The 110,156-nt window shown below is 43.0% G+C and overlaps 3 protein-coding genes across 4 annotated transcripts; 2 read left to right on the top strand and 1 right to left on the bottom strand.

Annotated features, from left to right (window-relative positions):
* Positions 1-5,167: 5,167 nt before the first annotated feature.
* On the bottom strand, positions 5,168-40,881 carry KCTD20 (potassium channel tetramerization domain containing 20). 2 transcript variants are annotated; one of them, XM_042938576.1, is made up of 8 exons: positions 40,826-40,881; positions 18,183-18,388; positions 15,284-15,557; positions 12,385-12,487; positions 11,906-12,026; positions 10,194-10,391; positions 8,298-8,408; positions 5,168-6,998 (listed from the first exon to the last, which is right to left on the bottom strand). In XM_042938576.1, exons 2-8 carry the CDS (start codon positions 18,340-18,342, stop codon positions 6,706-6,708), a joined length of 1,260 nt encoding a protein of 419 aa, XP_042794510.1. In that variant the 5' UTR covers positions 18,343-18,388; positions 40,826-40,881; the 3' UTR covers positions 5,168-6,705. The 2 variants fall into 2 exon arrangements, with proteins under 2 accessions (XP_042794510.1, XP_042794512.1); XM_042938578.1 differs by lacking the exon at positions 40,826-40,881 and having other exon boundaries at positions 15,284-15,531; positions 18,183-18,270.
* A 19,998-nt stretch (positions 40,882-60,879) lies between these two features.
* Positions 60,880-83,201, top strand: PXT1 (peroxisomal testis enriched protein 1). The gene is given in 5 exon segments (XM_042940377.1): positions 60,880-60,908; positions 61,120-61,202; positions 61,205-61,282; positions 75,921-76,051; positions 82,545-83,201. Coding segments are annotated over 5 exon segments (429 nt in total). The 3' UTR covers positions 82,653-83,201.
* A 1,810-nt stretch (positions 83,202-85,011) lies between these two features.
* On the top strand, positions 85,012-109,563 carry ETV7 (ETS variant transcription factor 7). Its single transcript, XM_042938575.1, is given in 9 exon segments — positions 85,012-85,213; positions 86,768-86,897; positions 100,605-100,682; positions 100,685-100,768; positions 101,137-101,262; positions 103,355-103,570; positions 105,950-106,092; positions 108,129-108,229; positions 108,343-109,563. Coding segments are annotated over 9 exon segments (990 nt in total). The 5' UTR covers positions 85,012-85,207; the 3' UTR covers positions 108,449-109,563.
* Positions 109,564-110,156: the final 593 nt, after the last annotated feature.

The raw sequence follows: 110,156 nt of genomic DNA, 5'->3' as shown, positions 1-110,156 counted from the left end.
CACAGCCTCCTGGGATGGGGCTTCTCGGCCCTCCAGGTCCACCGGGGCAGGAGTCCTGTTGGGTCCCCCTCTGGCTTAGGGAAAGGAACCCCAGAAAGAGGTGGGAAAGCAAAGGCCATCCGGCGTCAGAACTGCAGCCACAATGTGTATTGTCTTTGCAGAGCGTACGGGTTTCAAGAGACATGTTGGGAACCATTGGTTCAATGTTGGTCCTGTTCACAAATAGTTCCGTTTCCTGCTCCCGTAGGGGGAGTTAGAAGACAGGACTTGAACTGTATGGCATACTGAAGTGAAACTGAATACCGTCAGCATTCAGTCTCCTCTTGATTCAGGAGTGCATCAGGATTCTCTTCAGTACCGGTTTTTCTTTTTTCATTTTTTAAAAGTAGGCTCCACACCCAGTGTGGGGCTTGGACTCACAAACCTGAGATCGGGAGTCGGATGCTCTTAACGACTGACCAGCCAGGAGCTGTTTCTTTTAGAATTACTTTGAAAAGTTAGCTATGGAGGAGTTCCTCCGGGGTTAACATTCAGGCTCCGAATAGCCGATTGCGGTTTCAAGACTTCCCTATCTGGCATAGTAGGAATCCTCTGCCATCAACTGCCAATGCCCCTTCTCTGAATTGTTTGCTTGGAAAGCCTATTTAGGTTTCACTTTCTCCTGTTTGTGTCACTCCTGGCCCTCTGTGTCTAACCCAAATGGTGTTTTTTCTGGAACTCTGAAAGGATTCAGTGAATGGTATTTTCCTGGAATGAGCTGTAAGAGCCACCACTGACTTAACCACCTCCATGATGCTTTTTCGGGCATATTTGCAAAGAAAAACATCTTGCCCAGGTAACAGTGAGGCATCCATAATATACAGAGCACAGTACTGGGCCCTGTGGGAATGCACCAGGGAGCCTGCCATGGTTCTGAACCGCAGAGTGGTTTGAGAATTCCCACCAAGTGGCTTGAGAGCAAGCGGCGTCAGCTGTGAAGCCGCTACGTTAGTGGTGGTGTAACAGTCCAGTTAAGCCGACCTGGCGGTGCTGGGGAGCTGAGCGAAGCTCCCCGATGAGGTTAGCCAGCAGTGACTTGGCGGATGTGAGTGAGTGGTCTGGGATTTTAGAGGCCGGCAGGTGTGGGCTTGTAGTGTGGCAGAGGTGTGGAGCCGGTGTTCCTTCGCAAACACTGCAGTGGCCTTTGTCGCTTCCCCATTTCCCTCTCCCGCTTCAACTCACTCCCCTCACTTCTGCCCCTCGTGGGAAACATGTATTAATTATCCTGTGCGTGAAACCTGCTAGTCTTCATTTTTATAGTCATTTCTCCTGTCACTGGTGTCCTGACAGCCACATCCATTGACTTCCCTTCAGTCCTCGTCTTGACCAACCTGCCGCACACATACTCTTGAAACAAAAACCAACCTCTGCTCCGACCTGACTTCCTTCTTGGTATTTCTTCTGCTACCACTTAAATGCTGGTGCTCCTCCGAGCAATGCCTTTGCCTTCTTACTTGTGTGATCTCGGTGATCTCCCCGACCCTGTGACTTCGGCTGCCATTTCTGCGGTGAGGTCTTCAAAGCGGGCAAGACTTCCTGGACTCCTCCCCGGAGCCCTAGACCATGGAGTCAGGTGACACTAGACACCACCGTCTGGAAGGCCTCACGCAGGCTCAAACGAAAGCCATCCAAAGGAGCGCCTCTTACCTGCGTTGTGTTGTTTAATTTATTTTTGAGAGTGAGTGTGCGCACACGCCCAGAGGAGGGAGAGGGAATCCCAAGCAGGCTCTGCACTGTCAGCTCAGAGCCTGATGTGGGGGCTTTGAGCTCATAAACTGTGAAATCAGGATCTGGGCCAAAATCAGGAGCCAGACCCTTAACCATCCATCCGAGGCACCCAGGCGCCCCTCCGCAGGAAACGTCTTACACCGCGCCCATCAGTAAACATGCACAACTCTGGATGCAGCCATCCATCCTAGCAGTGTCTTCACGATTTCTTACTGAATGTGCTGCAGTGGCCTCTTAGCTGACCTTTGTCCCTGGTCCTTCCCCTTTCAAGCCCACTGCCCTCTCTGCTGCCAAAGAAATTCTTTCAAATTTCAAGTCTGATCATGTCATTCTCCTACATAAAACCCTTTAGGGCTCCTAATAGTTCTTATAAATGAGACCAGACATCTTTGTCTGAGGCAGAAAGAGTCCTGCCTTACTCTGGCTTCATCTCTGCATCACCCCATCTTCCCTATTATCAATTCACCTTTGCTCATATGGTTGAGTTGGCCTGGACTGCCTCCCCTCTGCACATTCATGGATCCAAAACGATGATTTTCATTCTTCACGCTTTGGTTCACGTGTCACTTCTAGAATCCTCTCGTGAAGTCTCCTCATGGTAAATACTGGCTACTCCATCCTTCTGGGTTTCCTGAGCGACCTGGACTGCTCACAGAGGTTTTCCCCACACAATTATAAAACCCCCTTGAAGAGTGTCTCCAGATCATCGTGTCCCTGTTGTCCTGCAGTGTTTGACACAGAATATACCCAACAGGCCACGTCTTCAGAGCATGTTCTTAACCTCTGTGCCAATGAAGGCAGCCCTGCTAGGGAGGGGCTGGCTTTAGCCCCACTTTTAGTTTTACCACCAGTAAGCTCCCAGGCTAAGTGAGCTGAGGAAATTCCGAGTAGACACCGGACTAGAGTCAGGCCAAACCACAGAGACCAAAGGAGAAACCAGCAGCTCTACAGCAGTGCTTCCAGGGGACCTTTCATTCCTGCCATGGTTCCTCACTTGCTTTAAACCAAAACCAGAACATAAAAGTCCGGGAGTTCTCTCGCCTTTCAAACTTACATTTGGCTTTGTGGGGGGGTCCTACTTGGTTGGATTTGAGGATTCAGGAGGTCTTGAATTCCAGTTAACCAGGGACTCAAGAAGGCAGACTATTAGGGTTCTGGAAACCTCGGAGTTACAAAGAAATAGGGTGGGAAAGGCACACACAGACAGCCCCACAGGAAAGGAAGAGGCTCTGTTCTGGGCAGTCAAGGTGCTACTTCTTTCAGTCCCTTTAATATCTTGACTTCCAACTTTATTTTCTGCTAAAAAACAACATGAACACAAATGATAATATTTTATTATAGAAAAAGCATCCCAAATACAGGATTTCGTAAACACTGGTAGGTGAACAAGTGCAACTTTCAAAGTAAATACAAAGTAAAGAGGTAAAACCTATAAGCATCTTGCCTTTAAGAGAAAACGTACTGTTCTTCCGCAGAGGTGATCCCACCCACAGCACGAATGTGGCTCCGTCTCTACCAGTGAAGGCATCAGGTTCCCTTTCTGAACTCGTATGCCCATTTTAACAATCTCAAAATAATGGCAAGAAGTGGCATTGAATAAATTACTAAAATCCCTTGATTCTTAACTTTCTATTGACTTGACAGAAAAAAAAAAAGACTCCATATCACACTTTGACAATTTGAGTTAAAAAGCCTGTGCTCTGATTGTTTTCTGCAAATACATCCATCCTTCCTGGGCTTATGCCACAGTATTTTCATAGACTTGTATACATTAGATATCACATTGGTTTCTTGGAATTTAGCTTAAAATAATACTGGCTGTTACAAATTGTGCAGTCAGTCTAGCTACTTTCTAGCTTCCTTACCATTTTTGCTGTCATTTTTTCTGATACTTTCCCTCCACTTTGGAGAAACCGTTAAGTAATCTCACCAGACACACGTTAACATTCTTTGCCCACTCTCCAGCTCAATGCCAAGTGTTTCCTAGTTAACGATACATGATAATGATGCATTAACAAACTCAGATTCTAAACCTCAAATTCAGGTTTATCTTGGCTTGAGATACCTCTGAGTAAGACAGTCTGAGCAAAACCATCTTACTTTGAAGATGGTTCTGTATAAACAGCCTGGCTTACTTATTTAGGCACTTAGAAAAAGAAAAAAACAACAAAACAAAACACCAAACCTGAGTTCCACCTTTATTAGAAATACCTCTTACCCAGCTGGCCATTAACGGACTCTGAAGGGAATGACGGCAACCCAGCCACCGTCCCCGTGGGGACTGCATGGTCCTGCCATTATGGAATGTCCTGGCCCCAGGAACAAGCAGCTATGGCTAAGGGGAGCCACCAAACTACAGTGATGCTGAGCTCCAGACTGGGAGGGTGGGGGTGCAGAAGAAACCTCCCTCTCCACAAGAAGGGACCTGTGAGCCCCACTTTTCCTTTTGTCACCATCATCTAGGGACACTGGCAGATTTGCCTATACAGGTTTCTGGCTCACTCACCCTATGGGTTGGGGCCAAATGCACATGAACCCAGTCTGGGGAGGAAAAAAGAACTACTCCTTGAAAGCCTGAGGAAACTAATCATTTACACAGAACAAAGTGTTATTAAGTACATGCCATACTTTCATACCTGGCTTTTTACCTAAGCAAGAACTAATGAGTTTTTAGAGTATTAGCTGCGGCATGTTTGTACTTAAATGTTAATACATAAGATGTACAACAGAAGTTATACTTACCAGACCACACAGTTAATTCTAACTTCCTCTGTGATGGCACGGAAGTCAACTGATAAGCATAAAGCACCATTAAACAATTATCTGGGCTGGTCAATTAGTGGGTATGAGTGTAGGGCTGATAAGGTTAAAGCCAAACCTGACAAATGAGTCCATGAGTTTCACAGACCTAAAAGTAACCTCTGGCTACAAAAAACACTAATCCTAAACTTTAACCCTTGCCATCAGCCTTACAAACTGGATGCCAGTGGTAGTCAGAAGAACTCTGTAGGTGGGAGATGGCTCAGTTTAACCCCTTACTTCTACTTCTTTACGAGTAATGAACAGAGCATGGATTTCCACTGTGCTGCCGGTCACATGCACAAGACAACACACTTCTTAAGAACATTCTTGTTCTTCAAGCCTGGAAAGAGCAGCTTTTGACATCCATCTGACTTTACTTTTGGAGGACTAGGACTAGGGCAGTCATAAAATGGAATCCACTGGGGCACCTGGGTGGCTCAGTAGGTTGAGCATCCGACTTCGGCTCAGGTCATGATCTCACAGCTTGTGAGTTCGAGCCCCATGTCAGGTTCTGTGCTGACAGCTCAGAGCCTGGAGCCTGCTTCAGATTCTGTGTCTCCCTCTCTCTCTGCCCCAACAACGTGCATTGTCTGTCTCTCTCAAAAAAATAAACAGTAAAAAAAAAAAAAAAAAAAAAAAAAAAAAAGGAATCCACTAACTTGTCCTATGGTATCTTATGGGAATGGAATTTAAGAAAACTAGTCACATTATCTTAAAGATGTTAAGGAAACTATGTACCTCTTTGAAATTTGTGATGAGTAAAGGTTCTGGGTAGGTGATAAGAAGACCACCTTTACCACAAAATGACAAATTATCCCCAGACACTTAACATCTGGCTCTAGACTTGAAATTTAGCTCTGCTAATAGCCATGGGGACATAAGGGAAAATGGTTTAGTACTTGGGGGGAGTGATCTCGGTTGTCCTACACCAATGCATTATTAACACAAGAGTCGACAGATCAAACAAAATTACTAGGTGTAATATCCCTTCAACTCATCCTTCCTTTGGGGATGACAGTAGTATGGTTTCTTTATGCAGTGTGAGCTGTGTAACTGGCTACTTCAAATATCCTGATATCCAAAAGAATTCCACAGTATGAAAAGAACATACAAAGAAAAATCCTGCGTTGGGACAAAGCCTGTGAGGTGATGTTTCCGCACTCAGCTTCACCCCAAATGTCCCCTTCCCTGGAGCTTTTAGAAGTCTCTGTTGAGAAACTAAGCACTTGTGAGAAATTTCTGCTCATCTCTTGAAAACCTTTAAACCGTATCAACTGAGGTTTCCCAGCCACACCCATAGCAATGTGCTGCCCTAGGGTGAAGACCTAAAGGCTTCACACCAGATTCCGAGACAGGATGATCAAAGTGGCCTGATTTGGAGAGGTTCTTGTACTTGAGTTGTGAATTTCATTCCAAATAATTGATTTGTGTTGGCTCAAAAACCTTGAGCCTAAAAAGGTTTCATAAACACTGTTCCACTATTACTAGAGTTCCTGTCAAAGAATCTGTATGGTTTTGAATTATTCGTCGCATTAATGAAAAACAAAGCTGAACTTAAACTCTTTAAGAAATTTCCTTTTGGACATTTTGATGACAGCCTAGGTCTTCCGGATGCAATCTGGGCACAGAGACCACCAGGAATGGCATCTTCATTAAATCCTGAATAAGAATCCCGTTAGTACCTGGTTGTGGAAGCCAGAGATTGTCTCTTCTTAAAGTCTGGTCCCTTTGCTGCTCAGTAATTCACTTCGCCTGGTATAAAACAAACAAAACAAAAGCCAAGAACAAAGTGTAAAGGATGAGGACTGCTTTGATGAATAGGAGGCAACAGGAGTCTTGACTTCCTTTCCTGCTTTTTGCAGTTATGCAAAGACTGAGTAAACAGCACCAGACCCCAAATTTTCAAGTTACCAGGGCCACTGCCAAGCTGGTGGCTTATTTACCAGTGAGTGCCTTTCATCCCCTGCCGGAGGCACAGATTTCTCAGTAATGAAAAGGACACAGGTTATTTGTGGGAGAAAGGGAGAGGATGGAGAAGCATGTCTCCTACTCAGGGTGAGACAAACCATGGGAGGACTGGCGGTGGACATTCTGGACAGAGAAGTGCTCCGAAGAGGGGTAGGTCCATAGCTGGCCCTAATCTTGAAAGTCATTAGAAGCCATCTGAGAAAGTGGGGCATTCAGCCGGTCAAGTTCATCCACTTGGGGTGGGTGGTGCATTAATATCTCCTGGTCCTCTAAGACATCTTCTCCAGCAGCCACCAGATTAGTGAGGGATTTGCTTCGGACACACTGGAAATCCACGTGGCGACTCTTCCCTTCTTCCTTTTCCCATGACATCTGGATAAAGGGGCGCTGCACATAATTATAGATTACTTCAGATCGGCCACCAGGTCTTCTCTTAATTTTTTCTTTACAGGTAGGATAACCTGAAATAAAGCAAAAGGCCATTCCCATGACTCCAGCAAATTGCTCACTCCAGCTTCCATACTTTCCCTTCCCTAACCACATCAATTGTCTCCCAAATTCAAAGACTGTGCATGAAAACTACTGGGGAAATGACCCCTGACCATGCTCTGCCACTCCCAGCCACCTACACGCGCACTTCCCATCTATCCGGGTGAATAGGTCTTATCCCTTAGAAAGGAAGTAAAAATTCTATCCCTTCTAATGGCAGGGTGCATAATTTCAGAAGCTGTTAGTTCCTGGCAGCAATACCAGAGAAGTCTTTCTAGGCCATGGCTAACTCCAGTCCTCTAATTCTACTGCGTAGAGAACACGCTGTAAGAGAAGCAGTTAAGAAGGTGTGTAATGTGTAGCCTCAAGGAAAAAACAGGAATGTTGCCTAAAAAATCCGAAAGGCTATCACATGGAAATGGGAGAAATCTTACTCAAAGTAGCTTCAGAGGCTAGAACTAGAAAGAAGACAGAAGACAGAGGAAGTGATCTACTAGATCTACTAGAAAAATATTCTAATGGTAGAACAGTGGATGGGCTTCTCTGGGAAATGGAGTAATCCTTATCACCTTGTTCCGGGAGTTTCCAGTTACCAAAGAATGACACAGTGGAAAGAGATTTAACAGATCTCAAAAATCTCTTCCAACTTGAAATTCCAACCTAAGTCAGACACAGTGAAGATCTGATGGGCTCTGTGGGCAAGACTGAGACAGCGAGATTAAAAAAACACTAGTGGAGGTGTGACCAGAATAGCTTCAGCATTCTCTAAGAATCAGTGTCTAAGACCCCTCCATGAGACCACCGGTTGGGAGTCATTGCTCAAGATCATTTAAAGCAGTTCTATCTACACATACAGACCTTCCTCCAAGGTATGTGGTGGAAAAAATTAAAATTTTGAGTCTCCAAGCTATAGTTTTCAGAAGGACCCTTCCAGATCCCAAAAAGATCCTCACCAAGACCTGGAGGAATGGCCCTCGCACTTGGTGAGCCCACCAGTGTCCTTAGTCCTCACTGCTCTTTGTCCCAAACAGTTAAGGTGGAACTTCTTCCTGCAGCTGTTTTAAAGCATTTACAACTAGATACAACATGAAAAGGAAACGTTAGGGCAAACAAAAAAACAGGAATCCTTCAAAGGGGTAGGAATGTGGTTTTCATATGTGCCTATTCTCTAGGTCCTCTGGAAGCTGAGTTTTAAGGACCTAAGCTGTGCCCATAGATACAACCTGCTCCATAAGCCAAGCAAGCTGTATACTAACTGGGATGTTTATTACCTTCAATTCCAATGCGAATGTTTTTCAGGCCCCGCTCCTTTAACACTGTTTTAGCGACATCACGATTCTCAATATATTTGAAGAATCTATAGAGCTTGGAGCTATAAAGAACTGGAAAAAAGAAAAACTGGGTTAGTCACGGAGTAAAGACTTCCAAAAGAGGAGGGAGATGAGCTAAGAGAATCAGACTAATGAAAGATATATCTGACACTGACGCCAAAAAAAAAAAAAAAAGAAAAAAAGAAAAAAAATCCAGTTGGATCACAGATTAAATGTTAATAGATCAAACATAAGAAAGAAACCACGTGAGAAATTTTTATAGTCTCAGGGTGTGGAAGACCTTTCTGGGTACGGCATAAAAGCCAGAAGCCACAAAATAAAAACTGATATATTCAACTACATAAAAAAACCCAAAACACTGCTGCGTAGCCAAATCACCATTAACACAACTAAAAAGACAACCAACTGGGAAAACTATCTGCAACTCTTATTACAAAGGGCTGATTTCCTTAATATATAAAGAGTGGTCACAGAGCTTTCACAAATCACTAAGTAAAAGACTAACAATCCATTCTGTAATGGGCAAAAGGCACAAATAAAGTTACAGAAGAGGAAATTAAAATGGCTCTTAAAAACGAAAAGATGGTGAGTCTTGATCATGAAATGAGAAATGCAGATTGAAACATTCAAATGAGAGGCTATTTTTTACCTATCAGAGTGGCAAAGATGAAAGTTTAATAAAACGCTGTTTTGTTGAGGGTGTGGGAAACCTGTCACATGTTGTTTTGAGATGGTTTAACCTTTGTGGAGGAAACTTTGGCAGCATCTACCAAAATTATAAAGGAACAAAGCTTTGGCACAGAAATTCCATTTCTAGGAAACTTTTTTTAATAAAGATTTTATTTTTTTAAGTAATCCCTATACCCCAACATGGGGCTTGAACTCAACTCTGAGATGAGGGGGTTGCAGGCTCTACTAACTGAGCCAGCCGGGTGCCCCTTTAGGACTATCATTCCACAGAGATACATGTGTGTGAAAAGACTATGTTTAAAAGGATATTTATTGCAGCATCATTTATAATTTATAGCTTAAATCAACAACACAGCTAGTTAAATCAATTATGGCACAGCCATGCAGTAGAATACCATACAGCCATAAAAAAAGATCACGGAAGGTTTTTATGTTAAGACATGGTACTGGACAGTCTGTAGAATAGGGTATTATTTGGAAAAAAAAAAAGGAAAAATCATGTATGTAATTGGTCGTGCACTGAATACACCTGGGAAGATATAAAAGAAACAGAGAAGGAAAACTGGGTAGATGAGGCAGGGATGGGATCAAGACTTTTCAATGTATAACCTTTTGTACTTTCTGAACTGTTACCAATTCAAAAGGATTTGGGGCGCCTGGGTGGCTCAGTCAGTTAAGCATCAGACTTTGGCTCAAGTCATGATCTCGTGGTTTGTGAGTTTCAGCCCCCGTGTCGGGCTCTGTGCTGATAGCTCAGAGCCTGGAGCCTGCTTCAGATTCTGTGTCTCCTTATCTCTCTCTGTCCCTCCCCTGCTCATGCTTTGTCTCTCTCAAAAACAAACGTTAAAAAAAATTTTTTTAAAGGGTTTAAAAATGACACAAATGGAGAGAAGAATGACACCACCAATTAATGGCCTCGGTATCGCCACCACACTGCCACAGTATCAGACATCGGGGGCAGGAGTGGGAGGAATAACAATGTCATATAAGCCGCATAAAAGTTAGATGTGCATCACTAGACTGCACCAGGTGAGTGTGCTCACTGCCAGCTTAACAGTGACAGTCATGCTGGTTACAGGATGCAGCTGTTACTCTAGGCAGCATGTTTCCCGCTGAAAACATCTACACCGTGCAGGGGGCTCCTACTTTGGGAATATTCCTCCCCCATGGGAGGGGGGTGGTCTTCATCCCAGTCCACAGAATCCTCATCCGTCAGCACGACGATGTGGCACTCTCGCTCCCCTTTCTTGGCACAGCCCACCATGATGGGCAAGATCAACTCTTCGAGGTAGTGGTCAAACTGCTTGTGAGCACCATCATTAGACAGTTCATGCAGTAAAGCGCCTGGGGAGAGAAAATGCAGGTGAACGTCCTATCTGCCCTAGCGCAGAGATTACCGGAGTGAAAAAGACTATGAGGTAATAATGGCTGTTGTCACTGATAAGTTCCGGAGAGGTGGCCCATTTTAAAGGCAGAAATTGTTTCTTGCTCTGAAGTGCTAATTAAACTGATTTTGTTAAATGTTTCACATTCCATTACTCTTTAACTTTCTCATGCTCAATAATCCCTGAGCATTCTGAACAAGTGCGGTTTTGTTAGCTGTACAAGTCAAACCATAAACATTAATTCTACAAGAGATACAACTGCTGTCTGGGGATGACTGTAGTACCTCTTCTCAAGATGCTCTGGACCCCAATTTCATGGAGTTACAGTACCACAGAAGAGGAATAATCTAAGTTTAATGACACCAAGGGACTTGCTCTAACTGTGTGCTAAACTCAGTAGGGAAACCACAAGTCTAGAGAACTTCATGGAGTATGCAGGGAAATGTATCATGAACCTCAAAGAATAGTTTTTAAAATAACTTCAGGAAGGCTAGGAGATGATAAGAAAATGGCATTTGCAGTCAATCAGTTCTAATCCCAGCTTTAATGCTTAGAGCTTTGAACATGCTAATTTCTCAGTCTTCTCATTTGTTACATGGGGTTATCACCTGGCTTTCAGGGCTAACTGTTGTAAGAATTAAGCAAGTTCACAGCTATAAAGCTATTAGTAAACAATAACAATAATAAAAATAGGGCACCTGGGTGGCTCAGTTGGTTAAGCATCTGACTCTTGATTTCAGCTCAGGTCATGATCTCATGCTCCATGAGATCAAGCCCTGAATCCAGCCCTGCTTGGGATTCTTTCTCTCTCCCCCTCTCTCTGCCGCTCCCTCACTTGCTCTCTGTCTCAAAATAAACAAACATTAAGGGGCACCTGGATGGCTCAGCGGGTTAAAGCATATGACTTCGGCTCAGGTCATGATCTCACAGTCTGTGAGTTTGAACCCCTCATCGGGCTCTGCGCTGACAGGTCAGAGCCTGGAACCCGCTTTGGATTCTGTGTCTCCCCCCTCTTTCTCTTCCTCCCCCTGCTTATGTTCTCTCTCTCAAAAGTAAGTAAAAAACATTAAAAGAAATTTTAAAAATTAAAAAAAAATAATGATAAAAATAATTCTAAGAAGAACCCAGCCAATTTATGCTGTTTGACTTTATGAGGGAAGGCTCACTCATGTCCAAGAATCAGTATCCTTATTTATTAAAGAACTGAGACACCAGGTCCTAGGAGGGGAAGCAATTAGCTTGGTGACTCACTTGACAAGCTAGATTTAGAACCCAACACATGTTCTCTTTTGTATACTTCCTCACAGTGCTTTGAAGCATGAGAGAGGGAATGGGTTAGTATCACAATACCTGCCTCGGGCAGATGATTTTTAATTTACGCTTGAAACTCTACTAACAAAAAGTTACCAGTCAATTTCAAGCAAACTCAAAGTTCAGCGGCTCAAATGCAGCTGGGAGTGCTCCTGTACTCACTCAGATCTTGACATCGGATAGTGTTGAAGTCAAAGTTTATGCAGAGATAATCACATGTATCTCTAAGGTCTGGAATAGAGATGCCATCTGGACAATTAATGATACCAGTTTTGTAATAATCCTGTAAACAGATTAAAAATAAGAAATGAAGGCGAAGAACAAGACGAAAACTTACTTCCTCAACCCCCTATTCATTCCTAGTTCTGTTAAACTGATAGGATACTAGAACTACCACCAAGCTGGATGACTTATCAGATGGCCAAGTGGCTCCTGGCTCTCCTGGCATGCTTAATCCCAACTTGATACCTGACAGGCAAGAAGTACTTAAAAGTTACCACAATAGAAAATAAAGAGGGAAGGGCAATAACGGAACTACAGACCGAAAGTCAGTTAACAATCTGATGGAGACCTCAAGTCTTCTGACTTGAGTCTGTGCCTGCCCCTGGGGAAGAGGAGGTAACAAAAAGGCTCCTACACACCAGCACGGTTCGAAATACAGTTGCACTGATTCCTTCAGCAATCTCATACTCTCCCTTCTCATTGGGCCGAGTGAAGTTGTACTCTCTTCCTGGTCCAAACATTCTGAAAGATACCAGGCAACAATGTTACCTTCTGCAGTCCAGCTGGATTCTTCACAGAGGAGGCTGACCCCTTGACACCTCATTCAGTAAGACTCCATTCCACGTTCCCATAGTTTAAGAACTCATAAATTAAAAACACAGTGGTGGGATCCAACCCCTATTAAGAAGCTCCCTCCAGACAGAAAAGGTGGCAGCAATTGCTTTCAGCATTTGAGCAAAGGAGAAATGAAGCAGCAAGTCCTCCAGGTTCACCTGTGGTGCTTCTGGGACAGCAAATCAAGTTGGAAAATCTCTGGAGTGTGTGAGGGTTGCCTCTCAAGCCCTCCCCACCACCGAGGAACCCACCTATAAACTGGCAGCTCAAGAAGACAGGGGGTCTCACGCTCCTGACCCTTCCTGTTCTTTTCCTCCCTCAATTAGCATTACCTAGGATGCCAGTCCTCAGTATTTCTGAGTTTTGCTGTTCAAACATCTAACGTGATAGATGAATCCAGAGCGCTAGGTGTAGATGTTAATGTTCTCTGTTTCCTGATACATTTTTTTAATGCTGGAGTTCTGGGGGAAACGCCCCTCTTCCATCCGAGGAGTAGCTCTAATGATGGGAACTTCAGGTCAACTAGGCAGGGATGGTAGATACTAGGCTCATCAGTGGTTTGACATAGTTCAGAGGGGTCTGCTCTGCGCATGAACTCAGAAGTCATGAGGGCACAGGGAGATCTTCCTTTTTCTTACTCTTTTCCCATCCTTCCTCCCTCCAGTAAAACTGGCCTCACGACTTCCACCACTCCCACTGTACATCTGAGTTATGGAATGGGAAACCAGAGTGAGGGACAAGGCAGACAGTCGGGATCTTCAGCCAGCCCGACTTAAGTTTCCAACTGGGCCTCACTGCCACTTCCTTCCTGAATCTGCTGGGAACCCCTATGTTCAACGTTCAAAACTGTTATCCGCCACCCTAAATTGGCTGCTTTTCAGAGGTCTGAAAAAGACTCCAAATAACATGCTTTTCAAACCACTATACCATACAGAAGAAATCCATCTTGATAAGTGTCTTCAAAGAATGCTGACATGTTTCTGGAACATTCTGGCTGAAGTTTAGCCAAGACAGCTATGAATCAAAATAGTCAACGTGCCATGTAATCCACCCCCCCTCCCCGCCCCCCAAGTATCATCAGCGGAACCTAAGCTCAGAGTTCTCTATCTGGTAGTGACATGGATTAATGTTAATCCATTCGCAATCTCTCAGCTTGTCCCCTTGTGACTACTGGCCCACACCTGTAAGCTCACTGCCTAGGCTTATGCACACGGTATATAACCTCAGGACAGAGCAAACCCAAGCAACTCTCAGAACAGATGACTTCAGCTGACTCAGCTGATGAACCACCCAGATAAAGAATCAGACTCTCTTGTCATGGGACAACTCATTCCTAGATTCAAAGGGCGTCACCCAAGAGTCTATTAATCTATTACCCAGAAAATGCTTGCTTGCTTCTCTTGGTCACTGTTTTCAGAGCCAATCTACCTCAAAGAGCAGCCTGTGTTGAGGCTAATGCTGACTTTGAAGCGGGGGAGGGGGGTGCAATAGTGTAGTGATACCAAGACCGAGGACAGGAAGTCAAGTCTGATAAACTATAGGGCCAATTTGGAAAATGTTTTAATGTCCTAGTTTAGTCTTAATTCAGATGTCTGAGAAATATACAAGTTTGATTCTGGTTAAAAATGGTTCATCATGAATCTCTATGTATATGTTCAAATATAAATATATTTGAATAGCTGGATTCCATTTAGCCTAAAACTCAACAAATGAGTATGGTCCATTTTGATTTCTAAATCAAAGTCCTGAGTGAGGTTAGATCTTTAAATAAGATCTACTTCGAAGTAGATAAAAACCCTCAAAAGCCAAGTGTTTGTGTGTACACATACAAGTTATTGTTTTTACTCCTACCCCAATCTGCTCTTCCTCATGTTAAGGTCTGTGGTTGGCCAGAAAGAGAATCTCCTCACTCCCAGCCCAGGCTCCAAGAATACTTTCTGGACAGTGCTCCTCCTTGGCAGGCTCTTTCCATTTCCTAAACTCTAACCCTAAAATGCTGGAGGCAGGAGATGGTAAGACTACAGTCTAAAAGCAGCACAGAGGGTCGAACATGAAGAAAAGAGAGCTCAATCACGAAACAATGAAAGAGCCAGATATAAAGATTTGGCTTTGGAAAACTTGAATAGTGATGGAGACATTAGAAAACGACAGCATAATCCTCCTGCCAAGCATAACGGGCAATGGATGGCAGGTGAAATGCTCTTTAGTAAAATGCCTTTGTTCTTATGTCATGTGGAACCCATGTCTAATTCTATCTTTTATTAAAAGACAAAAGAAAAAAAACAACAACATAGATCTCACCTTAACTCTAGATCTTTGACGTGGAACTCAGAAGATTATTACTTTTGTGAGGTATACAAACTATGGGGTAATAGAAATCAGGTCTCTGACTTCTGCTTTAGAGTGAGTTTATCGAGGACTAAGGAATGCTACTCAGCAGATTATTTTCCACAGTTCTGACTGCTCAGGTAGTTGTGGGGGCTCATTTTACTATACTGGCTTTGTAAAGAAATTAAGTACATCCCCCAAATTATCAACAGATATAAGGTGTTTTACAAGCTTGCCCTCCCTGTCTCATAAAAGTATGAAGGTAGAAAAATAAGCAATCAGTGCTTCTTTTCCTCATTCTAGTGCAAGATAAACAGCAGGTATTTCTATTCATAGGGAACAGAGTGGATCTGGAAGGAAATTATCATCAATTACCTTCCCAACATGGTATCCGGATGAGCAGTGAAAATTTGTGGATTCACAACAAAACGTGTGCCATCTACAAGAAGTGTCACTTTCTCTGGCGCCTGGGAGTGAACGTTACTGCCAAAGCCCACAGTGCTGTTTCCAAATCGTTCTGGAGCCATAAAGGGTTCATGGTTCCGCTTATTCCCATTTTGGAAGCAGGAGCCTTTGATGTCTTCGGGAAGTGGCATTATGTGAGGGAACTGGAGATTTGCTGGCTGAGAGGCATAGTCAAGTGAAAGGTCTAAAAGATCATACAAACAAATCAAAATAACATGACAGCAAAAAGGCTTGGGGGGAAAATAAAACTGCTCTTCTTTAAAAAACCAACTTACCCCCCACCCCCCATTTTTAGGTGTTCACAAGCAAAAAATTCTTGCCTCGAACAAATCAAAGAAAAATAAACTAGAAACTCATATTGGATCACCCTGAGCTTTTCTCCAGGTTTGTATGTTGGGGAGGAGAGAATGAAGGCAATAATGCCCATTTTATAATAAAATGGTTAAAATTTTTTAAAGTAAACTATGTGCATGGCTTAAAAAAATTTAAACACTCAAGAATTTCTGTGGACAACCAGCAAGTCCCTACCACACTCCGTGCCCTCCCCTGTTTGTTTCACAGAGGCAATCACTTTTTACTTCCGTTTCCACTTCTAGTTCTAAATAATACTCTTATATTTCCTGTTTTTTCTTTTCTTTTTTTTTTTTTTTAAGGAAACTGCTGCCTCTGTGTGCAGGAACTATTTCATTTTCCACATTCAAAAATTTCTAAATGTTTCTAAATTTTACTTCCCAGAAGGGATGATAGTCTCTAATTGTCTAATGCATTACTTTTGCTAGAAATTCACATAAAAATGCATTTTCACTATGCACAGAAGAATCCTAACATTGCCAACACCCCATTTTTTGTAAAGGCAAGTCTTGCCCTCAGCAGAAAGGTTCCACTGCAAGTGGCCTTGGGTTAGGATTCATTCCCAGAACCTCAGTTTTCTATCCTAGTATCACCAAAGAGTCATTTTAAGTAATTTATTTAATTTTCCAAACCTTGTTCATTTCTGTAAAATGAAAATAATGTTCACGCCACCTCCCTCACAGGATTATTTTATCAACTGAAATAAAGTATGTGAGAGCACTTCAAAGTGTGTTAATACTGTATCATGCAAAAAAGGCTTAAAACTAAATGCTGTAGCTGAAATCTGGATGTACACAGAAGACAATCAGGGGAAAGTATTTATAAAGGATTGCCATAGGATTCTTTTAAATTGGCAGTTCTCCTAATATATTTTAAGTTAAAAAAAAGTTTTTTAAGGAAAAAATTCAAACATACCAAAGCACAGAGTTAACAATATGCATATCCTGACACCTAGATTTGACAAATTAACACTTTTCTACATTTTCTTCAAATCTTTTTTTCCCCCCAAATCTCCCATTCCTCATGTACTTTAAGTTTGTACACAATAATTCACGAACATGATTACTGCCCATGACCTCTGGGAAATGAGTCTGACTTTGGGCACTTAGATAACCAAATAAATTGTGACCTAGAGAACACTCACTCCCCCCACCCCCACTCCATTTGCTTCTAGAGAAAAGGAAACCAAAATCTAGACCAAAAACCTATTGAGGATTCACGTCCTACAGCTTTTGACAAATTTTCAATGTGGCCCTGTGTCTGCATACCAAGAGCCAAGCTTCCACAAAATCCATAGGCAAGCTTACAACAAGAGAACACTTTAATCACCAAGACAGGCTTTCACATTCAAAGCGCTGTTCTAAAAACTGAAAGTAGGTACCTACACCACAAATTCAGATTTTAGAATGCTCGATTCCCTCCCTGCCCGCTGCCCTCTCCCCTGCACCCCCTCCCAGCAACGAAGCAATTTAACTCGGGCTGATTCCTGAAGGACACCTCAAGTTGCACCCAGCATAAATGGGTGAGTAGGAAAAGAAACTCACTGCACAAATTCTCCCTGACGGTACACTCTAGGATGGCAGGCACACTCTGCTCCTCTGGCAGCTAAAACATGTAGAAGAGCACGGCGCTGGTCAGAAAGACACAAGTTCAAATCCCAGTCCCCTAACTCCCAGCAGTGTGAACCGGAACAAGTTTTCTAAGCTTCTGAAGCCTCACTTTTCTCATCTGTACAAGGATTAATCTAAGCAGAGATCAGCAAACTTTCTGTAAAGGCCAGAAGGTAAATATTTTGGGTTTTGTGGGTCATGGTCTCTGTCACTGTAGCAGGAAAGGAGCCAAAGACCATATGTAAACAAATAGGCATCATGTAAACATGATGGCTGTTATTTAAAATTTTTATTTGCAAAAATAGGCAGTGGTCTAGATTTGCCACCCTGTATTGAAAAAAAAAAAAATGTATGTAAAGTTCCTAGCACAGTGAATGCTCAATAAACTGTAACTGATATTATTAGTGTTGCCACTGTCTTTATTAAAAATTAAGAAGAACCTAACAGTTTATCAAGAGCCTGCACGTCCAATAACTAAAAAGTCTTTTGGTCTCATGAAGTAAGAAGATTATTAATATCCCTGTCTTCCAGATTAAGAAAGCAGGGCTCAGAAAGATTAAGCAGCTCATCCAAGGTTACAGATGATAGTAGCAGAGCTAGAATTTGAATGTGTCTTCTGACTCGGAATCCAAGACAATCTTTCTTATACTATCATTGCCACATTAGATATGCTGGACTGATTAAGTGGAGATTTTTTGTGATGGTCAGCTGTATAGAGCTGTGATATGTAAGCTAAGCCAATTGGCTGGATATTTTATTTGGGTAAAGAATATGCATGCCTTCTGGGTAGAGTGGATGCTCAGATGTTGGAAAGCCCACCAAATGAAGTCAAGATCTAAGCGTCATACCATCGCTCCTGGGGCCTAGAGGATAAGTAAGGTTCTGAAGACCAGAAGAAGCCAGGCTATTTGTTTCTTTCTCTTGTGCCGCAGCTGGGCTTTCATCCGTCAGGCAGCCAGCCTCCTGCCGCAATAACCTGTCGCTCTCACTGCCACGGTGAACATTCATCCTTGGATTCTGTATCCTGAACTGTCTGCTTGACCAGAAAAAAATCCTAGAAGACAGGAATATGCAGGATTTAGAACGCTCTCAAAACAGATTTCCAAGGACTTCCAAGGAAAGAAAGCCAAACTAGAGAACTCACCAAAAGCTCTCAGTCTTGTTCTGAGAAGAAATGACATCTTAAACATTTCTGTAATTTTATACTTACAGGAATTGAGCTTATTTAAATGGTCTTTACCACATCACTAAGAATATAAGCATGTTGATAAACTTGTTACTTGGGAGTAATTTTAAGCTGTATCCAAAAACAGATATCAAATCCACAGTTTTGGCCACAATCTTGATCAATACTACAAAGTAAATGGTAGTGCAATAATTTGATGATGTTTATATCACAGACACAAAAGAGGGGAAGAATCCAACTGGTCAATTAAAGAAAACCTGCCTCTATTCAAAAACAATTGAGACACATATGTTCCTGCAACAATTAAGCAATAGGAAACAAAAACAAACAGCCATAATACTCATGGGAGTATTATGGGAGTACTCAAGCAAAATCTGACTTATCGTGCTCAAGTTCTTCTTTATAAGTTCTCTCTTTCTGCACCTATCCTCAACCCTAGCCCCCACCTCAAAATTACATGAAGACGTCACTGGCGATAAGGCTAACTCTCTCCCAAGCAGTGCACAGTCATGACCGAGAACACATAATGAGCTACGGCCACGTGCAAGGCATTTGCTGATCAGGCAGATGTGGGGGGCGGGGGAGGGCAGTTCAGGAGGCTTCATACCTTTCTTCCAGACAATCAAGCCCTGCAGCCCTTCCATCCTTGAGGGATGCCCAGCTACTCGAAACATTTCTGAAGTTCACCCTACTTATTAGCATTTTCAGTTTATACTGTACTGATTTCCACTTGGTGTTCTGGTAGAAGAATCCTCTTTCATCACTACCAATTTTTATGCAAATGGACTGCATGCTAACACCAGTTCAGGAAGAAGTTAGGTCACTAAAGGCAGTAACATGTAGAGGTTAAAAAAGATCCCCAGGGACTGGTAAACTCAAAACCACCACTGCTCTCAAGTTTGATTCAGAAAGGCCAAAATCAGGTCTACTGAACAGGATAAGAAAAGGATATAGAACTGGGAAGAGCATTACTGCCAACAATGGAAAGACCAAAAGGGGGGTTGCTTCTTTAAGCTTAACAGGTTTTGAATGGCAATGTTTCCACTGAGCAGTACAGATACTGCTTCTCAGCTCTTCCACTAGCGGCTCAAGAACCAAGTTCAAACTTCTCTTTGTTGCTCTCCTAAAGACCTCCTGGACCAAAGATGGTAAGCCTGAATAAATCCATCTCTTGAGAATCTGCACAGACTACACTGTATAAATTACTTCATTTATTCCTTAAAATGTGTGAAGAACAGTCACATTACAATGGAATAGTTTGAAAACAGTTTCTTCCTAGTGGAATCAGGGCTCAAAATGAAGTTTAACTTGTATATAATGAATTGAATTAATACACAGCAGGATGGAATTGAAACTTAGCAAGTTAGGCATCTCCAATGAGGTAAAAGAAAGTAGCCCTCTGAGCACTTAACAGGCATTTTACTTGCATTTAATTTTTATTGCAAATAATACATGAATATTTCCCTTCTTAAAAAGGATGCTTTGGGGCGCCTGGGTGGCTCAGTCAGTTAAGCGTCCGACTTCAGCTCAGGTCACGATCTCGCCGTCCGTGAGTTCGAGCCCCGTGTCGGGCTCTGGGCTGATGGCTCAGGGCCTGGAGCCTGCTTCCGATTCTGTGTGTGTCTCTCTCTCTGCCCCTCCCCCATTCATGCTCTGTCTCTCTCTGTCTCAAAAATAAATAAACGTTAAAAAAAAATATTAAAAAAAAAAAAGGATGCTTTGATCATCATCCCCAATCCCAATCACTTCTCCATATCACAGCTTGCTGGTTTGAATCCTTTTGACTTTACAAAAATGAATTTATACTCTACAGATATGCTGGTAAAAGCATATGGTTTCAAAAGAACACACAAACTATATACTATACATCCATCATTCTCATTCTGTAATGTTTTTCTAAATTACTGTTCTTGAGATGCATCCATGTTGAAAGATCAAGATCTGGTTCATTCCTTCTTCTTCTTCTTTTTTTTTTAAAGAGAGAGGGAGAGAGCCAGTGAGGGAGAGGGGCAGAGGGACAGGCAGGGAGGAAGGGGGAGGGGGGAGAAAGGGGGAGATGGAGAAGGGGAAAGAGGGAAAGGAGAGGGGGAGGGGGAAAGAGAGGGGGAGGGGCAGAGGCAGAGAGAGAGAGAGAGAGAGAGAGAGAGAGAGAGAGAGAGAATATCGACCATGGAGCCTGATGCAGGGCTCGATCCCACAACCCTGGGATCATGACCTGAGCGGAAATCAAGAGTCAGATGCTCAGCCGACTAAGCCACCCAGGTGCCCCAGTTCCTTCTTAACTGCTGTAGAATAGTCTGATTCCACTCTTCTATCCATGAATATTTAAGCTGTTTCTTAACTATTACAAACAATGCTTCAACGAACAAGATTAGAGTATACTATGAAGCTCCAAGAAAGGACCCAGATTACAGACTTCTCCCAAATGTATCTGGCGTCAGAACTCCTTTTTTCAAGAAATCATCTCAGGATTAAAGCTTAGTGGCACACACTAAGAAATTACCTAATGCAACATTTACCCAAAGTCTCCTATGAAGTAATTCCTCTGTAATTCTAGAATGACAGAACAAAACTTTGAAACCTGAAGAGTTAACTAACACCAAGTTTTCAACATACACCAGAGCAACCACTTTAAACATACTACTACTCCCCTTCCAGGATTGGTGTTTCATTCAACTTTGAATTTATGTTTTCAATGCCTATCATGGTTCAATTCTGTAACCATCCCCCAAATGCATCTTGGTCCTTAGAACAGATCTAGGAAAAAGGAAAAAATAAATAAGCAAAGCACTTCAATAATATAGTCTCTATTGCTACAAAACTATCTTTGGTCAAAACACAGTCCTAAAAGTCACAGCAACATACAATTACGAAAACTAAAGGATCATGACACCCCCTGGCACACTTAACAGTAAATGAAGAGACTGCTTCAGAAAAGAACTAGGAGTCAGAAATATATTAATAACAGAACTCAGACTATATAGCCATTAAGCGGAGAAAACTTAACATCCAACAAGCTGGCTGAAGCTTCACTTCCACACAGTATGGGAGAGCATTTTTATACACTGTAAAGAACTACGCAAATATATTTATTATTTATATCATAGACCTCGCATGAAGGCCCATTCTTTGTTAAGTCTTCATTTTGCTGACCTGGAACAGCATCATAATCTCCCATCTTGGAAAATTTACATACAATCTTTGATGGTGGAAGTATCTCCACATATTCCTTACACCTTAAAATGGACACACCACAGTTTCTCCTTAGAACATAATCATCTCGAGTATTAATCCAAAATAACCTCTAGATAATGTCTATGTATTTTTTTCTTACTTGCAATTTCCTCTAACCAATTATTTCTGAAGAATGTAAGATAATTACATGGATCACTGTGCCATTAAGTTCAATATCTTGCCACTGAACTAGTCAACATTTTTTGAATAGATTTTAAAATCTAGTTGTAAAGTGGTCAGGGGCAAACAACCCTAATATGGATCTATCTCAAAAGCATAATGCTTTCAGACTGTTAATGGTACAAAGGTATGATTTTTTTTTTTTTTTTAATTTGAGAGCATCCAAGCACGCATGTGCAAAGCAGGACAGGGGCAAAGAGAGAAGGAGAGAGAGAGATCCCAAGCAGGCTCTGCACAGGGGTTCAATCTCATAAACCGGGAGATCATGACCTGAGCTGAAATCAAGAGACACTTAACTGAGTGAGCCACTCAGGCATCCCACAAGGGTATGATCTTTTAAAAGGTAGTATCCTTTTTTTTTTTTTTTTTTAATAACTTCAGAGTAATCTGGGTGGTGATAAGGTAGGATGCCACAGAATTTGCTACATAAACCAATCTACCCTTCACCTGTACTCTAGAAATCAGATTTAGAAAGTAGTCACATCTGTGCCAAACCTTCATTTCAAACAAATCCCAGTCTTTTCCATCTGTTCTTTAAAAAAAAATTTTTTTTAATGTTTATTTATCATTGAGAGACAGAGCATGAGCATGGGAGGGGCAGAGAGAGGGGGAGGGAGACACAGAATCCGAAGCATGCTCCAGGCTCTAAGCTGTCAGCACAGAGCCCGACACAGGGCTCAAACTCACAAACCGTGTGATTATGACCTGAGCCGAAGTCGAAGTCGGAGGCTTAACCCAACTGAGGCCCTCTGTCCATTCTTATGTAAAAACCACTATGTTCCTTTAACTATTTTAATCACCTATCATTGACTTTGGCCTAGTTACATTATGTTTTTCTATTTATGCATAGTAATAACCCTGCTAATGTTTTCTATTAAAGGTGAACAGATTTTCCATTTTGCTTCACATACATTCTCGGGTGATAGCCAGAAGGGTAACAGTGAGGGCAGTGGGAGACAAGAGAGGTAGAAGATAATCTAAAATATCTACATGATCACCTTCTAAGATATCATTAACTGGTAGCAAAGAGGTTACCATTTTCGGAATGTACTCTGGGTGTATGTTTTTTTTCCCCCAAAGTTTGTATTTATTTTGAGAGAGAGAGAGAGAGAGAGCACGGAGAAGGGCACAGAGGAGAGGAAGAGAGAGAGAATCCCAAGAAGGCTCTGCACTGTCCGTGCAGAGCTGGATGCGGGCTTGAACTCATAAAATGCGAGATCATGACCTGAGCTGAAATCAAGAGTCGGACGCTTAACCAACTGAGCCACCCAGATGCCCCTCTGGGTATATATATTTTGAAACAACTTCTATTGAAGCTTTTCTGTCATGTTCTATTCACCCCCTTTGCAAGTATGACCCTAATGTTCCAATCTCAGAAGAAATTCAGTCTTCTATTTAAGGAATTCTGGTTTTCCTTTTTCCAGATTATTTCTAAGAATACTGAATAAGACCATTCCAGTCTTAAGCCCATATAAACTCTATTCTTAACATTCTAAATATCAGAGTTTCCTACATTGTTTCTCAACCCATAAGAATTTAGCTGTTTACATGAGCAAAGAAAGAGACCCCTGTTAGTAAATTATTTCCACTGGGTCCTCCCTTCACATGTATGTACCTCCTTGAACTCTGGCAGACTGGTGAGGCATGAATAACTTCTTAGAGATCTCTTGGTACATTTCTCTCCAAGTGTGATCTTCCATTATGGCTCTACTTTTTATAACTGTGGCCCTGTGCAGGTTCCTAAATCTGAGTCTCAATTTCCTCACTTGACAAAAAGGAAGTAACTGTTAGCCACACCGGGTTGATATAAGGAGTAAATCAGCACTTAGTACAATGCCTGGCACGTAACATTCAATAAACGTTGATTATTGTTTTATTCCCAAATCAGGGAGTCTACAAAGAAATTTTACAAACCTAATCTATTTGGTACTGAAACAACCCCAGGAGAGATGCTTTAATTATCCTCACTCAAACTGGGGGTGGGGATGGAAATCAAGTTTTAGAGAGGTTAGCCAATTTGCCCCAAATCCTAACTCTAGCTAAGAGGCAAAGGTAGATTCTAAACTTAGGTTCTTGGATTCCCATATTCTTTCCATCCAATCACACTGCTTCCCCCGAACCATCTTGCCTTTCATCCATTACTGATTATAGAACTATTGTTTGTCACAAATGAAAGAGAAAGTCAGTAATATCCAGGGTCATAGCTGCTGTTCTTAACATGTAGGAGTTATGGTAGTAATGTAAGAATCCTGTAATAGAATGGTTATATTTTTCCATGAAATAGCATTGTTAGTACTTCACTACTTATAAAAGCCATTAAGTACTCACTGAAAAAATTTCAGTCAATATACAAAGACAGCAATACTTTAAAAATCAACAAAGCTGTGAACTCTTTGCACATGTTAACTCTGGGCATCTCCCCACTATATTCTTGGAATAAACTCCTAGAAGTAAAACAGATATGGAAAAAAGTAAATAATTTTTAAGTTTTGATAGGTACTGCCAGACTGTCCTCTATAAATATACCAGTTTAAACTCTTTCCAGCAGCATGGAGCATCCATTCTCTAGAACCCTTGCTAACAGCGTTTCAGTTTTCTTCATCTTTGCTAATCTGATAAAATTACATTAAAATGAGCTATCATAGTTCACTTAAAACTTTCATCGATACTTCTAAAATTTCACCTTTGAAAGCCTTAGAAGTTTTGAGTGGGTGGGGAAAGACAACCCTGCTGGGTAGGTATTAGGTAATAGCCATGATCTATTCACATCCAGTTTTTCAGGCTTGACTAGAATCACTGGATATTTCCCATGACTTGCTCTCATTTCCCTGGATGTCTGTGAGAGAACAAGGTATAATCGTACAAGACCACCCACAAGATAAGCAAAGCAGGTTCTGACTTTGGCTTCATTATTAACTAGCCATGTCACCAAAACATTCTATAAGCTTCATTGTTTTCATCCATAAAAACAGAGGATGGTACCTGCCATTACTAAGCTAGACAAACCTTTCTCAAATAGGATGCACGGAAAAGCTCTCAAAAATCACGAAGCACTATACAAAAGACAAGTGATAAACGCGGAGATTGATGTGAATCTCCCTTGAACAACTGCTTAGTTAGCATTTATTTAGCTCTCTAAGCTCATCATGCTCATCCTCCACTTTTGGATATACTTACTATGTTTTATTGTATGATTCTACTGATTTCAGTTACCTTTGTCATTCTGATTCAGTGAAATCACACCGTGTACTGTTTCTGGAATTCTACAAATTATTTTTTGCTTCAGTTGCCTAACTTCATTTGCACTTGACCTTCTGTGTCTTTCCATTTTTCTCCTCAGGAAGATACCACATCCTCCTCTTCTATCGTCAAACTGTCTTTTCTTTAGCTTTTTTAGTCCTGCAGAATTTTAAAAAACAAAGAATAATCCTGCACACAGGTAGTACAGGTTTATTGTTCCTGGCAGAAATACCGAAAAGACAAAAATCACCCATAATTCTTCTTCCAGAATTTCCTAAGCATAAACACATAAATATTTTTTTATTTTTCACAATTTGAAATTCTGTAAATACTATGCTACATTTCTCAACATAACATGATTTTGGCTGTAGGTCAATAATCACACTCTTACATCATTTTCAATGGTACATATTATTCTGTTACATGGTTATACCAAATTTCACTCAACTGATTTTGTGTTTTATTGTTTCTTTTTTTTTATAATCTTTAACCCATATAGAATCTGTTTTGTATATAGCATGAGATAGGGATCTACCAAAATTCAAATGGTTAACCAATTAACTGCGTTAATGTATTCTGAAGAGTCCATTTTTTCCATACTGATTTGAGGTGTCACCTTCATCAAATACTGACATATGATAAATGCTTGACCTGGTTTTTACACTCTGTTCCACTGATTCATCTATTTCTGTGCCAATGTCATGTATAATTTCAGTTTAACAATCTTGCCATCATTTTTCTATGTCACTTATCTGGAAGTTCTAAAATGATATTTCTAAGTTGTCAACAGGGAAATGTTTTCTTCTGACTTTTAAAATTATGTCTAAACTATTTATGTTTTTTCTTCAATGAGTAATATATTTTATTAATTTAGAATTACTGTGATAAGAGTCCTAGAACATTACATTTAATGGATAGAGGTTGTACACAGATTCTCTGTACTAGTTTGTTACCCAGAATGTAGCTTTGTTCCTTTTTTTAAAAGATTTTATTTTAGTATTTTTTAAACGTTTATTTATTTATTTTTGAGAGAGAAAGAGCAAGCAGGGGAGGGGCAGACAGAGAGGGAGAGAGAATCCCAAGCAGGTTCTGCACTGTCAGGGCAGATTCCGAAATGGGGCTCGAGCCCACGAACTATGAAATCATGACCTGAGCCTAAATCAAGAGTCAGATGCTTAGCCAACTGAACCACCCAGGTGCCCTAAAGATTTCATTTTTTAAGCAATCTCTACACCCAACGTGGGACTCAAACCCACAACCCTGAGATCAAGAGTTGCATGCTCCACCAACTGAGCCAGCCAGGTGCCCCTGTTTGTTCTTTTTTTATAGGAAGTAAAAACTTGCTTTACCTAAAAAGATAACTGCCATAACTCATTCCAATGAAATATTAAAAATGTATGGATAACTGAAACTATTAATACTAATTTTGCTGTTTATTGTTGAGACAATGTTTAATCAAATTTTTAATTCAAAAGTAAAACGTAAGTTTACTTCAGCTATTTTAACACATACAAATACATTATATGGATTAAAGATAGATTATGCAGTCTAGGTTAATATTGCAGCTACACCAGAAGACTGCTTCTGTGCAGAAAAAGAACTTATGATACTGTACTTCTTGAATACTGGTCAGTACATGCCCTTCTTATATACTCTCCCTATGAGCCTATGCAACTGTTTAACCCCTAGTAAACATCAACCCTTCTCCCCTAACTGCTTTATCTTGTTTAGATTTCTTTTTTAATTTTCTTTTAATGTTTATTTTTGACAGAGAGAGAGAGAGCATGAGCAGGGGAGGGGCAAAGAGGGAGGGAGACACAGAATCTGAAGCAGGCTCCAGGCTCTGAGCTGTCAGCACAGAGCCTGACATGGGGCTCGAACTCACAGATTGCGAGATCATGACCTGAGCCGAAGTCGGACGCTCAACTGACTGAGCCACCCAGGCGCCCCTTGTTTAGATTTCTTTTCAAAGAACTGATGCTATAAAATGTTTTCCCATTTACCATACCATTTCTTCACAAAGTCTCAAATTAAGGGAAGCTATATTTAACCATACCCTATCTTGCCTCTCCCATATTTGCCAGCAAGTGCTTTGAAGCTAGACTAAATAGTTTGGTTTGTGATTCCACCACTTATTAGCTACGTGAATCTGGGCACATGACTAACTTCTTGAGATTCCATTTTCTCATCTGTAAATTAATAATACCATCTATTTGGAAGAGCTATTTTAGGGATCACAAATACTTCAGATCAAGTACGATCTGTGGCATATGGTAAACACTGAAAAATTGTTAGCTGTTACTATTATTCATATATTCAAACCTAGCTTCAAGCTTATAAAAATCATACTCATAAAAGTTTTAATCTCTGCTTGTTTCTCCTTTTTTGCATTATTACCTAGCTACCACATTATCCCTCATTTCAATTCCAATACTAACAACCCCTTTATTTATCTGTGTATCTGTATTTTTTTGTTAAGTACTGGATTCTGAATATGTCTGTTTGCAGAGGTAATGAAATTCATTTATGATTCCACTGGTAACTCTTAATTTCAAATATTTACCGATAACAGACATGTTATTTTTGTAAACCAAACCTCTAATTTTATAACTAAAACCTAGACAGCTTTCAAATGAATCTTTTGAATTGACTAAGCACTTTTATCAGCTAGGTTATTTTAATCTCTCAGAATTTAGAGAAGTTTCTGGTAACCTCTTCAGACTGTCAACAAATTAGCAAACATATATAGTCAGCATGTATTTACCAAACATCTACTGTGTGGAACACACATAACACCGTGCCAGCAAAAAGGGGCAAAGGACTGTGGAACACCTTCAGGGCTGATCCTAAGCTCCCATGCTGGTTAGGTGGGAATATGTGAAAAAGATAAATAAATTTAACTAATACATACAGAATAAGCGGTTCTAACCCTTGGTTTGATTGTCAGGCCTATCTTCCCAGAGTATATTAACATAGGCTCATTGTGGGGTCCAGCAGTTCGTAATTTTTTCTAAAAAGTCAACTTAGGCGGCTCTCATATGCATTTAGGTTTGGGGATCATAAAAGAAACATAAAAGTCATAAAAATTCATATGAGAAAATCACCTCTAGCTGGTGTGCTTGGGAAAAGGAAGTCTTTATCAGACAAAATCTACACAGGGCTCTGAAGAGATTTTCTCCCCAGTTTTTGGACACTTCAAATCTTCAGGAAAATAGAAAAATCATTACAATCAGTACACAGGTGTATACCCCTCAGATTTACCAATGATCATCCTGCCTCATTTGGGTGCACTTTGCATTCCTTCCCCCTCCACAGATTTTCCAAATCACCTGAGAATTACAGATATCACACTTCATCCCTAATACTTCAGTATGCACAGTCTAAGAATTACAACATTCCCCTACAAAACACAACAGTACCATTTTCACATCTAAGAAAATGGACAATTCCATAATCTCAACACATAATCCATAATCAAATTTACTAATTTGGTTTCATATTTTCTTTTATAGACTTTTCTGGGGATCCATAATTAAGGCTTGTTTCTTGCATTTTTTTAAATGTTTTATTTATTTTTGAGAGAGAGAGAGAGAGACAGAGTACGAGTGGGGGGAAGAGAGACAGAGACAGAGAGAGAGAGAGAGAGAGAGAGAGAGAATATGAGAATGAGTCCTGGGGCGCCTGGGTGGCGCAGTCGGTTGAGCGGCCGACTTCAGCCAGGTCACGATCTCACGGTCCGTGAGTTCGAGCCCCGCGTCGGGCTCTGGGCTGATGGCTCAGAGCCTGGAGCCTGTTTCCGATTCTGTGTCTCCCTCTTTCTCTGTCCCTCCCCCGTTCATGCTCTGTCTCTCTCTGTCCCAAAAATAAATAAAAAAAAAATTAAAAAAAAAAAAAAAAAAAAAAAGAGAATGAGTCCTAAGCAGGCCCCAGGCTCTGAGCTGTCAGCACAGAGCCCAACACGGGGCTCAAACCCATGGACTGTGAGATCATGACCTAAGCCGCTCAGAAGCTTAACCAACTGAGTCACCCATGTGCCCCTAGTTGTCCCAAATTTTTTAATCTCGTATAGTCCCTCCCTCCATATTTTTTTTAAAATGAAATTTACATTTTAAAAGAGACTAGGTCAGTTCCAACATCCTGGATCTGTTTCCACACAAGTAAAAAATTTTCTCCTATGTGTCTCAACAAGAATACTACACAGATGGCAGCTGTATCCTTCCAAATGCCATCACATTAGAGACATAACGCCACCATACCCTACTATAGGGGAAAAGCTTGGCCACTTGGTTAAATGGTGACTATAGATCTCTCCCCGCTGTAAAGAGAGATGTAATACTCTCCCAATAACCTTTCACCCAGTGGTTTTGGCAATCTACTGATGATTCTTGCCTGAGTCAGTTATTACATTTGGGACTACAAAATGAGGGCTAACTGTGTTGTTCCTCCTACATCTACTGTATAGCAGCCTTCCATGAAGTGCAACTATTTCTACACTTTTCCTTTATTTCTCCCTTTTAAGTATCATTATGAACTCAAAGATTTGTTTTAATCTAGTGTATTATAATCCATTACCATGATTTTTTTTAAAACTGTCCCCAATTTTTGGTTTAAACTGTCCCAGATATGGCTAGTGGGGTTCTCTTCAAGCCACTGTCTGTCATTTTAACACAATTCTATGTGCTTTTGAGGCTACTTCCGGCGTAAGATTTCTCCAAGCGCACCTTTTACCATCTCTGCCCCAGACCTGGAATCAGCCACTTTGCCAGGAGCCTTTGTTCCTTTCAGTGGGCAATGGCATTTATAAATCAGGATCTGAGCACTAACTGTCCTCACAGCTACTGGGTTGTCACTGCTTCTAGGCCATTTCAGTAGATAAAGCTGGGGACTTTTTTGTTTTTTTTAAACAAGCAAGAATTTACACTGATACTTTCAACTCAAATTCAACACTATAGTTTTTCTTTATATTAGCATCTTTTCCCTTACAATGAAAATCTTGGTTCATAAACTAGTTTCAAAATTATAATATCAACATTATTACTCACAATAAACATACTAAGTTTTAAGTCTACGGGGGGGGGGGGGGGCAGTTCTTTTTGTCCTTTTGGCAATCTACTGATGATTCTTGCCTGATGTATTATCAGTATGATATGTTCAAGTTATTTTTTCTCTGTATGTCCTATAGGTTAGGTTTATTTCTCTCTACACTTACTATGTAAAACATTTACATGGTTTAAGTTACAGTGTTACCAGAAAGGAATGTTGAGAGAAGTGTTTTTCCTTTCCCTTTTCCCTCCAATCTTTCCCCATCTATTCCCTACAGATAACCAGTTTTATTAATTTCTGTTTATCCTTCATGTTTCTCTTTGAAGAAATTAGGATAAAATGTGTATATACATATAAATTCTTAATTCCTCTTTTTCTTATACAAAAGATGGAACACCATATCCAATCCTGTCCTTTGCTATTTTTACTTAACAATATATCCTGGAATTCACTCCAAAGGAGTGATTAGAAACCAGCCTCATTCTTTTTATTACTATGTAATACTCCACTCTGCAGATGTTAATATGTAGAACTTTGGTAGAGAAAAGAGGAAAGGGCAGGCCAGATAGTGCAGATGGCATAGAACAGGCAGGAAAGTAAAAGTGAACAAGGCTTTATTACTACATAAAATGGGGTGGGTGGGAGACTAATCAGGCTAGAGTGAAGGGTTAATGTGAAAGGGTGGGGAAATCAGGTTCACCATCATATCATACAACTCCAGGGAACCCCATGTATACCATCATCTAAGAAGCTATACAATGCACAACTTAGACGACTATACATACTGGCCCTGGGGAAGTTGAAAAACACGATGGAGCCAACTTATGGGGGCCTTGAATTATAAAGTAAAATAGAATTTTGTCTTGTAGCCAAAGTTTTTACATATGGAAGGCTCATGTTCAATATGTTTGAAGATAAATGCTTCAAGATAAATACAGCCACAGATGGACTGGAATAGTTAAAAGAAGAGGCTATTGGAATTGTCTAAGTGTGAAATAACAGGATCTCAATAGGTTATTGTCAAGAAGGGTAGTACTTAAGACATAGTCCTCCCTTCATACAAAGAGCTTACAATCTAGTTGAGAAAAATCAAAACACGAGAGTTATACAAAACAGAAAAGTGGCATTTTTGGAATAAGAGACCTAAGTGATTATATTGTCCAGTGGTTCTCAGGTCTAACTGATAATCAGAGTTACATAGAAGAACCTATTAAAAACATATTCTTGGGCCCCATTCCCCAGAGATTCTGATTCAGTAAGTCTAGGGTAGGATCTGAGAATGAATTTTTAATAAGCTCCTCAGGTGATCCTGTAGACTAGCTATGTTTGGGAACAAATGATTTAGTATAATCTTTCATTTCATGGATGAGAGACTGAAGCACAACAATATTCTTTTTGAAGAATATTCTAGGAGACTTACAATCTTGGGGTAGAGAGGCCTTTATAATCAGGACCAAAAACCCAAAAGCTAAAAAAGAAGAGAAAGACACATGTGATTACAAACCCCCTCCCAAAAACAAGAAACTAAAAACTTTTGTATGGCAAGAGATCCTATAAAAAATAGATTTGAAAAATCGTATTTGCAACATACTACACAGAGTTATCACAATATTCAATGAGGGGTTATAAAAATGCATGAAACTAACCCAACAGAAAAATGGGCAAAGGATGGAAAGAGAGACATACCCAAAAGAGAGCTGGTGAAGCTGTATTAATAGCCTACAAAATAGAATTTAAGGCAAAAAACCGCACAAGTTGGAGAAGACATAAAATTCAAAGACGTCTATTGGCAGAACCACTTCTGTTCCTCATTTCTTCTATCTTGGAAGAAAGCCACAATGAGAGAAGAGATGCAGGAGAGAAGAGGACATGCCAATTCCATGGAAAGGCTGGAGCTGATTCCTTCCCTTTTCTTTCCTTCTCCCCTATGAACTGCTGAGGCCAGGCTAACAGGCAGGCAGATAAAAGCACAACGACAGTAGTGACAAGATCATAATTGCTCGGACAGATTTTCCTGTCTTTTCTACTTGACATCCCCAATTTACTGCCCTCAGTACCTTTTTGTCAATATACCTTACATCCAAGAACAGGTTTTATGCACCAAGAGGCTATATTATAGTTACTTGGATTTAAATTAAGACTTAAGACCTTGTGTTCAACTTGTAACTAAGACTGCCCTTACTTTCTGTTACAAATTTATCAAGTTAAAAAAAAAACTACTATACTGGAAACAAAAAGATTTAAACAATATAATAAAAAATCTATACTTACCACCCAGTTTAAAATACAAAATATGACAATACAGTTGAATCCCCTATAACCACTATCCTAAGTTTTGTGTTTCCATCAAAGATTTCAAACTATATCTACAATCTTAACGTATTTTCTTTTTTTGTTCTAGCACTTTGATTGCCTACCAAGCAAATCTTCAAGTAATGAAAAAACTGGTAAATCTAAAAAGTGAAACTGATGAATTCTAGTGTATCTCAAGAAGTTCTTAAATATCTAAACAGCAAAGTTTTCTTACATCCTTAAATTAATAATTGAATCTAAAACCTAATTACTCAAGAACACATTTTACATTAGGATCACAAATTAATCAGCTGAGGCTATTCAATATGTCAAATTACTACAAGCCCTACATCTTAAGTACAGATGGCCATAAACTTTATTCACACATATCTCGTATCACATATGGTTCTAAGTCCTTTATAAATGTTATTTAATAGTCACAGAATTTTATGAAGTAGGTGCCATTATTACCCTCATTTTATAGGTGAGGAAACTGAGGAAGAAAGAGGCTAAGGAAAGTTCTCACAGTCACACAGCTAATAAATAGTGGCGCCAGGCTTCAAACCCAGGCTTCTGGCTTCACAGTCTACTGTTACCATCATGTTATGTTACCTCTCCTTATAGGGCTGATTTACTTCACGATTTCTACGTAAACTGTATAGGTTTAGAAATATAATTCCAAGCCCAAGATCTACGGCTTGGGCATACAACCTTTCTGTGCCAATAATGGGCATATCTAGCACCTTTTCTGTTTAAATAGTTGCTAGGAGAGGACTTCTGTATTACCTAAAAACTGGATAAATGAAATTCTGTCATTTCTACACACGGTGTTTCCATCTTTTGATTGGATTCAACGAGTTATGGTCATGCTAGTGACACCTTTATGCTAAGAACAATCCATGGCACATAACAGATCAGGCAAAGTCTATGACTCCTAAGAAAAAGCCAGTCAACATATTATGGCATCTCTGGGGTGAGTTCCCTAATGTCCAGGACACTCTTCTGCTTGCTAAAAACCTAAAATCCTATAAAGGAAGAGATACACAAGCTGTTAAAGATTACTTATACAAACTTCCAGGAAATATCAAAGCAATATGCTATTAGCAATAAGGTCTTGAAAAGAACAGTACAAGCCAGTGCAATTAAAAAATTTAAAGATGTATTAGTCAACAGAGTAGGCCATTTTACAGGAAAAAGCTAAGTGTGTGTATGGCAAGAAAGTGTGTATATGAAGGTCTTGGGGACAGACCCATGGATCAGTACTATAGCTATAGATCATGTTGAAAACTCTGGAGACAATCCAAAATCATTGTGTGAGATGGTTCAAGGCCCAGTACCAATTAGTGTCAAAGTTTTTCCTGAATACTTAGCAGAAATTATAACAGTGCAGCGCACGCGCACGCACACACACACACACACACACACACACACACACACACACAAATTACTCCGGTTCAAAGACACTTGACACTGACCGAGACATCATCAATCCGCTAATAGCTTTTTAGGAAAAAGAAACACTAGCATATTAGATACATATGTGATTTTAATATACATCAGGATTTCAAAAATATTGAAATGTGAAGGATTACAGTATATATTAGTGTTATGTTTTCTTGAGAAGGACTATCCTTTGTACCTAAGTTACACCTGTAATTCTTTTTTGATATTAAATGCTTTTTCTTTTATGAAAGAATGGTGACAGAAAATCATGGCCAGATTTCTTTTTAAATGGGCTTCCAATCTTTTCCCCCATAATTTTACCAATCATGAATCTCAAAAAATCTGGATCCCAATCACCTAGGACTAAAAAACACTTCTACCAGTTCAGTGTAACCTAACTAAAAATATCCAAAAATAAAAAGTCTCTTGGTTTGCTCACTCAAAAAGCTGGAAAGCAATCCTTGGGGAAACATTTTTCTTCTTCTTGGGTTGAGCCAAAGTCTGCTTTCCTCCCCACACCCACCATGTCTTCCATGCTTAGTTTTAGTCCTATCCCCTGGAATAATACACCCTTCAGAAAAATGGGTAAAGCAGAAAAAACAACTGCTTGAAGGCATCAAACAACTAGTAAGGGAGCCAAGACTAGACCGGAGAGAAGCTGTGATGGTCAGTTTCATATGTAAACTTGCTTAGCCTACAGTCCTAGGTCAATGAGACACTAATCTAGGTATCACTGTGAAAGTATGTGGCAGATGTGATTAAAGTCTATAATCACTTCAATTAAGGAAGATTATCCTAGATAATCTGAGTGGGCCTGATCCAGTCAATTGAAAGGCTATAAGAGCAGAACTAAGGTTCTCTGAGAAAGAAGAAATTCAACTGTGGATTGCAGCCTCAACAGTTCAGAATTCCAACCTGCCCTTCCTGACGGCCACAATCCTATAGGCCAACTCCATGATAACTATCTTAACATATATATGTATTTATATATAGATGACATATATTATTGTCACGTATACACACAGAGAACCATAATCCATAACTAGAACCTTTCCATAAAGAAAACTCTAGGACCAAATGGCCTGACTAGCAAATTCTTCCACATCTTTAAGGAAGAAACTACATTAATCTTCTACAAACTCTTCCTGAGAATAGAAAATGGAAGAATATTTTCCAATTCATTTTCTGAGGTTATTTTCTCTTATAAACATAAGCACAAAAATCCTAAACAAATACATAAAAAGGGATAATACACTATAAGGTTGGCTTAACATTCTAAAATTAATATAAAAATATAATTTACCACATTAAAGACTAATAAGAAATGTTTTAGATTAATAACTAAAACAGCAGTAAACAGTATGATTTATTAGGTTTAAAAAAGGCAGGTTAGAATAAATATATTCATGGAAAAAAGACTGAACATATTAATTATTCTCCCTTAATTATAGGCTCATCATATGTGTTTTTAAATTGTATTTTATTGAATACTCCTGAGTCTCTAAGATAAGTGTTACTACTTCTAAAATGGGAAAAAAGGAAAACATTCTCTGTAAAAACAGGGACCTCTTCAAGAAAATGTTTTTTTTTTAACGTTTATTTATTTTTGAGACAGAGCATGAACGAGGGAGGGGCAGAGAGAGAGGGAGACACAGAATCGGAAGCAGGCTCCAGGCTCTGAGCCAACAGCCCAGAGCCCAACGTAAGGCTCGAACTCATGGACCACGAGATCGTGACCTGAGTTGAAGTCGGATGCTTAACTGACTGAGCCACCCAGGCGCCCCAGAACTTTTTTTTTTTAAAGCTTAAGACAGTTTAAGAGAAAGAAAATATTACTACATAAGAGATTTTGAAATTTTTCAATTTAGATGAAAGAACAAATATGCTTACGAAACAAATAAGGAATTTATTAGGCTAAAATATATGGAATAGTTTCTTAAGCAGATTATTTGACAGGATGACAATAATTTGCTTTAAATCCAAATGCAATGATTTCATGCAGAGGCATGTGTTTCTTAGGGTACTCAACTGCAAGCATGGTTCTAAGTAACGGGTGGAAGGTAGGATAGGTAGGCAGGCACAGGATAAAGGATGTTGCTTCAGCCCCGGGGCACTCAACAATGAGGGCAATGGAGCACTGTGATTACCTGGCATATAATTCTCTAAACAGACTGTTATGAGCTAAAAAATGTGTTCCCCTCAAAATTCTGATGTTGAAGTCCCAACTCCTAAATCCTCAGAATGTGAGTGTTTGGAAAGTAAGATTTTAAAGAGATAATGAAGTCATTAGGGTGAAGTCATTAGTTCAGTATGACTTTTAAGAAGAGGACATGAAGAGACACACACAGAGGGAAGCCCACAGGAGACACACTAAGAAGCAACCATTTATAAGCCAAGGAGGGAGGGAGGCCTCAGAAGAAACCAATCCTGCAGACATCTTGATCTCAGACTTCCAGCCTCCAGAATTGTAGGAAAAAAATTTCTGTTGGTTAAGTTAGTCTGTGGTACTTTTTAGGTAGTCCTAGCAAACTTATATACAGAAACAACTGCAAAAATTCTATTTCATGCTCTACCACCAAAAAAGAGATTTAGAACAAACACATGGAAGGAATCTTAGATGATTTTATGGTACAGATTGTGATCTTCATATAGAGCTATAGATCACTACCTGTTTTAAAGGAAAAATGTGGGGCGCCTGGGTGGCGCAGTCGGTTAAGCGTCCGACTTCAGCCAGGTCACGATCTCGCGGTCCGTGAGTTCGAGCCCCGCGTCAGGCTCTGGGCTGATGGCTCGGAGCCTGGAGCCTGTTTCCGATTCTGTGTCTCCCTCTCTCTCTGCCCCTCCCCCATTCATGCTCTGTCTCTCTCTGTCCCAAAAATAAATAAAAAAAAAAAAAAAAAAAAAAAAAAAAAAAAAGGAAAAATGTTCTTTTAATAATCTCAATAATATACTGCAACTTTGCTCTCTAATTTTAATAAGTATTTCTCATTTGCATAGCATATACAATTTAAATTTTATTTGTATTTGTTACTTCATCTGATCCTTACAACCTTCTCTAGGAAACAAATAGAAACCAAACCCTCTGGTCCCAGTCACAGATCTTTGCACTATTTGTATCCAGTATTTTCCAAAATTTTAGCAAGGTTCCCCCGTTTTAGTAAGAACAGAGATAAAGTTTACATCTATACTTATCATAAAGCCTGAGTAGAAAGCACAATCTGAATCTAAAGAATACCTTGAAATAAAATTTAAAAAACAAACAAACAAAACCAAAGCCAACATTTATTTCCTGAGAATGTACTATGTGTCAGGCACAGTTCTAAGCTCTTTACATAAATTAATTCATCCCTAATAACCCTCTGAGGTAGGTACCTATGACAATCTCTATTTCAGGGACATAAGCCTGAGTAGAAAGCACAATCTGAATCTAAAGAATACCTTGAAATAAAATTTAAAAAACAAACAAACAAAACCAAAGCCAACATTTATTTCCTGAGAATTTACTATGTGTCAGGCACAGTTCTAAGCTCTTTCCATAAATTAATTCATCCCTAATAACCCTCTGAGGTAGGTACCTATGACAATCTCTATTTCAGGGACATAGAAACTGAGGAGTATTTTATCCAAGTTAATAAATAAGGGCGCCAGGATTTGAACTCAGGAAAGCCTGGCTTCAATTACCACATTCTTAACTACTACCCAATGAAGTGAGCATAAATCTTAATGCCTTTGGAGGCAGGCAGATTTAAGTCTGAACAGACTCTGGGCAAACTTAAGCTGTTTGTATCTTAGATTCCTTGACTATAAAATGGAGATAATACAAGAACGGATGTAAAGCATTTAGTACAGTGTCTGGCACATAATAATGTCTAATTATTAAGCACTGACTCTTCTAATTCTTTCATGAATATACAAGGACAATCCAATAATATTTAACTTGGGGACTGCAAGCAAAAATACCAAAAGGTTCTTTTTGCATACATACCCCTTTCCTTCTACCTTCCAGAAATGCATATACTACCCCAATAACCTCATTTCCCTCATGAAAATATATTTAACCAGATTATATCAGTTTTATATTCTGTCTCCCACAGAATACTTAGTAACTTCGATAAGGACAACAGTACAGTTATGTGACAACTTCAAAACATTCTGGACATTGCTCAAACATCTACTATTTAATAAAAATTCACCAGTATCTTAAGCTTAACTGAATTTTTTTTTTAATTTTTATTTTTAAACGTTTATTTATTTTTGAGACAGAGAGAGACAGAGCATGAACAGGGGAGGGTCAGAGAGAGGGAGACACAGAATCCGAAACAGGCTCCGGGCTCTGAGCTGTCAGCACAGAGCCCGACGCGGGGCTCGAACTCACGGACCGCGAGATCATGACCTGAGCCGAAGTCGGCCACTTAACCGACTGAGCCACCCAGGCGCCCCTTAACTGAATTTTTTAAAAAAAATACTAAGTTTGTAATGTCTCTGGGGAGTACAAGGTAACTTTTTGCTTTTATTTGAACTTTTACTACTTATTTCCAGCTTCAGAGTCCTTATTTTAGTACTCCCACTCTTCATGATTTGTATGTTTAGATCACATTCTCGTTCAATCTCCATTTTTCCAGAAAACACTACTTTTGTAGTCATGTGGAAGTCTTTCCATTTTCTTCATCTACTTATAACTGAATTTCTCTCAACCTTTTCCATTTTTGAAGCATTTGTCTTGAGATGATTTAGTGGAAGAACACTCAGCTAGGAGCCAGGAGTCCTTTCCTCTGCCACCTCATCGCTCAGATTCTTTACCTGAAAGATGAGGACTCCACTATGTAAGTTTGTAATAGGTTTCCTTAGATCTCAAAGCCTCGGATTTCCATGATTCTGGGTCTTCCCGCAAGAGGTCATTCAGCATTCCAACAACTTCCCTAAACTTTTTACTCCAGTTAGCCAAGTAGGGACAGGCATGGTCAGATTCAGGGGCAGAGGGAAGGCACGGTAATCAGGAAGCCCAGGGCTACAGAAGGAAAGACACTGACATTCTGTAAGCCAACAGAAAGAGATTAATGAGAGGAGACCAAAAAAGAGACACCAAAACCAGAAAAATGTCAAACCACCTAACTCTAACCTCACCCCTTCGTATCTATCTCAAGAGGATCTAAGAAACAGAAGAAGCTTTCAGCAGCACAGGTTACTCAGTCCTCATTTTCGTCTCAAGGAAGCAATGCAACCGTGTGCCATCTTTGCAATGTTGTTGCTCAAGTGGCCTCCTCCAGGGCTTTGCACAAAACAGGCATTACCCGGGTATCTGATGACTGAATGAGAGGTCATCTGACCTGAAAGCCCTCATAAATGCTACCCGTGCTGCTAGGTACCATGAACTCTGAGGACTCAAGGCCACAGGAATTACACGGCACTGGCTGCCCTGGTTCTAATGGTCAGACTGGGATGAGAAGATGTGGCCTAATGGTGTTGCTTAAATTCTGATGATACTCGAAGCAGCCCCCAGAAGGAAAAAGCACAGATTAATAGGCGCTGGCTATCTCTAACCCACCAAGGCAGTATCAGAACGTGTATGGAAGTCATTTCCTAGCCTGGTGTCAGAGTCCAAGAAAGCCCTACCTTTTCTTAAGTTTCCCACTGGAGAAGCCGGCTTCTTGGCTTAGGACTGAAGGGAGAGTAAATCAACAAAGGGGTAAGGGAGTTGGGCAGTTCTAAAAATTCTCAGGGCAGCCCCAAGGTGGTGTTTCTTAAAGTGTGGTATAACAGACCAAGGAAGGGGGTGCCTGCTTAAAGTGCAGTTTCAGGGACCCATCACAGATCTCTAGAACCCAAATTCTGGAGTGGTACTGGCATTTTTATGAGCAAACTTACACTAGTGAACCACTGCCCCAGAAATGGGGGATGAGGGGGTGGGAGGGATTGAGGTGAGGTTCTTTGGACTCCGGATTCTTTACGTTCGACTACACCACTTTGTTTTGGGGGACCATTAAAAAAAAACCCCTCCGTTTCGCAGGTTAACTAACGCAGCCGCAGCTAGTTGCTCAACAGCTAATGGGGGCACAATGGAAGGACCTGGAAAATGCATTTTCACCAACTGGTTAACCAGTTCCTCCACGGCCTTGTTTATCCCATTGTGTTTCTTCATTGGCTTCGTGTTTAAAAACAAACCGGTTCAACGCAGGAACTTTTCAATTAAGAATCACACAGTCCAAAATCGAAGAGGTTTGTTGGTAGTGCAGAACGAGGCTTGTAAACCTGAAGTCACTGCTATAAAGAGCATGGTTTCACTTGAAAGAAAAGATCACCCAGATGCTCTGCCCGGCGCTTCTGCACTCAGAGCTACTAACGAAAAGCCAGCGGCAGAGAAGACTCGGAAGCAGGGGTGGAGTGCGAGCAAAAACGCACTCTCCGCTTCAGGCAGAGTTTGATGAGAAGTGCGACCAACTACCTAATTTGTAAAGAGTTCGACTCACTGCCAGAAACCAACCCACCAACCAACAAAAACGCGTCTGCAAACGCGTTATCAGGAAACACTCGGGGCTTTATCGTCATTTCTCTGCCGGCGGGACGAAAGCACCACAGGCCTGCAGAAAACAGTCAAGTTACACTTCAGCTGTCCCCACGGCTGCGCTCGCGATTTCCTGAGAAGGTGCCACCCCCTTCTCCGGACTGTAAGACTTTATCCTCGGCACGAAAACCGGCGCCCGAAACCCGCTTGCGGACATTTTTCGTCGCGGGGATTTCAGTCCCCCGCGGCCTTTCAACTGGGGTCCGACTCGGCGGCCCGAGGAGATGCCCCCCTCCCCCCGCCACAGAGGCAGAGTCCGGGCCCTGCCCGCCGCCACACTCGCCCTACCGGGTGCCCGCGCCGCCACTTACCTGACGCTCCCGCCGCGCTCTCGCGCTCGGGGCCCGAACCCGCCCGGGAGGCGCGCGCACACCGCGCCGCGAGGAGCCGCCGCGGGGACCGGCCGTGCCGCAGCGGCGCGCGCCCCCCACCCTGGCCGGCGCGGCCACGCGGCTGAGTCACCCGGCGCTTCACATTAAGAGTCCCCACGGCGCGCGGGGCACGCCGGGAAGGCCGGGCTCCCGGCCCGCCGCCGGGGCGGCCGCGGAGGGGTGTCCTCTTTCTTTCCCGACACGCCCCCCCACCCCCGTCCGTGGGAGGACGCTCTCACTCCAGCGCAGCTGGGGTGGATGCGATTTCTGAGCTGCGGATGCCCCCTCTCAATTATTAAAGGTATACAACGGAAAGTTACTAGTTACCTGGGTTGTTAAATAATCTTCGCAAAGCCCCAGGACAGCAATACTTAAAGAGAATTGCGGAGCCCCGATCTCTCCAACCGTTTGGGGGAAGGGGGTACGTAGCAAGAGTAACCGAGGTCCTTAAACACGTTTTGCTTAAAAACTATTCTGGATATACGTTCTGGCCAAAGGAGGGGGGGGGGGGTGGTGAAGCCTGGAGCCTGCTTCAGATTCTGTGTCTCCCTCTCTCTCTGCCCTCCCCCGCTTACACTCTGTCTCTCTCAAAAATAAATAAACATTAAATCAACCGAAGCGGATTATTGGAAAACTGGTTGTGCTAGTAAAATATTTCAACACCCGAAAAACAATGTATGGTCCGTGTCCTATAAAACGAGTGCTGAAAACATAAAGGAAAGAAATAGCATCAATCCTTATTGTCTTGACTTTAATTTTTTTTTTTTTTTTTTAGAGAGAGAGAGAGAGAGAGGGAGAGAGAGCAGGGGAGAGGGCCAGAGGAGGAGAGAGAATCCCAAGCAGGCTCCATGTTCAGTGTAGAGCCCCACCACCTTGGGATCACGACCCCTCCAGAAACCAAGAGTCCGATGCTCAACCAACTGAGTCACCAAGGTGCCCCTATTGTCCTCATTTCTAGTGGCTTTTGTGTTTTTAAAAGTTATAAAGTTATATTGATTATGCAAACTGCTTTATTTTAAAATTGTTGAAAACCATATACGTTAATAGCATGATTTCTTAAATTCTGAGTCAACTTTTTTTGTTACAAAAGTCTCTGGAAACTAATTTGGGGCTAAAGATTAGGATTAGAATTGAAGTGGAAGGAATATGAGGAAACTGTTTTGATTCTCATTCCAATAGGTTGCAAATGGTTGCTGGATACTTGTATAGCAAAATTGCATTGTCAGGGTCAATAACTTTAATTTTGAAAACTGAAGCTATACATTTTTCATTATAATTGGATCTTAGAGGTCTTAGACAATCTTAGGATCCAAACTTTACAACCAAAGTAACATAGAGGATTGTTCAAACTAATGCCTTTATTTCCATTTCTATAAAGTACAATGTTATGCCTCCTTTCTGGAAAACTTTCTCTGCAGACTTGTAATATACAAAAATCTGGCACAAAAGTCAGACAAGTCATTACAGGCTAATGACTGTATCTTTTAATTAATAGTTAAGACTAAATTGTTCTCTTCTTGCCTATAATTTCATATAATGAATAGAATATCAGATCTAGCACTTTTTTGGGGTAGACACCAAGGAGATGAAAAATGAGAAATGTATATTCACAGAAAGCACTGGTTCATGCTGATTTTTATCATTTATTTATAAGTTAATGTATCTCCAAACATGAATCTCTCAGAAGTATTCATATCTGAAGCTGAAAACCCTTTCTAATGTCACATTGGCAGACCTGGAATTTTCCATTTCCATAATGGCTAGTTCAGAAGGCGATACAGTTTATCTGATCAACTGTGATGAGTCTCCTTAAATATGATATCTACTACCAGTAAATTTTACAAAGCACCTTTTCCACTATTTTACATTGCTTAAAATTCTGAACAACTCTGGGAGATGGATTTTACTACTCAGATTACAAATGAGGAAAACAAGACATAAACAAGAATCTAAGGTCATTAAACTATGAAGTGGTGCTGGTGGGCTGAGAATCTAGATCATTTGCCCCCCAAATTCTTGCTCAGCATCCACTGAGCATATGGCAGTTCTGATAATTGCCTCCAGTTGAACTCCTCAGTGCCTCTAGGAAGCACCTTAAATGCCTTCAGCTGTCAACACCGAACCATTTAAGGTTGATTGTATCTCAGAATGAAAATATTTTCAAAGCAATAACTATTATCAGTTATTGTATAAGAAACTAATTATCCTTTTTACATAGTACATCATATGTAGTAAATGTAAAAACAATGCAAAAATCCCAAGATTTTTGAACTCTCAAAGTAATTATATTTGCATTTTTAAAAACTAAATGATTTAGGTTGTATGATTTCTAGATCACTGCGGACGTACAAAAAAAAAGGAGACTTTTTAAAAGACTAATCACTTTCATTTGTAAGTCCAAAATTGTGCTCAAATGTAGATGTAAATAGCTATTTAATTTCTGACTTTCTGGAGAGGGGCCGGAACCCTGCAGTTAACCCAAAATATATTCACAAGAATCCTTTTTCCTTCACTTCTATCAGTTCACCTTTGTTAACAATCTCTTCATGAAAGTCACAAAGGAAACGAAGAGTGGACCTTGAAAACATAATCAACCAAAGAATCGTGAATTTTAAGTTTTTAGTGGCTGGAATTTGCTACTGGATCTTTATTAGTATATATCTGCTTTACGTACAACTTCGGTAAGCCTTTTAGTCTCACTTACAATGTCTCATCTACAAATTCAACAAAACGTGTAGCCACAACTCAAAGGTAGGATCTCAGGAGAATTATGTAGCCGATGATAGCAGGCTTTCAACTTTAAAAAGTTAAATTTGGTTATTTGGGTAACCAAGTTAGAGATAAGGGAAAGTGAATCTAGGTAAGAGTATTCCACTATTAAGTAAAAGAGAAATGATAGAATATCCCAGTTTCGTAACTCCCTGTGAATTAATATAGGCATTAGGCCTTAACAGCTAGGATCGTAAAAAGAGAATTAGACATTATGTACCTCCTGAGGAAAGACCACACCACCACTTAAAATGCTGCTAAAAAGATCAAACCTGAATCTGATATAGACTTGAGATCCAGCTGCCAGTTTGTAGGAAACTCAGGAATATGTTGAACTGTATCATGATCATGCAATCTGCAAAGTCCTCACTATGGGAAACTACAAGTCAAAGAGCCTCCGTTCTTCAAGATTATAAAGTTAAAAAAAAAATGACTTAAAAGATATATCAAAAAAAATTTTTAACTGTGTTTTGTGTGTTAAGGGAGAGACTATACTGTCTAGGAGTGAACATTTGGGTGGAAAAATCATTAAAGAAAAAAGGAAATGAAAGTGATGCTATAAAAGTTAGGATAATGGTTACTTACAAGGTGCTGGTGGTAGCAAATGATTGAGAAGGGACACTTGGAAGGAGCTTCTAAGGGTAGGTAGCAAAGTTTCTTCACCTGGGGATGGTGTTTGCCTTAGAATAATTTCTTAAGGTAAATATTTCCTTTATAGTATCTTCTGATTCTGTGTTTTGTTTTATTTTATTTTATTTTATTTTATTTTATTTTATTTTATTTTATTTTATTTTATCTTATTTTGTTTTATTCTATTTTATTCTATTTTAATGTATTTATTTTGAGGGGGGAGGGGCATAGAGATTGTGAGAAAATCCCAAGTAGGCTCCACACTCATCGCAGAGACCAGTATGGGGCTTGATCTCACGAAACATGAGATCATGACCTGAGCTGAGATCCAGAATTGGACATTTAATGGACTGAGCCACCCAGGCGCCCCTCTGTGTTTTATTTTATGATAAAAAGATTAAAAGGAAAAAAAGGTTGGAGAGACAGGCCAGTCCTACCCAAGAGCTGAAATGTATTTTCTCCATACCTAGCTATTTTCCAATGTATCCATTTGGTTTCCTGGAACACTATTAAGGCTAAATTATTTAAAGAAGAAAAATGCGTAAAAAAAAAAAACAACCCAAATCCTTGGGAAGACAGTCTATATTGTAATACAGTTTTGAGTTATTGTCTTTTTTTAGAAGGTAAGGGATAAGTAGGTAGTAGAGTATATTTTGAGTGTTAGAGAAAAGGTAAATGGAATGATGAAAGATAAGGAACAGTTTCCTGAAACTTAATGGTTAGATTCCTATAATGGTCAGGAGAGTAATCTATAACATTTCCCATGGAGATTTTGATAGGGGCAAGAGCTCCCTCCCTCGCTCTCTCACATGTGAGGACAATTCATCTCAGAATTCTCGAACTTTTTAAAAGGGCATAGAATGCTTAGCTTGAGACTCAAGAATCAAATAAACCTCTGTAAATAGAAGTCCTATGGGGAGCCAGAATAGGAGAGTCAGAAAATGTAGAAATACGTTAGCCTGGGGCTACAGCAGACGCTGGGTGTAAACTGATAATATGTTTATCTCTCATTACTTGTGTTACAGTTTATAGACTCTGACCTTCCAAATCCCATGCACCAGCTCTGATAGCACACATTGTCTCTGTTTATGAACACAGAAGTCTCACTTGAACCCAATACTGAGAATGCTGGGAATTTTTTTTTTAACTTTGTAAGAGTTTTTTTTTTTAATTTTTTTTTTAACATTTATTTATTTTTGAGACAGAGAGAGACAGAGCATGAATGGGGGAGGGGCAGAGAGAGAGGGAGACACAGAATCCGAAGCAGGCTGCAGGCTCTGAGCCATCAGCCCAGAGCCTGACGCGGGGCTCGAACTCACGGACCGCGAGATCGTGACCTGAGCTGAAGTCAGACGCTCAACCGACTGAGCCACCCAGATGCCCCAACTTTGTAAGAGTTTTAAATGAACTGCATCTGAAAAAGAAAACAAATAGGCCCTTAAATATATATTCTTCAAACTAGGGTTTGAACCAGTAAACTTTAGGCTTGCAAAATAGACTCCAGTTACCCATTGACCCACCACAGAAAACCAAGACATTCTTTTACCTTGCTCAAACCATACCTGCTCTTTCCCTCAAAATTTCAGTAACTGAGATAAGGCAGAGTCTGTTTACTGAAGTATGTGTCCTGGCCCCTTACCTTCACTCTTTAGGAAACGTTATCATGAAAAACAGATAAACAGTAAGATAAATGATGGGAAGTAGGGCAATTCAGGAAGGTTTCTTCTGCTTGTTAACCAGGAGCCCAAACAGAGTGTTCTTGTTTATTCGGAGTAGTAATGCCCACTTGGAAGTACATCACCGTGCTTGTGACAGTACAAACTCCCTGAAAAAGGAAGTACAAACACATGAAGTGGTATCCGATTCCTAAGGCAGTGTGATGTGGTGAAAAAGACATTGGAAAAAGAGCCAGATGACCTCAGGTTAAGGCTCTTCCAACACTTACTGGCTGAGGAAGTCACACACAAGCTTGTGTTTCCTAATTTGTAACATGATAACATGTTTTCCTTGAGGTTGTTATGAGGAAGAAAATATCAAATATTTATGCAAGAGTATATAATCAAAATATATGCAAGAGTATATAATCGAAAGCACTAGAGAAATTTGAGGTACTCTTAGTATTTGTTATTTTTTTTATTTAAAACAATTTTTTTATTGAAGTATGGTTGACTATTAATGTCATATGCACATGTTCCATCCAAACTAATATTATCTTTTTTAAAAATACTTTTTTTTAATGTTTATTTATTTTTGAGAGAGAGAGAGAGAGAGTCAGACAGAGTGTGAACAGGGGAGGGACAGAGAGAGAGGGAGACACAGAATCCACAGCAGGCAGGCTCCAGGCTCTGAGCTGTCAGCACAGAGTCTGATGTGGGGCTCAAGCTCACAGACCCGGGATATCATGACCTAAGCCGAAGTCAGACGCTTAACTGGCTGAGCCACCCAGGCACCCCAAATAAATATTATCTTTAAAAGGAACACCCAGTGAGATAAAGTTGTCCTCCTTAATGTCAACCATAAGTTGTTTATATATCAAAATATACTGCTTTCCTCAACATTGTGCAGTTTGAATGAAAATAAAGCCATGTTTGTGATGAGTACTGGGTATTGTATGTAAGTGATGAATCACTGAATCCTACTCCTGAAACCAATATTGCACTATATGTTACCTAGTGATAAATAAACATTTTTTTAATTAAAAATAAAAATAACAAAAATAAAATAAAACCATGTTATAGTGACAAAATAGTTTCAGTATTTTCTCCTTTTATCCATAATCATTGGTAACAATCGAGTTGCTATTTTATTTTACTTTTTTTTTTTGCAGTTTTTAAAAAGTTTAATTTGAGAGAGAGAGCATGCACATGTGTGCATGCGTGAGGACGAGAGACAGAGAGAGAGGAAGAAATGGGGCCAGCATGCAGCCCCATGCAGGGTTCGATCCCATAAACTGTGAGATCATGACCTGAGCCAAAATCAGGAGTTGGTTGCTTAACTGACTGAACCACCCAAGTGCCTCTTTTCTTCTTTTCTTAAGAGGGCATTTGGTTCTCTACCTGATGTGTCCTTAGTGCAGTTTTTTAATGGTACAGTAAGTAAGTGTCCTCATAAATTCTTATTTAAAAAAAAAAAAAATTTTTTTAACGTTTATTTATTTTTGAGACAGAGAGAGAGACAGAGCATGAACGGGGGAGGAGCAGAGAGAGAGGGAGACACAGAATCGGAAGCAGGCTCCAGGCTCCGAGCCATCAGCCCAGAGCCTGACGCGGGGCTCGAACTCACGGACCGCGAGATTGTGACCTGAGCTGAAGTCGGACACTTAACCGACTGAGCCACCCAGGCGCCCCATAAATTCTTATTTTTAAAGGGTTGCCAAATACACACATACACATACACACCTGGCTGAAGAAATTATGGGAAACTACTAACTCAGTCCTTCCTTAGCCACTCTTTGTTCTTTTGTTTTGTGTTGTGTTGTTTTGTTTTAATGTTAGCTCTATGCCCAAAGTGGGGCTTGAACTCACAACCCTGAGATCAAGGGTTGCTTGCTGTCTGTACAGACTGAGCCAGGCAGGTGCCCCAAGCACTCTGAATTTTTTTTAATTTAATTTTTAATTTTTTTAAATTTACATCCAAATTAGTTAGCATATAGTGAAACAATGATTTCAGGAGTAGATTCCTTAATGCCCCTTACCCATTTAGCCCATCCCCCCTCCCACCACCCCTCCAGCAACCCTCAGTTTGTTCTCCATATTTATGAGTCTCTTCTATTTGTCCCCCTCCCTGTTTTTATATTATTTTTGTTTCCCTTCCCTTATGTTCATCTGTTTTTCTCTTGAAAGCTTCATATGAGTGAAGTCATATGATTTGTGTCTTTCTCTGACTGACTAATTTCACTTAGCATAATACCCTCCAGTTCCATCCACGTAGTTGCAAATGGCAAGATTTCATTCTTTTTGATTGCCGAGTAATACTCCATTTTGTGTGTGTGTGTGTGTGTGTGTGTGTGTGTGTGTGTGTGTGTGTGTATACCACATCTTCTTTATCCATTCATCCATCGATGGACATTTGGGCTCTTTCCATACTTGGGCTATTGCTGATAGTGCTGCTATAAAACATTGGGGTGCATGTGTCCCTTCGAAACAGCACACCCGTATCCCTTGGATAAATGCCTAGTAGTGCAATTGCTGGGTCGTAGGGTAGTTCTGTTTTTAGTTTTTTGAGGAATTGTGATCGTTTCGGCAGCACATATACTAAAATAGTTTTTTGAGGAACCTCCATACTTCCAGAGTGGCTGCACCAGCTTGCATTCCCATCAACCACTCTGAATTTTAATAACATGATAGCAACATAAAAAGAAGGTTGAAAAGAGCAATTTCAGAATGTTTCTCTTCTTGCTCTGAGTCTCTGAAGCACTTTAAATAGCAATTTGGGTTATTCCCTCTTGTTCTTTATTGTAAATGCAGGTAGGCCCTAAGATGCTGAAAATTAGATGTTCAGGCTTGGGGGTCGAGATCAGATACAAGTATCCCTTGGTTTTTGAAAGTCTGAGTGATACTACTCTGCTTTTACAAAAAAACCTGTATTAGTACCTGTTTTCACCAATCGAAAAAACTCCGAAGAGGAATTTTGTTTTTATTTTTAAAAAGGCAAAAAACAGAAATTGCGTTCAGCATTTGTTTTGCAGCAAACTGTTATAGAGGCAGTGTGTACACTCAGCACAAGTTTCTTCCCCCGGAACCACACTCAGCGTCTCAGCATCAAGCTGCCATAGCTTCGAACTGTGTCTAAGAGCATCTGGCTTTATCTCCATTTATGTCATGTATTTATTAGCAAGATGTATCCTTAAGGTGTCAGAGAGGCTTAAGAGAGGTTATTTTCTTGGGCCTGGGAATGCTCAACATTTTTTCCATATAGTTACTGGAGATTTCTTCTTCTTATCTTTATTTCATAAGAACGCTCTACTTTCGGGTAGTGGGGGATACCTGTGCTTAGAAATTGACTTTGAGAGAGGTGCCTGGGTAGCTTAGTTGGTTAAGCGTCAGACTTCAGCTCAGGTCATGATCTTAGAGTTTGTGAGTTTGAGCCCCGCCTTGGGCTCTGTACTGACAGCTCAGAGCCTGGGGCCTGCTTTGGATTCTGTGTCTCCCTCTCTGTCTGCCCCTCCTCTGCTTATGCTCTGTCTCTCACTCTCTGTCAATAATAAATAAACATAAGAAAAAAATAAAGAAATTGACTTTGAGGAGCAGTAAAATGAGAAAAGGCTGAACAGGGATTAACGAGATCAGGCATCTGGTATCAGCCTGGTCTCTTGTAGGTCAATCATCACCTCTATGTCTGATTTTTTTTTTCTTTTTATCCAAAAGTTAGAAGTTTTAGATCAAATGATAGCTGCCATTTATTCACTACCTTCCATATGGTAGTGTTAAGAGATAAACTGATATTAAAAGATATTAAATTGATAAAAGATATTAAAAATTTTAAGAGTTTATAGTCATAAAAAAGAGTGAAATCTTGCCATTTGCAACAGCATGGATGGACCTGGAGAGTATTATGCTAAGTGAAGCAAGTCAGACAGAGAAAGAGAAATACTGTATGATTTCACTCATATGTGGAAACTAAGAAACAGACAAACAAAACAAAACAGAGACATACTCGTAGATACAGAGAACAGACTGAAGGTTTTTGCCACAGGGGAGGAGGGGATGCATGAAATAGGTGAAAGGGATTAAGAGGTACAATCTTCCAGTTACAAAAGAAAGAAGACACCGGGATGTAACGTACAAGGTAGGGAATATAGTCAATAATATTCTAACAACTTTGTATGGTGACAGATGGTAACTAGAGTTACTGTGGTAACCATTTCATAAATCTATAAATATTGAATCACTGTGTTGTACACTGGAAAAGCAATATTGTATGTCAATTATTCTTCAATAAATACAAATAAAACTAAAAACATTAAGAGCTTATTTGAGCAAAAACTGATTTGAACCAGGCATCATCCAATCCAGTAGATAGAGAGGAGCTCTGAAGAGTTGTAAAAAGGAAAGACTTATAGGCAGAAGTGAGTGGGAACAAAGAAGTTATTGCTAGGCAAAAAAGCAGGTTGGTTATTGCAAAGTTACCTTCCTTTAGGGGATTACAGGGGTCTATTAGACAAATTCCCTAATGGGTGCTGATCAGTGATTCCTGATTGACTGGTTTAAGATTCCATTTCTGAGAGAGCCAAACCTGTAATTAAGTTTCCATTTGGTGATGTGGAGCATAGCATAAGCAATTCCATTTTGGGTCTGTTGTCTTGTTTTTTAACAGTAAGCAGATGTTAACTCTAATTCTCCTAGCAGCCTGGCAGGACATAGTCCCATAATAAAGATATAGAAATCAAGGCTCAAAGAGATGAAGTTATTTCAGGTTGCATTAGGTGAACTCCATGGAGCCATTTTAGCTTTGAAGTTCTAGGATTACTGGGGCACTTGGGTGGCTTAGTTGGTTGGGCGTCCGGCTCTTGATTTCTGCTCTGGTCTTAATCTCAGGATCATGAGTTCAAGCCCCTTGTTGAGCTCCACACTGGGCGTGGAGCTACTTAAAAAAAAAAAAAAAAAAAAAAAAAAAGAAAGGAAGAAAAGAAATTCTAGGCTTACTGAGAAAATCTATCCCTTTGGTTTCATGTTTCCCTTTTAGAAATTTCATTGTTCGGGATTCAGTCACAAAATGCCTTTCTTTCTAAGGAAAGGGCCTTAGAAATCATTAATGTCAGGGTTTTCGATTGTTAAGAAGGAATCTAAGGTCCAAAGAGGATGAGTGACCAGCCTATGGTTGTGATTTATTTCCTCTTTCAAGTTTACCTGTAATGCTCATTGTAACCTGATTCTACCTGGGTGGAAATATGTATAGGAAGGTGTGTCAGGAAATGGAGTTTTTATTTTTTAATATGAAATTCAGTAATTTTTAAATGTTTATTTTGAGAGGAAGAGAGAGAGAAAGGGAGAAGCAGAGAGAGAAAAAGAGAATCCCAAGCAGGCTCTGTGCTATCAGGGGAGAGCCCAACACGGGGCTCTGTCTCATGAATCATGAGATCATGACCTGAGCCAAAATTAAGAGTCAGATGCCCGACTGACTGAACCATCCAGGCATCTCAGAAAGTGGAATTTGGCCTGGGCTCCAAAAGCTTCTTAAAAATGACCTTGGTATGTGTGTAAATATTGTCTGTCCAAATAAGCAGAATTTCCAAGACTCGAAGGTCACTGGAGGATGGTCCTTTTCTTTGGAGAGGTATAAATTGATGTAGTGAAACTTTTGCCTAGAATCACCGACCACTGAAAAGTCAAGAAAGAGTCACACATAATTAAAAAGCAATTTAATTTAATGTGTCATTAAAATAATTCTTAAAAAGTAAGCACAAATATAGAGATATTTTTACATTTTAAAATTTTCCAAACACTAGGGGCGCCTGGGTGGCTCAGTTGGTTAAGCCTCCGACTTCAGCTCAGGTCATGATCTCACTGGGACTCTGTGCTGACAGCTCAGAGCCTGGAGCCTGCTTTGGATTCTGTGTCTCCCTCTCTCCCTGCCCCTCCCCCACTCACACTGTGTGTGTGTGTGTGTGTGTGTGTGTGTGTGTGTGTGTGTGTGTGTGAAAAATAAACATGTAAAAAAAATTATCCAAACACTGAAAACAGGATAAATTTCTGTAAATAATAAACTTTCAATAAACATTATAAGTAATTATTATTATGGCTGAGAGGTAGAATTCTGATGGAAGGAGAAGAAAGAAGGGGGGAGGCAATACTACATTAAAAGAAAAAAGGAAGAAGAAAAAAAAGGGAGAGAAACATGGGAAGAAAAAGTTAGAGGTGGAGAGAAGGAAAAGAAAGAAGAATGACAAAGAGTTAGCAAAGGAGGAGGAGCCAGAGAGGGAGAGAGAAACTGGAAGTGGAGGAAAGGAGGAATCTGGTCTTAGAAAGGAGAGAAAGACTAAGAACAAAGAAGATTCTCAGTGGAGGCCAGGAGAGAAGAGTTAGGAGTGTTCCTTTTTTCATCAACAAACGTTTATTGCCTACTGTGTGCACTCTGATAAATTCATGTCCTGGGAGAAACCAATTATGTATCACTCTACTGGAAGAGAGTTAATGATTTCATTTCTTTAAGCACCTTTTCTTTTTCTGAGAATGAAAAGTAATCTATGCTCATTTAGAAAATTTGGAAAATAGAGAGTGGAATAAAGAGTCTCTAATTCTCTTCCTCTGGGAAAAAGAGGGAAAAAGAACCCCTGACTCTAGCCTATTGATATGTTACTGTCTTTGTTTTATGTTCTTTCTGGTGCTCGGTTTGAAGGGCAGCAGCTCCCCAGGGCACACTCTTCTCCTGGAGATGGCAAGTGTGTAAGCAGAGACACTCTAGGCCCCTTCAGGCCCGGGTTGGAACTAGCACACTGTCATTACTGCCCCATCTCATGGAGCCACTGAAGCAACATGGGGCCAATAATCGTATGGGTCTATCTAACTTTATATCATATAAAAAGTATAGCTTCCTAGATATAACATAAATTTATGTTTGTACTTTTACCTCTTCTGGGACAATGCAAGGACCATAGAACACTTTGAAAGTCACTTTTTAAAACAACTATGTTGTCACACCTCCTCTTCTCTCCTGGAATGACATGCATGGTTCATAGGAACTATGTACAAATCCAATTTAAAAAATCTACATAACGCCCTTCTCATAGAGGAGAACGAGTGGAAAGTAATTTACAATAGCAGTTATCATAAAACGGTACATATTTCAGTATGCTAATACTCAGGCTTAATACAAGAGAAGACTCAATTAAGTAGTCATTTGGTTGCACTTATATATAGAATCACTGGGAATGTGACAGCCACAAATACAGTCTGGAAAGGTATGTTAAACTAGGAGCTCAATTACCATGTGCGGCGCTGTAGTCTATGATCTGATTTTCGGATATAGCAAACACATTTTGGTAAAGTTCAGAAAAACAATAACAGTGAAAGTATGTTTCTCTTGATTTCTCTGGATCTATGCTGTAGATGAATTCTTAGAAAATCCGGTGTATGTAAAACCCACACAAATAATTTTGGGGTTTATGTGTGAAACGGATTTAAGTTCTAAACTCAGATAATTATACATGGACTTTTTGCCTACTTTTTGTGAATAGCCAGAGGAACAGCGTAAATATAGTATACAGGTTGCAGTACAATTTTGGGGGGGCGGGCAGAATCTTGACAGGCATTGGAGTAGGTCTAGGGTACCTGATTGGCCCTGTTAAATCTGAATATAAACCTCTACTAATATCACTATACAAATACACAAGAACATTTTCAACAACACCCCGTGGGGACTGGTACTGCCCACAGTGGAGTCCACTTATATATTCTGTACCATAAAGTTTTTGGTCACTGTTGTAACCTAGCATCTAGCACAGAACCTGGCACATAGTAGGAATTCAAGGAATATTCTCTTAAGTGATTGAACACAAGGGTGTTCTTTTTACTTACGTAGCATTTTTCATCTTCGCTAGGATAATGACTCACAAATTTAAATTTCCAGCCCTGATCTCTCTTCTGAGCTCCAAATTTGTTTTGGCAAATGCTCACTTAGTATCTTCACTTGAATGCCTTTCATTCAGGGACAGCATTGAATATATTCAATTTACCATTTCCTGTCACCAACACCCCTCTCCCAAAATAAAATCTACCACTAAACAAGGCCAACTATTAATTCTGTGCTGGAGTTCTCTGGTTTACTAACTGCCACCATAATCGACTTATCTGCTTCAACAAAAACCTGGGCATCTCCCTATCATCCTGTTTTCTAATCAATCAGTTCTACTCCTTCAGAAATGTGAGCGATTATTAGTTCTCTCGTATGCCAGTTTCTCTTGGATATCGCAAATATAGGTTTGGTTTCACTTGGCCTTTATACACCCAAACTGTTCTACCAAAACTAAGGAGGATTTCAGTTATACCATGAACTAATTTTCTAATCTGATTAGAATTTATAATAGCTACCTCACTTGATTAGACTCAGCCAATTTATTTACTGTTTCATTCCATTTTGAACTCTTTTCCAAAGAGGCCACAACTCTTATGAATTAACACAAAGGTCTACTAAATTTTAGATCTGTTCATGACTTTATCTCTAAGTTTTTATTCTGAAAAATTTAAAACATAAAGAAAAATTGAGGGTGTAGTATATTTCACACGCGTATAACTACTATTTACATTAAAAATTGTCAATGTTTCCTCATATTTGCTTTATTCATTTAACTATTTTACTGACTCATTTGAAAGTAAGTGGCAGACAACCTGACATTTTACCCCCCAAATATTTGAAAATGTAACTCCTAAAAATAAGGGCACAAATTAAATAAATAAATAAAATTAAGGGCAAAAATTAAATAAATAAAAATAAGGGCGATCTCTGTATTCCTGTAATAGCTTTATTGTGTCCAGGAAAAGTAACATTAGTTCCTCAATACCATTTTTTTTATAGCAGTCTTTCTTTTTTTTTAAAAAAAAGCCAGAATCCAAAGTTCACACATTGCGCTTGGTTGTTTTATTTCTTTAGCCTTTTTAAATCTAGAGCAATGTTCCCCATCTGCCTACCATTTTATCTCTCTATAATACTAATTTTTTAAAAAGATTAGTCAGTTATTTTTTAGAATGTTCGCATGACTTTTTCTGACTTGTAACAATTTCCAAGGTTATTCTGTTTCAGAGGATTTGTCTTTATCTTTCAATATATGATTTTTACTGAATATTAATTTGTTTTAATATTTGCAATTTTCAGTTGTTCTTTCCTCCCCTTAGACTATTTCCTCTTTTAGTATCCTGGTCTTGTTTCCTGGATACAATATTTTTCTGATGATACTATAATTTCTTGGAAGTGTTTTTATGCTCCCTGTTGTCTCTGTTTTTTGTGATTCCTTTTCCTGATTCTTACATATTGGAGGTTTTTTTACTTTCTCATGGTGAAGGTTTTTCTCTGTTGAGAAAATCTGTTGATTTTTGTCCATTCATATATTAAGAGTGAAGTCCTAAAAGCTGATTGGAGGCCCCAAGTGTGTGTTTGAGTCTTGTCAGTTAAAGGCTGTTTCTTTAGGAACCCCCAAATGTCAGTATCTGTGGCTCTTTTTTTCTGGCATGGTTCATTTTTTGCTGAGATGTATCCTTTATTCTTTGCTAGACAGTAGAACCTGGCTGCAAACGTCCGTGTCTGAGCAGAAGAAACAGACTGGGTGTCTCATTTTCAGTTTCAGACTTCATTCCTCTCGATATCTCCCTCTTACTCCGATCTATGTCTAGTGTTGCCACATCTAGAACTCCTTTGGTTTCCTTTCTCCAGAGGTGACATTTCCTGTTTCCTGTGGAGGTAAAAGTAGTAGCCTGATGATATCAGGTGGAGTGGGGATGTGGGGATCTGTCCACTTATTAAACAAATTTTCAAACAAATCTCCCTTTTCAGCACTACATTCCTCCCATCTCCATTTCGCTAACTTCTTGAGTCTTTCCAGGGTTTCTCAGGGTGACCTGCCTTGCTTCTCCTTGGTTTCTCCTTCTCCAACCACTTTGGCTTGACCTTCTTTGCGTCTGCTAAATCCTCCATTTTCTATTTTCACGCATTGCAGTTTGGGGTGACTACCAGTTCAATCAAAATGAAATCTGTCTTTTCCTTTGCTTCCTTGTTATTTTTGAGAGAAGTGATAGGGGAAGATCTCTGCTATCTTGAATTGAAAAGCCTTCACTGTTTTTTAGTTCTTCAAGTGCCTTGAATTCTTGACTGCCTTTGGGCTTTTGCATGTGGTGTACTGGTTCTCTGACACATTCCTTTTCCCTCCCTCCTCTTCCCTCTTGGCCAATTCCAAGTAATCTTTTATTTATTTATTTTTAATGTTTTATTATTTATTTGTGAGAGGAGAGAGAGAGAGAGACAGAGTGTGAACAGGGGAGGGGCAGAGAGAGAGGGAGACAGAATCCAAAGCAGGCTCTAGGCTCTGAGCTGTCAGCACAGAGCCCAACACGGGGCTCCAATCCACAAGTTGGAAGGTCATGACCCGAGCTGACGTCGGACACCCAACTGACTGAGCCACCCAGGCGCCCCCATGTCATCTTTTAGATCCCGGCTTAAACATCATTCCTACATGAGTCCTGTCTGACCCCCCCAGACTAGGTTAGGTCCACTCCCTATAGTATATTCTCACAATACCTACCTTGATTCTAATTAAGTATATATGTCTGCCTCCCCTGCTAGATTGTTACCTCCACAAGGGAAGGGACCACTTCTGTCTTGCTGACTGCTATATCCCCTGTGTCTAGTGCAATACTTAGCATTTAGTAGGGGATTAATATATATATTTTTCATTGTTAATCAACATACATTACTCATTATAAAAATTTGTGGCTAGGGGCACCTGGCTGGCTCAGTCAGTAGAGCATGCGACTCTTGATCTTGAGGTTGTGAGTTCAAGCCCCAAGTTGGGTGTAGAGATTACTTAAAAAAAAAAAAAAAAAGATTTGTAGCTGGATTCACAGTTACTACCAACCAAGAAGTAGTTATTTAGAGTTTAACGATCTTAGTTTTTATGATTGTTCAATTATTGTTACAGAAATACTATAATATGGACTCTTGTCCATCTCCAAACTTATTTTACAATGAACACTTTTAAAATTATAATGTACTAGGGGTGCCTGAGTGGCTCAGTTGGCTGAGCATCCGACTTCAGCTCATGGTTCGTGAGTTTGAGCCCCGCATTTGGCCCTCTGTTGTCAGCGAAGAGCCCGCTTAGAATCTTCTGTCTCCCTCTCTCTCTCTGCCCATTCCTCTCTCTCTCAAAAATAAATAAACATTACAAACAATAAAAAAAGTAAAATTAAAATGTACTGATAGTAATGTGCACCCAGATCAGCATAGTGTATGAGTTTCTGCTGTTATAAATGACCAGAGACTGAGTGACCAAAACACAAATTTATTATTATCTTATAGTGCTGGAGGTCAGAAATCTAAAATGGGTTGGCAAGGCTGCATTCCTTCTGGAGGCTCTAGGGGAGAATCATTTTTCTTGCCTTTTTTAGTTTCCAGAGGCTTCCTCTATTCCTAGGTTCATAGAATCTTTCTCATATCATTCTGACCTCTGCTTCCATTGTCATACCTCCTTCTCTGACTCTGACCTTTCTGATTCCCTCTTATAAGGACCCATAGGATTAGGTTTTACCCAGATAATCCATGATAATTAGGTATTTCTCAACAGCTTTAATTTAACCACATCAGCAAAATCTATTTTGCTGTATAAGGTGAAATATCTACAGGTTCTGGGGATTATGATGTGAACATCTTTGGGAGACCATTATTCAGCTTACCATACATAGGCAGCAAAATGTAAATCCTGGGGCAGCTGGGTGGAGCATCTGACTCTTGATTTCAGCTCAGTTCATGATCTCAGGCTGGTCATGATCCCATGATCTCATGGGATAGAGTCCCACTTTGGGCTTAAGATTCTCTCTCTCCCCCTCTGCCCCTCTCCCCTGCTCATGCTCTCTCTCTCTCTCTCTCTAAAATAAAATAAAAATGAGTAAATCCATACATAAATTACTTGCTGTAAGAAATGATAAAAACTTCACTCATACATATTTTTTAGGATTTTATTTATTTTCATTTTTTATTAAAATTTTAAAATGTTTATGTATTTATTTTTAATTTTTTTAAATGTTTACTTATTTTTCAGAGAGAGAGAGAGAGAGAACACAAGCAAGGGAAGGGCAGAGAGAGAGGGAGACACAGAATCAGAGGCAGGCTCCGGGCTCTGAGCTGTCAGCACAGAGCCCGGAGCGGGGCTCGAACCCACGAACCGCGAGATTGTGACCTGAGCCAAAGTCAGATAGATGCTCAACCAACTAAGCCACCCAGGCGCCCCCATTTATTTTTAATTTATTAAAAGTTTATTTATTTTTGGGGCGCCTGGGTGGCGCAGTCGGTTAAGCGTCCGACTTCAGCCAGGTCACGATCTCACGGTCCGTGAGTTCGAGCCCCGCGTCAGGCTCTGAGCCCCGCGTCAGGCGCTGGGCTGATGGCTCGGAGCCTGGAGCCTGTTTCCGATTCTGTGTCTCCCTCTCTCTCTCTGCCCCTCCCCCGTTCATGCTCTGTCTCTCTCTGTCCCAAAAATAAATAAAAAACGTTGGAAAAAAAAAATTAAAAAAAAAAAAAAAAAGTTTATTTATTTTTGAAGGAGAGAGAGAGACACAGAGCGTGAGCAGGGGAGAAGCAGAGAGAGAGAGGGAGACACAGAATCCAAGGCAGGCTCCAGGGTCTGAGCTGTCAGCACGGAGCGCGGGGCTCAAACTCATGAACCATGAGATCATGACCTGAGCTGAAGTCAGACACTTAACTGACTGAGCCACCCAGGCACCCCCATTTTTTAATTTAAATTCTAGTCTCATGTGTACCTTAAACTTTAAGTCAGAACAACTTCCAAAGTAGATAAAATAATTTATTGAGTGAAAAATATCATAAATGCATATTGAAATAATAAGACAAGCATAAACCAATGATTATTAAATAGACAACATACATCAGATCAGTAGCTGCTTCTCCTCCATGTGCAAATCCATTATCATGCTTTCATGAGTCATGGGATTTGCTGGTGTTTTCAGGTAGGCACACTATTTCCTAAAGGCAATTATCTAATTATCTAATTATAAAAGAGCATAGTGCTTTTCTTACATATATTTAAAAGTATATTTTGGATGAAAAATATAATTACTATGGATTATTTTTCAATAAATAACCTCTCAACATCCTGCAGAATTGTTTGGGAAAAATGATAATGAAAACCTATTTGGGGAAAATCAATTCCAACATTCTTTTTTTGTTTAAATATTTATTTTTGAGAGAGAGAGAGAGAGAGAGAGAGAGAGACAGAGCCAGAGCGCAAGCAGGGGAGAGGCAGAAAGTAGGGGTCACAGAATCTGAAGTAGGCTCCAGGCTGTCAGCACAGAGCCTGATGCAGGGCTCGAACCCACAGACTGTGGATTGTGAGATCACGACCTGAGCCGAAGTCAGATGCTTAACTGACTGAGCCACCCAGGCGCCCCTCAATTCCAACATTCTTGATTGTTTACTTTATTTTTTTTGGTTGTTTATTTTAAAAGGTCACGATTACATATTTTATTCTGAGTTCTCTAGCAATGTCATACGAATACATAGTACAAAATGACAATCTCGCAATGGACTGATGGATAAGGCTATCTGGCTCTTTTCAGATAAGAACCTCACTCTGTATCTTGACTGTCAACTTCGACTAATTACTAATTTAATAATTTTATTCAGGGCTGATTTGGCCGTGATGCATTAGCTGGAGAGCATGTCCTTTTTCCAATGTAATGTTTACTTGAGAAGTCAAATTAGGATCAGAAGTTTGCCTGATGAATATAGTTAAAATGTCAAGCTGTTAAAATAGGTGAAGGGGATGAAGACGTACAAACTTTCAGTTATAAAATAAATAAGTCATAGAGATTTAAAAAATACTGTCCAACTGCCCAAGATACCAAAAATGCCCAGGCACTTACAACCCTTCAACCCATAGCTCTCTCTTCCGTAACCTGGCCCAAATTACAAAAATCGAAATATTCAAGCAGCATTCTGCACTGGAAAATGTAGTACATTTGAAAACTGAGTCAGAATTCTACTTGATGATTCCCACCCGCTCTTGGTTTGCATAGCTCAGAAAGCCGCCTATTGCTTTACTTTCATTTCTTTTTAGTTCTTAATTTTTTGCCTCAAGCTGCAATGCAGCCACGAATCACATGTAGCTCCTGAGCACTGGAAATGTGGCTAGTCTGAGTTGAGATGTATTGTAAGTGTCAAATATATACTGGATTTTGAAGACGTACATTAACAAGAATGTAAGATATTTCTTTAATAATTTTGTGTATTGATCACCTGTTGGAATGATAACATTTGGATTTATTGGGGGATATATTTGATTAAAAAATATATCATTAAAATAAATTTTACGTGTTTCTTTTTACTTTAGTGTAGCTGCTAAAAACCTTAAAATTACATATGTGGTTCACATCTTTTACTGGATAGCACTGATCTAAGGCTCTTGAAGGCCTCTCCTGTTACTTTCTTTGGTTGTTCTTTATTGTCTAGCTTCTCTTAACCATTCCTTCCCTTTCCCGTAACTGCTTAGATTTGGAAGGTAAAATAAAAAAACTAGAAAGTGAAACTCTGTGGCCAACCTTTAAGCCAAGAGAATTAAGTGTACTGGTAAACAATGAAAATCTCAGTTCAATTCTTCAATATATTGGATTGGTGCTACAATACTGGAAAAAAGGGGGTGGGGGGTGGAGAATAGTCTTCATTAGTGTCTGTAGGGATGGGCTACATGTATATGGAGAATTAAAGAGATAATACAAAATCACACACATACAAGGTAGTAGGACAAAATGTATTTCATCTCCAATCCTCCCCATCTCTAGGTTTTTAATCTATTTTCTTTTGGCTACACTAATTCGTCTCCCTTTATCTATGCATACTAATTTAGACTGCTCTCTTGGTAGAATGTGGCTGTTGAAAAGATGAAGAAAAACTGTTTGGAGATGAGAATGTGGGGTGGTGTTAGATCTAAAGACGAACATAGAAAGATGTTTATCTAAGTTGAAAAAGACCTTAATTACCCTGTTCCATTTTCCACTCAAAACCATAACCCTTTTATGCATAGAATAAAGGCTGCTTGTAATGTTGGAACATTAATATTCATCAAACATACTGAATATATACCGATGGGGGAAATTCTCTGAAGATATATTTTTCAACAGAGAAAAACATGATGCCATTGTTTGTGAACCTAAAGAACTTCTGAATCCCTCTCCCAAAGTAACAAATTGTTGCAAATCCCTGTGGTGAAATACAGTTTTCAGAAGGAGTACATGACCCGACTTGTTAGCTCCCAGCCAGTTTCAGCCATGTCAGGAAGCCCAGGTAAGATACTACTTGCCTTAAGCTAAGATAGATATTTTTCTTGGTGTTGAGGACATAAAATTGGACATTAAATAGATTACTTAAACATTAATTGTGAGAAGATAGTGGTAAATCTATTCATCAATATTCTTAGGTGGTAAAAATCTAAAACTGACTTTGCTTCATGGTATTAAATCTCTTAGTTTCTATTAGTTCTGAATTGTTGATGTGACAACTCATGAAGATGATTGCAAATTAACTAAAACAGATCCAATTTGTCTTTTAACGAGAACATGTCTTTAACTTGACCCTGCAATGTTAAGCAGGGAAAATTCAGTTTCGATTCCTCTTTGATTTTGCCTATATAGGAAAGAACATGAAGGAAAGATAAACTTGCATTTTTGTTTTGCAAAAATTTGCATGATTCCTAGATGCCTTTGAATGTTGGAAGATTAAAGTTTTATATTTTGAGGAGCATTAGAGAGTGTTGGGGTTAAGTTTATGGGGTTTTAGACGTTTAGATTAAAAATATGCTAGCCATGGGCCCCTGGGTGGCTCCATGGGTTAAGCGTGCTGCTTCAGCTTAGGTCATGTCTCATCGTTTGTGAGTTCCAGCCCCGCATCCAGCTCTGTGCTGACAGCTCAGAGCCTGGAACCTGCTTCGGATTCTGTGTCTCCCACTCTCTGCCCCTCCCCCGCTTGCACTCTGTCTCTCTCTCTCAAAAATAAATAAACATTAAAAAAAAAAAAAAAAAAAGAATATGCTAGACACCCGAAAGGAAGAATTAAAGCAAATCTCAAACTATTATCCGGTTTCAAAAGAATTATATGCCACTGAGAAGGTGGAAATTTCAGGCTGATAGTGTCCAGCCACCATATCAGACATGGTATCTGTTTTCCAGGAAGAACTAAATTGACTAAAATATTGAATTTTGATTTGTGCAGATGTCAACAATAATTTTTCAGAGCCTGAGATTCTGTCACCTAGGAATACCTTCTGGCACGTATCTTTTGTTTTTTTTTTTTAATTGAGATGTAATCCATACACCATAAAATTCAACCTTTTAAAGGGCACAATCCAGTGGTTTTTAGCATATTCCTAAAGTTGTGCAATCGTTATCACTGTTCTGGAACGTATATTTTACTGTAAACTTTTCTCGGTATGTTCTCACACTTCGCTATGCCAATTGATCCTCCTCAAGCACCTTCAGAGGTGCCGTGTAGGCGGTTGCCACATTTACCCAAGATGTTTTCCTCATTAGTTTCACCTCAAAAGCATAAGGAAGCTGAATTAATAAAGCTACTAAGTTTGATTTCTAGAGTAACAGCCAACAACCTAATCTACGTGTTTGTTTCCGTGCCTAGAACTCTCATTTTATTATGACTGTGAAATCTTATTTGTGACAAGTATTGTAGCCGGGTGGGCCATCGGTGGGCGTCCAAGGACTGCCAAACAATAGGAGACAAGGGGTCGCTCAGTGTGAGGTGGCAGCAGGCCCAAGCCTCCCAGGTCCTTTCCACTCGTTCCCTGGCCCAGGAGCCAGCAGCGCGTTTCTCCCCCAAACGCTGAAGCGTTTAGAGAAGGGGGGTGTGCAGGCTGAAGGGGGCGGTGTAAGAGGGACACGGAGGTGTCAGTACGGCGTCAAGAACGCCAAGCCGCAGGGTAATCGGAGGTGCCCGGCAGGGTGTTCGGGGCGCCCAGTCTCTTGGTCACACGCTCTGGTCGGTCGCCGTGAGCGAACAAGGCGCGCCGGTGCCCGCGCGGGAGACCGCTTCTGGCCGCCGCGCGCGCGCCATGTGCGTCCCTCATTGGCCACAGCGGGACCACGTGACCCCTGCCGCCAAAACCGCCGGCCGGGCGCGCGCCTTCCCGCCAGAGAAGGGGCGGGTGCAGCGCCGCGGGTGGTCGGTCTCGCCGAGGTGGAGGGAAGGTCGCTCGGAGGGTTTGGGGAAGTTGTCTTAAAAAAAAAAAAAAAAAAAAAAAAAGGTGGGGGGCGCCTGGGTGGCTCAGTCGGTTAAGCGTCCGACTTCAGCTCAGGTCATGATCTCACACTCCGTGAGTTCGAGCCCCGCGTCGGGCTCTGTGCTGACAGCTCAGAGCCTGGAGGCGGCTTCAGATTCTGTGTCTCCCTCTCTCTCTGCCCCTCCCCTGCTCATGCTCTGTCTCTCTGTGTCTCAAAAATAAATAAAAACGTTAAAAAATTTTTAAAAAAGTCTTAAGTACTGCCCAGCGTAAAACTCCTTCTGAGGAAGCTGATTATTGAAAAGTCCCGTTATCCCCTCAGTGGCTTTTGTGCCAGGCTGCGACACAGACTGGAAATGGAAATCACCAGTCATTATTCAGTGACTCGTTGAAGCCAAAATTTGTCTCTGTTACTTTAGGGAAATAAACACGGATGAGCACGTAGCTTTTTGGAGAAAGAAAACGTAATTTTTGTAGGGGAAACTTAAAGCTGTTTTTTCTTAGAAAAGTTGAGGGGATGGGTAGGCTCTTGGGAAGTCCGGAACAACCACCCTGATAGGGTCATTTCAGGGAAATGAGAAACTGTTGGGAGAACAAAAGTTAGTAAAAGCAAAAAGAGGCCTTTCCCACTTCTAAAAATGTGATAATTATTGGTGGGAAAGGGCAGAATTATGTTCACATGTGTGCATGTATGTATGTATGTATGTAAGTAGTATAAATGGGATATACTGATTGTAGAAGTCAGTAGAATCCAGATATTCAGCCTCTTTTTTCCATTTGAGAGTGCTTGGATGCTCATTTTTGCCCCTCTCTTTTTCTTCCAAGGCTCATCAACTCTCCCCCTCTTCCTCCTGATGAACGCATTTTAGTTTTTTATTCATTAAAAAAAAAAATACTAGGGCCTATTATATTTGACACTGTGCTAGATATTGGGGTGACACTGGTGAACAAAAGCATTAACAACCCCTTCCTTCCTGGAACATACAGTCTGGTAATGGAGGCAGATAGTAGTCAATTAAACATACTAATGGAGGCGCTTGGGTGGCTCAGTGGGTTGAGCGTCCGATTTCAGCTCAGGTCATGATCTCACACTCCGTGAGTTCGAGCCCCGCGTGGGGCTCTGTGCTGGCAGCCCGGAGCCTGGGGCCTGCTTCAGATTCTGTGTCTCCCTCTCTCTCTGCCCCTCCCCTGTTCTCTCCTCTCTCTCAAAAATAAATAAACAATAAAAAATTAAAAAAAAAAACACCCCATACTAATGTTAAATACAATGTGCTAAGGGCTGAGAAGAGGTCCAGATGCTATAATGGGGCTTCAACCCGGCAGGGAGATTAGAGAAGGCTTTCCTCAAGATGTACGCCTGGACTGAGACCTGAAAGAGTTAAGGGCGGTGGGAGTTGCAGGCAGAGGGAGAAGCTTGGGCAAGGGAGAGCTGATACCCTCTCCCCTTCCAATGACTGCCCATCTCATTCATTTCCACTACACATAAATTAATCTTGCCTCTTAGTTATCAGAGACACTTCTTTTTTCTTTCAATTGTTAAATTCTTGGGGATTAACTCATAATCTATAATTATTGTTATAGACAATGTGTGTAAACTAGCTAAGTATATTAACATACTCATCTATTAGGCATTATCATCTCTTGCTTCATATAACAATAAAATTAAAAAAACTGTAGGTATGCAAAGTGGTGAGAGATCATATTATTTTGGAAAATTCAAAAAAAGACATCTTGAGAAAGTAAATTTTGAGATGTGATTCAAAGGTAAGATTTGGTCAAGCAGTGTAAGAAGTCTGGACAGATAAGTTGAGATATATTCTAAGAGCCTTGAAAACAAGTCTAAAGAGTTTATGGAAACTAAATAGAAATGTTCTATCTAACTTTTAAGGACTTTTCTGAGATATTTTTTTCCCTTCCAATGTTTACCTTGGAAAATTTAAAATCTACAAAAAAAAGTTGCGCAAATAAGCCTATTGTTACTCATATACCATTCGCATGAATTTATCATTAGAAAAAAAATTTTAATGCTTCTTTATTTTTGAGAGAGAGATGGGGCGGGGGGAGGGACAGAGAGAGAGGGAGACACAGAATCTGAGACACAGGCTCCAGGCTCAAAGCTGTCAACGCAGAGCCCAATGTGGGGCTCAAACCCACAAACAGTGAGATCATGACCTGAGCCAAAGTTGGACGCTTAACCAACGGAGCCACCCAGGCGCCCCTGGATTTATCATTTTTTGAGGGGACACGTTTGCTTTATCTTTTTATCTCTCTCCATACTCATATACACACATATGGATGCATGTGCACGTGTTTTTCTCTGCTACGAAGAAAGTTATGAGATAAAGTTATGAGATACTAATTTCATCTCTAAATAATTCCATCTCTAAATAATTTGTCTCCTAAGAACAAAGATTATTTTTTGCATAACCACAATACAATTATGACACTTCTAAGATGCGTTTTAAATTAACTTTTGAGTATTTGTGTTAATACATTAAAAATAAATGAGTTACTAATTTTAAATGGCTTTCAACAGTGGCTGACACGCCAAGTGCTATATAAGTGCTTAAAAAAATATTTTCATGGTTGGAAAACTAAAGAATATGAAAAGGCATATGGTGAAAAGTCTTTTTTGTATTCTTGTTCCCCGTCTGTTCAAAATCCCACTCTTAACACTCCTTATTCTAGTCAACCATTGTTCTTGTTTCTTGGGCATTCTTTTAGAGGTTCTTTATGCAAATATGAACAATTGCGAATATAGGTTTTTATACCCTCTCTCTTTTTAGAGGCAAGGTAGCATGCAAAGCACACTATATTTACTTGCTTTCTCACTTAACAATATGATTTGGAGATCTTTGTGCATTAATACTTGCAGAATGTCATTCTTATTTACAATGGCATAATATTCCATTGTGTGAATATAACATATAGTTTATTTAAATATTTTATTCTTAATATACATATGGGTTGTTTCCAATCATATGTATATATATATATATATATATATATATATATATATATATATATATAGGCTCTATCCCACAACCCTGGGATCATGACCTGCGCTGAAGTCAAGAGTTGGATGCTTGACCCATGGAGCCACCCAGGCGCCCCCAGCAGGTCCTTTTTTAAAAGAGCAGTTTGACCTTGGTAAGATACTTTGAGCCTTCTTGAGGCTGATTAGTATTCTCGCTAAATTGAAGCAAACTTCAATTGCAAACTTTGAAATTATTAGGTATTGCTAGCAATAGAACATTCAACTACAATGTGTTTAATTGGTTATGAAAGGGTTGTCCTTTGAGAGGAGGCAGTTGCTGTTGATTTTGCACTTGACAGATTTAGATGTTGAAAGTTGGCTGAACCTAAAGCACTAGCTAATGGCTTAAAGCTCTCCTAAAAGAAGCCACTTTCCTCAATTAAGGGAAAAGGTCACACCGAGTTTGAGGTGAGGCCTTGTGTTCTGGTAAACTGGTCTGTCTCTGCAAAGGGGAGGTGTTTTCCAATCTGGAAGCAGAGAGGCCAAGACTTCAAAACCTTCGTACTCGTTTTTGTCCACCTGTTGTGTCAGCATCCAAAGGTAAAAGGTTGTGCAAGACTCTGGGAGTTAGGGATGGTAGCTACCAGGAATAAAATCTGTAAGTACTGGAATGATTTTTTCCTGAGAATAGTCACTTCCCAGTAATGAAACAAGGAACTGAAACGGCGATTGCTTAAAATTTGGCCCAGTCGTACAGGTAGAGTACCGTGAAGTTTAACACACAGGACTATCCTGCTGGGAAGGAACTATGAAGCGGTTCCTTCATTTTCAACTTAGGCCACATTTTAATTTGCTTCACATTCAGACCATAAACTTCCTGCATGACCTTTTATTGTTTTCTGGACTTGCTCGTTGCCTTTCCTTCTCTTCTGCCACATGATGTGTAGTGACGATTGCTTTGAGTTTCCCCCAGTTTTTAGCAAGTCTCTCTTGCCCCCGGAACTTCCCTCCTGGGGCTGTTCTTTTGCTCCATTCTCGGTGCTCTGTAGGCCTATTGTACCTCTGTCATCCTGGGACTTCCCTTCACACGGGTTGAATTCACCTTCTGCTAAATCTCCTTTCTCTTTCTTGGTTTCGTCATACTCTGGGTTTTTGGAATACTCCCTCGGGAGACTTCCTAAGAAATTCCGTATGGGAGGAAAATCTTCCTGAGCCCTTGCGTATCTGCAAATGTCTTTATTCACCTCTCACATATAAGTGAGAGTTCAGCTAGACATAGAATTCTAGGTTGAGAATAATTTTTTAGGGGTACTGGGTGGCTCATTCAGTTAAGCGTCTGACTCTTGATCTCAGCTCAGGTCTTGATCTCAGGGTTGTAAGCTCAAGCCCCATGTTGGTCTCCATGCTGGGCATGAAGTCTATTTAAGGAAAGAAAATATTTATTTTATTTTATTTTATTTTTAAAAATTTTTAATGTTTATTTACTTTTGAGAGAGAGAGAGAGACAGAGAGACAGATTATGAGTGGGGGAAGGGCAGAGATAGAGGGAGACACAGAATCTGAAGCAGAATCTGAGCTGTCAGCACAGAGCCTGACACGGGGTCGAACTCACGAACCATGAGATCATGACCTGAGCCGAAGTTGAATGCTTAACCAACTGAGCCACCCAGGTGCCCTAAAAGAAAATAATTTTTTATAAAATTCTGGGGCAAAAATTGTGCCTTTATATTCTAGTATTTGTTGTTGTTGGGAAGTCAGTTGCCAAATTAATCCATGTTTCTCTTTGGAGATTTTTAGCATCTCCTATGCTTGGTGTTTTGAAATTTTAATATGTTCTAGAAGTGAGGTTTTTACTTCCCCATTTGTGGTCCTGAGAACTTGGTGGGGCTTGTGTGTGTGTGTGTGCTTGCGTCCATGCACATGGGACTTTCTAGTCTGAAGTTTGGTGACCTTCAGCTTTGGGAAGCTGTCTTACACTGTTTGGTTTGAAATTTACCCCCTCTATTGATCTCTTTCTGGTACTCCCATAAATCAAATGCTTGTCTTTCCATATCGGCCCTCTACATCACCTATCTTTTCTCTCATGTTTTTTAATCTTTTTTTTTTTTTCCTGAGTGATTTCCTTGACTTTATTTTTTCAGACCATCCATTTTATTTTTGATTTTGAAAATCATATTTTTAAAATTGGTAAGATCTTGTTTTGGGATTATTCTTTTTTCCATAGCATTCTCTTTTGTTTCTCGAATGTAATACTTTCTTAAAACTCTCAAAATATATACTCTATAATTTGCAAACTTACTTTTCTATTCCCTGAGTTCTATGTTTCTCTTGGGGTTAATTTTATTTGTTTTCTGGTATTTCTCTTGCATCCTGTGGTCCTTATCAATTGCTGGTGATCCTTTGTTATTTTAAAGAAATATGGACTGTGTAGCTGGTGTGGGTTTTTTCTGCTGTTGTGTGAGTAGGACTGTTTTCTTAGCAGCAGTAGCTAACAATTATGTAGTGTTTATCCAAGTTCTAGGCACTGCCCTGTGGGGGATAAATGTATTAACTCATTTTATCATTTCGACAACCTCTCTATGAGGTAGTTACCACGATACTTCATTAAGTTTGATATTCATCAACTGTAAAATATACCATCATTTTGTTTACTCCTAAGAAGGTAAATGTTGTTGAAATACGACATGACTAGGATGTAAAACGCATTCTGATTCTGGAGGCAGTAAAAAGCTTAGGGTTGATGAAATAATACATTACTATTCCTATCTTACAGTTGGAGAAACTGAGGCATAGAGAGATTAAATAACTTGTCCCAGGTTACATAGTGTTATCTGTAGTGGATTTAACAATCAAACCCAAGTGATCTGGCTTCAGGATTTTACCACTATGCTTAACTGGCTCCCCAATGAGTAGGGACTCATATGGGGGCATAGGAGGGCTCTGACTTGGCAGTGGGCATTAGGGACATGAATTAGGGAGCTCATTTTATGGCCCCAGGTCCCCTAAATGCTAGAACAAGGAGACCTTTTTTTCCCCTTCCGCCAAGGAGACCTTTAATTTGAGGCACCAACATTCATAAAAAGGCTTTAGCTTCCTTCACAAGATTCGTTCTCTTCTGTTAGAGAAGAGTGTTTTTTGCTTGAAGTTTGTGGTGGGTATAGCGGCCTGGGGGTGTTGAGGGACCAACTGGTACAGCTGATCCTCATCAGAGTTCCAATCTCTCATCTCCCTCTCCCAGCTTTGGGGTTTTAGTGAGTAAATGGGCTTCCAAGCCTCAGGAGCTCGTGTGGTGGGGTCTTGGTGCTTTCTCTGTCTGGCCCATTTGTCCTCTTGTCTCATTTGCTTTCTGCCTTCCAGAAACACGTACACATCTCTCATCTGCTGTTGACCCAGTCTCCCATTCTTTTCACTGTTGTGGTTTTATTCTTTTTTTATACATTCATTTTGGTTGTGCCTTGGGAGGGATTAGGGGAAATGGGAGACCAATGCTTGTGCTCACTCTTGAGCCAGAAGTCCCTATGCCTCTATTTTTAGTGAACAAAATCAAGATTCTGAAAGTGATCACCATATGGGAAAATAAAGTATTCACATTATAGTTAGCAGCAGAGAAACACTTATAAAATCTTAGAAGCATGTTTGCTTAAAAGTTTTCCAAAATGCAACTGAAGGGACAGTTGGTCAAAGTTGCTTATGTAGGACTCACAACACATAGCAGTGTTTTTTAAAATTCCACTACATTGAGGCTTATTATTTGCTTTATGAAGGAATTATTCTTGCAAAAGGATTAACCACATGATTGTCCCAAATCTCCCAGTAGGCCATTTAGACTATGATTTTATTTTCAGAATTCTGTGTGGGGATATATATCTCCCTCTGTATTAAAAATTCAATACTTGGGGGGTGCCTGGGGGCTCAGTTGGTTAAGTGTCTGACTTTGGCTCAGGTCATGATCTCATGGTTCATGAGTTTGAGCCCTGCATCGGGTTCTCTGCTGTCAGCACAGAGCCCGCTTTGGATCCTCTGTCCCCCTCTCTCTGCCCCTCCCCTGCTCATGTATACTCGCTATCTCTCTTAAAAATAAATAAACATTTTTTTAAAAAAAGGAAAAAAGTAAAAATTCAATACTTGGAAAATAATAAAGGTTTACCTTTTTTGTTTAATTCATTTTGATTATCTTGTCACAAGACTTCTCACTTCTCCAACATATGACTATTTTATTTTTATTTATTTATTTTTCAAATTAACTATTTATTAATTAATTTATTATTTATTTAACATTTTTTTAAATGTTTATTACTTATATTTGAAAGAGAGAGCATGAGCAGAGGAGGGGCAGAGAGAGAGGCACAGAATCAGAAGCAGGCTCCAGGCTCTGAGCTGTCAGCACAGAGACGTATGTGGGGCTCAAACCCATGAACTGTGAGATCATGACCTGAACCGAAGTCGGACGATTAACTGACTGAGCCACCCAGGTGCCCCAATTTATTTTTTAATTTACATCCAAGTTAGTTAGCATATAGTGCAATAATGATTTCAGGAGTAGATTCCAGTGATTCATCCCCTACGTATAACACCCAGTGCTCATCCCAAGTGTCTTCCTTAATGCCCTTTACCCATTTAGCCCATCCCCCACCCCCCCTCCAGCAACCCTCAGTTTGTTCTCTGTATCTAAGAGAACATATGACTATTGTAGAGCTTTGATTTAGTAATTTCTTTCCTGTAATCTTATAATATTTCTTATACTGTGGTGGTATAACTGTTTTGCTGTGTAAATGTCTGTAGGAGAGGTATACTGGCTCTCTTTAGTCAACAAATAATTCTGACTAAATAGGTTGAGTACTGAATCCATTTTGCATTCGACTTTTGTGAGGAGTGGGTAAATGACCGGAAGCAAAAACAAAAGCCTCTAGCGTCAGGAACCTAGTTTTTTTTTTTTTTTAAGATTTTTTTTTTTTTTTTTAACGTTTATTTATTTTTGAGACAGAGAGAAACAGAGCATGAACAGGAGAGGGTCAGAGAGAGAGGGAGACACAGAATCTGAAACAGGCCCCAGGCTCTGAGCTGTCAGCACAGAGCCCGACGCGGGGCTCGAACTCACGGACCGCGAGATCATGACCTGAGCCGAAGTCTGACACTTAACCGACTGAGCCACCCAGGCGCCCCAGGAACCTAGTTTTTAAATTTTACTTTCAGAGTCTATCCTGAAGCCAATGTATAGCCAACACTATTTCTTACACAGTTTTATCTATATTCAACAGCTCTGGACAATGATAATTGACATAGATATTTATGATTATTTGTTTGGTTACAGGGAAGAGAAACGTACTCCGGTCACCTCCAGAAAGCTGTGGTTGCTGGTGAGGATGCTTGTGAAAGAGAACTGAACTTGGAGGGTTCAAGTTCTAAGGCAGTTCTGGGGCCAGTCTTTTCTTTTTCTTGCTATCTTTCTAAGTGTTTGCTCTGCTTAGGTCTTCTCTATCAGCCAGCTTCTTCCATCTCTCCTTCAAATGTTTCCTTCCCCTTCATAATTTTCACTTGCAAAGGCTTTGACTTATCCTGGGCCCAACATAATCCCGTGGCATTCCTGGTCCCACTGCCAACTTTTCCTTTAGTCTCCTGAACTTAGTCTCCTAAACAATGAACAGAGAGGAAGGGACCCTGCTCTCTTTTGGCCAGCCAGTGGATGATATGTTCTTGGCTCAGGTGTCCATCTCTGATCTAAACAGCTGTGGTCTGGGGTTGGGGTGGGGACGTGGGAGAAGGAGCTAGACTGCTTAGGCAATATGGCAGATTCTTTTGGAAGGGGGTGTGGGCAAGTCAGACAATGATTGGCATCTTTAATGAAAGGACTTTAAGGTGTGTTTCAGGATTCTGAATCACCTGAATCATTCTGAATCATCACCATTAACAGCAACAACAACAACAACAACAACACACACACTGACACATACACGGTCATTTTCTGTATACCATACTTAACCAAGTAACAATGCCCATTAGTACAGTTTAGAAGGAAATTTTCAACAAGCATTGAAAGATGGTTAGAAAATACTGTTATAGTGTTTCTCCTGTTTCCCCGTGTACCTCTCTGACTATTCCTTCTCAGTCATTTTTGTGGGCTTTTGTTCCTTTGCCTATCTTGTTAGCCATCAGTCTTATCCATCAGCTACATAAACTTTGAAAGATCTTATCCACACCTGCATTTTTATTGAATAAATAAATGATAACTCTTAAATCTTTAAGTTCTGACATCTCTTGAGCTTTAGGTATATTCCTTTTATTATTATTATTATTATGATGATGATTATTATGATTATTATTATTATTATTATTATTATTATTTGCTTCAGATATATTCCAGATGTCTGCTAAGATGTCCTACAGGTACCTTAAATTTATAAATGAACTCGAATTTTCTTCTTCCTCTTTCTGCCTGCCTCCTCTGCCTTCTATACCTGTCCTGCCTCGACCCTCATTCTCTGTACAGGCTGATACTGCCATCACCTTTCCAGTCTCCTGAGCTGGCAAAGTAAGAATTTCCCTTTCCCTCCCCTTTCTCAGCAAATCTTTTGCCAAATTCCAGCCTATTCTGCTTCCTAAACATTTATAGAATCTGTTCTCCCCACTCCACCTCTGTTAGTACTATTTCAGGTTAGTACTAGTTCAGGCTCTGTATGCTGAGGTTTAAGAGCATGGGCTCTGGAGCCAGGCAGACCTGGGTTTAAATCCTGGCTCTCACGCTTTCAGCCACTGGCAAGTTACTCATTCCCTCTAACCCCACCCCTCCGCCCCGCCCCCCCATCCCCAAGCCTGGTTGCACATGGGAACCACTTGAGGAGCTTTAATCAAAATACCAATTCTTGGCTCAACTGATTTCGCTGGAATGGAGTGAGGCCTGAACAGTGGGAGTTTTAAAAGCCTCCCCAGGGGTGCCTGGGTGGCTCAGTTGGTTAAGCGTCGACTTAGTTGGTTAAGCGTCGACTCGGTTAAGAGCCGACTTCGGCTCAGGTCATGATCTCGCGGTCCGTGAGTTCCAGCCCCGCTTCGGGCTCTGTGCTGACAGCTCAGAGCCTGGAGCCTGTTTCAGATTCTGTGTCTCCCTCTCTCTGACCCTCCCCCATTCATGCTCTGTCTCTCTCTGTCACAAAAATAAATAAACGTTTAAAAATAAAATAAAATAAAAGCCTCCCCAAGGGATTCCAAGGTGGAACCAAGTCTGAAAAGCACTGCTCTAAACCACAACTCTCTCATCTGTAGCATGGGGTAATGACCTCATGGGGGTCATTGTGAGGGAGTACTCAGTAAGACAATGCGTATATGGCCTGGCATGTGGTAAGTATGCTAGTTATTTTTAGGCAACTCCTTATCATCTCTCTGCAGCACTTTGCCGTAGCCTTAAAAAAAAATTTTTTTTTAATGTTTATTTTTTAGAGAGGCGGGGGAGGGAAGGGGGGGGGGAGAGGGGGAGACACAGAATCTGAAGGAGGCTCCAGGCTCCAAGCTGTCAGCCCAGAGCCCAATGCGGGGCTTGAACCCACGAACTGTGAGATCATGACCTGAGCCAAAGTCGGATACTTAACCGACTGAGCCAGCCAGGCGCCCCTGCAGTAGCCTTTTAATGCATTCCCTGCCTTAAGTCTTGCCCATCTTCACTCTGATCCCAGAGGGTAAGAGCTAGGAGCGAATCTGATCAAGTCATTTCCTGCTTGAAACCTTTCAATGGGTCCCCTGCCCTACTGGATGAAGTCCCAGCCTTTCACTGTGCCTTCATGATTTTGCTCTTGCCTACTCTGTTACCTACCTTTTTCTCCCATCATTCGCTGCCTTTTAACAGTAGCACTACTTAGAGGTTATGTACAAAGGCTCACTGTCTGTTACCCCCATGCCTTTGCTCATGTGACACTTGCTGCTGTTGGCAAGGTCTCCTTCCACTCCTTTCTAGCTGGCCCCGCCCCCATCTCCCCATCTCTCTCTTCTTCTCCTGGCTGATTCTTATTCATCCTTCCTTCTTCAATGCTGAACTCAGTTATCATTTTCTTTGGGACATCTGCCCCGGCTCCTCTGTGCAGACCTTACTTTTACGTACTATAACATGTTGAATTGTGGTTTGTGTCTCTCTCCTGCTAGACTCTTTGAGGACAGGACTTAATCTCTCAGTACTAAGCCCGAAAAATCAAAGTCCTTCAAATTTTCAAAGTCCTGAAACAACACAGGTTCAATGCATAATTTGCTGTATCTATGATACAGCTTATATCTATTTTAGCCCAAAATAATCTTCTTCTCCTCTGTATTCCTGAAGCACTTGCTAATTGTTTAATCCCTAACCAGTGGGTTATCAGCAACGTAAGGACAGAAACCTTGTCTTTATAAGTTCCCCAAAGCACTCAACGCAGTAGTTTACTCATAGTGTTGCTTAAAAACACTTATTGGTTAGGGGAGCCTGGGTGGCTCAGTCAGTTAGGCATCAGACTTTGGCTCAGGTCATGATCTTGCGATCTGTGAGTTCAAGCCCCTCACTGGGCTCTGTGCTGACAGCTCAGAGCCTGGAGCCTGCTTCAGATTCTGTGTCTCCTTTCTCTGCCCCTCCCCCATTCTGTGTGTGTGTGTGTGTGTGTGTGTGTGTGTGTGTGTGTGTGTTAAAAAAACACACTTATTGGTTGTTGGAAGCAAATAAAGTTTGGAGGGACTCATTCAAGGATCATGGATATAAGCATTAAAATGGAAAGCTCTATCTTACAAAACTATAAAGATACAGATCTGTACTGTCCAGGATGATAGCTACTAACTGTTTGTTTCTTGAGTGCTTGAAATGTGGCCAGTTGAGGAACTGAATTTTAAATTTTATTTATTTTCAATTAAAGTTTAAAAACTGATACTTGATTTAATTGTTGGAAAACTATTAAGTACATTTGGAACAACATATATATATATATATATATATATATATAAACATATATATATATATATATATATATATATATACATATATATATATATATATATATATATAAACATATATATATATATATATATATATATATATATATATATATATATATATATATAAACAACTTGGATATATGATTCTACCTTTTAAACTGTAAGTTTCATGAAATACAAATACAAATCAGGGTTTTCCAATGAAAAGATAGCACCTGGATTGAGATGTGCTGTAAGTATGAAATAAACACTGGATTTGAAAGACTTAACTATAAAAAATGCAAAACATATTGTTGGTAATTTGGGGACAACTGCGTGACTCAGTTGGTTAAGCGTCTGACTTGATTTCAGTTCAGGTCATGATATTAGGGTCGTGAGATCAAGCCCATGCTAGGCATGGAACCTGCTTAAGATTCTCTCTCTCCCTCTCCCTCTGCCCCTCCCCTGCTCTCCCTCTCCCTCTCCCTCTCTCTCTCTCTCAAAAAAAAATTGTATTGATTATATGTTTCATGATAATATTTTGGATGTATTGTCTTAAGTAAAATATATTACTAAAATATTTTTGCCTGATGTTACTACTAGAAAATTTAAAATTAATGTGTAGTTTGAATTATGTTCCTATTGAACAGAACTAATCTATCCCAATGCAAGGCTTTGCTTTTCTATAGTCATCGATGATGAGATTTCATCCCTTTCATTGTCTAAGACAGTTTTTAGTGACTAGTGGTGAGTGATTTATAGTTAATACTCTCTTTTGAACTCTTTTCTGTTCAATGTAGATCACAATCTGCCTTCTCAGCCCAAGGAGAGTAGCATTGGCCAGAACCATCACCAGGAGGAAACAATCCACAAGTTGGCCATGCAGTTAAGAAACATTGGGGACAGCATCAATCGTGGGATGGTTCAAGAGGTAAGTCTTCACTTTCCTCAGAAACAGCTAGTCAGGTAGGAAGGAAGAGCAAACAGAACCATGATTGCCAAGTGGCTGGGAGGCCCAGGAATTAGCAGAACATGAGGATTAATAATGTCCAAATGCTGAAACATTAGATCTGAAAATTGTGAACCTGAGTCAAAGCCAATATTTGATCTCACACTTGTTACTCAAACTGTGGTCCGTGGACAGCAACATCAGCATCATGTAGCATCTGGTCAAATATGCAAAAGCTCACGCCCCGGCCACAATGCCAGAGTCAGGATCTACTTTTTTACACACACCCCAGGAGGTTTGCATGCACATTAAAGTGTGAGAGACTTTGCTCCACACCCTCCAACCTGGGTGCATATTAGAATCACCGTTGAAGTTTTAAGAAATACAGATGCCTGGGCCCCACCTTGAGAGATTCTAATTTTATTGTCAAGAGGTGTGGCCTGGGCATCAGGTACTTTAAAAGCTCCACAGGTGAATCTAATGCCCATTCAGGGAGGAGAAAACCCTTAACTGTGGTTTTCCTCCTTGAACCGACCCAGAGGTGATGATCTAAGCCCCACTCCTGCTGATTTCTTTGTTTCTCCTGATTATTATATGAGATAATAAGGGAAAGAATAATGGTTACTGTTTGAGATCTTAGAGGAGTTCAAGTCCACTAGAATAACCTATAGTTGGCAGTGGAGAGAGAATGATATGTGAGGCTCCACGGGGGAGGGGGCTTCCCCTCAGAGCCTGACTTCTTCCCCTCAAAAGTACCTGTCCTGTGAGGATTCATCACTGCTGCTGCCATCATGCTGCTTTCAGGGATGCCATGTCCTCTTTTATGCTCTGGTTCAAACGCGGCTAATACTCAGCCTTTCCCCCAGGTAAAACATTCCCTGAGACAAAACATGAATGAACGGTCCCAACAACAACACTACTGAAAGTAAGAAGGAAACAAAGAGGAAAGAAACACAGAGAGTCGAATAAAATACCTGACGGACCGATTTCATTCAAGCAAATTTTATTTAGTGTGTACTATATGCAAGACTCAGTTCCAGGCATTGGCAGCTAGAGCAGAGAGCCGGACAGAAGGGGAGCCTACTCTCATTGAACTCGTGATGAAGAGTAAATCGGATAACTAGGCAGGGATGTAGGCTCAAAGCAGGATTGGGGATACCGAGTGATGGAGAGTGACTTTGGATGGGTGATCAGGGAAGGCCTCCCTGGGGAGGCAAGATTTGAGCTGAGACTGGAAGCGAGGGAGTGAGCCATGGGAATACCTGGGGGACAAGTGTTCCAGGCAGGGGAACAGGGAGCACGTGCGATAGGAACAGGCCTAAGGAAGAGCGAGGGGGGCCAGAGTAGCTGGAATGGAGTGAGTTGAGGTCCAGGAGTTGGCTTCAGTCATAGAGGCAATGATAAGATGTTTGGGTTTTACCCCACGCATAAGGAAGCTTCTGGAGAGGGAGAGCAGGAGAGCTTTGTGAGCTGATTCACATTTAGAATGGGTACTGGCTGCCGAGCAGAGAGTAGGCTGTTGTGAAAATTAAATGAGATAATCTTTGTAAATCACTTAGAACAGAACCTGACCCACAGAAAATGATCAATAAATGTTAACTCGAACAAAAAATTGTTTTCTGCCTTTGCCCTTTTAATAGTTGTGCCCTGGACCACAAAACAGTTGGAGTTGACCACCTCTGTGCTATGGATCATTTACCAGCATGCTCGAGATATTTACCATTTCCTTTCTATGCTACAGTTTCCTCTGTAGGAAAGTTTTCACTGATGACTGGACTTTATGCATTCTAGGAAAGCCCTTAGTGTATCTTCCCTGCCTCTTTATCTGCTAATTCTGAATACTCATGGTTCCTTCTAATTTTTTCTCTGAAGAGGACAGAGGACAAATCACAACCAACTATTTTCTGTATTTGCCTCAACCCAATCAAGAGGTCACTGCTCTCCATAGCCTCCTATTCCATTTTTCTCCCTTTCTTTCTTTCCCTTACCTTTGAAGTTATAATTTACTTGTGTCTTAAATTGACCCCTACAGCTTAATAAGTTGACACTGAACTCCCTAGCTTTTTTTTAAAAAATGAGGGGCACCTCACAGTTTGTGAGTTCAACCCCTCCTCGGGCTCTCTGAGCAGAGCCCACTTCAGATCCTCTGTCCCCCTCTCTCTCTGCCCCTGCCCCACTTATACTCTCTCTCTCTTAAAAATAAATAATTTAGGGGCGCCTGGGTGGCTCAGTCGGTTAAGCATCCGACTTCAGTTCAGGTCACGATCTCATGGTCCGTGAGTTCGAGCCCCGCATCAGGCTCTGGGTTGATGGCTCAGAGCCTGGAGCCTGCTTCCGATTCTGTGTCTCCCTCTCTCTCTGCCCCTCCCGTCTCTCTCTGTCCCAAAAAGAAATAAACGTTAAAAAAAATAAAAAAAATAAAAAATAAATAATTGAACTTAAAGTTGATTCTGATGATGGTTGTACAGCTCTGTGAATATTCTAAAAACCATTAGCTGTACATTACTCAACAGGAAAATTATACAGTATATAAATTTTATTTTTCCATAAAGTTATCATTAAAATTTTTTTTAATGTTTATTTTTGAGAGAGAGAGAGAGAGAGAGAGCATGAGCAGGGGAGGGGCAGAGAGAGAGGGAGACACAGAATACAAAGCAGACTCCAGGCTCTGAGCTGTCAGCATAGAGCCCGATGTGGGGTTGGAACTCATGGAACCGAGAGATCAGGACCTGAGCAGAAGTTGGACGCCTAACTGACTGAGCCACCCAGACGCCCCTCATATTGTGGTTTTGATCTGCGCTTTCCTGATGGCTAGTGTTGTGTATCTTGTTATGTGCTTACTGCTCATTTGGATGTCTCTTTGGAGAAATGTCTGTTCAGATCCTTTGCCCATTTTAAAATTGGCTTATTTGTCTTTTTATGATTGAGCTATTGGAGTTCTTTATACATTCTAGATGTAAGTTCCTTATTGGATACATTATTTGCAAATATTTTCTCCCATTTTCACTTTTTGGATGGTGTCCTTTGAAGCACTGAACTTTTAAATTTTGATGAGGTTCGATTTACCTATTTTTTCTTTTGTTTCTACTGCTTTAGGGGTCATAGCTAAGAAATCATTGCCTAATCCAAAGTCATGAGGATTTACACCTATGTGTTCTTCTAAGAGATTTATAGTTTTAGCTGTTAAATTTAGGTCTTTGATCCATTTTTGTGTATGCTGTGAGTTAAAAGTTTACCTTCATTCTTTTGCATGTGGGTATCCATCCAGTTGTCCCAGAACCCTTTGTTGAAAAGACCATTCTTTCCCTATTAAATTGCCTTAGCATCCTTGTCGAAAATTAATTGACTGTAAATGTGAGCGTTTATTTCTGGGCTCTCCATTCTATTCCATTGATCTATATGTCTATCCTTATGCCTGCCCTAGCGTTTCCTGCAGCATTTCACAAAGTCGGCTTTGCCCTAGGCTTTGAAAGGTACCTTGGCCTGGACCACAAAATTGCATTTTAGGTCCACCTTTAAGTAGCTCACGGTGCGTCTAAAAAATAATAGTAAAAATTCCTCCAAAGCGTGGCTCTAAAATGCTCAAGGCTTTTTACTCTGCTGCTTCGAGACTTAAATCAAGCAACTGTAGCAGAATTTCAAATCTGGAATGATGTATTTCTTTTGTATATAGTCATCGCGGATTCACCTTGTGTATTCTGTTTAATCAAGCGGTCACACCGATCCTCCAGATGTCTTCCTGCTTTTGGCATAAGGAGACTTTCATTCTTGCGCTTGGAGCTCCCTAGCAAGGAGTTCACCAAGTTCTGCTTTGGTCTGCGAGTAGATCTCTCTTGAGCGGCTACAAAGCTTGGTCTCTTGTTCTTTTCACGTAAGCAAGTGTTCTTTGTTTTCAAGCGGGCCTTGATTCGCAAAATAACGTCTTCTATTTTGCTATTTAGGGTTTTGGAGGGATTTTGGTTCAAGGACCTGGTCTTTTTTTTTTTTAAATCTGGAGCATGTACTTTTCCTAGATATAAACTATGTTTTAAAATAGTCTTCCCATTGCTTTTAGGATCTTAAATGTGTCTTTGGAATTTTATCTCCATAGGACTCTCTCCTTCTGGGTTCTAGTAACTGTGCTACCCTATATCCCCAACACTACAGGCAACAACTCAGACGTTACCAGCCCACGTGGTATTGTGCCACCTGTGTGCTCCCCACCTTTGTAGACTGTCTCTTTATTTAACTGTCCCTGAATTATCCTAATTTGAGTGTGCCATCTGTCTCCTCTGGGACCCTGACTGGTACAGTAATGCATATGGAATTTCTTAGTTTGTTTAAAAGAGGGAAGGGAAACTAACATCTATTATTAAACAATTTCTTCCAGGTACTCTTTGAGAGACTCTTATGTGTTTTAGTCAATTCTCTCAATAACTCTATGGATTAGTGGATTAGTATGAGGTTCAGAGAGATTAGGTAACCTAAGGTCATTTGGCAATTAAGTGCCAAAGCTGGAATTTAAATATATGAGCCTCTGACTTGGTGCTCTGTACCTTTTCTTATCTACCTTGCTGGAAGGAAATCCATTCCATTTTCCTAACTGATACCAACTATAAAAGAGAAAAAAACCCCTTTAATGATTCCTAGTTGCTGACAGGACAAAGTCTAAATTCTTTAGTTTGCCACTGTTGGTTTATCATTCATTCATTCATTCATTCATTCATTTATATAACTAATATTTATAGAATACTGTCTATTATGTGTCAGGATCCGTTTAAGTGCTGGAGATATAGCAGTGATTAAAAGAGAGAAAACTCCTTGATCTCATGGAGCTTATATGCTTGTTTTTTTTAAACATTAAAAAAATTTTTTTAATGTTATTTATTTTTGAGAGAGAGAGAGAGAGAGCAGGGGAGGGGTGGAGAGAGAGGGGGACAGAGGATCTGAAGCAGGTTCTGTGCTGACAGCACAGAGCCCGATGTGGGGCTTGAACAAACTGTGAAGTCATGATCTGAGCTGAAGTCAGACGCTTAACCAACTGAGCCACCCAGGGGCCCCTCTTGGAGTTTATATCCTAAAACGGGAGACAGACTATAAGCAGACAAAGTATGCAGTTTAATCAGTCAATGACAAATATTGTGCAGAAAAATAAAGCAAGGAAAGGAAGGAGGAGTGTTGGGGGGTTTATAATTTTAAGTAGAGGGGGAAGGCCTTACTACTGAGAGGATGACTTCTGAGTGAAACCTTGACAGAGGTGTAGGAGGGAGCCGTGCATCTCTGGAGGGGGAGAGCAGTGGAGGCGGAAGGGGGGTGGGAAGCAGAGACGTGGAGGCAGGAGCATGTCTGGCATGTTTGAAGAAGAGCAAGGAGGCAGCGAAGGAAGCTGAGTAAGGGAGAAAGTAGTAAAAAGTATGGTCAGAGCGGCTGGTTGGGGCAGAGTGGGCAGGATCCCAGGTCCCCCTGAGGACTGAAGCAGAGCCATGGGAGAGCACCGAGCACAGGAGGCACATTTCACTGTTCACCGTTCACCAAGGCTGCTGTGTGGTGAATAGACTGCAGGAGGAGGGGCAGGGCCAGGGAGAGCCATTTGTTCTTCTTTGATGTTCCGGAATAAACAGCGGCCTTTACTTACTCCTCCACAAACCTGCTGTGCTGTCACCTCCCACTTCGCTCATACTCACTCCCCCCTACGCTCATCTAAGTCCTATCAGTTCTTCCAACCCCAAAACAAACACTTGGCTTCTTTGAAAGGACTAAGAAAGTGCCCTGCAAAGCCAGAGGCAGAGGTTACCAGCCCCGGAAAGAGTGCCCCCACGTGCGGATGATTCGGATGGAAAAGATAAATCCAGACGAAGCTTCCCACAAGGCGGGTGGAGGAATAGACCCAGATATCCTCCTGCTCATACAATTCATAAAGCAGCCCAGGAAGCTTGTTTGTGGCATTCGTTGAATTAATATTGAGTTTCTACCTTTGGATTATTTTATCGATTTAAAAAAATTTTTTTTAAGTTTATTTATTTTTGACAGAGACAGTACGAACATGAGCTGGGGAGGGGCAGAGAGAGAGAGAGAGGGAGACAAAGAATCCGAGGCAGGCTCCAGGCTCCAAGCTGTTAGCACAGAGCCCGACCGAACCCACGAACTGTGAGATCATGACCTGGGCCAAAGTCAGACTTACGCTTAACCCATTGAGCCACCCAGGCGCCCCTATTCTATCGATTTTTTAAAAAAGCCTCTCTCTCGGGGCGCCTGGGTGGCTCAGTCGGTTGAGCGTCCGACTTCAACTCAGGTCACGATCTCGCGGTCCGTGAGTTCGAGCCCCGCGTCGGGCTCTGGGCTGATGGCTCAGAGCCTGGAGCCTGCTTCCGGTTCTGTGTCTCCCTCTCTCTCTGCCCCTCCCCCGTTCATGCTCTGTCTCTCTTTGTCTCAAAAATAAATAAAAATTAAAAAAAAAAAAAAAAAAAAGCTTCTCTCTCCCTCTTCTGTTCAACAGGATCTTCTCCAACAGGAAGTCAGGGAGGCACTGGCTCATTGTGTCTTGGTTTTCTTTGGAGGAGTTCACGCACTGCAGCGCTTTCTCTGGAATATCCGTTGGATGTAAAAGATATGTAAATGCCACCTTCTAACCTCTGAGAAAACAAGAATCCCACTGGGGCAGATGGAAGCAGACCCTTCTCTGTCTCCCTCTCTTTTTACTCATCACTGTTGGTTCACGCCCGGTTTCTTGGAGGACTGCAGACTCACTGGCCGTTTGTCTGTTCAGAGCCACCTGCCGTGAGACGTCTGTGACTGCCTCCCCGGCAAAGCCCCAGGAGGCCTTGCCACTTAGAATTCTACCACCAGTGCTGTGGACGGTCCCCGGTGCTCTTTGTAAAGCAACCTGAAGCATCTTCTTTCATGAGTGAAATTGAACCTTGTTCTCAAAGCAGAGGTCACGGAAATGGGTGCTTTCTCCTGGCCCTTCCCTGGGTACTGGGCCCTCCAGCAACCTGCTGACTCCACCCTTGTTGCCTGTGTCCAGACCTGCAGTGCCCTGTTCTTAGACCTCTCCGTCTACCTCACCTTCCTTCTCTTCTCCCCCTTTTGGAAGCATTTAGAAAGTTTCTGGTTATAAATTATAAGTTCTATATATACATTTTGAGTTCTTTGTAGGAAGAGTGCTATTTAAAAATTAATAATTTAAGAAATGAAATAAATATTGTTATATTTTTGAGCATGAAACACCTGTGCATGTTCCTTTTGTGAAGGAGGGGTTCCACTTGTTTCTGTCATATGGGTTCAAAATTTTGTAGATTTTGATCATATGTAGCATTCCCTTCCAAAGGGAAACATCCTCATTTTTTCAGTTTGTCTCAGGCCATGCCTATACAGTTCCAAAATAGATAAACATTAAAAAAAATTTTAAACATCTTTCTTATTTATTTTTACTCTTTTGATAGGTATTTATTCCCATGGTTAAGAATCAAAACATATAAAAAGGCTTCAGTGAAAACTCTTGCTCTTCTTTTCTTTTTTTAAAAAAATGTTAATGTTTATTTTTGAGAGAGAGAGAGAGACAGAGTGCGAGTCGGGGAGAGACAGAGAGAGAGGGAGACACAGGATCCGAAGCAGGCTCCAGGCTCTGAGCTGTGAGCACAGAGCCAGATGTGGGGCTCAAACCCACGAACCACGAGATCACGACCCGAGCCAAAGTCAGACGTTTAACCGACTGAGCCACCCAGGCACCCCATGACAGCTGGAATTCTAAGCCGGGTGGACTGTCCTGAGTCTAGGTTCCTAAAGACTATGGTGTACTGCCTCTTGGAGAACTTGCCATCCCTCACAGAGAGATGAGACAGTGTTCTGTTAAATGGATCTACCATAATTTATTTCATCAGCCCCCTTTTAATGGATGCCTGGATCGTTTCTAATTGTTCCTTATCATAAGCCATGCTGAAATAAACAACATGTACGTTTTAGATAGGTGCGTTGGATTCATTGAATGCATTGCCGGCAGTGGGACTGCTGGCTGAAGGGTATGTGCATTTGTAACTTTGCCAGATCCTGTCTTACTACCTTCCGTGGGCTTGCCCAATGTGCTCTGTTCCCCTCGGCCTCTCCAGTGGATTATGTCATTAGACTTTTGAATTTTTGCCAGATTAACAGGTAAAAAAATGATATCTCAGAAAACTTTATTTTGCACACCTTAATAATGAGTGAGTCTGAGCACCTTCTATATCCGGGGCCATTCAGCATTTTGTTTTAGGAGGACTTTCTATTCATATCCTTTGCTCCTTTTTCTGTTGGGTTTCTGGCCTTGTTCTTATTAGTTTCTAGGAGCTCATGGTGTATCAGTGCTAAGTAAGCATTTGCAACAGCATCTACCCCCTTGGGAATTTCTGCACAAGGTCAGGCTTTCTCCTTTTCCTCCGGTGAGTGTGTTGGTTTGCCTGGAGAAGCCAGCGGCCTGGGAAAAGGTGTAGGGGGATTCCACTGAGTACTGGGGTCTAAGGCAGCAGGGGGTACCACAGCCCCTCTGATGGTGGGGCTTGGGCGGGCCAAACGGCAGGCAGAGGCGGGGTCAGGGCCAAGAAAGTCACCCATCCCTAAGGGGCGAGGCACCTGGTCCAGGCGGACAGCATCAGAGGACCCGTCCCCATCCAAATGCGGAGACACACAGGGGTGACATGAAGGTGGTCTGTTGCTGTCCTGAGCCCAAGACCAGGGGTTCCTTCGGCTCCCCAGATCCCGCAGCATCTCACCTCCATGCCCCTGGAAACCAGGGCCAGGCTGGCCGGAGGAGGGTCGGTCCACTGGCGGGGGCACGCCGGCAGGACCGACGCCTCCGGGCTGGCGAGCAGATAGCGCCCGCGGCTCTGCTCCCGCAAGGGCCGGCCCCTGCCTCCCCGGAGCCCGCCGGGGCGGGAGTGGAAGCCGGATCCCGCTCTTTCGTTTTCGTTTCCCGGAAGGATAGAGATTACCGGAGCGCCCTTGTGAGCCTGCTCGCCCCGGGAACCCGAGGCCACCCGGCGCTTCTCTTCTCGAAAGAGATTTCCTCCTAGGCCACCTTCCAGTTTTGGGAGCCGAGTTAGGGGTTGGGGGAAGGAGGCCCAGCAGCCGCAGCCGGCGGAGCGCTCACGACGGACAGCCGGTGGCTCCCTCACCTCTCCACCTGTGATGCAGGTAAGAGCCCAGCGGCTGGGCTGAAGTCCGCAGTGCGCAGTGCGCGAACTGAGCCTCCTGCCCCCCATCCCTTCTCCATTACCTCAATCAAGTTCCATACTCATTTTATCAGAACTTTTTCCTGGCTGGAATCTCGCTTTCCAACACATAACCAAACTTCACCCTCCATCCCTCTCTCGCCGGCCCTCTCTCCTCCTAACTCACCTCCAGCCCTTCTGTGTTATATACTGCTCCTCCACACCTCCTCCTCACCCCTCCATCAACCAGTTGTGATGTCCCAGGAGGTTCCTGCACAAACCAGACCCTCACAGCTGGCAAACGCGACCGCGGAGGCCTCCCCCCACCCCTCTCACTCCTTAGCAGTCCCTCCGCCTTTACCGTATTTCCCCAGCAGCCTCAGAACCGCCCCAGAGCTGGACTCCCTCTTCCCACCTCCAAGGCCTTTCTCCACCTCCTCTCTCCATGATCAAGTTTCAGATACATATCCATATTTTATCAGACCTTTCCCCTGGCCTTCCTGCTGAGGCCCAGACCCCTCTCAGCAGCTCCCTGGCTGGCATTTCCCAGGCAGTTAAAACCCCGGATTTGGCTGGTATTAGAATGCTTGGAAGAGGGTTGAAGAGTCCACGAGGGGCTTCCTGTGAGTATCAGGCCCTAGACCCTAGACCCTTCTCCAGCCTGGCAAGCCCTCCCTCCCAGTGGCAACCTTGGAGGCTGGATTACCTGGGAAACAGCACCCACGGAGCAGGGGGGCTGGGTCCCAGCCAGAAATGCCCTGAGAGCTACCCCAAAAGTTGCCAAATCCTCCTCTGCAGGCTTCTGGAGTTTGCTGTGTGGCTCCAAATCCCCAGTCTTTCACTGCAGGTTGCCCTCCTCAGACACCAAGAGATGAAGGTAATGCTCTTGAAGATCCTAGATCGGGAAAATGACTTGCTGGGACTGGTTTCACTTTTGCTTTTCACAGGGTGGCACCTGTGACTGGGCATAAGTCCCAAGGATCCTCCTGTTTCTACAAAATCCTGTCACTTTTGTCATGCCCTCATCCTAACGGATGAACCGAATACCTCTGGGGCGAAGCTGGTTGTAAAATTGTAAAGATACAGGCTTCCCTTGGTGGGACCTTGGGATTTAGAAATTTATCCTTCCTTTTTTCTCTTGAAAACAGCATTTACTTGGTTGCTTGTTTATTTCTGACTTCAGATCTTTTTATCCTGGCCCCTCAGGTCCCCTGTGTCCTCTCACCAAGGTCCCAGAGAGCATCCCCAGGCTCTTAGATTTTCAGCGTACTATCAGATCTTGGCAGGGGAGGCTTCTGGTGGGGTTAGGCACATTCGTGAAAAACTTGCATCAGAAAGGTGAAATTGATCAAGCGTCCACTGCGTACAAGATGTCGAAGGTACCAAGCTGAAGACATACATGGTTCCTACCTTTAAGGCAGATGCAGAGATGGTTGCTCTTTCCACTGGAAAAAAAAAAATCTTAATACATGTAAGGATGGCTGAGCCTTCACCAAGAAGGCTCTTCTTTGATTGCCCCGGCTTTTCTACTTTCTAGGAGGGAGAATTGGCCAGTTTTTCTGTGAGCCCCGAGGCAGCCACACCACCCCCAGGCACCCAGGCCAAATTGGAAGCTGGAATGGACTTGCTGGGTGAAGGGGGAATCTGCAAGCTGCCAGGAAGACTCCGTGAGTAGAGGGGAGGAGAAAGGCTGATGTTTTTATGTTTTTTATTGAAAAAAAATTTTAAATGTTTATTCATTTTTGAGAGACAGAGAGACAGGATGCAAGCCAGGGAGGGGCAGAGAGAGAGAGAGAGAGAGGGAGAGAGAATCTAAAGCAGGCTCCAGGCTCTGAGCTTTCGGCACAGAGCCTGACGTGGGGCTTGAACCCATAAGCTGTGAGATCCTGAGCTGAGCCAAAGTCAGATGCTTAACCAGTTGAGCCACCCAGGAGCCCCAGAGGCTGATGTTTTTAAAGGACATAAATGTGACACATGGACTTCTTACCCAAGAGGCTACCTTCCCTCCATTTGCTATTTCTCTGCTGGGTTTTCTGTAACTTTTCCTTGGTGAGGAAGTCAGAGGAGGTCAATGTGAATTTTCACTGCGGGGAGGCAGCTGCCATGGTCAAGGGTGAAGACGAGAAGTCTCCTCATTAGTAAGATGAGGGTTGGGATCAAATGAGCTATGGGATCTCTTCCAGCCTATAGACAAAGGATTGGGGATGTTGCCAATGAGGAAGCCAGATGAGGTGAAACAGTGAACCATAGTTGTATGTATGTAGAACTCTCTTTTAAATAATTATGCTTCATTTTTATTATTCCTAAAGTAGCATATGCTTATTGTCAAAAATTGGGAAATGGCAGGGAAGCAGAAGAATATGTAAAACAATCAAACCCACCCAAGGAGAGCCATGGGAGACATATTGGCCATATCCTTTTATTTCATTTTCCCGAGGAAACTCCTAACCATAGAACAGGCTGTAGATTGTTTCAGTTGCCAGAGCTGAGGGGTGGAAAAGCTAAGTGACATGCTCCAGAGCACATGGGCTCTCCCTGCTAAGGCCAACCCTTGGCCCTGCTGATAATCCTCTAAGAGATTTTTAAATGTACTTCCTAAGCCAAGGGAATCATAAGATAGGCAGCAAGCTGACTGCCAGTGGGAGGTCTTAATCTGGGGTGGGGGGAGGCGGTTCTTGGGGTGGCTGTGGGCGGGTACATCTGACTGGGATTGTGAAGCATCCAGGCCACTTCTTGCTCGGCTCATCCAGGGGCTGGAACACTGCTTAACTGATTTCATACCCTTCTGATTTCCTGGCCACGACCTACTTTTTGAGCTGCTGACAGGACTGAGCAGCGGGCGTGACTTCACAGGCCTTGGGGGGACCTGGCTGCCTTTGCTGGAAACAGTGTGGCATTCTCTTAGCGAGGAATGCAGCCTGTGGGAAGACGGGGACTCATGGATACGAGAGAACCACAGAACATGGGTGCCCTCACGCCTCAGAGCAGCAGTGGAGGGAAGCGGGAGTGTGATGTGGGGACAGGGGCAAGGGGCTCTGTGAGGAACCTCTCTTGTTTCCGTCTTGTCCGAGCGCAAGCCCTGACCGGTAGGTAGCTTGGAGCTCAGGGCTGTTCCAAGGAGATGTTTGGCAACAGTTACATAGAGGGTAGGATTTGGGTTCTGTTCACAACCCAAACCGTGGTGATGAGGAAAAATGGGACTTTGGGGACAGAGCTGAAGACCCTGAGTGTTGCCGTGAAGAAGGACCTTTGATGACATCTCATGGCAGCTGAGGACACCAAGCCTCAGTGGTGGTTGGGGGGGCTTATTTGCAGGTCCCACGAGGTCCTCTATTATCCCCCATTACCTCCCCATATTCAAAGTCCACTCTCCTAACTGGCACACCAAGTCCTAGAAGATCAACACTGTAGAGACCTGAGGTCCCTCAGGTAATTCACTTGCATTCCAAATAAGGAAATTGGGGGCCAGAAAGTTGTGTTCTGCCCAAAGTCAAGTAACCTTCAGTTACCTCTCTCTTTTGGGTGCCTAGCTCAGAGTTACTGGGTAAGAGGTTATAAGAGGAGTGGGGCTTTAGAAAATGTAGTCATCACCTTGGCAAACACAACTACACCAGACTTTTAATTTTTTGAAGCCCCTTTCGGTGGGGCCGCTCTGAGTCAGTCACCAGGTGTTCCTGCATGTTCTAGTGACAAGAATTTCCTCTTCTCTTCAGCCAGCCTGTTCCCTGGTTACTCAACTCAGGGTGCCGATTTAGAACTCCTGGGGTACTAGTCCTACTGCCTTTGGCTACATTTCTCCAGAAACAGGCCCTGAAGTACTTCCCCACAGAGGAGCGAAGGAAATCCAATTTATTTATTTTTTATTTGATGTTTATTTATTTTTGAGAGAGAATAAGAGTGTGTGTGCGTGCGAGTTGGGGAGGGGCAGAGAGAGGGGGACAGAGGATCTGAAGGAGGCTCTGAGCTGTCAGCACAGGGCCTGATGAGGGCCTCGAACTCGTGAACTGTGAGATCATGACCCGAGCCGAAGTCGGACGCTTAACCGGCTGAGCCATCCAGGTGCTCCTGAAATCCAATTTAAATGTAAATTGTAGCACGGTGGACAACTGGGGCTCACTACCAGTGGGGACCTGTGGGGGACAGTGAGAGCACACCCTGAGCTATCCCAGCCCGGGGGTAAGGAAGCTGGGTTTTCATTCACCTGCCTCCCATCCGTGATGGGGTGAGGCTGCTTCCACTGACTCCACTGCAAACTGAAAAGACCCCCTTTTGGGAAGGAGCTAGCAAACCCAGCTGGCTTGGCTCGGCTTCATCCCCACCTTCCCTTTCCAAGTTGCCCTTTGCGCTGGCAAAGTCAGGCGCAGAGTCAGGTGCTCACATTCGACATCTGGCGGCCATCAGAGAGTAGAGGTGAGAGCCAAGGGCCATGGGCAGGGCACCAGCAGCGTCCTCTGTACTTCTTAGATTTCATGACTCATATTTACTTCTGAAAGTATTCAGGCAACAAGTCCTGGCCTTTGGTAAATATCTAGCAGTCTTCCAAGACTGGGAGCGCTAAATGACTCATTTTCCTGTCAACAGCGTCCCACATGAGCGAACTGCTGACCCCCAGTGAGGGGTTGACCTTTCAGACGGCTGTGGTGATGTCATGCCCCTTTCTTACGTTTCTGGAAATTGAGTTTCCCTCGCTGGGCGTCTCTCTGAGTATTTATCCCCCGTCACCCACCCCCCTTCCCTCCTCCACCTCCAGCTCCTCTTATCAGCAGGATGATTTGCCTCAGCAGGAAGGTGAACGAACAAAACAAATCTTGCTTAGCTTTGTGAGTGGGTGCCAAGTGGCACACACAAGTTCCCTGCAGAGCTTACGTTTCCGTGTTTATTTGCCCGACAAAGATGTGCGGTAGAGCAGGGCAGAGTCCACTCTGGGGGTGACTGTCCTGTCTAGTGTCAGGAAGGGGGCTGAGACGGAGGGGCTGGATCCCCCAGGCTCTGCACGCACAAAAGGAGACTCACAATGAGGCTTCCCTCTGCGCAAGTGGAGAGTGAAAGGGGATTCATACCTTCCCTCCCCCAGGCTGCATCCATGAGGGTCTCCCCAAGGTCAGGGGTGAGTCGGGAGCCGTGAAGGCAGTACAGGCCCTGGGACCACTTACGGGAACCCGGGCTGAGGTCCCGGGGAGTGGGTCTTGGGGGCGGTGATGCAGCCTCTAGGGACAGCTCAGGGGATTTTGAGGAGGCAGTTTAGAGATGGTCACCAGCACAGCCGCGTTTGAGGACAGAGAAACTGAGACTCTGTGCAGCTAGCGGCCAGATGGGGCCTCATGCCTCAGACTCTTAGTTCCTGGTCCTGAGCTGCCACATTTTCCTGGAGCTGATTCTCTGGAAAAAAAAAAAAAAAAAAAAAAAAAAAAAAGAAGCTCTGTGAATTTCCCACGGTTGGCTGCAGAAGAATTGAGATCTCTGCGTTTAGAAATTGACTTTCAAAGCTCCTAGTTGTGAACAAGCCACGGGCAGAGACCATAGAGCGCCACGTCTGATTTTCAGACATCGTGGGCAGAGGGAGGACACGTTTCTGCAACGCCCTCGCAGCGTACAACACGGGAGAAGTTCCCTTGGGGTATTCCGACAGGTGTTCATGCTGCTGCTCAAGTTCATATCCTTCACTTATAGAGAGTCCCCAGGCACTTATGTTAATGTGTACAATTCTTTTTTTTTTAAATTAATTTATTTATTTTGAGAGAGACAGAGAGTGCCAGTGGGGGAGGGGCAGAGAGAGGGGGAGAGAATCCCAAGCAGGCTCCGTACTGTCAGCATGGAGCCTGACGCAGGGCTCCAACCCATGGCCATGAGGTCATGACCTGGGTTGAGATCAAGAGCGGGATGCTCAACTTGCAGAGCCACCCAGGCGCCCCAACAGTCAAGTCTAACAGAGTGGCTTCCAGCCATCCTAGACCAGAGCATCTCGAATTTTCGTGTGCACGCAAGTCTCCTGGGAGCGTTATAGAAATGCAGGTTCTGATTCGGTAGGTTTGGGGTGAGCCTCTAGTAAGCTATACCTCTAGTAAACTCTTGGGTGACACCACTGCTCCCGGAAATACATTCAAGGGCCGCATTTTATACAGCTGTGTCCTAACAGTGCTTTCCCAAGTGTTTGGTCAGGGCAGACAACCCCTCCTCTGCTGTCCTGCCTGCCCCTTCGTTGCGGTGTATTCAATAAACTTCTATCTTCTTAAAACAAAAAACAAAGCATTTGGCCAGGACTAAGGAGTGAAATCAGTTTAGTGGGTCAAAATAAGTATTTTTTAAAAAATGAAATAGAACAGGGCGCCTGGGTGGCTCAGTCGGTTGAGTGTCCGACTTCGGCTCAGGTTATGATCTCACGGTTCGTGAGCTCGAGCCCCGTATCGGGTTTGCCCCTGTCAGCGAAGAGCCTGCTTCAGATCCTTTGTCCCCCTATCTCTCTGCCCCTCCCCTACTCATGCTCTCTCTCTCAAAAATAAATTTTAAAAAATTTAAAAAAAAATTTTTTAATGAAATAGAACATTTCACAGTACATCATAAATGGTAAAGGTAGCTGTAATCTCGTGAATACTTTGTTTTGGCTCGTTATAAGTACATGCTTGTGTGGGTCATAATGTAAAATGCATTTTTTTTTTTTTTTTTACTGCGGGTTGCAATTAGAATGGTCTGAGGAACTGCCCTAGATCAAGGCAAGAGAAGCAGTAAGTTAGGTGGAAGCAGGAGCCAAGGGAGAGGTGGGGTGGGGTGGAGTGGGGAGGCTGGAGACTAGAAGTGGGTGTTTGGGAAGCTTTGAGTATTGACAGTGATGTTGTCACCTGCCAGTGAAAGGGAATATGGCAAACAACAAACAGATGGGAGATTCCCAAAGCCAGCAGTTTCGGGACAAAGAGCCTCCTGCTCCCTAAAGTCAGGGCCTGGGCTAGACCATGTGCATCTCTGTGCAGACTGAAAAGACCCCTCCTCTGGGAAGAAGCCAAGCCAAACCCAGCCAGGGCGTGGGTTGGCTTCTCCCATACCCTCCCATTCCTTCTCTCTAGCGGTGCCTTTTTGTAGGACACCACACAACCGTATGCGCGGGCCCTGCCCCACGGCCTGGTGACCATAAAACTGAATGTGGTTACCAAGAAAAGCAATATCAGCCAGGACGACCAGGATAGACAATAGGGTGATGGATTTGAGGGGACTCTGGACAGACAGTGACACTCAGTAAACCACGGAAAATGGCAATTGCTAAACTGCAGTCATTGTGGCAGAGAAACCAGCTAGTCCCTCTATTTCCAGGCGGGCTCCACCAATGAGGATGCTGATAATCATAATGAATACTATTTGCTGAGTATTTACTCTGGACCAGGCATTGTGGCGGGCATATCATACGCACTGATTGAATACACTTAAATAGGACGGGAGAGTGGCTTCTTTTATTATTCCTACCTTACAGATGTGAACACTGGTCTTGGAATCGGGAGAATTACCCTCTCCATAGTCACCCCCCAGGAAACTGGTGGGGCTGGGATTCAAACCCACGTACCTCCAAACCTGCGGCTGTCACTTACGCTGAGCAAAAGCCTCCAATGTGGGATGATGACAGCTCCCATGTTTAGAGGACTGGCCAAGCACTTTACCGTCTCCCACGTTCCTCCTGGAACCCTGCCAGGGAGGTAGAAGCCAACTGTTAGTTCTGATTTGATTGTTAAAGGTAGGCCCAGCTCTGTTGTTCTGGAAGTCACTCTGTCTAGCAGACTGTGGGGGTGTGGTGAGGAGAGTGCCTGGGAAATAGCTTTGATCAGGGGGGGAGGGGCAGCTTGAGGCGGCTCTTGAAACAAGGACAGAGGAGTGTTGACTTGCTGGGGTGGAGAGTTGAGAGCCATGTCAGTTTCTTTTTTTTTCTTTTCTTCTCTTTTGTTTTCTTTTCTTTCCTTTCCTTTCCTTTCCTCTTCTTTTTTCTTTTTTCTTTCTCTTTCTTTCTTTCTTTCTTTCTTTCTTCTTTCTTTCTTTCTTTCTTTCTTTCTTTTCCTTCCTTCCTTCCTTCCTTCCTTCCTTCCTTCCTTCCTTCCTTCCTTCCTTTTTTTAAGTTAATTTAAAAAAGAGAGAGAAAGCACAAGTGGGGGAGGAACAGAGAGAGAGGGAGAGAGAGAGAATCCCAAGCAGGCTCCACACTGTTAGTGCAGAACCAAATGCGGGGCTCGAACTCACAAACTGTGAGATCATGACCTGAGCCAAAATCAAGAGTCAGACGCTTAACTGACTGAGTCACCCAGCCGCTCCGCCATGTCAGTTTCTTGAGCAAAAGAGTGAAAGGGGTGTTGTGGGAAGAGAGACCTGGTTGGGGTGGGACTGGGGGGCCAGAGAGGGGTAGATCGGGATGCCTGGAAGTCTTTCAGCACACTCATGTAGGCCATTTATATTTATTGAGCATCTACTATGTCCCGGGCATTGCTGTAGGTGCTGGAGAGAGCAGTGACTAACACTGGCAAAGTCTGTGGTCAAGGAGCTGACATCCTAGCGGGGGCTGCAGTGACTACATAAGGAAGCTGGAAGCTCAGTGATAAGGGCAGTGGAGGGAGATGCAGCCCAGGATGGGGAGGGGGGCCTTCAAGTCCTACCCTGTTCTGGGTGTGCGTGGGAGACAGTGCTAACTCTTTAGGGAGATACTCAAGCCCCCCAGTGGTGTCTTGGATACACAGCCCCTCCGGCTTCCCCTTCTAGGGTCTCTGTCCAGATCTGTCCCAGAAGCTTAGAACTAGCCAAGCTGGAAATCCCCAGGGAGCAAGTGGCTGGGGCCGGGAGAGGAAAGTGATAATCAGGCTGGAGTCTTGAGAGGCAAAGATGGCTGGTGTGAGGAACTGAAAATATGGTGGGTCACAGCCAAGAGAGGGAGAAGCATGGGCTGCTCTGGGGTGAAGCCCCTGGGTGTGGTTGTACCAGTAAGGGGAGACTCAGTTGGGCTCATCCCAGTAACCAGGTCAGGAAGACGTCTTGGAGGGGGGGGCGGTGGACACCTTAGATCACACTCGCCAGCAATTGCTGAGCTCTGAGGTGTGCTGGGCCCTGTGCCAAGCACTTTACCCGTGTCACCCCAGCTAACAGCAAGAGCTCCGCTCATCTTGGAAAGTGCATACGACCTGCCAGGCCCTGGTCTTCAAATTGATTGTCTCATAGAATCCTGTGACAGCCCCACGTCGCTAGTACTGTATTTGTCACCCTTGATTTGCAGGTGAAGAAATGGAAACACGGTCATTTAGCCAGCTTCGATACTTATTGTTGCATATTTTTCCTTTTCCTTTTTTTTTTTTTAGGCATACTTTACATACAGTCATGTGTACAAATCTTGAGTGTACAAATGCTTATGCATGTATACACTTGAGCAGCCACCACTGAGATCAGGAACTAGAGCATTTCCAGCGCCCCAGGAAGATGCCTTGCACCTCTCCCCAGGCCGCTCCCCTCCAAAGGGCGACCACTATTCTGTCTTCTCTCCCTAGACTAGCGTCTATTCTTGATTGTGTTTTTACATCTGGCTTCTTTCCTTCACCGTAGTATCTGTGAGCTTTAATCCACATGTCACATGAAGCAGCCCCTTGTACTCTGTTTTATGGTCGAGCGGCACTCCATTGTCCGCAAACATCACAATTTGATTGTCCGTTCTCTGCCTGATGTTTCCAGTTCTTTTCTACTATGAATAGAGCCACCGGACATTCGCATACATGTCTTCCGGAGGGTGTGTTCCCACCACGGCTCTTAGGTCTTCACTCAGGGGTGAGTTGCTGGATTGTACAGATGCAGCCTGGGCTCCTAACCCCTACGCCACCCTGCCCCTCAAACAGCACAGTAGCCCAGTGAGGCAGTGTTTTATCTCATTTCACAGAGGGGGAAATTGAGGCTAAGAGAGTCTGAGCAGCTTGTAGGTGACTTGGCTAGCAAGGGGCCGAGCTGGGACCCAGATCCTGGGGTTGGAGATTTAGCCCAGAGCTGGGTGGCTCATCCGAGCTTGGAACTTGATCCTTCCCTGGGGTCTCGAGTCCTATTGGAAAGCCTTTTGACCTGGGGATTCTTTGAAGACATAAAGAACAGGAAGGTCCCTTTTCTGTATTTATTGGACCTGAGAAGCTGGCAGTAAACGGATGAAAGGTGAGGGTAGGAGTAAGCAAGAGGTAGTGAAAGAAAAACCCAATCCCACTGCAGGGTGATGACAGGCTTCATTTTCAAGTGCTACTGTGGGACCTCAGAGTCCCTCGGGGACAGTATGGGAAGTCCCCTGCCCGTGTCTCTGGACCTGGTAGCAGGACCACACCTGTGGTTGATACTGTCTGCCAAGTTCATGATGTCCCTGCCTTCGTGCAGTTTTAGTGTTTCCATGGAGGCAGGACAGCTAGAGGGGTGTGGGATCCATCCCAACCCTCTGGCCACACACGGGACAATGCACCCTTCTGACTCAGGATCATAGTTTTGAATTTTCAGGTCGACAGCCTCCAAGATCATGGAATAGGCAATCCCACAAAAAAAATGCAATGGCCAGTTGGCCCCCAGAGCCCCAGAAGCCCTGGCTGGCTCATAGGCCTGCCCCTGGCACTCCTGAATCTCACTGTCGGGTGGCCTCCAGCTTTCACACCACACAGCTTTTGTGTCTCGGTCACTTCTGTAGCCACTGGACGGACCTCCCGCGGAGGCTCCTCATTTCTATTTCCATCAGCCAGGCATTCTGTTCCCTGCATTCCTGCCAGCTGTGGGCGCTATCGTTCATATGATATCTCACTCTTCTCTGATTGTGCCTGTCGGGGACCAGTGAGGTGTCACGTCCTGCCACATGAGTATTAGTGGATTTGTTCTACTGCAGGAGTTCTCAACTGGTAGTGGTTTTGCCCCTCTCCCTTGGGGACATGTGGCAATGTCTGCAGACGTTTTTGATTGTCACTCTTGTTGGGCAGTGTGTGTGTGTGTGTGTGTGTGTGTGTGTGTGTTTGCTGCTGACATCTAGTGGGCAGAGGGCCAGGGATGCTGGGAAGCATTCCACAAAGCTCAGCACAGCCTCCACAGGGAGGAATTATCAGGTACAAAGTGTCAGTAGTGCTGAGGCTGAGAAATCCTGCTCCACCGTGAATTGCTGGTAAGATTTTTTTGTCTTAAAAAAAAATCAGTGTAGAGATGCTCTTCCTCTGTGATAGACATTAGCCCTTTTAAAAAATTATTTATTTATTTAAATGTTTGTTTATTTTTGAGAGGGGGGAGAGACAGAGCATGAGCGGGGGAGGGGCAGACACACACACACACACACACACACACACACACACACACACACACACACAGAATCCGAAGCAGGCTCCAGGCTCTGAGCCGTCAGCACACAGCACAGAGGCCGAAGCGGGCTTGAACCCACGAACTGTGAGATCATGACCTGGGTGGAAGTTGGACGCTTAACCGACTGAGTCACCCAGGCGACCCAGCCCTTTTTTTTTTTAATGTTTATTTATTTTTGAGAGAGAGAGGGAGAGTGAGAGAGTGAGAGCAGGGGAACGGCAGAGAGAGAGGGAGACAGAATCTGAGGCAGGCTTCAGGCGCTGAGCTGTCAGCACAGAGCCTGACGAGGGGCTCAAACACGTGAACCTTGAGATCATGACCTGAGCTGAAGTCAGATGCTTAACCGACTGAGCCACCCAGGCGCCCTGACATTAGCCCTTTATCTGTTATCTGCATTGTAAATATTTCCCTTTATTCTGTCCTCTTTTAATTTCGTTTATGGTATCTTTTACCACACACACAACTTACGTAATCAAATGTATCTTTCACTTGTTATAGCCTCTGAATTTCCCGTCGTGGTTGAGGGCTCACCTACCCATGTTTAATGCATATGGGTTTCCTATTTCCACTTAAAAAAAGACTTCAGGGGTACCCGGGTGGCTCAGTTGGTAAAGTGTCCGACTTCGGCTCAGATCATGATCTCACGGTTTGTGGGTTTGTGGGTTCGAGCCCCACGTTGGGCTCTGTACCGACAGCTTGGAGCCTGGAGCCTGCTTTAGATCTGTGTCTCTCTCTCTCTCTGCCCCTCCCCTGCTCACTCTCTCTCTTTCTCTCTTTTGAAAATAAATAAAACATTAAGAAATTTTTTTCTAAATAAAAACAAAAGGACTTTATTTTTAAGGGGTGCCTGGGTGGCTCATTCAGTTGAATGTCTAACTCTTGGTTTTGGCTCAGGTCATGATCTCAGGGTTCGTGAGTTTGAGCCCCGCATTGGGCTCTGAACTGCCAGTGCGGAGCCTGCTTGGAATTTTCTCTCTCCCTCTCTCTCTGCCCCTCCCCTGCTCCCATTCTCTCTCCCAAGATAAACTTTTTTAAAAAAAGTAAAAGATTTTATTTGAAACAATTTTTTTTAAATTTTTTTTAACGTTTATTTTTGAGACAGAGGGAGACAGAGCATGAACGGGGAAGGGTCAGAGAGAGAGGGAGACACAGAATCTGAAACAGGCTCCAGGCTCTGAGCTGTCAGCACAGAGCCTGACGTGGGGCTCGAACTCACGGACCGCGAGATCATGACCTGAGCCGAAGTCGGACGCTCATCCGACTGAGCCACCCAGGCACCCCTTGAAACAATTTTTAATGTTTTTCCATTTTTGAGAGAGAGACACAGAGAGACAGAGTGTGAGCAGGGGAGGGGCAGCTAGAGGAAGACACAGAATCGGAAGCAGGCTCCAGGCTCCGAGCTGTCAGCAGAGAGCCCGACAAGGGGCTCAAACCCACAAACCACGAGATCATGACCTGAGCCGAAGTCGGATGCTCAACCGACTGAGCCACCCAGGCGCCCCTAAAAGATTTCATTTTTAAGTAACCTCACACCCCATGTGGGGCTCGAGCATACAACCCTGAGATCAAGAGTCACATGCTCCATTGGCTGAGCCAGCCGGGCACCCCCTATTTCCACTTCTATTCAGGTTTCTATTGTTGTATTCATTAGGTCTTAATCCACCTGGAACTGCTTTTGATAAATGGTGACAGGTGAAGATCCAAATATATTTTTACCAGGTGGCAAACCAGTCATGGTTTTACCCTGTCTTAAGTTCACTATCCTTTTCCACCGAATTAAAATCCCATCTCTATCATGTATTAAATTTTCACATACCCACACGCGTGCGCGCGCATGTGCACGCGTGCAAATATACACACATCTCCTGGCTCCTTCTGTCCCAATGATCCTTGCCAGTCTTAGGTAACAGCGTCAGATCTTGATGGTACTACATACCGCAAAGGTCAGTTGCCACCTCTATTCTTTTTTGTCCCCTTAATTTTTTACTCAATTGCAGATATTTCTTCTTTATTATTCCTTCTCAGGTCCCAAAATAAAGTAAGGGGAGCCTCTCCTTCCACCCAAGCCGGGCTGTGTTGCCCTGCTTTCTGCGTTTGTAGCCTGGAGCCCCGTCCCTCTGTGCAGCTGAGCAGGAATTGTCCTTAGTTGTTGGTTGCCTCGCTCCTGCCAGCCTCCCCCTGGGCCATGTCCCCAGCTGTGGCACAGTGCCTGGCACATGGCCAGTGCTCATTAGATATTGGCTGAATCGATGATCAAGCAGATGCACGTTTTCTTTTTTGGTAAACGGGAAAACTGGTTTTCTCTCTTGCGCTAATTTGGGACCAAGGCAGTCACAGGTTGGTTTAGTCTTTGGACAGTTACCTCCTCCGTCTCAGTTTTCCTACCTGTCACACCAGCCCTGATGAGCTGGGCGCCTTCCACTGTCACGTGGCCAGGGTCCTGACAGGGCTGAAAAGCTCTCGGGAGGACAAGAACCACACAAAGTGCAGCACCAGGCTGCCATCACAGTGGGCACAAGGCTGGGGGCTCCAATACGTTTAGGGGCCCACAAAAATGTTCTGACTTCTTTTAAAATCAAGAGAGGGGCACCTGGGTGGCTTAGTCGGTTAAGCTTCCAACTTTGGCTCAGGTCATGATCTCATGGTTCATGAGTTCAAGCCCCACATCACGCTGTGTGCTGACAGCTCAGAGCCTGGAGCCCGCTTCAGTTTCTATGTCTCCCTCTCTCTCTGCCGCCCCTCTCCTGCTCGTACTTTGTCTCTCTCTCTGTCAAAAATAAATAAAAATTAAAAAAATTTAAAAAATAAAATGAAATCAAGAGAAAAAATATGAACTTTTAGGCAGAAGAAAACGTTTTAATACATCACGATACACTCATCTGTATGCAATGCAGTCATAAAATATAATTTAAAATATTTTTTACTGGAGGAAGGGGCCTAGGAAGGCAAGAGTCCCAAGGGTCCAGAAAGCCATGATGTGGCCTTGTTAAACACAACCCAGATTAGTGGGGTAAATATTTGGCATTGGTTGCCTAATAGACCCAGGCAGAGTAGAAGCATAGGAAGGAATAAAATAAAGCAACTGCTTGTCTGGGTATTTCCAGAGATAAGAACACACACGCTGAAATGGGTGCAGGAGACTTCCTTGTCCGCTGGGCGGTTCCCTGAGCAAGCCCAGACCTGAGCTGGCGCATTAGAGCTGAAGAGTGGCAGCCAGACAGACCTGGATTCTGGGCCCGGCCGTACCTTGTGCTACCTGTGTCACCCGAGGCTAGTCACTTAACCTCTGGGAGTCTCAGCTTCCTCATTGGGAAAACAGTAACGGCAACACACGTTCTTTGTAGGACCGTTTAATCATACATGCAATCGGTCAACACCTGTTTAGGGAGCACTTCCTATGGTCCAGGCACCGTCCTGGGTGCTGAATACATACAACAACGTGCCCCAGCACATCCCGCCCAGTGCCTGGCACATAATAGTTCCTTAGTAAACATTTGCTGAGTTAATAGTTGGAAAGCAGGCTGGGCTGGTAGGAGGAGCCACCAAAAACAAAATAGGCAAACACAGGGCACCTGGGTAGCTCAGTCGGTTAAGCGTCTGACTCCTGACTCCAGCTCAGGTCACGATCTCACCGTTTGTAAGTTCGAGACCCATATAGGGCTCTGTGCCAACAGCACAGGGCCTGCTTGGGATTCTCTGTCTCCTCTCTCTCTGCCCCTCCCCCTGCTCATGCTCTCTCGTGCACGCTCTCAAAAATAAAGAAACTAAAAAAAAATAAATAAATAACTGAACACAAACATAAGGCATAGATAATGACAAAGCTAAACATGTACGTCAAATGTAATGACAAGGAAAGTAAGGTGCCAGGAAGGAAAAGAACAGGACGTGGTGACAAAGTGGGGGGCAGATCAGAAGAGCATCTGCTCAGGTGTAGTGTTCAGGGTGGGCTTCTCGGGGAGGTGACACTCCTGAAGTGCAAGCATGAGTGATTATTGAGGGGAGAGCCCTTGCCCCCACCCTGTGCCCTTTCCCAGTCCCTGTCCTCACGGTGGTTGCAGGCATCCAGCCGGCACTCTGGAGCAGGGAGGACGTGCTGCACTGGCTGCGTTGGGCCGAGCAGGAGTACTCTCTGCAGCGCACGGGGAGCACGGCTTCGAGATGAACGGCCGAGCCCTCTGCATCCTCACCAAGGATGACTTCCGGCTTCGTGCACCTGGTTCAGGTCAGGGAAACTCGCTGGCTTCCCTCTAAAACGTGCTGACAGAGACCCAGGTAGGCCCAGGGGGGGATGATGGACGCACTGGTTGGAGGAGCTTGCTCACCTCCCAGCATGGCAGATGTCCCCTTTTCCGTAAATGTTTCCCGGGGGGCCCCTCGCTAGAGCGGGCCTGCAGGAAGCTGTTTGGCTGTTGTTTGCAGAGTCCCCAGTGTCCTGTCCTGCTGTCGCTTCCCCTCCCCTTCCCCGTGGCTCTCATCTCCCCTACCCATTTCCATCCTGCCACCTCTCATCTCGTCTGCATGAAGCTGTGACTGACGCTGGCCCTCCCCTGAGAGGCAGGTGACTGACCTGCCCCCTGCCCCCACCCCCAGGTGACGTCCTGTATGAGCTGCTTCAGTACATCAAGACCCAGCGGCAAGCCCTGGTGTGTGGGCCCTTTTTCGGAGGGGCCTTCAGGCAGAAGATGCCCCCTCAGCGCTGCCCCTGCCTCCTGGAAGGTGAGGGAGGCTCTTCTCGGAGCTCTGGGACCTCCCCTCAGTCTGCCTCTTTGGGAGGGCAGGGCTTCCTCCAGGCAAAGGAATGAATGGAAGAGGCAGCTGTGTGGGCCGAGCCCCCCCCCCCCCCCCCCCCCCCCCCCCCCCCCCCCCCGCCCTGCCTCCTCAACCCTCACCTCTGGCCCCTCCCATCTCCTCAGTTCTCTGCTCTCCTCTCTAGCAAAGTGTTGTTTTCTCGTGTCCCCATTTCCTCTCTTCCTGATCTCCCTGTGGAAATTGCTCTTGTCAGGGACTCTAGAGACCTGAACGTGGGGATGTCCGCGTCCAATGTTGGTCCTTATTCACTGTCACCTCTCATGACCGCCCCTCAGACTCTTCCCTTGGCTTCCAGAACACCCCACGGTCACTCCTTCTCAGCCTCTTGGCTTCTCATTTTCTCCCCTACTTCTAAATGTTGGGGTAGCCCCAGACTCAGGGGGTCTCTCCTCTATCTGCACTCAGACTTAGGTAATTTCATGTAGTATTGGGCGTTTAATATCGTCTAGTACTGATGATTCCTACAGATACCCGGACCTCTGTGAATTCCAGACGTTTGCACCCCACACTTCCCCTGGAATGCCTAATGGACATCTCAACCCTAAAAGCTTCTAAAGCAAACACCTGATTCTTGTCCCACCTCCCTCCCCCCAACCCTGCTCCTCTCCTGGGCTTCCTTGTCTCAGCAAACCGCAGCTTCATGCTCCCAATTGCTCTGGCCAAAACGTTGGATGTCACTTTTGATTGTTTTCTCTCTTTCCTGCCCAAATCACAGAATCCCAACCGTCAACAAGTCCTGTTGACTCGACCTTCAAAATCTATCCAGGGGTGCCTGGGTGGCTCAGTTGGTTGAGTGTCCAACTTTGGCTTAGAGCATGGTCTCGTGGTTCGTGAGCTTGAGCCCCGCATCGGGCCGTCTGCTGTCAGTGCAGAGCCCTCCTCAGATCCTTGGTGCCCACTACCCGCCCCCCCCCCCCCCCCCGCCCTTCCCCTGCTCTCTCTCTCTCAAAAATAAATAAACTTAAAAAAATCTATCCAGAATCAAACCATTTCACACACCTCCACTGCTGTCCACGGCCCAGCCTCTATCACCTCTGGAGAACCTCCTCACTGGTCTCCTTGCTCTGCTCTTGACCTCCTATGATCTATCTGCAATAGAGCAGCCAGAGAGATTCATAAGGCAGATCGTGTCGCTTCTCTGCTCAAAATCTTCCAATGGCTCCCATCACACTCAGAGTCAAAGCCACAGTCTTTACAATGACCTCCTGCCCTCTGCTGTCCTCTCCCGCCCCTCTCCCTTTTGCTCTTGCTGCTTCAGCCACTCTGGCCTCCATGTTCATTGAACAAACCAGAGACTCCTGCCTCAGGGCCTTTGCATTCGCTGCTCTCTCTGCCTGGCATTCTCTCCTCTTGATACCCACACAGCTCACTCCTCTACTTTCTTCAGATGTCTGTTAGATGTTAACACGTCAGTGAGGCCTTCCCTTACCATCACATAGCTCTCTATCTTTCCTGGGATTCCCTATCTGCCTTAGAGTGCTTTATTCCTGCCCCCCGCCCCCCGCCCCATTGTATACTCTTTCTATTTTCTTTTTTATTTCAACCATCTCCCTCCCTTTCCAATCTCCCACTCCCGCACTGCTAGAATATAAGCTCCATGAGGGCAGGGGCTTGTTTTGAGTTCAGTGATTTGTCCCCAAGAATTTTAGAACAATGCCTGGCTCACAGAAGGTTCTCAGTAAATATTTGTTGGGTGGATGGAGAGGACATAGGACTGAGATACAAGGCACCTGGATTCTGGATGTGGCTCTGTCACCCCTTGGCTTTGCAAACAACTTTACAGATGAGGGAACAGGTTTGAGAGATTATGTCACTTGCCTGCTGGGAGCTGGGGTTAGCACTGGGCTGTCTGGCCCTCCATTGCCTCCCTGACCTTCCAGCTGGGAACTGGATGGACGAAAAGCATTAGGAGTGCTGTCCCACGGGGATCCCAGGCATGCATGGAGGGATTGGGGGAGGCCCTGGGCCCACAGAATCAACGGTGCTCATCTGCTTGCAGAGGGGACTGGGCGACCTCAACTGGCCCCCCGAACGGGTCTCCTGCAGCAGCCACCACACCTGGGGTTTGCCAGCTCCTTGAGCCACCTGGCCAGGTGGCCCCTTGGCAGGGAGGACTCCCTCAACGTATCTCACTGTTCAGAGCTCAGCTGCAGGGCTGAGGGAGCCTGCTCCTCCCCCATGATGCCGGAGGCTCCCATTGATGGCAGGATCGCTGGTGAGTAGGAGGCTTGTGTGCCCCTGGCCAGGAGGGAGGTGTGCTGAGGCCAAGTCCCAGAGGGTTATGAGTGACAGGGAGGAGGGTTGTTTTGAGCTGGGTGATGAGAGGGTCTGTGCTGGGCTATTGGAGTGTGGGGTGACTGTCCTGTGTACTGGCCACAATCTAGCCACAGCAGTCAGTGCTGCCCAGGATTGCCAAGCCCACCCTGTCTCCAGTTCAGCCAGTCCTAGTCAGACAGTGAGCTTGGCATGGGTGAGTATTCCGCTCCTTTATTTTTTTGTTTTTGTTTTTAAAAATCTGTTTTTTTATTTTCTATATATTTTATTTTAGTTTTTGGTTAGATATTCAGTGAAATTTCTTTTTTCTTCTTAATTTAAATCCAAGTTAGTTAACATATAGTGTCATGATGATTTCAGGAGTAGAATTTAGCGATTCATCACTTACAGAGAACACCCAGTGCCCCTCCCAAATGCCCTCCCTAATGCTCATCACCCATTTAGCCCATCCCCCACCCAACACCCCTCCAGCTACCCTCAGTTTGTTCTCCGTATTTGAGAGTCTCTTACGGTTTGCCTCCCTCTCTGTTTTTATTTTATTTTTGCTCATCCGTTGAGTTTCTTAAATTCCATATATGAGTGAAATCATATAATATTTATGTTTCTCTGACTTATTTCGCTTAGCATAATACAGTCTAGTTCCACGCACATTGCTACAGATGGCAAGATTTCATTCTTTTTGATTGCCGAGTAATACTCCATTGTATATATACATCACATCTTCTTCTTTTTTTTTTTTATGTTTTTATTTTATTTTTGAGACAGAGAGAGACAGAGCATGAGCAGGGGAGGAGCAGAGAGAGAGGGAGACACAGAATCTGAAACAGGCTCCAGGCTCCAAGCTGTCAGCACAGAGCCTGACGCGGGGCTCGAACTCACGGACTGTAAGATCATGACCTGAGCCGAAGTCGGAAGCCCAACCGACCGAGCCACCCAGGCGCCCCTACACCACATCTTCTTTATCCATTCATCGCTTGATGGACATTTGGGCTCCTTCCATAATTTGGTTATTGTCGAAAGTGCTGCTATAAACATTGGGGTACAAGTGCCCCTATGCATCAGCACTCCTGTAGCCTTTGGATAAATTCCTGGTGGTGCTATTGCTGGGTCATAGGTTAGTTCTATTTTTAATTTTTTGAGGAGCCTCCATAACTGTTTTCCAGAGTGACTGCACCAATTTGCACTCCCATCAGCAGTGCAAAAGGGGGGGAGTATTCCTCTCCTTTAAACGACGTGGGGCTCAAACTCACAAACCTCGAGATCATGACCCGGGCCAAAGTCGAACATTCAACTGACTAAGCCACCCTGGCTATTTATTTATTTATTTATTTATCTATCTATAAATGGTTGGGTGCTTACTATGTGCCACGTGTGATTCTGAGACTTGTATTTAATCCCACGTTGGCTTTTTGAGGCTGGTATTATTAGCCCCATTTTACAGGTAAGGAAAATGAGGCACAGAGAGGTTAAGGGACTCCCCCACGATCGATCACACAGCAATAAGTGGCAGAGCTGGGACGTGAACCCAGGCGGTCTGGCTCTAGAGCCACACTTCCGTTCTACATTCATTGTCAAAGGGTTGACTAACAGGCTGCCAGACAGACTGACAGAGAAACTGGCTGCCTTTCCAAAGGTGTGTTGGTTAGCCATGGCAGAGTAACTACATTTATTCTAAGACACCACAGAGGGGGCAGGAGCCTGGCTTCTGGATCAGAAACAACTGGGGATCACTGAAACACAAGTATTTGATCTCTTACAGAATAGTGCTTAACATTCTTTGAGCACTTACTTTGTACCAGGTACCGTGCTAAGGAGTTTTGGATATATTATGTTACTTAATTGTCATATCATCCCCTACAAGGAAACTGTGGCTCGGAAGAGGTTAGGTAACCTGCCTGAAATGACCCAGCCTGGTGGCCCAGGTAGGGGGACTTAAGCTTTTGTTCCCAGGCTCCCTCTGCCGCTTGCTCTCCATGATGGCACGTTTGATTTTCCCAGGCCTCTCACCAGGGTGCTTGACAGGATGGGTTTAACAGTTAGACTCCTTGGTCTGCCTGCCGCTGAGGAGCTCCGTGCCCGGGACATGTCCAACCCCTCTCTGAGCCCAATTCTTTATGTCTTCCTGGGGATAAAGGTAGCCACTTCCTAGAGTTAAGGCGAATCAAAGAGGCAATAAGCCCCCACAAGTGGCTGTTTCTGGTAGTATTGTCGTCTTGACCATCCTGCCGCATGGCCTTATGAGCCCCAAAGCACCTTACGAATGCCTGTCCTCACAGCTCCAGGAGAGTGCCCTGTCCCTACCCTCTGTGCTCTATTGCAGATTGCCGGCTGCTGTGGGATTATGTGTACCAGCTGCTCTCTGACACCAGGTACGAGCCCTACATCAGGTGGGAAGACAAGAATGCCAAGATCTTCAGAGTTGTGGATCCAAACGGGCTTGCCAGACTCTGGGGAAACCACAAGGTAAACCTCAGCCACCAGGTGGGATGACCTCCACACATCCAGAAGAGGACAGGGTAGGGGGTCAGAGTGGACCCATCAGCACTAAGGGATGGTCCTCAATGGACAGGGGCTTCACCAGCAGCTCCAGATGTGTTGGGATGGTTTTATTTTAGGAGCGACTGAGGGACAGGAAGTTACTTCTTGAGGATGGGGAAGTTCAGGGATCTTGCCTTCTACTTGCTTAGCACTTGAGACCTTTTTAATTTTGTTTAATGTTTATTTACTTTTGAGAGAGAGACAGAGACAGAGACAGAGTGTGAGCTGGGGAGGGGCAGAGAGAGAGGGAGACACAGAATCCGAAGCAGGCTCCCGGCTCTGAGCTGTCAGCACAGAGACCGATGCGGGGCTTGAACCCACAGGCCACTAGATCGTGACCTGAGCTGAAGTCAGACGCTTAACCGACTGAACCACCCAGGCGCCCCATGAGACTTTCAAAGCATGTTTCCATGAGTGGTGCCACATCTGCTGCGGGGCGGCTGGGCCAGATGAGGAAACTGGTTTCTGGGGGGCAGCTGGGGTAGAAATCCAGGTCTCAGGCCCTGCGGGAACATCAGGCGTCAGGGCTGGAAAGGGCTGGGAACCCCTGGGGCCAGCATTCCCAGTGTGAGGGACGCCTATACCTAAAAAGGGCACCTGCCGGAGGACTTTAGGTGGTTGACTCCAAATTCTAATAATTAAGTATTTATTTTAGTAAGAAGATGAAAAGTTTTAACTATGATGTCAGTGTCTTGATTGACACTGGTGATATAAAGCAAGTGTCCTTGTCTATAAATAAAGTCATTTAACTAAAAAAGGAGCCTTAAAAAAAAAAACTATTAGCAATAATGGTGATCTACAGTAGATAGCATTTCTTTCTTTTTTAAAAAAAAAATTTTTTTTTTAACATTTATTTATTTTTGAGACAAAGAGAGACAGAGCATGAACGGGGGAGGGTCAGAGAGAGAGGGAGACACAGAATCTGAAACAGGCTCCAGGCTCTGAGCAGTCAGCACAGAGCCCAACGCGGGGCTCAAACTCACATACCGCGAGATCGTGACCTGAGCCGAAGTCGGACGCTTAACCGACTGAGCCACCCAGGCGCCCCAGATAGCATTTCTTAAAATGGCATAGGATTTCATTGCTAGGCGCTGCTCTGAGAGCTTTCCCCATAGTAACTCATTTAATTCCCAGGAGACATCATGAGGTAGGCGTCAGAGGGGAAATGGAGGCACAGAGCAGTTTTTCCAAGAGTTTGCAGGCAGTGGATGGCAGAGCAGGGGCTGAACACAGAGAGTGTGGCTCAGTGCTCCCCTCTTGTTGCCTCTCAGTGGTCTGGGGGCTGGAAGGATGCAACGGACTAAAGTTTGGGCGTGCTTACCTGGTCCAATCCCCAAATAGTACAGGGAGGGAAACTGAGGCCCAGAGAGCAGCAATTCCATTTCATGAACGTGTACTACCTGCCAAGCATTGTGCTAAGTGCTCTATGGATTAGCTAATTTAATCCTCAAACAAACCTGTGGGATGGATGTTCTTATCCTCATTTTATACCCAGGGAAACAGATGCAGAGAGGTAAAGAAACTTACCCGAGGTCACGCAGCTGCTTTATGTTGACCCCAAAACCCAGCCTCTTTGCCCTTCCTCTGCACTGCCCACCCCTCAGAGAGAGAAGAAGGAAATACCTTGGCTAAAGTCACGCAGCTTGGCGGGGGACTACTCCTACCATATGCCCCTTACTGAGCTAGCTGTCGTCATTTCCAACTAGATATATACTTATTTGTTACTACTTGTGACATTGGCTATTTAAAAGCAATGTGTGAGTCACTCCTGCCCCATGGTTCCCAGCCCCGTATTTGTCCTCCCAAACTCAAGGGAACTCTTGTAACCCCTCACAGAACCCTGGGCTGAGGGGCTTAAGAAACCATCCAGTTCGACCTGCTCCTTTCCAGGTGTGGAAACCAAGGCCTGGAAGGAGCAAGGTAGGGAGCGGAGGGTGACGTGGGACTGCTTTGCCTTCTAGAACCGGGTGAACATGACCTACGAGAAGATGTCACGTGCCCTGCGACACTACTATAAGCTGAACATCATCAAGAAAGAACCTGGGCAGAAGCTCCTGTTCAGGTGAATAGCCTAGGGGCCGAGGTGAAAAGGGGAAGCAGGGCTGGGCTTGGGTGGGCTGGAAACTCTCTGCGGCTAGGACAAGGGCTGATTTGCTCCTGGGGCCCAAATTCCAGATTTCTGAAGACGCCCAGGAAGGTCGTCCAGGACAGGGAGCAACCAGAGAGCCCGGAGCAGGGCAGGTTGGATTTCAACGAGGAGATGCTGCAAGTCTCTCCCTGAGGGGCAGGTGGATTCTGGGTACCAACCGAGTCTCCCGGGAAGGCACCTGGCCACACGGCGGCCTCCTCCTCCCTCCCAGGGCAGCAGGGATCCCCAGCAGGTTTTGCACTCAAGGGATCACAGCTGTTGTCTCTGACCTCAAAGCTGCCTGGGCATCTGGGAGGCTGGGAACTGGGAAGCCTCACATTCAGGACATGGTGGGGGGGGGGCATCATTCTTCGGTAGGGCAGCCCTGGGGCTCAGTGGAGTGCAGGGAGTGATCCCTCTCTCTGCCCTACTCCTTGCTGCCTGCCCAGCTTGGGAGTGAGAGCATCCAGCCCAATTCCTTCAACTTACAGAAGAAGGAAGCGGAGATCCCTTACTGGACCTCAGTTTCCTCATTTGTGAAAGGGATGAGCTCATGACAACCTGCCCTCGGGGGGGCTGATCCTGCCTGGGAAAAAGGAGTATTGTTTCGTCAGTCTTAGTAATAATGACAATAACAATAATAATAATAAGCTGCATGGGGAAAAAGGAGTACTGTTTCATCAGTCTTAATAATAATAATGGTAACTGACATTTAAGTGTTTACTATGTGCCAGGCCTTGTGCTAAGGGTCCTGCCTATAATTTATGTCATTCAATTCACACTCCAAACCCCTGAAGTTTAAAGATGGGGAAATGGAGGCAGAGGTTTGCAGAGCTGGGATGTGTCTCCAAAACCCAGTGCTATTACTTGGTTGGTTGGTTGGTTTTAGTGACTCTGAATGTATTGGGCACTTCTCAAGCAGAGGCCATAGCCCTACCTCTCTGCCCTCAGCATCTCTGCTGAACAGTTCATTTCACTTGGCCCAACCTCCATTTCCCGAGTTTTCGGAACTTTGGTGCCTCTGTGACAGTGACCGAGTGAAGATCTCCACTCCCTCTCCACCTGTGGTTTCCTATCTCCCGTTCCTGGACCTGCCGTGTGACCTTGGGCAAGTTGTTTCATTTCTCTGGAGCCTCAGGCTTCTCAGCCACAAAATGCAGAGGCTAGTCCTGCCCTGACCTCTCAGCATTGCAGGAAATCTTCCTAAGACAGCGTCTGTGACATGCTTAGTGGGCACCTGCTCTGTAAGGAGTACGGAGTCCGTGTTAGCCAAGAGGACTCTGCAAACCCAAAGCTGCTCTAAAGCAGGGAAATGCCTCTGTGCTATGGGTTCAGCTTCTCTCTGCTCCATACCCGCCCCCCCCCCCCCCCCCCCCCCCCCCCCCCCCCGCCTCGAGACTGGCTGGGGCCTCCCGAGGGGGTCAGAACCTCTGCCCTGCGACCCCTCCAGTAAGGTTTAGGGGAGAAAGGGAAGGGAGTGTTTTCACTTCGCTGAAAACAGAACTTCTTATAGTCACATCTTCTTTCTTGGAAGGAGGAAACGACTCCTGCCTCTCGCCCCCAGCAGGTCAGGAAATCCCCCTTCTGGCTGAGCCTGAACTGGCTTTGAATCACTGTGCAGAAGCTGATAAGGATTCTCAGGCTTTGGCCCTCAAACTGTGACCACTCTTGAGCGGGGCTTATGTCCTGGCTTAGTTCCCCCCCCCCCCCCCCCCCCCCCCCCACCGGGGCCCTCGTCAGTTCCACACCAGAGGAGGCCGGGCAAGTGGCCTTGTCCAAAAGGTTCAGTAGGAAAATCCTTGGCCGCTGTCATCTTCCTTCAGACTGTTCTATTTTCTTGACTTTGTTCCAGGATGAACCC

This window comes from Panthera leo, chromosome B2 (genome assembly GCF_018350215.1).
Source record: "Panthera leo isolate Ple1 chromosome B2, P.leo_Ple1_pat1.1, whole genome shotgun sequence".
NCBI lineage: Eukaryota > Metazoa > Chordata > Mammalia > Carnivora > Felidae > Panthera > Panthera leo.
The sequence above is the reverse complement of the archived record's forward strand: the minus strand, read 5'-3'. Positions and strand labels throughout refer to the sequence as shown.

Bases quoted from the DNA above. Each gene is read 5' to 3' on its own strand.
- KCTD20 (XM_042938576.1), bottom strand. From the start codon at position 18,342: ATGAATGTTCACCGTGGCAGTGAGAGCGACAGGTTATTGCGGCAGGAG. The intron at 15,558-18,182 runs GTATGACGCTTA...ATGATCTTTTAG, and splicing joins TCTAGGCCCCAGGAGCGATG to ACCTTTCACTTGACTATGCC. The intron at 10,392-11,905 runs GTGAGTACAGGA...TTCTCTCCCCAG, and splicing joins TATCCGATGTCAAGATCTGA to GCGCTTTACTGCATGAACTG.